Here is a 116,735-nt window from a genome sequence, read left to right as displayed (position 1 = left end):
TTCAAAAATGAAAAGATATCACATATTTACATGCATATACATATTCAAACATTTCAACAAAGAAGAAAATGGTAAACAAAAACAAACATATATACCAAATAAAGAATACAACATATACCAATTAAAAATACAATATTGATCCAATATTAATGACATACAGCAATTACAGTCCTCAGTATGAAAGGAACAGATAAGTTTTAAGTTTGGATTTGAATGACTCTGTAGATGACAGTTCCCTTAACTGAAGAGGTAACTGATTCCACAATTTTGGTCCCATAACGGAAAAAGCACGATCACCATACCCATGTTTTACTGTGGGTGTTTGGAGTAAGAATGCATCTGATGATGAACGTAGCCTTCGTGTCGGATTGTATTTTTGAACAGAATTACTAATGTATATTGGGGAAAAAGAATGAACTGAATGATGTACTAATTACAAAATCTTGAAAATAATCCATTTTTTCTACAGGCAACCAATGTAAGGAACGGAGAACTGGTGACATGGAATCAAACTTATTAGTAAAAGTTAACAATCGGGCAGCAGAATTTTGCAACCGTTGAAGTTTTGTGACATCTTTTTTTGAAAGATTACACAACAATGAATTCGAAAAATCCAACCGAGAAGAAATCAAAGCATGAATAAGTATCTCAGCTGCAGGTTTAGACAAATATCTCCTTATGAAACTTAAATTACGCAACTGATATCGAACATTCCACTGAATATGAGTTACATGACTTCGAAATGACATTTCCTGAACAAATATGACACTTAAATTATGTACGGGCTGTTTTCGACGGAATAACGCAAGTGCTACCGATGTTGACATGACATGATTGATAATCAACTTTGCTTAACATATTATGCTTTGATCCCAATAACAGAAACTCAGATTTATCATCATTTAGTTTAAGGCCATTGGACGTAAGCCAGATTTTCAGGTCTTGCAAACATGCTTCGAGTTTTGCAATGGCGGATGACAATGAAGACAAAGTGGGTTTAAAAGACAAATAAAGTTGTATACTGCTAGTATCATCCGCATAACAATGATAACCAATACAATGTTTGCGAAATAGTTCACTAATTGGTTGCATTACATACAGAGAAAAAAGCAGCGGACCTCCAACAGAAAATTGAGGTACACCAAACTTTGTCATAGTTTTACAAGAGGTAGAATCAGCAATTCTGACATAATGAGATCGACCACATAAGTAGGATATAAACCAATCAAGAACAGTTCCTTTGATGCCCAAATATCTCAATCGTTGAATCAGAATAGCATGATCGACTGTGTCAAAAGCTGAGCTCATATCAAGCATGATAAGAGCAGTGATGTTACCACTATCTGATTCTCTGAACACAATATCTGATAAGTTGACTAACAGTGTTTCTACACTATGACCAGGCTTGTATGCAGATTGAAATGAATCAAGCAATTCATTATCTTGCAGATACATTGTCAGTTGTGAGAAAACAACCTTTTCAATCAATTTACTTAAATAAGGTAAATTTGAAATTGGGCGGTAATTTTTTAGACACTCCTGATCTAAGCCTGCTTTTTTCAAAGTTGGATGAATAACTGCTTTTTTACACACCTGTGGAACTACACCTAATCTCTGGCTAGCATTTATGATTCTTGTGATAACGGGTGCTAAAACTCTGCCACACTTCTTAACCAAATCTGTTGGGATTGGATCAAGTTCACATGACTTGTTAGGTGAATTTTTAATAAGCTTTTCTATCTCATTAACAGTGACAGACTGAAACTCACTCAATTCTGACTTGACTTCACATACAATGTCATTTGGCTGTTCACAACGAGTTGGGAAACTCCGTTGGATTGCCACAATTTTATCAATAAAATATTGATTAAAACAATTGGCTAACTCAACTTGATCACCATGAGTGAGGTGTTCTGGTAAAGGAGATCGCTGTTTTCGGTAAAGTAAAGCATTAGCAACTACTACGTGCTGGGTTTTTATTCGACATCGCGGACTTCATTGAGACTAGTTTACCACGATGGAGGAGGCCGCGAGGCAAAGGATGAATGCGCAAAACCACTCAGTCTTTTCGGACTAGGATTTGCTTTCCCCTCGCTATTAAAAAGAATACATTCTATGAGGCATGCATATACATCATGAAATATAGCAAAGTAGTCTCTTGGCTGTGCGTCAATTGCGCAGTCCAAGTGAGAGATCAGAAGTCCGAATCAAGAGTTTGTCTCCGAATCTTCCATTGTTTTACTAGGAGACGAACAGGTATTTACATGTATCTAGTTTCATAGTTTTTTTTTAATGCAAACTTCGGTTGTGATAATTGATATGAATAAATTATCTGATGGTGTGATATATTACTTAATCTAAATAATTATGGCAACATCCTATAATATCGATGGTACCTGCCATGCTAGTATTTCTATATATAACACAGCAAGGCACAGGCCTCCGTTATCAAATCGCTCTCCTCCCGTACCCAGTGTGAAGACTCGTGTGTGTCGAGTCCGATGAAAACAGAATTGATCGTTGTCATTGTTTTTGCGTGTCTAGACCTGCACAGCGAACGTTGGCTTACGTTGTATGAACGCTAAGCTCGCTGATTGACAGTTGCCATTCTGACATTATTTAGAAAATTCGAGCAGAAAAAGAAAAAAATCATAACCAAGTCGTAAAGGCTAGAAACACTATTATATAGCTCCGCGATTCGAAATGTTTGTGTATCATTTGTATAGAAATCCTTAGACATTGTTAGAGGGAGCTCTACTTGTTTTCAATGGCTAGAGTCTACATCACAGAGAGAGAAAATAATGAAGAATTATGAATTGGTTTTTGCATCATCATCATCATATACACGAGGTCCTATGGCGAAGAAATTACGAAGTCATGGAAGTCTAATCATTGAGGAACACTATATGTGACAGTGCACCTCAAAACGAACATAAAGTCGCACACACTGATTTTGCGTGAGGACTGAAAATAAGTGAAATGGGTCAACCTAGCCGAATTTGACTTTTTCATATTTACTGAAAGAGCGGGTCATCTTTTACATCATGCTAAAATTTGGTATCATAAAACGGGCAGGAAAGTGTGTTTTTTTAGCAGTTTATCTCCAACATTTTTGGTAGAATGGTGTGATTAGGTGTGTCTTTAGAATCCCTTTTTTATTTCTGAAAAACCTTGTCCACACTCTTCACTTTCAGCTCTAATAACTTTTGAAAGGATAATGCTACTGCTTTGAAAGTTGGCATTAATTATGGACAGAGTGTGTTAATGAGGCATGCTTAATTTCAGTTTAATCTGATAATCCCTTCATTGTTGTTACTCTGGTGGTTTACTTCCTGTTTTTTGTCCCATTCATCGCACAGCCAGCACGGTTTTGTAAAGATTAAGCGCTTGAATAGACAATGTACTTCAATGCCTCTTTTCTCAGTTGACACTTTTCCTGAGTTTGTGCTTTCTTTCCAATATTTAGATAGGTTAGGAGAGTCCATTTGATTTGAGTTATACATCATTTTAAAGCTTAAAGTCTGCTCTTTCAGAATATGGTCTTAACTAAAAATTCATGTCTGGCGACTTTTTGTTTGTTTTGAGGTGCAGGGTCACATATTATGCCATGATTTGCCACATATTGTAACATAAAAAAATGTATATATCACAATCAGATTATCCTATACAGTTCTTTGATTTCTTTGTATTTTTGTTCTCTCGACGAAGGAGATCATTGTATATGAGGAGCTTCATTTTTATCGTGGCTTACAGCTTAACAAAAGTAAATGTACGTGTATACTTTTGCTCTCAAAAATACATGTATTTGTATTACTCTCAGGATACGTTGCATCTGAAAGTTTAAAGCATTTGTACCAAAGATACTCTTGCTGTGTTTCTTCATTATTATTATTTATGTGTATTTCAGAGAGTGCTCACAACGGTGTGTAGGTGCACTATGTTTTGTGTGTATTCATGTGTGTGTGTGCTGTTCAACAGTGTTAACAATGATAACTTTATAGCAATTGATTGACAAATTGCCCTACATCGACGGAAATTTATCAATCAGTTGCCATGAAAAACATTTCGACGGAAGAATTTCATGAATTTGGATAATTGCACATTCATGTCGTGTGTAAATACTATTCTGGTAAAAAAGCCAATAATAAACAAAGACGTCTCTGTTTCGTAAGAGCATTTTGTGAGATATTTGAATATTATATTTCATGTACAAACTTTGAAAAAAAAAAAACCCCACTAATATCTCTTAAAAGAGAAAAGAAAAGAAACCATGCCGAAACTTGTACTACCCACCAATACTACATTTGTATGCAGCTCAAGTGAGACATGATTTTTGCTACAAAGATTCACAAAAAAAGTATAAGTCAGGTGAAGGAATTTAATATTGCTCGTGTGAACTAAAATTACCATCTAAATTGATTGTAATCAGAATTCACTACAGACCGTAGTGAATGCCAATGCCTCCTTAGAGTAATCCACTTAATTTTGATTGTAGTCAAAATAATGTAAAGAAAATGCATGAGAATGTTATCATTCCATCTTACTTGTTAATTACATAATAATCAGCCTACTCCCTATAGGTATTTTTACGACTCACTTCAACATACTAGTAACCAACAAAAACGGACACACATGCCAACGACACACGATTTATGTTGTTTACTACATTAATAATGGTTAACGCTGAAACGCTAGAACTCAAATATGGCATTCTTCTTATTTCCAAATATTCACATTTATCTAGTACATGACCGGTTGATTCAAGGTTTGTGAAAGAGCTTGAAAAATTAGTGTTTTTCATATATATATATATATACATATATATATATACATATATATATATATATATATATATATATACATATATATAATTGTGTACATTTTGGGGGGGGGGGTGTATTGTATAGCAATGATGATAGTATCAAGTGCAGTAGACTATGAGACTTAGAAACCATTAGGCATTAAACTACTCTTAGAGAATGCAGTTTGATAGGTATAAAGATGAAGTTAGATTTCATTTCTTTGCCTTCCTATCAGATGAAGACGTTAACTTCTTCTACATTGATTCAATATATTGAAAAGAAAGGAAAATAAAGGTTGCACACTATTTACTTGACAAAATGAACTTATTAAAATCTTAGTAATTTATACATAATTGATAACATTGACAATCTATTCTCTCCCCCCCCCCCCCCAACCAGAACACTCAGATTTTAACCTTTAAGTATGGGTAGGCCTACGCCAAACAACAAGTCTCGGTTTAGAACCCCCATCCCTAACTCTCCCGGCCCTCTACGTTCGTTTGTTTCTTTCTCCCTGTTCTCTGTAAGGTAGGACTTCAGGTCACAGGTGACTTTGCAATTAATCTTCAAGTCGTCGATCTTCACGTTGAAATTTAAGTTCAGCTATCACAAGTTCTTTCAACCAGGGGCCAAATGTGAAAGAATAGAGATGTGTAGTCACATAGCAGTGTCCCAATTATAGGCCTACGCCGTGCACTGTGGCTGTAATGCTTTGCCACAGACTCCTTTACGACCGACAAGGGTTTGTGGCTGCAAACTAAGTTATGTGCTGGGCTGATAACCGCCAGAAGCAGAAAGGGCCCCGTAGTTCCAAGACCTCTGGACAAAATTCGATATCTGTGAAGCAAAATATATATTATGCACTTAAAATAAACATGAATTCCTACGATTTTGAGTATTTTTTTTTGTAAGGCAATTGACAGACAATGACAATATTCCATGCAATCACCACTCACGGTAGTATATTGTGATATACACAAATCCATTTTCACTGACTACATTATTTTCCTGGCTTTTAAAGAAATAGATTCATTATCTTTTTGTCTGTCTTTTTACCTCGAATTCTTTATCTTTCTGTATCAAAATTTTCATCAGAATCGCTATCAAAAATGAAATAATTACCATTCAGTCACCATGAAAACTAACAAGTAACCTCCTGGAAAAATTAAAAGAAAGTAAGGTGTCAGATTATTGTGATCATACATGCAATTTACGAACTCTGTAAGAAGATAACATTTAATTCCGAGGGCGTTTGATGATAACTAGAACAATGACATAAACATGGTACTAACCTAATAGGATGAATGGAGGAAAAGGGTTCCCATCGGATGCTGCATGGCTGAACTCACAACCCCCGTGTCATATGGCTCTTAGAGAACTGGCATATGGAGAACCTGCCCTCTATCGAGGATCGAGACCTACGAAGCTTGCCGTCGAGTGACTATATTATCAATGCTTTTTAAGATCTCTGCCATAGACGGCCTCCTCAAATGGCTCTCTCGGGTGCAAAGTTCTCCCAGCTTGTGAAGCTCTTGAAGGCAGGATACATCGCCAATTTTCTTCAAAAGCCTACCCAGCTGAAAAATATCACTCTGAATCGATGTCCCGTCATCAAGCACTGCGCACTCCGGGGCTATGTGAAGAAAACTATTACCCCTTCAGGTAGTCCTTGTTTTGGGTGTCCGTAAATTGGTAATAGATAGGTGATGACTGATGACGTAGGTATCCCAAGTCAATCAGTCTTCCTCGCCATTTATTATTCTGGTCTTGATGGAGGAGGACGTTATCAGATTTAAGGTCATTGTGTAAGAAAGATTGAATGTGAATGTATTCCAGCTAGGCCCTTGGAGATGTCTCCCACTATTTGCAGCCATTCAATAGGTGAAAGTGACGGCTGCCCACCGTGCAGAGCCTCGTATAGTTCAGTCGTTTTTCCGGTCAGGTGATTTCCGACGAACTCCATTGCTATTTCCCAATGCTCATTGTCGATCCTGAACGAACCGTAAAATCTTGGAAATGCCGGGTGTGAAGAAAAGGTTAGTAGCATGTTAGCCTCCTTAATCAGGGTATTAAAGTACCATTCAGTGACCGGTCGAAAACTGGTGTCGAAAAATCGAATATTGCGTGGAAATCCCGTCGCCCGTCGCCTATTCCAACGGAAAAAATGAATAAAATATCAATATCCTATTTTCAACTGAAAATGGAACACAGGATAATGGATTTGCTCTTAGATTCTGTTTTTCGCGTTTCATTATAATGAAATGTCAAAAAATGACTCAAAATCCTATTTTCTGAACATTTCAAAAAATAGGAAATGGAAAACAGGATATCGGTTCGATATTCGTTTTTCCATTTTCCATTTGCAACGAGCGACGGGATATTGAAGACCGCCCTCAACGGCCACTTTATTTCGACACATAAATCGGTGGTAGCTGTTCGGTATCATTCAGCGTCTAGAAGAAGAAGACTATACCTTGGCTAGGATATGCTACGCACCTCATCAAACTACTAGTATCCAGCAGGCACAATCATGGCGTGTAGCTCTTTGTAGCGACGTGCTCTGCTGCGAAACGACAAGTTTGTAGAGACTTCCGACCGTAATTATGCGATGTTTCCATATCTACTGAAAACCTTTTTCTTCTCCGACTGAAACTGAGATGAACTAAGAAAATAGTTTTAGATGAAATCCTCGAATTTCAACAACTTCACCAATCATAATGTCGGTGAAAACCGTGAGAAAGGAGTTGCGTTTCCGTTGTCACTGTACCCAGTGCCGTATGTGCCGTATATAAGGCACTGACTGTACCAGGACAACAGGGAGAATAGTACCAATCATAGCTTTTCTTGGGGGGGGGGGGGGGGGGGGTGGGATGGAACTGGTAAATCTTATTTCCAAACCTATTCAGCAATTCTATATAATTATAGAGACTCTGTTTTGAATTTGTTTATCATTTATGACCAGACCATTGCGCTACATACTTTGTTCTAAGTTTTTTTCTTATTATGCAAACATCTAGGATTAGTCTGACAAATTTATAATCATATTCTACACAATGGATACACCAAGTTAAATCCTCTGTTGGTTATGATTCACCTCTTTTCTCACCGCATGTTTTTTTAGCTGCCCCTACTTTTCATGCTTCTCTTTGAAAATTAGCCCTAAGTTTAGCTGAAAGGGCAAATTTCTTCCCATGAGTGGAAAACGAATAAATAAAATAAAAGATAATAAAGAGGAAAACTGTCTTTCTTTGATTATGTATGCGCGCTTGTGAGTTGTCTCGAATTCATTGTTGGACATGTATCTTTGATTGAATCAGTTAATATTGTTCTATAAAAGGTGCCTTTTAAACGATATATGTTACATTGAATTTTCTGTCATGACCAGTCAGGTGGACAGTCCATAAAACAAAATAGAGTGTAGTCTCATGGTCCACCTGGTGGTTACTTCTGGACATACACCATCACATGAAATTGAAATGAAATGATCACATAGAAAAGCAAGAAAAGAAGGGGCACCTAAAGAACTTAATGGTGAGAAAAATCATGAATCACAACCAACAGAGGGTTTCATTTGGTGTATGTTTTGTGTATAAATTTGTGAATCTAATCTTAGATGTTTGCAGATAATAAGAACTTAAATACAGGTGAACATAAAACGAAGTTATTATTGTTATCATTATTATCATTATTTATTCAACATTTGCAATACAATACAAGTGATAACAGATAAACAAACAAAGCAAACAAATTACTTTAAGGATACAAGATGTCGGGTTTTCCCTGATGGTCACGGAGCTTCCCTATGTTGCCGGGTTGGAAAAAAGCAATCAAACTCAACTGAAGGAAGCACGTCAGGAAGTATTTGAAGACACACACATAAAGAATAATAATAGTAGATAATAATACAAATAATTTCAAATTGAGCACGTACACCAGGTGAATTATTGTACATGAAAACTAGAAATATCATTGTGGGAAATGGTATTCGTCCCTCCCCCCCCCCCATAAAAAAGTCACTCCAGTATACCAAAAAAAAAAGTGTTATCAGAGTACATCTCTGAAAAAAAAACCCACAAAAACAAATATAACTGCACTGCTAATTAATAATATATTCTTAGCACCCAAATCCTATCCGATGACCCAAAACCTTTGCCCCCATCCCCCCCCCCCCCAAATAAAAAATCACCTTCAGACAACAAATTCACGATACCAGGTATCATCAACATACCCAAACCATTTTAGATACACAATAAAAATAAAAATAAAAAATGATTTCAAAACCTTAGCTTCGTGTATCGTTAACCTGAGGCTCCATGACCCGTTTTCTCTATGAAAATCCTTATGTGGTAATACATACACCACTGTGCAATTAACAATGTATATACGCACCGAAATTCATAAATACTATTGGGTTTTGTGAAGAATGACTAAAAAAAAAAACCCAACCAAAGACAAAAACAGTGAAATACTGGATCAATTATATGTATGTCCTACACATTAGTCTGAAACCCAGGGACAATAAGGTTGGATCGGAAGCAAAACTAAATATAAATCAGTCAATCATAAATCGAAATGTATAAAAAATAATCTTAAATTCAATTCAATTGTACCTTCGAACTGAAATCCCGTGGTGAATGGTGTTCGCCCCCCCCCCCCCTCCAAAAAAAAAATAAAATAGTCTGTGTGTCATAGCAACCAAGAGCAGTCACATAAAGAGTAACAGCAAAAACAAAATCACAATCCTGGTCCTAGCACATTGAAAAGGGAAACGCAACTCCTTTCTCCGTTTTCACCGACATTGTGATTGGTGAAGTTGTTGAAATTCGAGGATTTCATCTGAAATTATTTCCTTAGTTCATCTCAGTTTCAGTCGGCGAAGAGAAAGGTTTTCAGTAGATGGAATATCGCATAATTACGGTCGGAAGTCTCTACAAACTTGTCGTTTCGCAGCAGAGCACGTCGCTACAAAGAGCTACACGCCATGTGCCTGCTGGATAGTTTGATGAGGTGCGTAGCATATCGTAGCCAAGGTATAGTCTTCTTCTAGACGCTGAATAATACGGAACCGCTACCACTGATTTATGTGTCGAAATAAAGTGGCCGTTGGGGGCGGTCTTCAATATCCCGTCGCTCGTTGCAAATGGAAAATGGAAAAACGAATATCGAACCGATATCCTGTTTTTCATTTCCTATTTTTTGAAATGTTCAGAAAATAGGATTTTGAGTCATTTTTTGACATTTCATTATAATGAAACGCGAAAAACAGAATTCAAGAGCAAATCCATTATCCTGTGTTCCATTTTCAGTTGAAAATAGGATATTGATATTTTACTCATTTTTCCGTTGGAATAGGCGACGGGCGACGGGATTTCCACGCAATATTCGATTTTCCGTCACCAGTTGTCGACCGGTCACTGAATGGTACTTTAATACCCTGATTCTCCTTGTCGATGTCATCCTTCACTCTTTGAAGCTGATCAGGGTCAGAGGGGAGAGTGAAGAGCTTTAGGGCAACAGGTGTCTATATAGACTGCAAGTGCTTAACCAGATAAACTACTCCAAATGTACCTCGTCCAAGCTCTCGAAGATAACCTACGTTGTCCATAGGCATAAGGTCCTGAAATTGAAGACTTCCGCGAGGAATGCTTACTGCTACTTGTGCTAATGCTGATGGGGAACTTTGCTGAGGAGTAGCACCCCAAATGGTAGAAGGGGTGGCAGATGTTGCTTGTCCAGAAAGAGCTATACCCCAGATTGGTGACGGGGTGGCCAGTGCCACCGCAAGTCCTGGACATGAGGAATGACTCAGATGTTGAGGCAAAGGACTGGTGTGCCCTGCTGATGTCACCCTGCGAACCAATGAGCAGAAATGTAATGATGAAGCTGATGATGACACGGTCCCGGAGTCAGAAGACGATGGTGACGATGGGGTGGCGGACATAATAAAACTATAGAAAAACTTGAAATGCATTTTTGTTGGAGAGCCACATCCACAAAAATACACTACTTCCAGAAGAATAAACAACTTACAAGGCTATTCACAAGGCTATTAATATCATAATGAAACAGCAATTCAATAAGGAATGCACTCTGCTGTACTCAGAAAAATGACACATAAACACATGCACATTTTTGTTTTAAGCTTTATTGCACCAACGTTCATACATAGACAATAACCAAAATAACTGGAATGATTATACGTGTATGCTTTTTTTTTTTGTCGCAGATTGATTATAACTTATAACTTTATAACTTATTACAACTCAAATCTTAAGAATGAACATTTGAAAGTGTCAACAGTGATAAGGGCAGATTCTCAGTATCAAATGTATTGCCATACATAGGCCATACTCAGAATTCCTTAATTGAATCTCATTTCGCTCAGTTAACGCAACATCTTTATTTCGTATAATATGCCATATTACCAGCTCCTGCAGAATGATTAAGCAATTCTTCACCAACAAATTCACTTTTAGGGCCTATAGAGAGCATAAAGAAAGTGAATTTTCTTTTAACGATAATTGAAAAGAGATCTGGTGAATTATGTGCTTCATAAAGGCAAAGTGCATTTTACAGCTGAACGTGTGTCCACAGTATTAGAGTGAAAGGGTATATAATTGTCATGACTACATCGATGGCTATATAATTATACAGTATATCCCCCCCCCCAAAAAAAAAAAATGGCATTGATAACACCCGATATGATTAAACTGTCTTAACCCTAACCATGCAGGCCGGGCTTTTGCGTGTCCTGCATGTGGCCGGGGGATTCAGCCCCCCCCCCCCCCCCCCCCCCGATCTCGGCTTTCGATCGCGCAATCGCCACGAAAAGTGGCACATGCATACCTGGCGTAATCTACCAAACTATACAAAAAGAAATGGAAATTTTCGTCATGATAATTAGGTGATCCGAGTATCCTTCGGATCACCTTCTGTATCTGTACGGATTCTTTCTTCTTCTTTGTTTCTTTATTTCTCCGCAAAAGTTGTGCAGAGGTTAGCTCAGAAAGTCCGCTGCCTATCAATTTCAAAATTATACCATGTATGCATCATGTCCCAAAGACGACAAATCTAATGTATCATTGTGATCAGTGGACCGTGACGTCACTATGACGTCATTATATGAAAACACATTCTCAATCATATCTCATTAATGGAATGAAATTTTTCAATGAAATTTACGTCACATATATTTCAAATTATGCGCATTCTACTCATGTTCTCAAAATTCATATATTCTCTTAAAACGTGCGCGTACGCGCGCGTTGAAATATTTGTATGCTCCAATCGAGCTCAAAATTTTTTTGCACACGTTTCAGACCATTTGGAGCATTTTTTGAAAAATTGAAAAAATCGGACGGACGCGTACGCGCGCGCGCATATACGCACGCACAGCTCATGTGCAATTGAAATTTCCAGTTTTTTCACTTTGATCGGATGTCTGAAATGTTAAGGAATATTTATACCAAGTTTCAAATCAATCCGACTCAATATGACTTCATACGGGCCCGTCAAAGTTGAAATTCCGCGCGCGCGTCAATGGCGATATACAGTGCAACTATGCCAAAAAACTGCCAATTTTAAATCCGATTTTACTCGTCAGGATGGACGGTGACCCCCCATTTTCTGTACATATTTTGAAAGCTGATGAGTTGTACATGTCATTTCATGGGGTGGCAATGCTGACAAAATGATTAAAAGATATCAAATTTCTTAATAAAGTAAAAAAAGTAAATTTTCAAAATGACGTCATCAAATTTCAAGTTCATTCGAGCATATCTCACTAGTCCTTTGTCAATTTTCACCCAGATTTCAGTATGATGTAGCTTATTTAATGTTCTTTCAAACATAAAATTACAATATTTTGATTGGATAACGGTATCACCTCGTAAAAATGGATTAAAAGTAATCTTGTCAAATTTGACCAGTTTACGTGTTATCTCTATGGGAGTGCAGTTTTTCTGGAAATGAAAATTGACATGACTATCTTTATCGAGCACTAGCTCACTTAAGCTTCGGTAAATTTCTCCCAGATTTTAATATGTTGTAGCTGAGACTTTACGCTACCGTAAGTGTGCCCTTTGTTTTTTCATACGATGTCAGAATCACGTCAAAAAATTGGGTTGAAATTCAGGCTTATCTTCGATGTATTGAGATATTTCTTTCTTTCTGCAACTTTCTTTGCAATAACTCAAGAAAAACGGCCTCTATCACTTCTATATTTTGCACATGTTTAGTTCATGTCACGTGAATTATTTCATAAAATAACAACTACTTGATCGGACACCATCTTGGGTATGTAAATTAGGGTCAAAGGTCATAAGTGTTTCACCCTGTATCTTAGTGAATACATGTCCTATCTTTCCCATATTTTGCATACGCAAAGACCATGTTACAAGGATCATTTCACAAAATAACCACTTTTTACTCAGATGCCATCTTGTCTGTACAATTTGAGGTCAAAGGTCATATGTACTTCTTTTTGTATCTTCGTTATGACGTGTTATCTCTATGGGAGGGAATTTTCTTTAATGTGAAAATTGACATGATTGTCTTTATCGAGCACTAGCTCACTTACCCTTCGGTGAAATTCTCCCAGATTTTAATATGTTGTAGCTGAGACTTTGCGCTATCGTTTTATTTCCTTTGTTTTTTCATACGATGTCGGGATGACGATAAAAAATTGGTTGAAATTAAAGCTTATCTTCTATGTATTGAGATATTTCTTTCTTTCTGCAACTTTCTTTGCAATAACTCAAGAAAAACACGCCCTATCACCCCCATATTTTGCACATGTTTAGTTCATGTCTCGTACATTATTTCATAAAATAACAACTACTAGATCGGACAACATCTTGGGTATGTAAATTAGGGTCAAAGGTCATAAATGTTTCATCTTGTATCTTAGTGAATACCTGTCCTATCTTTCCCATATTTTTCACACGTATCGACGATGTCGCGAGAATCATTTCACAAAATAACCACTATTTCATCAGATGCAATCTTGGGAGTGCAAAGGTGGGTCAAAGGTCATATGTATTCATTGCTGTATCTTCGTTATTCAGTGTATACAGAATTTGGTACCAAAGATGGCAGATATGACTCCCTTTTCTAAATGAGAATGCAAACATCACACGGACAATGTCTCTAAACAGAGATGAAACTTGTATGGTCATGCCTATTGCGATCAGGACTCGAATCATTGATAAAAAAAATCGGATCACCTTAATTTGTCAGTGATGACAAATTACAATCTCTAGTTAATTATGCTGATATATGCATAAAATCATACATTTTGCTCTAAATCTGAAAGTAAAGCTCCTAGAATCCTAATTTTTGGTGATAACATTCTTTGTAGCATTCCTAATAATGTACTAAAAAATCATTTATCGAAATTAATTTGTTATGTATTTTATCGTGTTATGAATTTCTTATGTATTTCCTTGTTTTTCGACCTTTTGTTCTTCATTTTTCGCAAAATTTATGATCGACAGAACCTATTTCAAGCATAATTATGCTAAAATTAATTGAGTTCAGCATATGAAAGTGAAAATAATCATTTATGAATAAGAAGAGGAAACTCCATTTGCATAGACTTTATACACAAAGTCACGTTTTTGAGCCATTTTCGGTCTGACAGGCATGTATGAAAGGTCGTGCAGCGTAGTAACGGTTTATATGCGCGATTTTCGCGAAAATGGTGTCAAAACATGCGCCAGACTTGAAAGCAAAAAGTCAGCGAACAGCGCGGTCAAAAAATTAGTCGCGTAAAATGTCGAAGGGTGTGTGTGTGTGTGTGTGTGTGGGGGGGGGGGGGTGATTCAACCCTCCCCCCCCCCCCCCGGCTCTTTTAGGGTTAATGCTAGTTCAGGGTCTAATAAAATATCGCAGCTCTATTTTGCAGAAAACCCCATTCAATTTGGTTAAGTGGTCACAGAGAAATGTGGATTATTGTAAAGCATGTCATGACTGTATGATTCTTCCAAGTTTATTGTCCTGATAATAACGTGGGCTCGGAAAAAAAAAGTGATCTAAGAGTCATGAAGAGAGAGAGGGAAAGAGAGAGAGAGAGAGAGAGAGAGAGAGAGAGAGAGAGAGAGAGAGAGAGAGGGAGAGAGAGGGGGGGGGGGGGGGGGGGGGGGGAGAGGGAGAGAGGAAGAGAAGGGGGTGGAGGAATCTCACCATAATTGCACTTGGGAAGATGAAGATATGCAAGAATACGACGGGATGGTATAGTTCTGGTTGAGACCGTCAGGCTTCTTGTTCCTATTTTTTTTTTTTTTTTTGGGGGGGGGGGGTGTTTGGTGAGATAATGAAAAACCTCTTATGGAATATGAAAGAGCATGTTGGAGGGGAATTCACGGTTATCCGATTTTAAACTGGTTTTGAAATGGGAGATATCCAAAACAAAGCGTTCCTAATAAAAGGTAGGACCCACCTTCTAGCATTTGGATATCTTTGTTTTTATACTTTGTTTTTATGGACATCTCTATCAGTCATTTCAAAACTAATTTTCATATAGTACATTTTTAATTCCTCTTAGAATGGTATGCTCTGAAACATTTCATATGCAGTATCTCGTACAAAAATGTTAAAAACTCAATCCTCATCTCCTCTATATACACCACCCGTTCAATGAATTGAGATAGACCCCTTTACATATAATCATAGAGGTAAAGCTGAGTAGATCTGCATGCATATAAATATCCGACAGATGGACCATATTAAATTAAGAGTTTGGGAGAAAGGGAGATCGAGGAGGAAGATCGAGCGCGGATAAGATGACAAATAAAATGGTGTGCGTTATCCTTTCTCCCCTTTTCAAAGTAAGTTGAATAGAAAGAGAAATGATATATTATGCTCACAACACAGGGTGGATGTTATACTTATACAAGAAAAGAAAAACAAAAACAACAGAGAAGCCACACACACGTCGGACCCTCGACTAGGTCCTATCCTTTGTTCACTTCGCAGGGACAGTGCATGTATTTTTATCTGTCTGACAAGTGTGCCCATCCGTGCGATTGAAGAGAACCATAACTCATTAGCATAACAAACAGGCGAGTGACGTCGCACCGTAAATAAAGACAGTTTTGCCAGGCAACTGGTACACGCTGAACCAATATGGCCGTGTGCTTCCTGGTACGAGTGATTCCTTATCATGGGTTTTGAACTGTAGATCCGTGATACTGGGGGATGGTTTGCTAAGCATTTCTGCGATTACTTTGAGAAGGAGTTAACGGTGAGTACCTAGAACATTTTCCTCCAAAATACCAGTGAATAGTGAGATTGTGATGGAGATACCGTAGTGGCTGTGAGTGTAAAATTATTGGTTCTTACATCCTCCTGCCTACCGTGTAGTTCCATATAGGTTCTAGTCACCTTTGTACGGGCCCTTGTAAATAGCACATCATCATCAGGGCCCTGATCCTGTGACACACACTGAATTATATAAATCATCATCTACCCAGTTCTGTGAGAATTGTAAGTTCAAGTTTCAACGAAGCAGACTATTGTCTAATCTATGAACCGGCGGTACTGAAGAAGAAGAAGAAGAAGAAAGGGGGTTGCAAAATCATCTAGATCTACCCAAGTTCTCACTAGATTAGACACTGAGACAGCATGCAGTGTTAACCTTTGCTTTTGGCTAGTATATAGAGAATGGGGATACCGGTAACTGTACTTTGGAAGCAGTGGGGCAAGTTTTTTATATATATATATTTTTTTTAATTCAGCTGTAACTTACATGTCTTATCCTCATGGTTTAGAAATAATTTAAATGAAATAAAGAAGATTTTATTACATATTGAGAAGATTCAGTCTGTTTTGTATTCCATCTATTCTTGCGGTCGGCTACACGTCACTTCCGGTCGACTGGAGTGAAAACAAACAGCTTGCAAGCGCTAAGCCTGCATAATGCGCATACTGCATGCTGTGCATGTGCGACGCGTATAATTTATGTGCAACTCTACGCAGCTCAGACATGGGGACTGTTTTTCATTATTCATTTTGTCATTTGTGCCATCATTAATGAGATACATGCATCATGTCTTGCCAGCAATATTCTAAAAATCTGGATCCTGTCGATCGATCGGTCCCGGTATTTTGCCAAGTTTAAAGCGGCCGGACTGGACCTGTGCCCGTATGAAATCGCGGCAGGACTCTGGATCAACGACCCGACAAAATGGCCAGATGTGCAGTAGAACCTCTTTGAGTAGGCCCTACCCCGATATCTACGCTTACTTAGTACCTCATAGAAACTTCAGGTAGGTCTAACGTTAGTACTGTAGTACTTAGGGTAGGGCCTAATTTAGAGTAGGCCTAGGGCCTAATCCTGCCGCCCGCGCAGCTACAGTAGTACAGCTTGCGCTAGCGCTATGCTCGCGGGGCGCCCCGGCAGAAAACACGTACAGCGTTACCACTCCAGGCTCACGCGACTGTTTGTTTTCACTCCACCGCTATCCATGACCCCGTGACACGCAAAATACCCGGATGTCCGACCATGAGAATTCTGAATATAGGGACCTACTGTAGACAATAACATCATACTGTTTGATGTATTGAAACTTTTAATACTTTTATTCTTTATCTCTCTCTGCAGATTAACACTTGGCACTCTGCATACATGAACACTTTTGCTGGATAGCATTTTTTTTTTTTTTAAAACCATGGCGACGGTCCAGAGACCAGCGAAACCAAAGAAGAGAACAACCCCTAAAGTCACCCCATCAACAGAATTGGAGCGGCCGCCTTCAGCTGCTTCACACAACTGTAAGTGTTCAACTTTTCCACGATGGTTTGGTAATGTACCGTAACATTTGTCATACACCGAGAGAATTTAAGGCTAAAATTTTACCAGCATATTCAATTGAATATTTCACAAGATCTTACCGGTGAAATTTTCTGAATTTTGTCATTGCGCAAATCATACATGTAGACTAGCACAATTTATGACTTGATTACTCTGTGGGAATCAAGAAATCAGTGGAAACAAAATACATGTATGACAACCTCATGTCACCAATTCTCTGTGTGACTCATGCTTTTCAAAAGCAATTTATTTCATCAGACAGTATACATATGAGGATGGTAAATACATTCCAATTAAAAGCTTTATTTGTAGAGAGTACTCAGTTTCATTTTGCCACAGGTTTTTATTCCCGCAGTTCAATTTTGGACAGTGAACATGCGCATGGTTTTGATACAGAAAACTTTCATCAATTGGGAATAATCATGCAATAGGAAGTTAAGGGTTGGTAGAAACCTTAACTTCCTATTCCATGCATGGTTTTGTTGATTATGAACTTTATCACATCATTTTATCTGTCCTGCATCTTCACCCTTTTCACTTCAGCATGGGTAGGAGAAGACCTCAACGGGGAAAGGGAACTTGAGCGGGTTACAACTCCCATCCAACACCTCACGCCTGGAGCAGGCAGCGTGATATCTGTCAGGGAACTTGACAATGGAGCAGATACTCCGGTAAGTACATCACAATGTACTGTAAACCAGACATTTTTGTGTGCATGAAACTTGTGAATTTCATGAGGAACCAAGATTCATGACAGTTTTATGCTGCAAAAAGTGGCTGTCAGCTCCAATTTGTGAAAGTTTCTTGCCATAAATGTTTCTTGTTTTACAGTATAGCGTATATGTCTCACTAACTTTAATAAGGATAGGATTTTGAAGATTGGGGCTCTCACTGTAGAGATCTGCTGCTGGGGCTGAAACAATCCCTATGAGTTCTCCACCTAGATAACAAACAAAAATGCACTGAAAAAAAAAATTACATTTAAACCATGAGTGTAGTTTACAATAACAAACTTTAGCTCACTATTCTAAATCCAACATGTAAATTTATGACATACTATAGAAAGATATAAAATCAAACATCCTTATGCAGTGAAAGATTCATATTGTTTCTCATAAGCATATTTTGAGATGTTATTATTTATTTATGTATTTTTTTTTTTTTTTTTGAGTAGCTCATATGCATGTAGGTATGGCGTTGATGATGTTGATTTTCTAGCCAAAATCGAGATTTATGAATGCTAAGTTCATTTTGAAAATGCTGTTGCTGCAGAACTGCATGGAACATGTTTGAGATGACCTTTAGGTCTATCATCATAGCCACCAGTCAGAGAAGCCTGCACCTTGGCATGGGATCACACATACACACAAAGACATGTGCTAAGACACAGACAGATATACAAAAAAGACACATACTCATAACACACACATATATACTCTTGTTCATTTTAATTTGAAATTCCCTAGCATAATGCAGTGCTCTGTGTAATTGTATCTGTATGGCAGAGTGGTAGCTCATTCAAGTTTGTGGTGCTGCTGCTTCTTCTGACAGAGAAAAATGCTTTGACAATACGTACTTCATACATTGTGTAATTACTCAAATCAACATGCAGCTCCAAAGTTTCTTGTCCTGTGACAAATTATAGACAGGTCTTTCTCTGACCCTAACTCCTGCATCATGTTTAATGATCTCCTGTTTCCCTGCTGTATGCTCAGGATGATCGCCCTGTGTCACCGCGTGCCCCCAGTCCAGGCAACCTCCTGGAAAGACCTCTGACCCCTGGCAGCGGTCGACTGAGTCCGCTGGACGGCATCATGGGAAAGAAGAAGGCTAGAGTGATGCCCACAGATGAAGAGTTACCAAATGTTGATGTGAACGGTCCTGCTGTCCATTCACCGGTCGTAGAACCCGTTGAAGGTTAGTTTACTGTCCAAGGCTTACACAAGAAGTTCCATACAATACTTGAAGATCAGTGCTCTAGATAATTCTAACACAGATGTACTTCAAATTCAGAGTTGGCGATAAAGATTGTTCAGTTTGATTATACATCTTTGCTCAGTTTATCGGTGAATCATTTGTATGAAACAAACCCAACATAATATTGGACTGTTTACAAATGCACTGCATTGATTGCACTTGCCATGCAAATGTCTTGGCATTACAACTTGAGACTTAGACTCCAGCAAATAATTGATCAGGATTCCTTTTTTCCTCACTGGATCTCACTCAAGGAATTTTGCCATTTGGCAAAAAAAAAAAGAAAAAAAGAAAAAAAAAAAGAAATAAAGATAGAAAGGAAAGAGTGAATTATGAGCACATCATGGTCAGTTTGCAGTGTGTGCCAAACTTCTGTTTCATACTTGAAAGACTGATAATTTCTGAAATGATATGTGTTTATATTACTGAAACTGCTTAGTAACTGTTTGGAAATATGATTGGATCAGCAGTTATTATACAAGTACCTTAATGTTTTCTCAAATTATAACAAAATGAAATCATTGTGCTATTTTATTTCTTAAGATGAAACTACTTCAAAGGCATTGTTACTGTGTAGAGCAAATCAAGTCTCAGTATATCACCTTCCTGTTCATTCCTCTTTCAGCCTGGAGTGATACAAGTCAGGTTGATCTCCATGATGATGCTGAGGGTCGGCCAAAGACAGCGGGCAAGACCCGCAGTGCGTCACGGACACGCACCCCTGGGGAAGGGGGACACACGGGCAGTGTTCCCAGCATGCGGTCTGTTATCAGCGTGAAAGAGGCCTCAGAGGAACACAGGATTGATGGACTGGTATCGGGTCCATCCAGGACAATGGATGGGAGGAAATCCCCTGCCATCATGCCTGCCACCAGCCCTAGACTAGAGCCAGGTATTAATAGACACTTCTTGCTCTGTATTCTCATGATTTAGCCAGCAGAAATATTACCAGCCTCATTGGTACTGTGTGAAACTCAGTCTGGTATGCTTTATTTGTTTTTTTTTTTTTTTTTTTGAATTACTGGCACATCTTTTTTTCTTTCTTTAGTGTGCCAGTGTGCCAGTATGTGTACAGTGTATGTTTGTGTGTCTCTTCCTGGTGAAGGTCCAAAGCAAGGGTTGCAACTTAAATGTATTCTTGGAATATTTACATGTGGATGTTTATAAAGACCAATGATTATCAGAGCCTATTGTAACATAGTCAACATGTTGAGTAAGTTTGCTTGAATGATAACTCACTTATTTATTCACTGGTTTTGCTTTAAAACAAATACGTTTCTTGAATGTGCCAATTGTTGCAATGCTCCATGTGAAAATAATGAAACCTATGCATTTTATTACAAAAAAAAGAAGAATTGTCCACAAGAATGTTATCATAAGAAAGGATTTCATAATTTACATTCCAGATAACCGAAGCATTGCTTCCAGGGGTTCCCGTGCTCAGATCCAACCTCCTCAGATGGAGCATGAGCAGCAGGCCTACGTCCCATTTGTCTATGCCCGGGACTGCATCGCCAGGGTGATGGAGGACATGAAGAAGATGAAATCCAACCACATCCGCATCGTCCACGAGATCCAGGATAACTACCGGCAGATCGAGGACCAGACACAGGTATGTCAACAGGAGGAGCTCTTCACAGGGTGTGGTAGCATATTAAACCCTTACTGCTGTTTCCATTGCAACTGATAGACAAATTGCCCTACATCAACATAAATAAGCACTGAATTGATCAGTGTTTTAGTAGTAGCAATGAAAACAACTCGACAGAAGAATTTCATGAATTTGAATTACTGCTGTTTGTTCACTGGTTGGTACGCATGTTGTAATGCCGTCTTTGCTGACTGGCACAGCTGTCTGCAAAGTAACTGTCAATGAATAGAGATGAATCCCTACCATGTCAACATAAAGTTAATGTTAGATGACTGAGGCACATTACTTCGCCTGAGTGGGCTTGCTGATATATTCAAAGTAGGTCAAGTTTGGATGAATTACTGAATGCTGATCAATGAAAAAGCTTAGTGTGACTTATTAGCCAGTTGCCATAAATGTGCCCAACATCTTGCTTCCACTATTAAAGCTGGTGCTTCCACTTTGTTTCCTACTGCATCAAATATCTTTTTGGTTGCAAAGTTCATCTTTAATTTTATTGCTTCCTTGTTAACTCCAACTGAAAACTTGAGCAGGAACAGGAAAAGTAGTTAGTATTAGCAACTTAGAAACTTTTAGAAAAGACTTTGAGATTCTAATTTCTTTCTAACCTGAGAAAGGCTTTGAGATTTTAATGATTTACTAACAAAGGGTTACTGCCTTTTGAGAGGAAATTATTAGCAGCTCTGCTCAAGCATGTTGTCAGAATTGATAGTGATATGTCAGAAGAGATGGTGATATCCATTCTTTTTCTCGTGTATGTTAATTGCAGGACCAGTTCAATGTCTTTGTGTTGAGTCTGAGGCAGCAGTACAAGGAGAAGGTTGTGACCTTCAGGCAGGTCATTGAGGTGCACCGTAAGGAGCTGGATAGCCACAAGTCATACTGGGAGCAGACTTTACTGGTAAGGATGATGACCAACAGAGAGGACAGATAGAGCATAATGAACACTATATTTGTCATGTTAGAATTACCTCTTTCATGAACATAAATCCAACTATTTAATCCATGTCTTCAAAATGTATATTTCTTCCAGACATGGCAACAAGTTTGCACATTTAGTTCCTTATCTGCAGAGTCTTTTTTTTTAATAGATATATATTTTGCGATATAGGTTTATTTTACAGAATAACTGAAGGTTCAAAAGTTATATTGCATTTGTACTGATTACTTTAATAATCTTTGCATCCTCTCCAGAAGAAGTGTGATTTGAGTGTATGTTCTGTTCTTGTGTGCTGGTACAACTTGTTAATTATGCCTATATTATGGTAATATGTAAAAGGGCTTTTCTTTTTCCACAGAACCTCTGAGCTTCCCTCGTGTTCTCAGTTCATTTCACTTACACAGAAGCTTACATGTAACTTCAGATTGTTAGAAAATGATGAAATATTGCGTCAGTGTTCTCATTGAAATATTCATAACCTGGATTTACAATGATTTTCTTCTATTTTTTTCCTTTCATCAATGTATAGAGTTTGAGCCAGCGTAACAAGGAGTTGATGAAGGAGAAGAAGAGACTTTTAATCATCAATAAAGTTGAAATTGAGAGACTGGAGAAAGAAAAGGTGAGAAAAATGAGAAGCAATCATCACTGTTCACCTGAGAACTTGTCAGCTGAGTATATGAGAATATGCAGTATGTGTTTTTCACTTTTGTGGACAGTTTGAACTCTGCAAGTAAAAAATACAGTGGTGAAAAGGGTTTATAGAGTTCCATCTCACATGTCAATTTGATGCACTAACAAACATAAGTGACAAAATACTTTCATGAAGAAGATAATGTAACAGAGTAACATGTATTATATCAGGTCAGATGTATAGATACATACATGTACATTTATTTGTGACTTTTGTTAAGGATTGTTACATGCAAACATATCCACTTACCACAAGCCAACTTTATGTCGGTTGTTTGTTCTCTATCCTTTCACACACACACACTTGGTACAGAAATACAGTTGTATAATGTATCCCTGCATATATCAGATTGGCGCCCAAACCCCACCTTAGGAGAAAGAACTATCCTTGTGCTGTGCGTAGGCTTTGGTACTGTTTAATTAATATGCAGCCTTAGTCTACTACATTGATGCACTGGGCAAACCCATGACTGGTGCAACCTCAAACTTTCAGTTGCTACATGTGTAGCCTTCTCTTTAATCAGAGCTTGCTGCACCTATCAATTCTTTTTCTTAGAAGGGTAGTCATTAGAACATGCACCATGAAGCACTACCCATGTAATCCTGATGGGTAGTATTATTTACATCTCATCACCGAAGTGTGTAAATCCTGTTCAGTGCAAGAGGGAGAAGAATAAGGGAACAAGTATCAGTGAAATTTAATGTTGACCTGTTTATCAATCTTTCCAGGAGGAGCTGACGAGCACACTCACTCAGAAGATTGACCGGGAACACCAGCAGGTCACCAGCACCAAGAAAGAGCTGGAGGAACAATTAACTGCATCGAATGAGGAGAAAAAGGTCAGTTTATGAATAGATTTGGGCAAAAATGCTAGAATACATGGCTGCTTTGCTATCAGTCTACTTGGTTTGAGCCTGATTTAGAAACTGTGTGCCTTCCATGGTTAGTTGGACAAAATCGTGAGATGATGAAAAATTCTGCCTGGCAGCCATGATACCCCACAAGATGATTATATGCACATTGGAAAAGGAAGTATCGTATCTGAGCTAAAGAGCTGCTGTGGTGTCAAATGCCTGGAGGTACAAGTAATAATAATAATAATAATTAGACAAATTTGTATAGCGCAGCTACTATGTAAATATACTCTACTGCGCTGTGATGTAACAGAGCTCCTGTCACTGATAAGACACACAAAAAATAAATAACAAATTAATCAAAGTGCATATTATGTACATCAAGTTGGAGATCAAAACAATAGTTTAAGTATTAAGTACATGGTGACTATGTGGACCTATCATTTTCACAGATAGCACATGGTGTTGCCTATACGTACATTGTATTTTGGCCGAAAAGAAATCACATAGATATGATAAAGAAATTCAAAGGAATGCCTATAAGCCCATTGAAGACGGGCTGATTTTGCTGTAATACGTATTTCCTATGGACGCCTGCCCGAGTATACTCATGACTTGTCCTCAATGGGTTAAAGATAATATAAAGTTTTGGTACCTCAAAAGTTTCCCTGAGTTTCCTTGTCTTAGTTTGTGTTTCAGGTTAAAGTACCTTTCATATAACTAACACTGAGACTTACTCGCCCCATAGTGCTCTCATGTCTTAGTAAGCATGCAATAATGGTTTCGTACCAGAGCAGAGCGGGCTCTGAAAAATTCGAACGAGCCGTTAGTTTGACTCGACGCCGTACCGCGACAATCAATATACATGTATTGTACGAAACCATAACTAAAAATTCATGTCTGGCGACTTTTTGTTTGTTTTGAGGTGCAGGGTCACATATCATCTTTAATATGGCATGTATGTCTGAATTGTAATCAACTGATACAGGTAATATTACTTACAAGATTCAGAAATCTCTGTAGGCTTATACAGGACTCACTAGGTACCTGTAGGCAGTGGGCTGATATCCCCCAGCAGTAGAAGATTACACACCTCTCAGAACACTCTTGTAATGGTGGTATGCAGGGACATACAGATGTAATCATGTTCATCCAGAAGTTTTTCTCCATACTCTGGGGTGCAGAGAAAACTTTGTCAGAATTTATTTTCCAGCGAAAAGGCATAAATACCAAGCATTGACTGGGATTTGAACCCGCAGCCATCTGATTGTGAATCAAGCATCAAAAACTTCTTGGCACATTCATGTCTGTCTTACGTATATGACTGATTACTGCATCAGATCCTTGAAGACCAACTCCAGTCAGAGAAGGATGAGGTGAACAAACTGAAGGAAGAGATAGCTGCCCTCAGGTCAATCCCGCGTGCTCCAGCGGACTCCGGCGACGTAGTGGTACCGGTCGTGGCTTCTGTGGAGTCGTCAGCACCAGGGATGGGTGACGAGGAGAGAATACGCCTACAGGAAGAGAGAGATCGGATGCAGGACAAGTACATCAACTCAGAAAAGGTGAGGAAAAAGTCATTTTATCGTACAACATCAAGTATAGTCACACATATATGGCTATAGAATACAGATTGGCACTTGAGGTATACTGATTTTATGATTGAAATATGTACTGAATAAAGGTTATTATTTAAGGGGAGATGACTGAGACACATCGCTCATTATCAGATTTGATCTCAGTGTGCAGTCATATAATTCCTTTACCTAAAGTCTATTCCAATGAATGAACTCTTACGTCTTGTTGTTTTTATTGTAACTAATTGTCACATTTCCCTTAAACAATGTACAATTGTAAATAAGGTCTAAATACTAATTATTTTAGAAGTAGCCATGATTAAAAAAAATAAAAAAATAATTGGCATACAGACCTTACATTTTCAACGTTTTTTTAACTGAATTTCATTGGTTATGCATCTATATTTATTTAGGAGCTTGCAACTTGGCAGGCCAAGTATGCAGCCCTAGAGGCCCAGTTTCAGTTGGTTGCCGTGGCAGCAGCAGCAGGAGATGGGGAGAAGATGGAGGAGCAGATAGAGACCCTTAAGAAGGACCAAGACACCATGAAGGAGGAGGAGACAGAGTTGACGGAGGAGATTAATAAGTGGGAGGAAGATTTCAAGGAGAAGAATGGGAGGGAGCCTGAGGAGGAAGACAGGTGAGTTTTACTTCCAGCTTCATCATCTTACAGTATGTCCTTCTATAGCCTTTTTAAAATTTGTTTTGTTGGATATGGATATTATCTGGTTCTGTTATGTGAAGTACAGTACTGTACATTTGTAAGTGGCTTGATAACTATTGAAGTGCTCATCCCTGCTGGGCTCTTTTGCACAGGAGACCTTGAGCAAATGTCTTCAAAGTATCAAACTCTGTAGCAAGAGCTTTTCAGCTTTTACAATGTTATTTAATAGTAATCTATGTTGCCATGGTAACTACAATATAGAAACACACATGAATGTGAAGTGAACGATTTTTATCAGGGAAGTTTATTTTACATGTCAGGAATAGTGTTATCCTATAAACAGTTGGATCTTATTGACCATTTGCAAATAAGTTTTGATATTAGGAGAATATCCATTTTAAGTGTGTGGTGTGTTTGTTTTTTTTCCTGAACCTGTTATATAATATTCAATATTTTTTTTTCTTTTAAGGTCAGCAGTAGTTACTTGTAACTTGTCATGTCTCTTTCAGGCCAATGAGCGTCAGAGAGCTACAGACCCAGCTTGACGAGGTGCAGACGATGCAGTCTGACCTAGACACAAAGGTCACGACCCTAACAGCGATCAAAGAGGGCAACGTCCCTGAGCCGGAACCTGTCAAAGGGCCAGAGCCCATCATCAAGACAGTGGAGGTGAGTCAAATCACTACAGAGGGACACTTCCTCGTGTTGATTAAAGTCCAGCCAAGGACCAAAACTGAATTCATGTACATACCATGGCAGGCGGAACCGTAGGGGCCGAGGGGGCTCGGGCCCCAACACTTTTTGTGCACCATACAAAGGAATACATACGGTGTCATTACTTTAGGCCCCCACTCATTTTTTAACCCGAAAGTACATAAGTGGCAATAAATAACCAAATAGAAAATAGATAGAGATCTTGAAGTGTGAGTGCGGTAAGGTTATGTTTTTCAACTGAAGACCTTTTTTTTATGCCTCCGCCACGAAGTGGTGCCGGAGGCATTATGTTTTCGGGGTGTCCGTCCGTCCATCCGTACGTACGTCCGTCCGCTTTCGTTTACGCGATAACTTGAGTAATATTTACTGAAATTTTACCAAACTTGGTCCAAGTATGAAGTGTGATGGGGCAATGATTTGATTAGATTTTGGGTGAAATCGGCTAAAGGTCAAAGGTCAAAGGTCAAGGTTAAATCATGAAATTGTATCCGTTTACGCGATAACTCAAGACTGTATGGAGCAAATTTCACCAAACTTTGTTGGAGGATGATGTGTGATGGGGCAATTACTTGATTAGTTTTTCAGTGAAATCGGACAGAGGTCAAAGGTCAAAGATCAAGGTCAAATCCTAAAATTTATCTGTTTACGTGATAACTCAAAACTGGATGAAGCAGCTTTCACCAAACTTGGTCCAAGGATGATGTATGATGGGAAAATTAGTTGAGTAGATTCTAGTGACATTGACAAGAGGTCAAAGGTCAAAAGGTCAAGGTCAAATGCTAAAAATGTTGCTATTTCCCCCATATCTATGCAATGCCGCAGTTATTTTCTTGAAACTTAGTGTAGACATGTACTACTGCGTAAAGATTCTCCAGAGAGAGTTTCATGTCATAAGGTCAAAGGTCAAAAGGTCAAAGGTTAGGTGAAAATGTTGCAATATCACTTTTCTCGCAAATGGTTCAATGTATCTTCATGGAACTTGGTACATATGCATGTACTGACTGGCAGGGATTATCTAGGGAATTTAGGGGTCACGGGTCAATAGTCAGAGGGTAAAAGGTCAAGGTCAACTCCTCAAAATGTTACTATTTCCCTCATATACTAGTATATGCAATGATTGCATTATTAGTTTTGAAATTTAATATATGTACATGTATTACTTAATGGAGATTCTCTTGGAAATTTCCAGCCAGAAGGTCAAAGGTCAAAGGTTAAGGGTCAAAGGTCAGGTTTAACTGAAAAAAAAAAGAAGATATAATTTGTGACTGTGCACCTCAAAACAAACATAAAGTCGCACACTCTGATGTTGCGTGAGGACTGAAAATAAGTGAAATGGGTCAACCTGGCCGAACTTGACTTTTTCATATTTTCTGAAAGAGCGGGTCTTCCTTTACATTATGCTAAGATTTGGTATCTTAAAACGGCCAGGAAAGTGTGTTTTTTTTAGCAGTTTATCTTGAACATTTTTGGTAGAATAGTGTGATTAGGTGTGTCTTTAGAATCCCTTTTTCATTTCTGAAAAACCTTGTCCACACTCTTCACTTTCAACTCTAATAACTTTTGAAAGGATAATGCTACTGCTTTGAAAGTTGGCATTAATTATGGACAGAATGTGTTAATGAGGCACGCTTAATTTCAATTTAATTTGATAATCCCTTCATTGTTGTTACTCTGGTGGTTTACTTCCTGTTTTTTGTCCCATTCATCGCACAGCCAGCACGGTTTGGTAAAAATTAAGCGCTTGAATAGACACTGTACTTCAGAGCCTCTTTTCTCAGTTCACACTTTTCCTGAGTTTGTGCTTTCTTTCCAATATTTAGATAGGTTAGGAGAGTCCATTTGATTTGAGTTATACATCATTTTAAAGCTTAAAGTCTGCTCTTTCAAAATATGGTCTTAACTAAAAATTCATGTCTGGCGACTTTTTGTTTGTTTTGAGGTGCAGGGTCACATTTGTACTGTAATTACACTCTTTCTTCATACCTTGAAAATTATACTCAATGCATAAACTTATAGTAAGGTCGGTCAGAAGTCAAGTAAAAATTTTCAATTCCCCAAATATGTGTACCTGCACTCTTTAATAGACAATTATAGCAAACCCAGTTCGTGGAAAGTGAACATTCAAGATATTTCTGACAAACCTGTTATTTCGATATTTTGCCAGTTATGTGAAACTGTCATCACACATTGTGAAGACATTGTACTATACACCTATTGGGAGAATCATGCATTATGGCGGAGGCATCAGTCGCCGTAGCGACATTTCTAGTTTTTGTATAAAATGAGCTGAGGACTTTTGAAACGCTCCGCCCGCCTTGCATACGCCCTTTTTGCTATGATCCCTACTATGGATGATTGTGACCATGTTATCATGTGAAATAGTGGAGAACACCATCAACTGACTAAAGAAAGCAAGAATACCTTGGTGCCATTACCAGTCTGCCAGCAATGTGACAATATTACAAATAATTTCATTTCATCACAGTTGGTTGTTTTATGAGGAGATTTGAACAAAAATCTTGACAAATGTAGCATGAAAGGCTTTTAAAATCATATGGTTGTGTGAACATTTTAATCAGTTTAAACTGTTGTACTGGTCTCACAGAAACTAAGTTTCAGATCCTATACTGAAATGAGAGAAAGAAGCAATACGCTTTTTTTTTCTTTTTTCTTTTGTGCTGCGCTTATTGATAAGTGTGACTTGAAATATAAAATCAGCACTAAGAAGGCATTACATGTATTTGATTGTGATAGTTCATGCATTCATTAGTGTTGCAAGTGATAAAGGTAACCAGAGATTCAAAATTGTAACCTGTAGAAAGAATGATCCTACTACTTTTCACTGTGATGATTCACTTAGGAGATACTGTGCTACAATCCATGGAAGCCATGTGTTTGTATGGCTCTAGAATTACCAGTCACTAGATAGAAATAGACTTAATGTATGCATTACTTTCATATTGGACAGGGAATTACATTGTAGAGCTCTAATGGATATCATGAGAAGTAATTGTCCCCGCCGAACGAGTTCGAGCAGGGGACTATGAAACGGGCTCCGTACGTGTGTGTGTCCGTGTGTCCGTCCGTCCGTCCGTCCGTCCGTCCGTCCGTGTGTCCGTGTGTCCGTGTGTGCGTCCGTGTGTGATCAAAATCTTCAATTTGCTACTTCTCTGTCATTTATGAGCCAATTTTGATTCTGTTCGCTTTATATGATAGCACTACATGGGAGCTTTGAAACTTCTACACAGAATTTCAGTCGTGACCTTTGACCTTGACCTTTGACCTATATTGTACATTTTGCTACAAAATGCTACTCCTTCGCCATTTCTAACCCGATTTCGATTCTGTTTGCTTTATGTGATGGCACTAGATGAGGGCTTCAAAACTTCTACACAGAATTTTGACCTTTGACTTCTTTGACCTTTGACCTTGATTTTTTGACCTATATTGTACATTTTGCTACAAAATGCTACTCCTTCGCCATTTCTAACCCGATTTCGATTCTGTTTGCTTTATATGATGGCACTAGGTGAGGGCTTCAAAACTTCTACACAGAATTTTGACCTTTGACTTCTTTGACCTTTGACCTTGATTTTTTTACCTATATTGTACATTTTGCTACAAAATGCTACTCCTTCGCCATTTCTAACCCGATTTCGATTCCGTTTGCTTTATGTGATTGCACTAGGTGAGGGCTTCAAAACTTCTACACAGAATTGTGACCTTTGACTTCTTTGACCTTTGACCTTGATTTTTGACCTGTATTGTTCATTTTGCTACAAAATGCTACTCCTTCGCCATTTCTAACCCGATTTCACTTCCGTTTGCTTTATGTGATGGCACTAGGTGAGGGCTTCAAAACTTCTACACAGAATTTTGACCTTTGACTTCTTTGACCTCTGACCTTGATTTTTAACCTATATTGTACATTGGCTACAAAATGCTACTCCTTCGCCATTTCTAACCCGATTTCGATTCTGTTTCCTTTATGTGATGGCACTAGGTGAGAGCTTCAAAACTTCTACACAGAATTTTGACCTTTGACTTCTTTGACCTTTGACCTTGATTTTTTACCTATATTGTACATTTTGCTACTAAATGCTACTTCCGGCGGGGACATATATTACGCACCGCGTAATTTCTACTTTTCCTTGTTTGAAGTACAGATGAAAGCACTGTTTACTGCTACAATACTATGTTTGTGTACAATCAGGTATGAACCCTATTTGAACCCTATTGTGGTCTTGTTTACAGCATTTTTGTGCTTTCAAGCTTCAGTGAAAGAAAAATGAGATTTATTGATTTGCTCATTCTCAAAAGAGAGAGTCAAATAAAAACCCTACTCTAGTGAATGCAGACAATAGCTGGCATAACAAATAGCTCAAGGGAAATAAAGGTCACACTGTGAAGTCAAGCCTGATTAGTCTGCCATGGGCAGCAGTGAAAGATTTTTGAGATATGATACAGAAGAGCTTGGGTACAATAAATGATCTTCTTTACAATAGTGATATAAGGTGAACTCTGCAAGCTTGTTTATTTTGTAGTTATGAGTGAAGATATAGTGTAATATAATTGTAGGCATGCTCAGTGGGTCTTTAACTGTGCAGCAACAGCCCTTTGATTCTTCCCCTGCACAGTCTCAACACTCTATCCCAACTCATTATATAAAAAAACAACAACGATAACTACTTAACAAAAAAGAGTGAAGTCAGATCGATGACTAAAGTGACAGAGTACTGAATACACTGGAGACCAGTCGCTGACTCTTGTCATTAACTTGTAAAATATGTAGTGTTGATGCTGTGATATATTGTAGTCACACAAAAAAAGTAAAAGAAAATTGAGATTGTCAATGGCGTGAGACTATGTTTACATCTTGAACTGTGATATACAATGTACATGTGTGAATAGTGAGATTCTGGACATGAAGGCCCAGTATAGCTCTCACAATGTGTGTCTGGACAAAAACTTCACACAGAGTGGTTTGAAGGATTGATTGTACAATGTCCCGCTTACCTTAACATGAATAACAGAATCTCAAGTAAAATCTATGAAAATCTTTGCTGAAATGAATATGCATATGGTACACTAAAATGCCAATTACATCTGAAAAGTAGCTGTTCACCGCACTTTCCCCGTATGAAATCATGGTAGACGTAGTCTCTTTAATCATATAAACCGATTCATATCAGGTACAATTATATCTCTGTTCTTATTGTTGACCAACCTAGGTTACAGTTCCAGACCCTGCTATGGTGGCAGCCCTCGCTGCAGCCCAGAAGCGGATATCGGAGCTGGAAGAGCAGCTCCGGGGTCTGGAAAAGGAGAATAAGAAGCTGATGAGCAGCAAGAAGAAAGAGAAGGAGAAAGTGACAGTGACAAGGACCAAGAAGGATGACAAGGAGGAGAGGAATCTTAGAATATTACTACAGGCTGTTCTCAAACAGGTAAACTTCTACTTCACATGAATGGAAATGAGTACCCATTATTATGAGCCCTCCAGTAGCTCCTCAAAATTAGTGTACTGTGGCAGTGTGTTATAAGCTGTCTTTGAGTTTGACTGCATTGCTTGTAGTGGGAAAGTTGTAATTCATCCATTTGAGAGCAGCAGTAAAGTTGTAGTTCAAACAGAATTTATCTGTTGTGCAATGTCTACAGTTAGTACACAATATTACATGAGTGCCCAGTTTATATCAAATTGCTGCCCCAAAGTTTTGGTATGTAGGAATTAGATGTCTACAGAATAGATATAAGAATAATAGGGATATCAACTTGAGTATATCAATGTAGATTTTGTTAGTAGTTATTGAAACCTTTCCAAAAAAAAAGAAAATCTAGTGACCCTGAAATGAAACTTAGGGCATTTAGCGATTAAAACAAACATTTTGTAGGATGCTGTGGTCATACAATGGGGTTTGTATGAAGAGACATTTATTTGTGGTCTCTTATAAGAGACCACAAATAAATGTGTGATGATTGAAAGCTGTGTATTTACCAAATAAACCCATTACCTACACAAGGCTGTTGGATAGTTACAAATCATGCAGGGAATGGCTTAATGGACATTAACCTCATCAAACTATGGGCTTTAGTAGATCATGTACTTATTCTTTGTCATGTGTATAAAAGTACTACAAAAGTATGTTACATACTTTCATAAATTTCACAAATCACTGTTGGGCCATGTATTTAATATCACACAAAAATATCGCCACCTGATCATGATTGAATCAAATTTGTGGCATGAAAATATCAATATGCTCATTTTGTGGCACTAAGTTGCATACTAACTATATGTTCAGTAAATTGGCAGAGTGAACGGACAGGCATTGATGCACTTATGATGGCCTCGGTGTGAAATTGCAAAAGCATCTCATGAAAACGTCCGTGACCTCATATGCAAAAAAAAAAAAAAAAGTATCTGTGCGTGAAAATAACAACTTTTGCAGTAGTTACCAAACATGCTGGAATTGGCTTGATAGACATTTTAAACCTCATCACACTTTGGTGTTCTGTTTTTCTTTCCTGCCATCTTCCTCCTCCCAGGTCCATGAAATCAATGAGGAGGAGATCACACCCAAGGAGCGAGTGGCCACCAGACTGGAGGAGGCTGAGCTGGAGAAAGCCGGCCTGGGGAAGACCCAAGACCAGGCCCGGCAGGAGGTGGAGAAATGGGAGGAGAAGTACCGGGAGGAGAACAGTGGGGAGGCACCGTCACAGGATGAGAGGTAAGATCTGCTGGCTCCGTCCAGTGATGAGGGGTAAACTGTATGATGTATTGCACTTGTTTGTTTGATTTTCTTTGCACTCAGCTTAGGAAGGTTCAGTGTTCGTCGTTTGTAATGACAATGTATTTTTGTTTTGTTTTTGTTTTTGTTTTTGCTTGGTTGATGCTTTTATTCTCCAGACTAATGATTCTTGCATTGAGTTGTTTTTGTTTGCAACTTATTGACAAATTGCCCTTTATTGAAGTAAATAAACATATTACCAGTGGTTTTTGAGTAATGACCGTAATGAAAATCACGGGCATTCAAACTTGGATAGAATACGATGCCTGTCTGGCAATCAGGGGCTCATTGGTGGGTTTCCCACCTGAGTACACGTATGTGTGTCCATGTTTTTCTATTATGGCTATCACTCAGAATCACTGAATAGTTGGTGTTTATTTATACTTTATACAGATATAGGGAATTTGTCAATCAAGTGCTTTCTTTTTTTATGCCTCCGCAACGAAGTGGCCGGAGGCATTATGTTTTCGGGTCGTCCGTCCGTCCGTCCGTCCGTCCGTCCGTACGTCCGTCCGTACGTCCGTACGTCTGTACGTCCGTACGTCCGTACGTCCGTACGTCCGTCCGTCCCGTTTTGTTTTTGTCGATATCTCAAGAACCGTGTGGTGGTTTTACATCAAACTTGGTATGAGGGTATATCCTTGGGGGATAATACTTTGTGTGGATTTTAGGGTCACAGGGTCAAAGGTCAAAGGTCACAGGTTTATTTTGTGGAAAAAAAATTGAAATTTCATGTTTTTCTCCATATCTCGCAAATGGTTCAAGGTATCTTCATGGAACTTAGTATATATGCTTGTACCGATGGGCAGTGATTATCTAGGGAAGTTGGGGTCATGGGTCAAAGGTCAGGGGGTCAAAGGTCAAGGTCAACTCCTCAAAATATCACTACTTTCCTTAAAATGCAATAGGCTGAAGGGTTTTTTTTTTTTTTAACTTGATGTATGGCATGTATTACCCAATATATATTTTTGGGGAAGTTTCTTGCCAAAAGGTCAAAGGTCAAAAGGTAAAAGGTCAAGTGAAAGTGCTAAATTGCACTTTTTCCTCCATATCTCGAAAGTAACTCAAGGTATCATCATGAAACTTACATATTTATGCATGTTCAACCTAACAGTGATTCTCTTTGGAACTGTGAGGTCAAAGGTCAAAGGCCAGGTTTAGATAATGCTATTTTCCCATTTGATACTGAAATTATACTTTTTCTCAATACCTTGAAAATTACTCAATGCATAAACTTATAAAAGGGTCAAAAGTCAAGTAAAAATCATCAGTTCCCCAAATACCTGCACTCTGACATTTCAATCATTCATCCAATTGAACCTAGTTCTAGGAAAGTGAACATTCAGCACATTTGTGTCAAACCTGTCATTTTAATATTTTGCCAATTGTGTGAAACTGTCATCACACATTGTCAAGACATTGTACTATAGACCTATTAGGAGAACCATGCATTATGGCGGAGGCATATCAGTAGCCGTAGCGATATATCTAGTTTTGTCTAGTCATTCAAATTCATGAAGAAATTGAAATTACATCAAATGCATAGAATAAGAGGAGAATGCATTGAGAAGTTGGAGACAGTTCCCTATGTTGTGAATGGATACATTTTATATCTGCAGCATGTGGTTGTGTAGAAATCACTTTTTCTATAGAACTGGGTAACGTTGAACTATTCAGAGGAAGATGGAAAAAAAAATATGCTGCAAGTTTTTACCTCGAAATTTAACAGACTTTTAAATACTGCAGTGTATCTTCATTGCTCAGCACATAGCGGCAAAGCATGTACAGTTGTATTTGTAACAAAGAAGGGCTACATGTATGCCATTATGATGATATTTGTTTTGTTTCTTAAAGGGGTTGCATTATATAGAGTGTAAGAAAAAAAATCTTAGATTTTTGAGATGCTTATCACATTACACTCCACGTTGTTTCTTTCCAGGGATGAACAAGCTGGACAGATGTATGCTGCCCTCAGTGAGGCCAACCAGAAAGCTGTATCCTTGGAAACAGACATCCTGGCACTAACCATGATACAGACGGGGGTGATCCCTGAGGAACTTGGAGGGATGATCGCAGCATCAGTAATTGTGACAGGTAAGACTCAAGTAAAAGTCTCTTGCTGTTAGTATCACATCATTACAAATCAACTCCTTTCTTCGTAGTGACAACCGAAACCCAATAACAAGTGCTACTACTACTACTACTACTACTACTACTACTACTACTACTACTACTACTACTACTACTACTACTACTACTACTACTGCTACTACTTCTACTACTACTACTCTTCCTATTCCTCTTCTTCCTCTCCATCCTCCCTTCCTCTTCTTCCTCCTCCAACACCACCTCCATAAGTCAAAGAGAAGGTAGGATTTTTTTTGTGTGTGTGTATGTGTGTGTATTCTTATTATTGCTGGGATGACAAGACCCCATATTTACAAAATGTCAAATGTTCAGGAGAGCCAAAAAAAACTATGGCGGCCAAGCGCTGTAGCAAATGGGATAGCCTTTCCTTTGACATGCCGTGGTGGCTTTGTTTTTGGGGTAAGGCAATTAGGATTTGATCAGGACGTCACTTAACCAATTATTTGACCATTAATCCGAACGAGTCATTTTCACCAAAATTTCAGATACAAGGTCTTGTCACCCCAGGGACATTATGTGAATCATGTAATACTGCTCTATACAGTATCTCAGAGGCAATGTAGATTGGAGAATGGCATTTAAGTTTCTCCTTATGACATCTGCCATTTTCATGTGTGGTGTAAATACTGGAAAGGCATACAGGTAATGCACATACATATGGGCAAGCCTGTCAAAACACATGATGCCTTGACAATTAAACTTGCTGCCATTGACCTGATGGACATTAACCTCTCTCATCCTTGAAATCAAACTCCAGGTGGGAGTGGCAGTGCTGCAGGTGGAGCCTCGGATGAGGAACTGGATGAGCTGAGGGCCCGCATTGAGGAGCTCGAGGAGAGGAACTCAGAGCTTGAGGACAGCAACAAGGAGTTGGAGGAGTCCAAGGAGGACCTTGAGGAGAAGATTGAGGAACTGGAAGCAAGGATCAAGGAACTTGAGGCAGAAGGTGGTGGGACAAGCATCGGAGGCTCTGCAGCAGCAGCTGTGGCCCTGGCTAGTCTGGATGTCGATGATGATGACATGGAGGTTAGTGACTGTGGTTTCCTAAAATGGCCTGCAATATCAAGTCCTTTTCTCATATGCAGTGTATTCACACATCCTATGCTCATTTGCAAAGAAGGCTCCGAGAGCCCAATTTTCCCTTTGCAGAAATGGTCTTGTGACTGCTGTAAGATATTCCTATAAAAGTAGTTATGGTATGAAGTGTGATTCAAGGGGCTTTTTCTGATTTTGTACTGGGATTCAATGTTGGTGAAAAAGAAGTGACAAAAGTGTGTTCCTTTTTGTCTAAAGAGTTTATCCTTCTTTTATATACAAGTAGAATGTCTTTTAGCTGTTTCACAATATCGCATCAATTCATAGTTGGTCATAGGGTTGTAAATTTAAGCTCCTGCTAATATTGCTGTTATGACATGTCTCCCAAAGTGTCACTTTTCATCCTAGAATGTATGGATTCACAGTTGTATTGAGCTTTGTCCAGCGAAACATTGAAGTAAGAAAAAAAAAAGAAACAACAAAAAGCATCTAGCAGGGAATGTTGTCTAGCATCAATGCCATTCTGTACAGCTGATAGGTTGTATCCTACCTCATTCATTAGTGACTATAAATGCATTTAATTGTAATATTGGTTGCAAATGCTGCAATTTGTTCTTTAACCAAGGGACCAGTTTCAAGACTTCTAGAATTCTATCAGCATTTTTATCGAAGATATTCTTTGCACATCACAAGATTCTGTAATGATGCTCAGTTGCCAAGAATATTGTTACCTGACTTTTGTGAAAGTGACAATTTAAAGTATATTTCCACTGACCCATATTGATCTCACAGGGTATGAGCAGCCAGCTGACAGCACTGCAGCTGAAGCTGGATGCCCTGGAGAAGGAGCTGAGGGAGGAGAAGGAGGCCCATGAGAAGACCAAGGAAGAGGTGGAGACTCTGGAGGAGGAGATTGAGAGGCTCCGCATGGAGAAAGCAGACAGCTCAGCTGGCAGCGATGCCAAGGTGGAGGCAGCTAATGCTGCCCTCACTGCCGAAATTGCCCTCCAGGCTAAGGTAAGAATTTGAGTTATCACCACCACCAACAACAACAACAGCAGCACACAACACCCAACACAAACACAAAGACAAACACCAATACCAACACTGACACCAACAAAATCACCAACACAATACCAATACCAATACCAATACCAATACCAATACCAATACCAATACCAATACCAATACCAATACCAATACCAATACCAATACCAATACCAATACCAATACCAATACCAATACCAATACCAATACCAATACCAATAGCAACACTGACACCAACACTAGCACAGACACCAACACCAACAATGCCACCACCAACAAGAACAGCAACAGCAACAACAACAAAGGAGATGTTGCACTAGCTGTCTTTCTATTGTCACACAAATAGGTCTCACCATTTGTGATACTGATGTATACTTATTACCTTCATATCTATTTTACTGCTGCTACATACATTGTACCCACAGGTGTCTGTTTTCTTTGTTTTGTGGTAAACAATGTGAAAGACTCCTTTGGAGTAATAGCTGTCTTAGCTTTGGCATCAACACAACACAGTAGGGTTTTGAATTTACTGCCCATACAAATTTTAAATCCATGAGCCAGCTCAGACTAGATTTACACTATGTAATTGTATTTCTTTGAAGGTGTTTGTATCCATTAATATTTCTAGATTTACTGATGTTTTGTACTACGTAAAGAAACCCAGTGTACAAATTCACCTTATGGAAATAACATATAGCTGCCCAGTATTGACCATTATGCTAAACATGTTGTCAGAGTAGACTGATGCTATGTGATTTTGTTTTTACTTATTACATTTAATCTTTGCAGAAACTGAAAGAAAATGAGGCGAAGATTGCCCAGATGGAGCAAGAGCGACTGAAGAATGTCCCTCCTGAAGCTGCCAAGGAAATCAACAGTCTCTACGACAGAGTGGTAAGCAAAAACTCTTGAATTTCTCTCGAATATTTCTACAGAGACCGTGACAGTCTTAAATTGCATCAAAGAGATTGTTGGTGAAGCTGAATATTTCAGCTTTTAAGTTAGTGCTACTCATATGTTTCAATCCTTCAGTGATGAGGATGGTGTCTTCAAACAGTCTTGTGAGCTGACTAATGTTTCTGAATTCCTGACTGTACTAATATAGGCTAATGTTGGACTTGCAACATAGCCTACATATGATACAAATCTAGATGTCTCCAAGAGACATCTATCCCTGATGCCTTTTTTTTTTCTTTACAGAGTAATCACCCCTCTTTTATGAAGCAGTTATTGATACTGTATATGAAGAGTTTGATTGCAAAATGGGCTAAGTGCAGTTTTTAAACATTTTCCAGTAAGTCCATCATTTGATAAACCAAAATAAAACCTTTGCGGTGATACATGTACCTCACTTGTGACATTACAAAGAATATTCTTATACTTAAAGTTGTGATAAGAAATATTGCGTTTTTTTTTTTTAACAGCTTTAATAAAATATGTCTCAGGTTAAAAGAAATGGAGTTAAGTTGTCTTGCTATCGAACTCTTCATATCACTTTGATGCACTCTTTTGGAGATTGGACATTTCTTGAACAAGAAGGCCCTAGGTGTATGGAAAGAGTCACCAACCAATCTAAGTTGCTGTCACTTTGCCCTCTCTTTCTCTTTTTGAACAACAGAGGGAGCTAGAGAGGGAGCGTGATGCAGCCCAAAAAGAGGCAATTGCCAAAGCGGCTGAGGCCAACAAGATCAGTGTGGATTTTGCAAGCACACAGAAGTTTCTTGAGAAAGAGCGTGAAATGAACAAGAACAATCAGGTAAGAATTTACACCCCCTGTCCATTTCTCTTGAAATACTATTCTTAATTATATTAAAGGGACTGTACAGTAGTGGTTGAGGTGGGGATTCATGTTTTGAACATTCTTAACCCTTTGAACCCGAAAGGCCGGAAAACCGGCCGCGCGCAGAACGTGCAAATACCCTAAAGGCCGGTATACCGGCCAGAAATCATGTGACTTTGATAACTTGAGTTTTAACTGTCAGGTGACCCCCTAAATATGACGCCATCTCACGACAACGATGTGGAGAGGTTCTTCGGTCTATACTTTCGTTGATTACGGTTTGGATTTGCAAGTTTTGAGCTATAAAAATGGCAAAAAGATGCTATTCTGCAGAGGAGGCTCGTGCGATAATGTTAGGTGAATCATCTGGTGATTATGAGGAAGCTATTGACAAGTCATATTATAGTCAAAATCAGTGATTTTGAAGATGAAACGGACACAGATGATGAGCTAGATGCTGCACAAGGTGATGTACAATCTTAGCCGGGTACCAGCGGGGGAAATAGCAGCTGGGATGCTGTTAGAGCTGGAGCTGGAGGTGATAATGTTGGTGATCGTCGAAGTCAAGGGGGCGTGGCACAGTCAGGGAGTGAGGTTATTGTTTTTATAGCTAATATTACTATTGTTGATTATCATTATGATTATAATCATAATATTGTCATGCTGAGCTATTATTGCAGCTCAAATAAAATTGGAGTAATCATAACCACACTTCACAGACCTGTGGTTATTTGTTTTTGTTGTATTTTTGTATGTATTACCAATGTATTCAGTCATTTAGCAAAAGATGCTCAATATGTGCAAATAATGCAGGGTGAGGGTCACGACCATCTCAAATAATGCAGGGTTCAAAGGGTTAAGTGAGATAATGAGAAACATCTTATGAAATATGAAAGAGCATGTAATTTTAAGAAGGATTCAACGTTTATTTGATGAAAATTGGTTTTCAAATGGCTGAGATATCCAAAAAAGTGATAATAATAAAAGGCGACATGCCACAACTTTATTAGGATCTCTTTGTTTCACCTTGTTTTCGGATATCTCAGCCATTTCAAAACCGATTTTCATCAAATAAACTTTTGATACCCCTTAGAATTGCATGCTCTTTGACAGCTCATAGAGTGGTTTCTGAATATCTCGCAAAACGTTAAAAGCTAAATCCTCACCTCGACCAGAACTGTACACACCCTTTAAAGGGCATTGAGATATTCTTTGTGTTTATATAGTGTCATAAACACAACACAGCTTACTGGGTTTTTCAGTAAAAAAAGAAGAAAAAAAAAAGAAAAATGATTCATTGGATAATCCTTTGTGTTCTAAGTTTGTAAGTATTGTTTGAAATCATAAATCTTACTAACTGCTCAGTCATTTGAATTGTGATTAAAGCATTATTCATTGCCCTATATGCTTACCTATGAACGTGTTACAATGAATCTGAAACAACGAAAATATAGGAGTGCAATGTTTAATCGAAAACATTTGATTCTATTTGTGATTATCTGTGTGTGTTTGAATTTTTTTTTATTCTGTATAGCCGTTTGAAGCTGGATATATATCTAACAGGTGGTATTGTATGATTTGTCAGTCCTGCATTGTAGGTGATTTTGTCAGAAGTTTAACATCTTTGCCTCTTTTTGTGAAATACATATGAACAAAAATCAAAACAAATGTGCACCGACAATAATGGGGTAACAAGGCAGCATTGCTGACGCTACTCATCAGCTTTTAGCATTTCATTTGTAATAGCTGCAATGATGGAAAGAGACCAAGATGACAACTGATTTATGTGTGTAAGAGGGCATAGAGTTTACATGGTTCTGCTCATTTTTGGGATGGTCCTGAGGCATTCACTTCACTTTCTCTCTTTCAGGCAACACTGAAGAAGAAAATGGCGGAGAAAGACAAGCATGAGAAAGACATGATAGCCGCCACGGAGAAGAAATACAATGATCGACTGAACGAGAACAAGCAGCGGATAACAACACTGGAAAAGAAGCTGAAAGAAATGGCAGCTGCCGGGGCAGTTGGTGCAAAAGCTGGCGGAGGAGCAAAGGTAAATCAATTTGATTTGGTGTAGAATGCAGGGATCATAAATTGTCATGATTTTGGATGAAGGAAATAGATGAATTCAAAAGTGGATAACTACAGGTTCACACAGCATCATATTTTGTGATAGAATATGCCAACACATGCAGATAAAACATGGTGTACTAAACTACAATATATGTACAGGTGTAAACATACAATATAGAATGAGTCAAACAAGTGCTTTGTTGAATGGACCTCTCTGTATGATCAATGGGCTGCATTGATACACCTCATGAGTGGAAAGTATCAGCATTTTCCAATGTCATCAGAGTGTGTAATAGGTGTATTGTAAAGATGACTTTTACCTGTATGCAGTATCTTTAATCTACCATAGCTTGTGTGTGCAGAAAACATGTCAAGCATACTTCTGTCTTCAAAGTGTGCTAAAGGACATTTGATCGACAAACTTTATTTTTTGTTTTTATATTTTTTTTTTTCATTCTGCTTATCATACCATATTTTTTTTAAATATGTATGGATCAATAGACTTTCACTCAGTAAACAATTAAGCAATATGCAATCCAAAAGCATTTTTCAAAGGAAATCTGTAGCCTCCACTGCCAACATGTTCATACACTTTGGGGGGTTACCATGTACTGTATACGCTATAATTTTGCCGCTGATTGCCGCGAATTGCCGCTGTCACACATTTTCGCGAGTGGTTAAATTCGCGATTGGGGGACCAGAGAAAATATGAAGTGGCAAAGAAAGTGTGAATTTTCAACTTACTAGCAAATAAGAATGATACTAGTTATACACTGCATGAAAAAAAACTTACCAAACTCTGTGAACTATAAGTTAGAATTCAACATTTTTGAAGTGGTTAAGTCCATCGCGCTAGATTTCTGACGAGTGGTCCCCTTGCGATAATGGATTGGCTCTCTACAGTATTCGTAAGTAGACGTGGACGTGTTATATGTACGTAAACAAGCTTAGCCAGTATATGTTGGTCTGTTCGGTAAGCCATGACATGGTATACTAGTACTGAAATGTTCGTATCATCAAGGCAAGGGATTCATTTTGGAAGGTAATATTTTCGCGTGTTGTTAATTTCGCGAATAGCTCCCGACTTGCGAAATTCGTGAAAATAAAACCCCCGCGAAATATATAGCGTATACAGTAAGTTCCATGTTTCTGCTTGTGGTATCCCACCAGACGGACGCCAAGACGGAGAAGAAGCTTCAGCTGCTGCAGGAACAGAACACAAACCTCAAGAAGCAGCTACAGGAAGAGGTGGCCAAGTACAAACAGCTTGAGAAAGACATGAAGGAGGCCAAGGCAGCGGGAGCTGGAGATGTGAGTTTGCTCCCAAAACTTTCAGTCTGAGAATGAAAACAGAATAACATATCGGAATAGCCCTAAAAGTATTCCCCACCCAGTGTGATCATTGATATGTACAAATGTGTTATGTGCATGTGTATGTATTTTATTGATTCATTTATTTTAGACCATCTTCTATTTTGCCAGCTCTTTGATACAAACCCTGTAACATCATAACTAAATTATATCCAATCAGTAATTACGGACAGAGGTTAATCAGCCATTTTCATAATTAGTTGCCCCTGCTGACTTTGCTCACACTTTTAGTAAAAATTGGCCCTTGCCACTAAATCTTTGCAGTATTAAAGAACTGTGTTTCCATGTTAATTGTGAGGTAATTTGCATGCTCACTGAAATTGTGCTGTCCCATTTGATTATTTCTGCAAGCTCATGTACTGTTAGATTTACTTGAATATTCTTTACTACAAATGTACATCTCACTCTGTTGTTTCCAGGTGCACGTGGAAATACCCTGTTATATCTGGACATTATGCTCAGTTATAGTTGGAAATACTCAATTATTGTTGGATTTAATCAGTAAGACTTGAATGTACATCATTCTAATTGTGGGAAATAACATAATGATAAGCATCAAAGGATGATTGATAACAGGTTTAGGAACTTTATGAGACATTGGAGATGTAACTAAAGAAAGGAAAGTGAAATTAAAAATGCAGATTCTCTAAAAATATTTGCGGAATCTGAGTGCAATTATTCTTGATTTTACTCAAGTGTGTAAACAATCTCTCAACGTGTGGATCAACTTGAATATGCAATGTCTTGGTTCCCATAGAAACAAGCTTCTAAAAAGATTGAGAAGCAGATCAAGGACCTAGAGAAGAAACTGGAGATGGAGACGAAGAAACACGAGAGGGAGGCGAAGAAAGCCACGGAGCTGGAAGCACAACTCAAAACCACCACAAAGGTACGTTGATCATTGCAGAGTCATTTCTATATACCATGGAAAAGATAACAGACATAGATGGAAACGCATGGCTCCTAAGTTAACACCCCTGTGCTTGCATTCATTCCATTGCATAGATATAGAATACTTAACATATGACAGTCTGGCATTCTTAGAGGAGTATATCCTGCTGATTGATTATGCTCTATACTTTGATGCAAAATTTGTCCTTTTGGTATAAAAACATCACCTCGATAGAACTGTATGCTATGTACCTGTGTTGAAAATTTAGATTTGAATTGATGTTATGTGTGTCAGGAGTCTGCCTGCATATGACAAAATATGTCCCTGCTGGCAAGAAAACTACACTGAAATTTAATAGAGTGACAATGATATATGAGACTTCAACATAAATATGTATTTCAAGCTCATGACACTACAGTATGTACATGTATGCAGCAACTTTGCTGTGAATGGCTTTATTCCTTTTATATTTGGGGCAATGACATGGCCATTCAATCTTAATCCAGTGCAATGTGGAATTATTTCAAGAGTTTGATTGCAAAACAAGTTAAACTCCATGCTGGTTAAGATTACAATTAAAGCTGCCTAAAAACAAAGAAACTAACCAGAAAATATGGTATGTTTTTAATCATCACTTCAAGAATATTCCTTGTTATGTTACAATTGAGGTATCGCTGGAAAGATTTTATATTGCCCTACATGTATCTAATGATGGACTTCTTTAACTTGCTGAAGATTAGTCTCGGGTATACTCGGGCAGGTGTCTATAGTGCGTGTTGTAGCAAAATCAGCCCATCCTCAACAGGTTAATATGTCTGAAAGTGGCACTTAGCCCATATTGCGATCAAACTCTTCATTTACTGTAAAAGTGGATATTTTCGCGCGACTAATTTTTCGCTCTTGGCCGGGTAAGAAGAGTTTCGCGTGTTTTTAATTCCGCGGAATCAAGACATTACGCACAGGAACATGTGGCAAGCAAAAATATTCGCGTGCTTTTATTTTCGCGCTAGTTTCTGATTGCACAAAATGCGCGAAAATTTCAACACCGCGAAAATTTCCACTTTTACAGTATTGCTGTTATTTTGTAGTCATACTTAACTCTTTACCAAACAAAAGACAGAGAATCCTGATTTTCAAAAGACTTGCATCCTGGCCTTTCATTTTCTCTCATCTTATCTATTTTTCCCCTCTTTACCCCCAAGGATCGAGATGCTCAGAAGGAGGAGGTTGCCAAGCTGACGGCCCAGATCGCATCACTGGGCGTGGCTGCCCAGGAGGCTCTGGAGCTGAAGGAGAAGGTGACCACCCTGGAGAAGGAGCACAAGGAGCTACAGAAGGAGCTGAAGTCAGCTGTGGAGAACTACAACAGTGAGAGGGTGGGTGACTGAAGGGGTTGCTATGGGAATGGTTGCCTAGGTGATGGAGGCTGCATGATATTTCTGCAGATCAAGCCCACCTGTCAGCCAATCAAAATTAGTATAAAAAAAATTAAAAAAATAAATCTTTGTTATCAACATGCCTAGAACCTTATATGAGTTTGTAAATACCAGTCAGCGTAGTGCAGGTATGACAATGTGATGATGGACCATGTGTAATGTTTTCCTATGGGGAGAACATTTGTGACCCGCTACAACAAAAGGGTCCTAAAGTCGCGCACGGTCGAAGCCGTGAAAATCGAGTTTGAAGTCAGAGCATCAAAATTGGTCAAAACTTACGATTTTCTGATTTTGAAATATTATTGTAGTCTGACATATCTTCTATCATCTGTCGAAATTTTGAAGCAAAATGGTGAAAGGAAAGACCAAAATATAGCGTTTATTTGGGCCATGTTTTTTGGCGTTTCAACAAAGCAGAAACTGGTTCCAAAATTTGGATTGAGCACCACAGATAGGCTCTGCCCCTAACAACGACCAGAGTGATCTCATTGGTCAGTTTGCTGCTTGCCGCTATCCGAAGCGTGAAGCTCACACACTGCCCAGTCGACTGGTGCGTGCAGGCGGGGTGCGCTATGCCCAGCCGCTTCTCCTGGCATCCTGGTCACTGATTGGTCGGTGAGGAGACCGCCGACGCTGTGCTTGAATGAGCATTTCGGGAGTTGCTAGGGTTTGCCTTCTATTGTCCGGAGGTGAAAACAGACTTGCGTGTCCCTTGATCACGATTGCTTCGAAAGGAAGACTTTTAGTGTGCTTTTCTCGAAACAGTTATTTCCCAGACGGCTCGACATGCTCTCTTTTAAACATCGATATTTCCGCAGCCGATTATTTTTATAAGATGTGTTATATATCAATTGAAAGCAGAAAGATTAGGAAATTATGCCATGCAATTTTCAAGTAATTGACCTCGCCCGACTTTAGGATCATTTTGTTGTAGCGGGTCACATTTTTGTTTAAACGCATGACAAATGATCCCACATCATAGCAGAGGGATTTTGTTTGGAATATGCTGCACAATAGCTGCCAGTGAAAATCCAAGCAGAATTGTTCTCAAATTACTTTGGCATACCGTGCAAGACCTTTAGGATGAATCATTCTGTGAGATTCCCAATACATGCCCTGACTGTCTAGACCCCATTGAAGACTATTATCTTTGGTTTTGTATCAGTTTGCAATTATGCTGTGAGGCATTCTCATTATTTTGTTGAAATAATCTGCTCTTCTTGAAAAATGCATGTCAACCCCTTATCAAAAATGGGGAATGAGCATTTTTATTTTTCCTTCAAAGTTGAATATTTTCTTATTTTCATACATAAATTTATCTGCTTGTCTTTATTTCTGTGTCCCTGAAACCATTAGAATTTGTTTTGAAGCTTTGAGTGAAAGTATATGAGATGAATGGACATTTAGAGATGGTCATGCTATTTAGAGAGGGCATAGCTGCTGAGTGTATTTCTGCATGATGCATTATTGCAATGTCATGTCAATATAATTTGGTGTATGTACTTGTTTGCAGGTTTTGAGGAAGAAATACTACAACATGGTGGAGGACATGAAAGGAAAGATCCGTGTGTATTGCAGAGCCAGGCCTCTCAGTGGATCAGAGAAGGAGAGGGTGAGTTCAGTGCATACATCTTTGTGGGAATTCTTTAAGCTTGGAAAATATAGAGCTAAGAAATGGCTTGAGGAAACAATCTGATGAAAGAAAGACAACATCTTTCAATTTCAAGCTTCATTCTTTTCATGCAAATATGCTGGAAAACACCCCACAAGGGAAACAATTGTGTAAATAAATTTATGTTTTGATAATAACGTCTATCATTAGTGAATGAAAAAAAAAGTAATCATTTTAGTCCCACACACCCACATTTGTGTTGGATGCTGCAGGACATGTGTTAATGCTACCTACATAATCAAATAATATTCGTAATCATGATAGGCAAATGTAAAGTCAGTTATTACCTGATAGTCTGCACATGGGATGTTATGATTTTTTAATTCATTTATTTTTTTTTTTTTGATACATGTATCATCTTTTGCTTTTATTCATCTAGGGCAATTACTCAATCCTCAAAGCACCGGATGAATACAGTATTGAGGTTGCAGGTGGGCGTGGCACCAAAGAGTTCCAGTTTGATCACATCTTCATGCCAGAGAGTTCACAGGAAGATGTCTTTGAGGATACAGATGTGAGTTTTTGAGCCACTTTCCTTTGACTTGCATCCATTGCCGATAGTCGACATCAGAGACTGTATGTTGACTAACAGGCCTACTATCTGTTTGTGTCCTTTAAATTGTAAAGGCAACAACAATTGTTTTTTTCTTCATCATTGCTCAATTTGTTCTTTTAAGTTCTTGACGTGTCTTTAGGAGAAAATCTAAAGTATATTTTTGCAAATTTGGACTAGCTATGTGAGACAATAACATAAACGGTTAAAGTCACAATTGAGAACCAGTGATAGAATGAGGAATATCTGTTTTCCGTTTTTTTAGGAGAAAAGTTCATTATTTCTAACTTGTTGATTATACATAACATTTTTATGCCTCCGCCAAAGAAGTGGCCGGAGGCATTATGTTTTCGGGTCGTTCGTCCGTCCGTCCGTACGTACGTCCGTCCCGTTTTGTTTTTGTCGATATCTCAAGAACCGTGTGGTGGTTTTACATCAAACTTGGTATGAGGGTATATCCTGGGGGGATAACACTTTGTATGGATTTTAGGGTCACGGGGTCAAAGGTCGAAGGTCACAGGTTATTTTGTGAAAAAAAAAGGTTGAAAATTCATGTTTTTCTCCATATCTCGCAAATGGTTCAAGGTATCTTCATGGAACTTAGTATATATGCTTGTTCCAGTGGGCAGTGATTATCTAGGGAAGTTGGGGGTCATGGTTCAAAGGTCAGGGGGTCAAAGGTCAAGGTCAACTCCTCAAAAAAACTTTCCTTATATTTATGCAATGCCTGAAGGTGTTTTTTTTTTTAACTTGATGTATACATGTATTACCCAATATATATTCTGTGGAAGTTTCTTGCCAAAAGGTCAAAGGTCACAAGGTCAAAGGTCAAGTGAAAGTGCTGAATTGCACTTTTTCCTCCATATCTCAAAAGTAACTCAAGGTATCATCATGAAACTTACATATTTATACATGTTCAACCTAACAGTGATTCTCTTTGGAACTGTGAGGTCAAAGGTCAAAGGCCAGGTTTAGATAATGCTATTTTCACATTTGATACTACAATTATACTTTTTCTCAATACCTTGAAAATTACTCAATGCATTAAACTTATAAAAGAGTCAAAAGTCAAGTAAAAATCATCAGTTCCCCAAATACCTGCACTCTGACATTCTAATCATTCATCCAGTTGAACCTAGTTCTAGGAAAGTGAACATTCAGCACATTTGTGTCAAACCTGTCATTTTAATATTTTGCCAATTGTGTGAAACTGTCATCACACATTGTCCAGACATTGTACTATAGACCTATTAGGAGAACCATGCATTATGGCGGAGGCATATCAGTCGCCGTAGCAATATATCTAGTTAATAATGAGATGCAATATTGCACGTTTGGAGGTGGGTCCTTTGTGAATAGTTTCAAATCCAGAGAAAAAGGGAGAAGGCTCTTATGTTTGCCCAATTATGTATTGCAGTAGCGCGAAAGAGAACAATAGGTATCAGAATAAAACTTTGCGTAAAATAACTTGTCAACAAAGTGATTTTTTGAAAGCTGACAAAATAACACATACTCAAGACAAGTTCACTACCACACCTGTATTTTGGTATTCTATGAAAATACTCTTCATCAATTCAAAATAATTTCAGATGTTATTATTTTGTCTTCGTTTGCTTCCTACCACAAAAGATATGCAAAATATTTACATCAATCATGTAATGAAATCTTGAATCAAATTTCGAGAATATATTTCAAATTCAGTCACACTGAAACACATGTCAATGTGGACTGTGTTTGCATCAGTTATTGGTACTTTTTTGTTTGTTTCTCACAGCGATTGATCCAGTCAGCTGTGGATGGCTACAACGTCTGCATCTTTGCCTATGGTCAGACTGGGTCTGGGAAGACCTTCACCATGATTGGTGACAAAGAACAGAGATTCCCTGGTATCGCTCCAAGAGCCTTCCAGAGGATCTTTGAAGTGACGGAGGAGAACAAGTAAGAACAAAATCAGTCACTTTTTTTTTTAAAATTTTCAATTATATATATCCACTACCAACAAGTCATTGGCGTTGATACACAGTAATGAGCCAAACTACAAAATTAGTAGAATTAATAGAATTGTAGAAATACTTATGTAAGTCATTTCTGCAATTTACGTGTACATTACTTCTTCAGTTACCCAATATTTTGAGATCAATTTCACTTTCAATTACTGTATACACCGAATATTTCGCAAGGTTTTTATTTTTGCAAATTTCGCGAGTCAGTTGCTATTCATGAAATTAAAGACACGCGAAAATATTGACTCTGATCCCGATGTGGATGTGACGTACGTGTGTACATTTCTCCATTCAGTACGTGACTCCATGATTGCGAATTTAACCACTCGCGAAATCGTCGGGGATTCCCAATTCGCGAAAATTTAGACTCACGAAATATATGGCGCATACAGTATTCCTTTAATTTTTTTTTATGTTGCAAAAATACAATGTTCAAATGAAAATACAGCAATAATTCAGACATTTTAGTAAGATGTGTTTTACAAGATTAAAGTTTTGATGTGAATGAGCAAATACTGACATTTTTTGCCCCCATCGAATTCCTTTCTGCCAGGTCCAAATTCTCTTTCCGGGTCTACTCCTACATGCTGGAATTGTACAATGACAAACTCATTGACCTCTTCAACAAGAGCAAGGGAGAGGTGAGAACTATTGCTTTTGCAAAGTTTTGCTGGTGTACTCTTTTGAGATATATATACGTGCGTGTGCCATTGTGTGACTATCTCTTTCAAATTGTGCAAGATCATATTACATACAGTGCACTCCCATTATCATGAACACGGTTGCAGCTAAACTTTGTTACAACAAAGTAAACATTCAGGTCCCAAAATTGTTACAAATATATCTTTATAATTATACTCTGTTTGTTTAGCTGTAAGGAAATTTTTATATAAGGTAAGTAAACTGCTGGTCCCAAGGACTTTGGTTTTTACGGGAGTTGCCTGTAGATCATTGTCAAAATATGTATGCACAAGTGTTACAAAGTGTGTAATACCTGTGTAAGCCCCTTGATGTCCCTGTGTAGTTTTTGTTGTGTGAAGATGGCTGTATGTGTTCCCAGCATTTGATTTTGTTTGCCTATTCACTCATCCTCAATCCTGACTATGGTTGCCCAAACTACGATGTGAAAGGCAGTTTTAGATAAAGTGAATTGGCAGAGAAAATCGAACAATTGTAAATTGCATTCCATGAGGCACAAATTCTGCAATGGTCCTGGCAAAATTTTGGATGGAAATGTAATTGCAGTGAATGTCTGTAAACGTGTAAGTATGCAACTTCAGAGTCTGTTCATCTAATATCATGTCCTTTATTTTGACCACAGCCACCCAGACTGGACATTAAGAAAGACAACAAGGGACTGGTGTTTATCAATGGGTCAGTTGTCCAGCAAGCAGGCAATGCCAAAGAACTCATGGGTCTCTTTGAGCAGGGCTCGGCCAGCCGGCATGTGGCATCAACCAGTAAGTAATTAAGTATCAATATTTCATTCATGATTAAATGAATTTTAATAACCAGTGCACATTATTGAAATCATGTACATACAATTTCACTTCCATCAGGCTTGGCTGAAAAGGTGCTTTTGTACCCACGTTTTGTTCCCCAAAGAAGAATAGAAGAAGGCAGATACTGTAAAACCAGAAACATTCAAGGCATTAAACTTCAGTGAATTGGAGGCAACAGCTCTTTTCGCAGCATGAAACTTACGCCAATTGGTAACTGGCATTCAATGCATTGTGTAGTCAAAGGCTTTCACGTGTATGCATTTTGCTTTCACGTATCTTTGCTCCTCACAAAATTCGCAAAAGTTTCATGCACATGGAAATTTCAGTTTTTTTATAGTATCATGGTACTACAGCAATGAAAAGGCAATTAAATGATGTCTCCCGTACCTTTTCCCATCACCCAGAAATGAATTCTGAGAGCTCACGTTCCCATCTCATCATTGGAATCATCATCGAGAGCACCAACCTGGGCACTGGGACCGTCACCAAGGGCAAACTCAGCCTGGTGGATCTTGCGGGCAGCGAGCGTGCCGCCAAGACTGGCGCCACGGCTGAGCAGCTCAAGGTATAGCATTCCTAGGGTCTTTTGAACAAGCAAACAATAAACAAATAAATAAACAAGCACGAAAACAGATGAAAGAGAAACATAGCCTTGCTTAGAAATAATAAAGAAAAAGGCCATAAACTCTGATATGTGAAACGTTGGAAAGAATGTCACTTTATATTCCACTTTACGAGTCCTGTAAATAGTGAAGATATTCTATATCTTCATGTGTGACACTCAATGCTTTGTAGTGATCGAGTTTCACTGCCTTTGATATGGACATTGAATACCAGGTACTACTCAACGTATTGCGGTTGGTAACATTGGTTGGTATAATTCATGTTTGTGCAAGTATGTGTTTGGGAAAGTTATTGTATTCCCATTGTAACTTGTTATTCATGTCTAGGTGGAAAAGCAGTACGCTCAAATGGAAAACCCAGTTGGAAAGCTTGTTAATATGTATTAAATGTCAATCCATCTTCTAACCCTACATGTTTCCTCCCTTCCCCCTTGCATTGGACCAATAGGAAGCCAACTCCATCAACAAGTCACTGAGCGCCCTGGGCGACGTGATCTCCGCCCTGTCCAGCGAGCAGTCCTTCATCCCCTACAGGAACAACAAACTGACTATGCTGATGCAGGACTCGCTGGGTGGCAATGCCAAGACCCTCATGTTTGTCAACATCTCACCAGCGGACTACAATGCAGAAGAAACGGTCATCTCGCTGACGTAAGTCTACTGGTTGCATGGTGTTTAAACTCTTATCAATACAGCGTAGGTTTATTGAACTTGGTGCACAGTGCTTCATATGTCAGCCGAATTTATAAATTGCCAGCACATGACTTTCGACTCTTTCAATAGGAGAGCGTGGACTGGATTGACTTACAATATTTTGCTTGATCCATTTGTGTTGTTCTTATTAATATTTTATGTCCAGTGCACAAGACTTGGCGAGTAACAAAAGTGTTGATATACGAGGCCAAAAGGGCTATCATAATCAAGACTTTGCAACAAAAAAATATGAATGGAGAGCTTTCACATTCTCTCAATCTCAAATGTTTCAAGTTTCAAGTTTATTCAAAGTTTCCACAATACAAAAATTTCATAAGAACAATAATATGTAACAAGGAATACATTGTTGAATATATGCGATTATTAAAACAATTTGCAGAATATTTGAATATAAACTGACAATGCATGTAGATGCATTATAGATGTAAAAATAAGAATTGTACACCATTACTTTTCACAAAGAAGTCTCCCAGAGTAAAATTTGAAATGACAGTTTGAAGCACTAAGAATTTACTGCCATACAATGTATTTCTTTGTTTGACAGGTTCGAGTCCCACTGGTTCCTTTTTTTTGCCCAGACATATTTGTTAATTTACATATCAACAGTTGCGATCTTAACATTTTTAACAAATTTAATTTGTAGAGGGAGACAAACTGAAGAAACTCACACCTGAACCTTCACCCCTCTGAATAATATCTTTCTTTCATTTATTTCTTTTTTCGTGTATTGTTGCTCTGTTGCTTAGAATCTAATGCCATTTGTCATTATCTGTTGCTTTCATGTCCACAGATATGCATCTCGTGTGAAACTCATCACAAATGATGCCTCCAAGAATGCAGACAACAAAGAAATTGCACGACTCAAGGAGGTAATAATACATCTGTATTACATCCATGTACTTACCAGTATATCTAGTAAGAAGGGCATGCCTATTACTTTCAACAGAGAGGAGTATAAAGTAGAAGAGGATGAAGAGAAGGAAAAGAAGAAGAAGCAAGTGAAAAATAAACATTATGTCCTGTATCAAGAAAAAGAAGTACAAGATAATGATGTCTGAATTAATTATTTCCCTGCGGAAGTTTTGGGTTTTTTCTTTGTGAAACAATAGTAGAAGTAGTCTGATTTGTAGTCTGATAAATTAAAAGGCATCTCCGCTCTGAATGCAAACAATTCTGCTTTTAGACATTTAGGGGTATCTGCAACGAATGTACTGTGTGTCTTCAACAAAACGCAAATTTAGGGACATTTCATCGCTTGCACGGCAGAAGGGCACTAGCATCAAATGTCCACCCCAAAATCAAATTTCGCTTGTTAACATAACTCAAGTTTTGAAAGCTCTTTCATTATGATGTACGGGTGAGCAAACCTTAGGCCCTTCTACCCAGCAGGCGATGATTTGCAGACTTGGTTTAGACTAATCAGTTTAAAGGGGATGGCTAGTAACTGATCAGTGGGAATCAGTAGGAATGCTGGGGGATGATTGTTTCAATCCTTGTGGGATTCATTTAAGAGTACAAGTTTGTACGTTATATATCTATTGTTGTGTGAAAATTATTTGCTTCAGAATGGGCTCATATTCAAGTAATGTGCAGTTTAAGGCCCCGTCACTGTACAGGCATGCTAACCTGGAAACATTAAAGTGAACTGCACATTACTGGAATATGAGACCAACTTCCGAAGCAAATAATTTTCACACAATAATAGATATATAATGTACTCTCAAATGAATCCCACAAGGCAAGGACTGGAACAATCATTCGCACTGATTCCCACTGATCAGTTACTAGCCATCCCCTTTAAGACATGCATTGCTTTTGCCCAACACACATTGTATTTAAAAGCTTTTGTGTAATTCTGTCTCTGTCATCCATGTAGAAGGAAAGATATAACGTGGGGGAAAGGAGACAATTTCCCAGTTTATCATTGTTTTGCTGATTTGACTGCGATAGTCAATGTTGCCAATTTGATAGCCATATTTCAATCCGAGCCTACACCACTACAATAGCAACTAGAACGTACCACTATTTCATGGTATCAAGTTAATGGGGTTGGGAAATCGAGTTGCTTTTTTCAAAAGATCTTGAAGCTTTGCCATTAGTGAGCAGTGCAGTTATCAAGTTTGTTAGATTTAGATGCAAATTCTCTCTCTGAGGAAGATGTAGTAAGCTTGTTGGGATTTTCTTGTTTGGCAAAATTAATTGATCTTTTGTTGTATTTGTTTTTTCTTTGTCTCAGATCATTGCCAAGCTCAAGCAAGGAGAGACAGTGGAAGAGGAAGAGGCATAGAAGAAATTCTGTGAATTGAAAAAAACAGAAAGAAATGGTAGACAATCATATTGTTTTCATTGTTTGAAGAGCAGGGATGTATCCATGAGGAGCATGAAAGTTTTACTTTCATTTTGGATTAAACAGCTTGTGGCCGGCAGCATTACAGAGGGGAATCATCGCCCTGCAGTGACTGCCACCTAAATTAGTGGTAGTCAACACACCTGTTTGCTATCCTGGTAGATGCTCTTCTTGTAATGCTCTATCATGAAGAGGTTTTAATGCGACATGTCGCTGGAGAATCGGGGGTAAATGTCTGCCTAGTATGTCTTTTCCCTTTCATGGCATGTAAATTGATTATTGCTCTCAGTGCGATGTGAGATAGATGGCTTTATTTAGAAATATTTCATGTCATTTTTTTTGTGTGTGTGCTTATCTGCAGATTGTTTAAAATAAATGAAGAAGGAATTAATGTGTGTGTTGTATCTCATGTAATCTTGGACGTAATATTGTAGTTTGCAAGTGGCTATGACCATTCCCAGTATGACTCCAGGATAAATAAATGGGGAGGTGGTTACTGGTAATAGAATCAAGAATGGATGGAGTTTACCTTTAGGTTATAGACCTAAGAACTCCTCATCCAGGAGCAGTGTCCATCTTTCTCTCTGATGATATGAAGGTCTCTTCGTGGAAGAAATGAACGGTAGGCTGTGGAAGGAACCACTCCAGCGAGTCTCTGGTTCTATGGTTGTGATAATTTGGGAGGGCGGGCATTATTTACAAATTCTTCTTGTGTTTGTTTACATGTCCATGCTTTTTACCATTATAGATTAACTTTAACCCAGAACTGATCATTGGAATACGCAATATGATGTACAGGTGTATATAATGCTTCCAGCTAGGAACACAGGTCATTAAGGAGAGCAGATGTTTTGTTGCAAGCCTTTTTCCAAGTGAGATAATGCATGTGCCAAATTTGTTCTTTTAGAAACTGATGTCATGTTTAGAGTTTGTGTGATTGATGACAACACACACGCACACACACACGCATATATTTGTACAGGGATCAACACTACCTTTTTTTCAAGGTGGCCTGTTCTGGCCGCTAATTTCTTTAAATTTCCAATTTTGGTGGCCTCAAATACAAATGTACATGTATGTAAAGTAATGATAATGATAATGATAATGAATAACATTTATATAGCGCTTAATACTGATGTTTCTAAGCGCATCAAAAAATATATATAACGTAAAAACAAAATACAGCATTATGTACATATTATGATAACGACAGCAACAACAACAACAGCAAAATTAAGGTTGTGTAAACAGATGAGTTTTCAACAATGACTTAAACCTATCAACATTTTCAGCGTTACGAATATAAAAAGGGAGTTCATTCCAAAGAAGTGGGGAAATAACTGAAAAGGCCCTATCACCATAACGTGTACAGGTGCGGGGACCACGTGATAATTGGAGAGCGGAGGAAGAACGAAGAGAACGGGTTGAAGTGGAGGAGCGGAAGGAAATTAAATCTTTAAGATAAGATGGGGCAAGATTATTACATATCTTGTAAACAATAAGGAGGATTTTAAAAGTGATACGTTGATGGATGGGGAGCCAGTGGAGGGATTGGAAAACTGGAGTAATGTGGTCAGATCTTTTTGTAAGGGTCACAAGCCTAGCAGCTGTATTTTGAATTCTTTGAAGTGGTGCAGTACTTGAAGCAGGGAGACCAATAAGAAGGGAATTGCAGTAGTCAAGATGAGAGGAAACAAATGCGTGAATGAGACGTTCCGTGGAAGACTGATCCAATAATTTACGTATTTTACCAATTTTACAAATACCCCAAGCAGCAGAACGACATGAATTCTTAATATGTTGTTGAAAGTTCAGATGCTTATCTACAATAACTCCGAGATCTCTGACGGACTGAGAGATGGGGATAGTACTATCTTCAAAGGAAAATTCTGTTAGAGAGCTACCCCGCCTGAACTGAGAATGAACATATAAAAATTCCGATTTAACACAATTCAATTTCAAATAATTATCGTGAGACCATTGCTTGATATCATCAACGCATCTACTAAGCTTGCAGAGTGCTTCGACTTGGGTATTTGGTTGTATGATTATGTAGATTTGAGTATCGTCGGCATACATAACATGTAAAATATCGTTATGAGAGTTGATTACTGAAGACAGAGGGGCTGTGTATAGAAGAAATAGTAAAGGACCAACCACAGACCCCTGGGGGACACCATGTCTAAGAGGGAACGACTGAGAAAATGCACCGTTCACAGTAACCATCTGGTGGCGGTCGTGTAAGTAAGATGCAATCCATCTCAAGACTGTTCCCGTTAGACCAAAATTAGTCTCCAATCTGTTAAGGAGAATTTCATGATTGATAGTATCAAACGCAGCAGAATAATCTAAAAGCAGAAGAGCAACTTCATGGCCTTTGTCTACTGCTAAGAGGAGGTCATTGAGTACCTTCAATAAGGCGGTTTCGGTGGAGTGGAAGTGCCTGTAGGCAGACTGATTACTAGGAAACAACTGGTGTTCATCAAGATGATCTCTGAGTTGGCGAGCAACCACTTTCTCAAGAACTTTACCAAGAAAAGACAGATTAGCAATGGGGCGAAAATTATTCAAATCATTGCGGTCTAAGCTGGGTTTCTTTAGAAAGGGCAATATGAGCGACCTTTTGAAGTGCTTAGGAACTACGCCTGATGACAACGAGAGATTCAGAATGTGAGTTATTGCAGGAAGAAATTCATCCAGACACTCTTTTAGTAGCCATGTGGGGAGAGGATCAAGAGAACAAGACTTGGACGGAAGAGAATTGATGAGACGTTTCATTTGTGACTCAGTGATTAAACCAAACTCAGAAAATACACACTCAGTGTTTATATTTATGCGAGAGGAATTAGAGAGAGAGATTTCAGGAGACACCGGGAATGAAGATGCAATGGTACTAATCTTGTTGTCGAAAAACTCAGCAAACTGATTGGCAAGTGCAGGATTTGAAGTATGGTCAGGAAGAGAAGAATCTGGATGTGCAATTGTGAGTCTTTTGATGATGTTGAAAAGTTGTTTGGTGTCTGCAGCAGCAATCTCCTCTCTTAGGTGCCTTGACTTGGCGTCGGCAAGGTGGCTGTAGTAGGACTCACACTCTTGCCGATACAGCTCTCTGTCAATGCAAAGACCAGACTTGATCATGCGGCGCTCTGCACGGCGTCTACGCTTCTTAGCCTCCTTCACTTCTGTCGTGTACCAGGGATTATTTGGCCGCACTGTTACAGATCTAGTCTTGAGCGGAGCGTACTTATCAAGAAGTCTTGTTACATGAGAGTTGAGCAGCAGGACAGCCTCGGAGGGACACGCTGACTCTCTGATCTGGAAAAGTGATGCAGCAATGTCATTTTTAAAGGAGCAGAGGTCCATAGACCGTAGATTTCTGGAGGTAGTCTGCTTCTTGGGGTTCACTGGGCCTTTGAGGTTGAGAGTGGTGATGATGGCGGAGTGGTCAGAGGGCAGAAATGTGACAAGATTAACATTCGATACAATGTTGTCAACTTTTCTGCTTAGAACTAGGTCTAATGTGTGTCCAGCTTTATGAGTTGCCTCTTTAACATGCTGTTGAAATCCTAGAGAGTTAATGGTGCTTAGAAAAGATACAGCCAAATTATCCGAGCAATCGTCAACATGTATGTTGTAATCCCCAAGCAGAATGGAACGATAGTCATCGATTGCCACTGATTCCAGAAGTGTAGGGAATTCTGACAGAAATAAGTTATTGGTTAAATTGTTCTTAGCAGAAGGAGGTGGTCTGTAGATGCCATATACTCTCAGAGCAGATGAGTGAGAAAGGTTGATTGTGACATCAAGGAGTTCAAATGATGAGAACGTGAAAGTGTCATTTATGGAAATACGTGCAGATGAACGGACAAGCAAGCAGATGCCGCCACCTCTGGAATTCGTTCGAGGGCAGTGTACAAAATCAAAGTTTGGAAGAGAGACCTTCAGATCCGCTATTATCAGATTGTCTCTTTGTGTACCAGTTAACCAAGTCTCAGTTATAACGAGAATATCGAGCTTGGCATCAACTACTAAATCACATATGTACGCAGACTTGTTGCTCAGGGAGCGAGCATTCCATACACCAATACGAGTTACAGAGGATTTGTCACTTACTGTAGTTCTTGTCGGACGATCTGTTGAAACACGAGATGAAATATGTGGTTTGTGAGCTCTGCGACCACGATGTGTACGACGACGTCGTCTGATGCCAAGCTCACAGACCCTTTGCCAGACATCTTGGTGAAGAAATTGGTCGGTACCTATGTTAAAATCGTTTAGTGCGCGAACATCATATCTTACACGATGGGGTGGATCAGAGTCATGATGCACACGTAGGCTTACATTGTCACGTTGGTGTTGGTCTAGCTGAGTCGGGCCAGGATTCAGCTGTATGTCCCCACACAACAAGATAGAAAGCTGGAAACATGCATGGTGGTTACTGTAGTATGCAATTGGATGACCATGGTACTTCCACGAGTCATGTTTGGTGGTATTCACGCACTTGAAGAGGTCCAGAGGCTGAATGAACTGATCCTCTGCGGATGAATTGAATGGTGACAGAACTGCACAAAAGATGAAAAGCCACCTGCAAAACCCCTCCATTGATGATAGCTCAAGTACAAGAGTCAGTACACACTGAATACAAGAGTCTGTCTACACAGGAATTTGTGTCAGCTCACAAGAATGGATGAAAAGCTGCTTGGTGATCACCTCCATTGATGGTTGCTCGATCAAGTACAAGAGTCAGTACACACTGAATACAAGTAAAAGGAAACGACAATATCATTTTGAATCTTAGTTGCCTAATCGAGCCACCAAAAGATATGCTTTTTGAAAGTTTGGTGGCGTGACATCATTTCTTAGTGGCCTCGAACCTCCAGGCCACTACTAATGTTGAGCCCTGCATATATGTATATATGTATATAATAGAGACATATGATGTGAATGAATTACACTGAAAAGAGACAATGTCAAATAGTAGTTTCAAAAGTTTTATATACACAATCATTAGATTCGAGATTTGATGACATCAAATGAATTGACCAATGCATATAAATATGAGCTGTACAAAATAGGAACTAAGTAGGGCTTGGAACCATGGCGCTGCATGTAGAAAGATATTCTTCAAATCACGCAAGTTTAAATCCGACATTTTGGAAGATTTATTCTGCAAAGTAGATGCATGTGCCTCTCGGTTCTTAAGGATTCAACACGACAAATCATGTGTGCTGTAACTCAGTTTGTTTATTTGTTTTGTTTCTCTAGATGATGACAAGTGTTTAGCATTGCTGAAACTGTTCATGCATAGTACTGGTATAATGTGATTGGTCTTGTGCATTGTACACAATACACATACCTTGTAGAAATGAAATCCAAGTGTAATTAAGATTATGTAATTACATCATCTTTTATACAAAGTATTTTCCGCAAAATTGTTTGGATTATACGCATACATACCTTATACACCACAAACATTTGTACAAAAATCTGTTGAATTATGTACATGAAAAACAAAATTATTTTTTTTATACTCATTTAATCATTTTTTATTTGATGAAGAATCACACACTCTGTACATTTGATCTTATTAACAAAATGTATTTACATAAATACATCTTCTAAGTGATATACAGTTTTACTTATATTTATACCATCATAAAGGCTATCGGAATGTAAATATTCAATCTTATTATTGCGTAAATTATTGAACAAATGTATTCTTGTCTTTCCGTCCATTCCATTCAAACCTTGATTTGTCACCATTTGCTAATATGCTAGAGCAGTGATGAATACGCTTGCATACTGTGCACTATTTCTTATTTCAATTGATTACTCTCATGCTGCTTCTAGAGAATTAATGTGCCTCGATTTGCACAAGACTTTTAGGTAACAATCATTCAGCAGGCTGTATTCACGTTGATCTGCATTTGACAATGCGCTTGTTTTTACGTTGGTCAGTGTGACGTAGAAAAAAAAAGAAAACTCCAATGAAAAATATGTATTTCTGTATTCACCGTCACTTTTTCACTTTGCAAAATAATTAGTCGATTAATCTCTACCTCTTAAGATAAAACAGTGTAAGAAGAATCAATTCTGCGAGCTTTGACTTTCCATTAACTTTCAAAAGGTATCGCTGCAGGTTCTGAAGCGTTAACTGGTATACACAGTATATAGAATCTATCCTTTGTGACTATGTGTGTGAACATAATCGTTATAGAGCCTGTGAATAAAGGCAAGTTACGAATCATGATATTCAAAGTCCTTGTGTTCTTTTTTACACCTGTATGTTGTAGCGGAGATCATCCCTGATTAGAAAAGTTGTTTCAACAAACTTCTACAGGGGAAGGAAGAGATGTGTGGCAGAGAGAGAACATGTTCGATTTCTTGGCCAAAAGGGTCAACTTTCTGTTGAATTTGTGTAGTAATGTTCTTCACCCGCATGTAGGAACATAGGAATATGAAAGAAAATTTACAAAAGCTGGAAACTACCAAGGAAATCTAATTACCAAGTGTATGTACATGTATTACAGTACGGAATGAGCCTATAAACAGACGATAGTTACATAAACACGGCACGCACACAGAAGCACATACAAAGTAATAAGATAAAACACACCGGCTACACGTTTACACAGTCACCGTGCTTTTGATATGTACGTTTAGCTAATGCAATAATACGTGTGCTCTTCTGTACTGTAGGTCTTATAATCGAAGTACTCGAATTCCACCTGCAACTGTGCGTTTATTATGTACGTATGGCTATTTACAATATTACGCCATGAAAGACTGAAAAGAAAGGGCCAAATATTGAACCCCTCCCCTCTATTGAATATCTTAAACTCGAGGGCATCAAATGTGAAAGCCTAATAAGAAAAAGAGGGGGGGGGGGGGGGCAAATATCGGACCCCTCCCCTCTACCATCTAAAAATCAAAGTATCTCTGGGCAACTGTGCATTTGGTATCATGTACATATGGATATATGCAATATCACCCCGTGAAAGATCGAAAAGAAAGGGCCAAACTATCCTGTCGATCTACTGTAGATCTTAAAATCGAGGTATTCGAATTCTATGTGCAACTGTACGTTTTATGTGTAATTATGGCTGTATACATGTGTATTTCGCCATGAAAGACCGAAAAGAAAGAGCCAAATATAGGACCCCTCTCCTCTACTGTAGATCTTAAAATCGAAGCACAGTATTCAAATTTTAGGAGCAGCATGTATGTCGCTTGCCAGTGGTGTAGACTTGTTTGTCGCCTTCCTGATGAAAGCTTTCGTCTCCATCGCGAGATCGCTTTCTCCGAAGTCTTCGACTTCGTCGTGGCTTCTTCGCTTTTCGCTCTTTCTTTGGTTGGCGATGTCGTCGCTTCTCGCTCTTTTTCTTCTCGGCGGCGACAGTCTTCGCCAGTGGACGCGGCGATCTGAGGAGGCGAGATAGGAAAGAGCTTTCCTCGACCTGTGAAGGGCATTTCACCGTGTTGCATTCCGTACCTACGTGGACGCTGCGCTGACGAGAAGCCGTCTCCTGATTCGGAAAGCGGGTTGGGTTATCACAGTTAGCAACAGTTCCGTCTTCAAGGAAAGCACAAACGTCCATTTTTGAAGACATGGCTGCAACGGTTGCTGCAGTGGTGAAGGGAAAGTTTGGGTCGTATTTGCTCGGGGTGGTACCTGAGGAGCTGGATGAAAAATGTCCTAACGATCCTAACCTTGGTTCTGCTGTCGGCGTCAAGGATGATCCAGAATTTTCCTGCTGTGTATCATTATCTTCAGAAGAGACTGCGCAATGTGAACGCTGGTACACAGACAAATGAAGCGCCGGTGGGCGGGTCAATACGCGTACCTCTTTTTGCCCCTGGCTGTCAAAACGCATATTTTCACTAGTAGAGTCGCTGGCGTGGATTTCAACGGTATCGGAAGTCGTTCCGCTGCAATCATCAGTGAGAGGATCTTGAGAGTTTATCAGGCTGCAGACATCTACCGTGCTGCTCTCATCGCCTGAGACCGAGTCACTGACTGCAGTCAAATACTCAGAGGTCATCGGAGAGACGGCCTCGAAATCATCGACGGTGCCACCTTGCGACTTCCTCTTTAAATCCTGCGTCCCTTCATCCCCGCATGTGTCAGGATCAGTTGTCTTGCCTTTCTTGGTCTTGCCCTGTTTCCGTTTTTCTTGCTTGTCAAGCCACGCAGCCGCCCGGCAGAGCGCGGTCACTTTCACCATATTTGCGCGCCTTTTCCCAGCGGCATTCTTCTTCCGCTTCTTATGTCTCTCTTTGGATCGTTCATCATCGATGACCAGCACCATTTCATCTTCATCTCCATCTCGACTCGTGCTTGGATTTCCATCCGATGTTTCATCTCCACTTTGTGTCTTATCGGTATTCTGTGTGGCGCCATTTCGTTCCTTTACACCAATCATTATGCAGTGACTCCCTACTTTTCGTAACAGCATGTCTTCTTCCCGCGCTCCGAGACGACGCACGCGTTTCCGTGTGCTTACTCCCTCTCTGTTCTCGGCGTGGAGGTCGCTGTTCACGTCAGAATCTTTCGCGCAATGTTTTGTCTCCTCGTTGTCATTCAGACGGGAGGTGATTAGGTCATCAGCGCTGTCGCTCTTGTTCGCCTGATCGAGCTTCCTTTCGCCGCCATCCGTCAGAGTCGAATGAGCTGGGCTAGTGCCGCCGCTGTTCTTCTCTTCTTCAACAGGCATCATCGCCACTTCTGAAGGATCTTCGATTTCGGGTGTCTTATCAGAAGTACCATAGGAATGAACTGTCTTCCGTGTGTCTGCCTCCTCTTGGTTCGTTGCATGGAGCGAAGAGCGCAGTGATGCTGGAACCTGCAAAGGTAAATTAAACTTTCTCCTTTTAACTATTTAATGTAAGATGATGTGTATACGTTGACATGAATTGTTTTCACTTCAATCACACAGAATTGTTATATGTAATAGGCCCCAAATCGAATACACAAACTGACTTATATACATTGAACACAAGTCAAGAGTCAGCAAATTTCAACTTGCTGTCCTGTCCTACATAATTATAACTTTTTGCGTGCGTCACTTCAAACTGGAGATTCATTACTTCGGCTAGTTCATTATTTCGTCAAGATCATGATAATCAACCCCCTTGAGTCATGAGCTTCGTGAAAATACATGAGAAATTATTTTTTGCAGTGCTTTTTTTTTTCTTATTTGATGTACATTTGTGATTTTGCACACGCGGAAAAACTGTAAGGGAAGTGGTGTCTTTGATGATACTTTGCAGAGCAACTCATCTCAATAACTTCTCTTACCGCAGGGTATAATTGTCTGCTCATCTCAAACTCCATTGACGTACTTCGACTGTCTTTGTATCTTGACCTTTCAGCTGACTCCTTCCCTTTCGTTTGGTTGGACGTTGGTCCGTGCTCAACGTCGAGTTCGCGAGCATCCACATTGTTGTTAGTACCGCTATCATGCTGATCTGGGCAGAGATCTGTTGGTTTCCTGTTGAGATAACCAATGAAGAGGGCAATGACTTGGATGTGTGGTTGAGTGATATGTATGTACGTATTATGAACCAGGTGTCGACACTAACTTTTCTCTCTGGTTGCCTCTTTGGGTCACTGAAGTCTTTAAATCTGAAATTTTGGTGGCCTGAAAAAGAAATCTGGTGACCCGAAAGAAGAGCAAACGTAAAATCAATTTGAATCTTATTTGCCCGATAGGGACACCAAAAGATCCGTTTTCGAAAAGTGGTGGTCCGACATCACTGTTTAGTGGCCCCAGGCCACCGGTAATGTCGAGCCCTGCATAAAGACACACATATCCAATGATATCTGTACACACACTTTCTCTCTCTCTCTAACGCACACGCACACACATACATACACAAACACATAAAATATTTTACACAAAGCAATTTCAGGGCGTCAATGACATCACTGCCGATGGCATTCGGTGACGCCAATGAAGATACAACGGAGAAGAAAAGGTTTGCAATTTCAACAGAAATCTTAACCTTTGTTGCTCATTGGGCAGAAGCCTTTTTTGAAGATTTTTTTTTCTCTGATCCGCAGAAATAAAAGGGGATTTGAAATATGCTATATCATACGACTGGATTAAACGTAAAGCAGCGTATTGGGAGGGGATGGGGGAACTGACGTGACTTTGTTTGATAAATTGTTTTGTAAAATTGTTTTGGAGTGAAAAATTGGCAATAATGTCCATGATAAATGGAATGGTGTTCTGAATAAATAAAAATAAAAGAGCAAAAAGACTCTACATTTGATACCACACCAACTCTACAAGCAAAAGAAAAAACAACAAGTATTGATGGACGGAAATGTTTATTATTCATGATGAGGCGGGGAGTGGGATAAGAGCATCGTTGGTACTATTGCTCTTCATTCCCGCCATCAGGTAGGGGATGTTCAAATATCTTTTGTATCATGTTCAGGATCATGTATTACATTGTCATCTAGCTGCTTTTCCAATCAGAACGGGATGTGTCATTTTCTTGCAGCATTACGATTTTCTTTCTTTCCTCCTCCCTGGAAAAATAGTCGCCTCTGATCAATCATTAATATGCCAAGAATGCCACTTTAAGATATATCATCCGAAACACGAAATCTCGGTTGAATATGGCACACAAATATTTTATGAAGGATCGTTCCCCTCCCCTCCCCTCCCCCTTCCCCCTCCTCCCTCCCAGACAGAAGGTTTCCAGCTGTCCTAAGTCATTCTTCACGCAGACTTCGGGAGCTGGAGGCGAGATTCGCTGCCTTGAGCTCAGCAAGCTTCGCGCGAAGATGCTCACTTACGGGTGTTGGTCATATCGGATACGAAATGACCACTTAACGACTCTAACTCCAGCACCAGCGGGCATCACCCCCGTGGGTGTGCCGTCGCCATGGCATCACATCAGGGAAGGCAACGGCATTCTCGCCCAACCGCCCTCAACGAAGAATTGCACACTTCAATGAAAGCTGGTCACGCTACCTTATGGGTAATTGGAAAAAGTCCCCCCCCCCCCATCCCCTCCTTCTTTTCTCTGTGCGCCACTGGTCTAGTCTGCGGAAAGAACTATGATAGCAAATCAGAGCAGTCAAGTCGAACGAGGGGAGCACAAACAATTACGGAAATTCACTTCTGTAGGAATGACGCTGATAACGCCTGCTGCCGACTTCTCCTGGTATCGACACGTATCTACGATTCCCGAAATCGGCTTTCACTTCTAACGTAAGTAAGGCCCAAAGAAATGCAAATGACGCAAATGCTGTTTAGACTGAGCTTAACAAATGGAACTTGCCAGCGTGCCAGCGATGCGTATCTAATTAGTATTCGGTGTCGAAGACGGGAAATTCTGAGGCCGGAGAGTAAGCATTTTGTGTTTACAGTCGATACAGCATTGTTTCTGCTGAAAATACCATTTGGTTCGTTCCAACACGTGACGTGCAATTTAGCCGTAATTGGAATTAAACAAAACAAGGTAAAAAGGTATAGGAAATTAGTAATGGATTAATGATTCATGCATTATAGAGAGAGAGAGGTATGTATTATAATTATTGTATGCGTCATGTTTTATTTCTTCATTTCGCAGATCACTGATCAGTTTAGGTGTCCCTCCGCCCCCCCCCCCAAAAAAAAACTTTACAATACTCATATCTTGCACATGCATTCGACGCATATAGGTAAACAATTCTTCTGCTGCTCGCTTGATGAAATGTTCCGATAGAAAAATTGATTATTCTGTTGTTACACTCAGTCTTAAAGTGACATATCCAATGCTTTAGTATGCGAGCACAAGGCCATGTTGTTCTAAATTCCACCGCGTATGTAGCTTCCTACACTGCTCTATGGACATTTGAGCCAAACGACATTTAAGTTAATTGCCTCTGCTATTATTAATAAACTCTTCTAAAATCTAAAACGAACATGAGGCCAGAGGCCATATGGCAGATTACTCGAGAAAGGGGCGCTGGAATGTAATGAGGAATCCAGTCCGTATCTCATTTTCTTTTCCTCTCTCTTTCTCTTACACTTTCCGACACGTATTCAGACAACCTTTGAATTTAAGATTCAAGTGATTGATATAGGATCAAGCATGTACAACATTCGTTCACCTTTCCAAATCTGCGGTAAAAGTACGAGATCTTTGTTCGTCTTTCAAATTCACGATAAATATTTTGTATAAACTTTGTAATTCTGCTTTTTCAGTTCACATGCTATCACGAGTTCAGTATAGACCCTCTGATGTTCCATTCAAAACCAATACTAAAACATGCAAAACAAAATTGAAAGTAATTTACGTTTGCGAAAAGAAAACATCAACAGCTTAGTTCAATTCCCTTTACTTACCGCAATCGTGAGCGATTGCATACAAAATAATGTGTTTAACTGTGCATAAGCGTTTAAAGTGAAGTTGTGGATTTGAGAGGTAAAATACAGAGTAGATTTTCAATTTAATTTTGATTCTGCGATTTAGATGTTGTGTTTCTGTTGTATTCTAGCACTGGTTTTCATATCTGTATATACGCATCCAGAACACTGCAGATGATGTCTGTCTTCAAACACGACGCGCAGACGCAAGCAGCGTGTAGCTGTGAAGGCCTGTTTATCATTTCTTTCTTGCATGCATACAAACACAATAACAGACGCGATCACGCAAGCACATACAATTACAAATTCTCTTTCTTGAGAGCAAAACCATGCCTATTTACATTTCCTATCCATTTCATTTCCAAACAGTTGTTCATCATTTTGTTCCTTTATTAACCATGTCCATTACTGATTAGTTTATGATCTATCTATCGATCCACAAATTGATTAATCCATTCAGTTATTCATTCTTGTAAGAAACCTTGTGTGTTCCAGCCAGTTGAGGTAGTGGTCCCTCTGGCGGGATGCATCATGTAAGAGTGATGTCAGCTCCAAGGCCAGATCAGGATAGTCTTGGAGCAAGTGGACAATCCTTGTCTCTATCAGCAACTTGGCGTTGGCATGGCAACAAAGAAAAAAAAAAGCACTACATTAATTCTTTAACATGAAGAGACAATTACTTCGATCTAAATGATTAAGAGTAAACTCACACAAACAGAACGCTAGAACGTTCGTTAAATCGGACAAAAATGTAAGGAAAGTAGAGGAGTTTGGCAGTGTCACTCACACATGTATATGTTGGTTCCGACCACTATATGAAATAATTGACACGTATCATTCGCATTAAAACAAGGAACCATAACTTGGAATAGTAGCTTCCAGGATTGAAGGATGAAGCCTTTAGATTGTTCCACTTTGTCTTTTTTGTACAAGCCGATGGGAGAATATTATGGTGAGACGATGACATCATCCTCCTATCTGATTGGCATACATTGTTGAAAGAGCTATTGTGATGTCAGAGCATGTGAATGTTTTCCTTTCTCACGTATCACACGTGTACGACCTTCCTAAAGCTTTGACTGTAATTCATGTCTTTGAAATCTTTCCAAATGTAAGGAAACCTATAATGACGGCAATGTTTATTTATACCAATGTATATAGGCCAATCATCTTTGAGTTAGCATCATAACTGTATTTCAAAGCGTGCGTATTTTTTTTAATCATTATATCAAACCTCGTTGATACAAACTACTCAAAAATTATTGACAAGACAAAACGATTATACAAGGCGATTTTAAGACCCTCTAGCATCGATAAAAATCGTCCCCTGTATAAAAAGGGGGTAAAATCAGACGCAATCATTAAAACAGGATTACACTAATTGTTTATCTCACATGACACCAGTCCGTTTGAACACACCATTCTAACTGCAAACTAAAAGAATTTGCCTTAATGGCGTATAGACTCGTTTAAACATTACTCTAAGATCTAACTGCACATGTAAACTCTTGAAGTATTCAACACACGACACGAGCCCAAATGAACATGATTGTGGTTTTTGTTTGCTGCTGTACTTACGATGTCATATTTGTTCTCGAGTGGCACAGGGTCAAAGTCGATTTGTAGTAGCAAACTGACCAGGAGCCGAAATTTGTCGACTGGAAGCTCCTTCTATATGAATACACCAGGAAAATTCTGACACCGTGTGAGTGATGAATAATAATTTGTGGAAAATCACATGAAATAGAATAATGGCGTAATTCTCGCAAAGCTCAGTAACAAGGCATTCCTGCCGTTGTTTTTGTTTTCTCTGCAGTCTGAAAATTAAAGAATTGCACAGTACCCCGAGGGCACAAAGAAAATTGCGAAAGTATTAGTGTTATTCTGGATACCAGTTACTCATAATGTCATGAGTTAAATAAAAATATGTGACACCTTTCACTAGTACATGTATAAGTATTATTGTCAATTCTGTCCTTGACACTGAGGAGTATTTGAAGTGGTCTTAAATTAGATTAGCAAAAACATCTAGCAGATACTTCAGCGTGTTCTTATCTACAACCTCCAAAATTTAAGTTTATGAAAATGATCGGTCGTGTCAGCACAAAGGAAATAAAGATATAGATATAATCTGAAGGAAATTGATTAAACAATCAATTACATACCTTTATTACATTTTGGAAATGAAATATTCAACTCTTTGGTGAGTTTACTTATAGAACTATTGACTTCACTGCCAAAAAGTTGTCGAATTACAATGTAATGGAAACAGAAACAATTAAGTTACCAAGTTACGCTGTACCTTGATTTTATTGAAGAGATCCACCACAGGTCGTATACTCTGCTCTGAAATGTTAAAGGCTGGGGAAAATAAAAAGGAGTGATCAGGGTCATTTAGTGTTTGGCATTTCATTCGCATCTTAATTTGCTGCTCGGAAGATTATCTGACCGGCCAAAATTTGGACGAAGAAATTTACGTAGGATGTGTAAAGAAATTCTTCAAAGACAAAGATTGACGTCATTCATATTGCTTTTCTCTTTTCCAGTCGTGAAGTGTTTTGATTTCATCAACGCAAAAAAAAAGAAAAAAAAAAAGAAGTATACACTACACCAACAAAAGGGTCATAAGAAATAGTTATAAAATACAAACAAATTGAGAAAGAGGCAAACGAATTCAAGGATGAAAATCGTTATCGTAACTTTGATTATTTCATGCCCTAGTACCTGGCTATTGAATATCAAAAAATGGGAAGAAAACAATACAGGTGATCGAAATGGAGAAAAAAAAAAATCTCGTCTTGTTATATGCAGTCACGCGTGACAGCGAGTTGCCTATGTTGGAGTATTGAATTGTCAAAGTGACATGGATACAAATAATGTGTATGCTATGATAATTGTTACAACAGCATACATGTACATCATTCTGGCAGCTGTACTGGTACCTGTGCATGAAACGACATGTTTTATATACCACTTCGTACCTGGAGAGAAGACGGCACGTAGCACCGTCTGTGTGTCTTCGCTGAGGTACTGTGTGGCGAGCATTGTTCGCTCTAGAAGTGGCGTAACATTTGCCCAGTACTTCAATGGATGGGAAAACACCGCCCTTCAAGCTGTCGCCTGTTGGTACATGCACAGATGGAGAGGTCAATTTTTAGATAAACACAAGAGTGACGGAAGTTATTGGGGAACAGATATAGAGAGAAGAGAGAAGAAATATGGAGAATGGACGAGAAAGAGAGAGAGAGAGGAGGGGAGAGGACAGATAAAGAGACACGGAGAGAAGTAGAAAAATAGAGATAAGAGATAGGGAGAGAGAGAGACGGAAAGGGGTAAAGTGGGACTTTCACTTCTATACCGCTGCAATATACACATCACTGGAAACTATGATCAGGTACTTTCTGCTCAACTTGTGTTTTCTTGCTTTATTTAATTTTGCAGGGTTTGGCAATCAGTCTGAATAGGCCTAATCTTTAGTTCGTTTTGCTTCCGATTTTCAAATAATCATGACATCTGCATGATCTGAATTCAACTTTCACTGATATCGTATGATTATAAAGCAGAGCATGTTGAAAGCAATACACAGAGGATGACAGCAACGATAAACTTGCATAATATGCGAGGCTCTGTATGAATGATGGTTGGTGTTTATTTTGTGTGTCTGTGTGTGTGGGTGGGTGTCTGTGTCTGTGAATGTGCTGTACATCAAATATTTCGTTATACATACACTTCCTCCTTGTTTCAAAGCGTGATCTATAGTATTGCGTTGTGTGATGATCACTCCACCTTGACTGAATGCCATCATTCCATTTGAAGATAAATTATTCCTGCATTATGGAAGAACACATGGTCATTTCAGTCTTATTACCAGTCAATATATCATGTCTTTACGGGTCGTCAAGTGATAACAATCAAAATAAAAATGGATAGAACTCTACAACGTATATTGCACCCTCCTAACAGGACAACCTCTTTCAAAAAATAGGACTGTGAAAGAACAGGACAAATAGTGTGTGTGTGTGTGTGTGTGTGTGTGTGTGTGTGTTTCCAAGAAGAAGAATGGACAAAAATGGACAGATGTTAGGCCTACACTGCAAGTTTTTTTTTTTTTTTTTACTTTATTTTTCTCCCTTAAAGTGTCAGAACAATATTCAAAACACTTTAGTCTTCTGAAGCTTGACCGATGGAATGCCCTGACTGGAGCAGAAAGTGTAACTTCATCTTTGTAAAAGAAAAAAAAAAGAGAGAAGACACCAGGAGATTTAGCTACGGAATATTTCCTTTACCTTGCCTGTTCTTTTCATTTTTTTTTTTTTTTTTTACTTTTAATCATACAGGTGTATATTTCGTTTTATAGAAACAGGTCAGTTTCGGGGTTTCTTCAAATGTGAAATGCTAAACTTGCAATGATTGAAAAGCTTTTGCGAGATGATGATCACGACCTGTCAGTCGTTTTCAGTCGTCATCAATTGTAAACCAAACCACAGCTTGATTGGAGATGGATCGGAAGCGTGTTGTTTTACGTTTTTAAAGCTAGACCTCTAATTCGTTTCTGTCCCTTTTCACGTGATAAACATAGCTAGACAAACACACACGCTAGTACACAGTACATGTAGGTCCTACTGGTAAATGAAGTTGACATAGAATCTAGTTCTATAGCGTTAGTTCTAAAATATTGATTTTGCATGAAAATACTCAGAGTCAGAGTCAGAGTACTCTACTCTCTAATAGTACAGTAGTACCTAGTAGGTACCTAGTAGGCCCTAGTACCGGGTAATTATTAAAAATACTTTTTACTTTTCTCTGGGAGATCTAATAGTTACCAGAGGATTTAACATAACCTGTATAAGGCTGTAAAGTTTTGAACATTGCTATTTTTCTCAAATAAACATGAATTTTCATTTATTTAAATTGTCTGTCAATTGTGCATGGTAATCATAATGAATAACAACCGGAAACCATGAGTAAAGTTGAGAGATCTGCTTGAATTTGAAGCCCAAAATATTTTTTTTTCTTTTCAAATGTTGGAGACATTTATTTTTAATGCTCTATAGTCTTATAGAATCTAAAGTTAATCATTTTCTTTCTAAAAATGTTAGCTTTACTTTTGAGGATAATCTTTATGTGTGCCATATCGATGTCTGATTACTGAGGCCAAGGGGGTTGGACACCTCACGTGCAAAACACTAACGTTCTAAAAGAACTTCTAATTTAAGTGAAAGTTCAGTCAGTACACACACCACGGTCTATCTCCAGATTTGCAAATTTGATGTTTTAGTTTGCATGTTTTGCCACTTTTGGATACATGTAGAAGGTCCTAGATCTAGGTATTTTACTCTTATCACTCTTAAATCTTAGCACAGTTACATCTAACGGTTAACATTAAGATTGGCCACTTCTAACTTTTAGATCTATCGTTAGTAACATTAGAATTTACCAGTATGAAACGTTTCTAGAGGTCTTTTCTGTTAGTAGTAAACGCTATCTTACGAGTACGACCTTTACGTTAGAACTAACAATGGTAACATTAACGTTAAATCTAACGTTAACGTTAGGCCTAACTTAGGAAAATGTTCCATTCAAATTCTAAGATATGAGGTAGATTCTACTTTATCAAAACGTGGTCGATATGATGAGCAGACCCTGTTAGTGCCATAATAATCAACCTATTGATTGTGGGCATCTTCGGCAAGACAAGACAAAGCCTAGCTGCAGAGACTCCAACCCAAAGCACCTTCTGATCTCTCCTGCCCGAAACCCCTAGCAAACGGGAGACTCCAGCTTGATGTGTGCGAAGCGCAAAGTTCCTATGGTTCTAGATGTTCTCTGGTGCTATCTAAGGCTTATTTCTTTAACATACGATGGCAATAAGTAAGAAATCCTTTCCACCGGGAGACACAGAGCCAGGGCGGGAGAAATCGACTCTCAAGCGGGAGAACGGGAGATTTGCAAAAAATGGGCTTTCGGCGGGAGATCTCCCGTCGAAAACGGGAGAGTTGAAGTCTCTGTAGGGCCTAGCTGTAATTTTTCTAATCTACTCAACAGTTAGCAGGTAGGCCTACCACAGTGTAGGCGTAAAAAGCCCTATGTCAACTATGACAAACTCAAACGAATTTACCTTGTCAATCTAACGTTTAGACTGCATGCTCTTCATTACCGTAGTGCGTGCTGTGATGATCTTCTATAGACTATAGTAGCCTACCTCCGCTCCGGACCTCCGGCTAGCGCTAGCGTTAACGGTTCGTGAAATCATTAGGATATTAACAAAAAATCCTGCTTTGACATGACGGCTTGACGCACAATAAAATCACGGCTTGTTAGATTTCAACAAGCCAGTAGTTAGACGTAAGACACCATGGTTAGGCCAATCGCGTATCATCCATGATATGATACCATGTATATGTACGTACCAAAGAGATTATACCTATAGAGTAAGTAGTCGCCATACGCGTGCGTACAAATAGTGCGTCCAAAATTGAAGAGGGAGCGCACACTCAGCTCCTGGCACTGGATCTAAGTCTACGTTCAAGTCATATCTTCTCATATCATACCTGGAATGATCTGTTATTCTTCATTACACATTTTCATTTTCAGAATCACAATGTGGTTAATTGTTTAAATATTAGTTTCTACGATGATATCATATCATTTGAACCATTTGGTAGAGTCCAGACCTTTTTGTTGTTCGCAAAATAAACAGTGGGAACTTGGATGTAGACTAGACAGTACTTGAGCATTATGACGTTTTTTTCGCGTAAATTCCCACTCACGCCATAAAATCAAACAACATCAGCACCATTATGACGCTTAAACATGACCATTGTGACGTCACAATAAAACAACGCAAGGTCACTGCGCCGAATATTCAAGTCGAGCGCAATAAACAGTGCGCTGCCATCTACTGTACAGGAGCCGTGCAATGGCGGCTCCCACAACGCGAAATGGCAGCTCCCTTGCGCGCGCGGCTGCCTCCCCACTGGACTACGCCCTCTTGTGGTATAATCTCTTTGTACGTACCCTGTAGGCGCGGCGAGTCTGTCGTGTATCGAGGAATGTAAACTGCGCGTGTATGAAGTGTGTGAGCGTGTTGAGGCCATAGAGATATATACTAAGAACACTAGAGGGTGGACTCCGTAAAATCCCAATAAAAGGAGGCGTTCGCCATTTTGGTGCGGGCAAATTTCGACTAGCGACCGTAGCGGAGGAGCATGTAGGGAGATCGACGACGGGATGCAACGGCAGTAGGCTAGCATCCTATGCCAAGGTCTCCATCGAAGTATGGAAATTGAAAGTGTTCTTAAATTCGTAAATTCTACTTAAAGTACCATAGATCTATGTTGCAAAATGCCTGAATCATGTGCTGCTTTTGGATGTAGAAACAGGAGAAAAGAAGGGGAGCGGAGTTTCCTTTCACAAGTAACTAAAATGACATTTATAGTGTGTGTTAAACAGATCGATTGAGATTCAAGACAAAAAAAAAAAGAAAAAGAAAAGAAAAGGTCTTGCAAAATTCGTCAGGGGGCACTCCGCCCTCCCTCAGCCATTCTCGATCTAGTGCTACTAGATAGCTAATACAGTGCATAACTATATGCAAGGTCGGCGGAACGGGGGGGGGGGGGCATTTGCCCCCTTTCCACAATGAAAAAAACCTCCCCCTTTTAAGTTTAAAAAGTGCTCTTTTCTAAGTGCCCTATTTGGCCCTTGAGCCCCCCCCCCCAAAAAAAAAAAAAATGATAATAATAAAAATGAAATAAAATAAAATAAAAATCGTTCCTCACCCTTTGCTATACCAGCAGTTAATTTTACTATGGTGATAGTGTGAGAAAAGCTAGAATACGTAATATATGCCTGGTGACAGGACATGTATGCTCCGGCAGTGATATCTTTCTGAAAATAGAGTAAGCATCATGGGTACGTCTGACTGGGCTTTTGGTTCAAGGCAGGGTGAGGATTAGGATTAGGGTTAGGTGTTATGATTTGGGTGAGGGTTTATGTAGGCTTCAACATTAGCATTTCGAGCTTGAACATAATGTCATGGCAACCAATATGCCTACACGTACTTATAAAAATGATTTATTTCATTTCCAAAAAAAAAAGAGAAATACAATGAAACACTCGTATACACAGATGTCAGGACTATAGAATGCAGTCCCCTCATACAGAAAACATAATTGCCCCCCCCCCCCAAAAAAAAAAAAAAAAAAAAAGTTTAATGTAACATCACAAGGGGCACCCGGCTGTCTGGAGACCAAGAGAACCCTTTGTATTGCATGGACCATGGTCGTGTTGGTCGGCTTGAAAGTATTACCTCGTGGAGAATAAGGTAAAATTTTGTTTCATTTTCATTTTTTTTTACCACTCATAATAAGAGAATGCTAGCAGCTTAAATTTTTCAGTTGTTTCCTTCTCTCATCTCCGACCCCCTCATCTTCTTGCTCAAAAACAAGTAGGGCCTATATATGCATACAAAATGTACTATAATTATGCTAATTCGCGTGTTTGAGCGCTTTACGTGTCCACCACTACTGCGCTGCCCGGACGCGATTCTACTGTATTTGTTTTTGCCCGGACGCGTTTTTTTTTTTTTTTAAGATGGCGCACGGCCTCTTCAACTCGGCACACGAGCACTGCGTACGCGCCACACGCAGTCCGCGCTCTAGTATATTATTAGTATGCATCTCTATGGTTGAGGCCAATGCACTACTGATTGATGCTGTTCGATGCGCGTATTGTATAGTGATGCGCTGTCCATCCCCTGGGGCCCGTTGCATAAAACTCCAACCGGATTTTTTTTTTCCGGTTGGAATCACAAAATTCCGGTTGGAAACTCCCAACCGGAATTTTACGATTGCATATAAGTCCAACCAGAGTTTTCTACGGTTAGCCGGACAAAACTCCGGTTGAGAATGAAATATGAAAGATTCCGGTTGGTGTAACCCTTGCCCTCACACTAGCGGTTGCTACGCTAACAACTCCGGTTGGACTTCTTTGTTCCAAAATGGCTGCAATTCTACAGGCAATTCAGGCTGGGGCAGCTCTTAGAAGAGAAAGAATATTCCGAGATCGCCTGCATCCCTTAGATGCATACGACGACCAACAATTAAGAAAATTATACCGATTCTCTAGAGCTGGGTGCATTGCCATCATTAACAGGCTTGCCCCGAGGATTGAGCATCCAACTCACAGAAATATGGCTCTTCCATCCAGCCTACAAGTGTTTGTGTCACTTCGATATTTTGCCAGTGGAAGTCTTCTTGACGACACCAGTTTCGTTCATGGGATACACACATCGACTGCATGCAGAACCATTCAGAGAGTTGCGCACGCACTCTTTGATATGAAGGATGAGGTAATTATTGATTTCATTTTGGTTCCCTTGATGAGAAATGATTGCAAAGCTAAAGCTGAACCAGTATAGAATTCTAAACCTTGTATGGCCTTGCCCTTGGATTTGATTGCTCAGCCTGATTAGAGGCTGAGCTGAGGGGTAGACTAACAATTAGACTATAAACACTGTTATTCTGCCAGGATTCTTCAACTCCCTAAACTAAAGCCTAAAGGCTACAGTTAGGCCTAGCAGAGTCTAGAGCAGCTTTCCAAGATGTGCTGTGATGTAGCAGACTATATGCTTTGTATCAAGTAAAATCATACTGTCGCAGTCAGCTGGGAGTAGCTCGCGCTCGCTACAGCTACCCTGCCCAAGGCTGAGCTAGCCTGAGCCCGAAGGCCGAAGGCCAAGGAGCTAGCTACACTGCCTGCTATAACCATTATTTTTTGTTACTTTGAATCAATTAAAAAAAAAAATCCTTTCACTAAAAAAAAATGTCACTCAGAATGACAGGACACTTTTCAGACGTAATAGAATCATTATTCATTCCGAATAATAGCCTAAATAATCTTTAACAAGTTACCGTAAAACAATTCGACCACCACCAACGGAAGTCACCAGTCAGTCCCACACACACTAAATAATGTAGTGTACAAAGTAACCCCAAGCCAGCTAACGCCGCTGCCTATAAACGTTAGAAAGCTGCATCGTAATAAATTTTAGGTTAGCACTGCAACTTTTTGCAGTCGTGGTGTATTCTGCAACTGTTCCAAACCTAAACCATAAACGAGTATAAACAGGCGAGCCGCCGTAGTATAGTACGGACACGCAGTGGTGGTTTGGCCTATTTCATGAGTATGCCCATTATATCTTTAATTTCGGTAAGTTATTAAATAAATTATCTTATGAACGGAAATTAACAAAAATTACCTCATTTGCCATCTCGGACTCGACGTGGATGTGCGTGTAAGCAGGGAGATGAGAGGAAGTACGATCGCTAACGTTAGTTTGTAGTGCACACCGTGCGCAAATTGCTTAGTGCATATCGCATGCAGACGACAGCGGTAAAAGTGAAACTTCCCTTTTTTTCAGTGCGCATCCTCATACAAGTGTACACTTTGTATTTACAAATAAAAATAACTAATGATTTACGCTTACAACCATAGAAAATTAAGGTTGGGATTTTGGCAACCCAATTTTTTTTTAGGGTTACCAACCAGAGTTTTTATGCAACGGATTTTACGTTTTTAGGTTAGCAACCTTAAAAAACTTAGGTTGGGCAAATCCCAACCTAAGTTTTTTTAAGGTTGCTAAAAAAGTTTTATGCAACGGGCCCCAGGGCCCCGTCTTATAAAGACTTGTGATTGATTCAAATCAATCACAACTTTACGATTGAATGCAAATCCATCTTATTACCTCCGCCAAGGGAGGAGGTTATGTTTTCGTTACCGTTGGTTTGTTAGTTTGTCTGTGCGCAAAATAACTCAATAAGTAGTGGACGGATTGGGATGAAACTTGCAGGAAAGGTTAAGAGTGACACAAGTACCAAACAATTAACTTTTGGTAGTGATCTGAGAATTTTGGGGGAATTTATGAAGGATTTTTGATATTTTAGCAGGTAGGGTCAATGAACTTGGAGTTCAGGCTGCGCGTTTGAGGTTTGCCTGCGCGCACTAAAGTGCGTGCTCTAGTTTATGCTGGGGTGAGGCGCGCCGTGCAGATGAGGGTTTATGACGTAACAAAGGCTTCTATATTGGGAAATCTGGCAACTTTCAGCACACAATGCTATAAGTACGTATGGGTGGAAACAAGATCAGTGGTGAAAATGATTTGCATGATTGGCGGAGGTCTGCGCTCTCAGAGTGCTTTTCTACTAATCTAGTTAAAAAAGTTATGATTGAAATTAAGATGGAGAACTGAAATCAATCAATCAGAGGTTGCGATTGATTGCAGCTTTCAAGAGATTTGTGATTGATTGATTTCTATCACAAGTTTTATAAGACAGGGCCTAAGACAGGTAGAGGGGTATTTGAATCCAGTCAGCGTGTGGTCGGGCAGTAACAGAATATCCTGGGGTGGTATTGTGACTGAATGAATGGGTGGACTTTTTATTAACAAATGAATAAATTTTATTACCAAATTTCAATGATACATACTTTGATTAGAAATCACAATGATACATATTAGGCCTATATACATCTTGGTAAAGGGTGCTAACAATTAGCGTAGGTCCTATGCAAATCGAGGTTAGCCCCATAAGGTTGATTACCAGAAGCAATATCAGCAAATTGACTGAAAGTATACATCTCTCATGACAACACTTACAATATTTACAATAAGAATAACAGTAATTCTGAGGTCGTAATTAAGTGTGTAATTAACTGTTTTCAAGCGATTCAATCGAAATTTGGCAGTCATGTTGATGTGAAGTTTAGTGTAAAGTTGTGCAAGACACACGTTTGTTTGTTTTTTTCAACAGTAGGCTTATATAACAGAAAGGGTGTTGTCATGGTAATGCGGCACTGGTATACACAGACGGCCTCAAATTAAGCAATGTTAAGGTAAAAGGCCTGCGTATCGAACTACTCCAGTTCATCAATGTTTCACAATATTATAGATACATTTTATAATGAGAAACGCGCGTCGATGTACTAAAACTTGTGCAACACTGGAAAGTGCGTTGTCATGGTAACAGCTAATTATGACTCCCAAATCAAGAAAAGGGAGTTGCAAATTGAAATTCTTCTCCCAAGTAAATAGTTGAAGTGCATTGAGATAGTCGCAGTGCATTATGACCACAAATTGGGAAAAAGCCTTTCAGAGGAATTTTCCCTCCACTTTTTGAGCCGTTCAAATCAAATTTGGCACACTCTATAGTTGATGAACTTTAATGAAAAGTTGTGCAGCACATATTTATGAAAGTAGAGGAAAGTGCGTTGCCATGGTAACACTGAATTATTGGCCCCCAAATTAGGAATAAAATCTGACGGAATGAAATTCTTTTCCACTTTGTGAACGAACCAGAAGAATTTTACACTCAGCCCGCATAACATGCTCTGTTTGACTGTGATTTCTATTCTGCAAGATAAGCCTATATATTATTTTTCAAGACTATAGTAAATGATGTTGCCATAGTAGCAATAGCACGTACAAGGTTACTTTGCACTTCACAGTGTTCTCGTCAGTGTACCACTTAATACCATAAGTGTTAGACGGGGGTAGACCGTATATTATACAGTAAATTATATACCTGTACCTGGTATTTCTACAGTTGAATTAATTGTGCAAAAAAAAAAAACCCACACGAAATAATAGCAACTCGTATCCGATCCATACTATACTGCATCTAATAAATGGATCATTATAAATAGTCTTGTACTCCTATTGAATATACACATATGTCCAAAAAGGTCGCAAAGTTATTGCTACCATTTTCACGTTACTCTAGATTGGATCATCCTTATCATCATGTTCCATCGAAATGATGAAATGATCCCCTTCTGTAGACTTTGAGAGTTCTAAACTGCCCTCCTCTGTAATATGAGGTATATAAGGGTGACTGTTATGGAGATGAAATTTTACTTTTCTCTCTCTTTTTTTTAAAAACTTGGAACAGATTATCACTCGTGAATCATGTACAGTGCTAGATATCTTGTGTACTATTCATGTAACTTCTGGGAAAGTATTTTCTTTATTTTCAGTTTTTTATTTTTTTTTTCAAAACGGTACGTGAGCATGAAATTGCATAGGGAAACTTATATCGATATATATATGGACAATATAGCTATTTTCCTTATTATGACATTTTCTCTTTATGTTTCTTATCGTTGTTATGGACAGTGAATGGCCGTTTGTTTTTGCGACAATCTTTCCTCAATGATTCTTAGTGAATGGCACTGTCGTTGTTTGATGTTCATAATAAGTATCATTTTTTCCAGTTACGACGAACTGAATGGATGTAAATTAAGATTTCCTTCTTATTTTCCATATTTAAAATAATACAAAATCATTACATGGTGACAATAATCGTTTTTCAAGCAGGGGAAGAGCCACATCGGGTACAAAGTTAAACAAAATACGTACGGAATATAAATAATAATGAATAGGGCCTTAATGCGCGCATATACACGTGCACCTGAACAAACATGCTATACATACGCATAATTACGCAAATATTGTTTTGACTTTCATGAAACCAATGCGGATTAAAACATTATGTCAATTAAAGTGTATAAGGAATATAAATGGAAGTTGCGAAAAAAGCAAACTCAAAATAAAGATTGCATAATTAAATATAAGTAGCAAGTTCCCTTATACGAGCAAGGAGGGGTGGACTTAAGTACTCTTTTTTTTCTTGTATGGAGAAAGTTATGAAGTAAAAAGTATGCTTAAATAAATAAAGAATTGAACACTCTAATTCAGAAGCAGTGAAAGCAAGAGGACGAAATGACAAACACAATAAATATACAAGCACAAATACAGGATCATCCACACAAACCTGAGGAAATAAAGCCAACAACGAAGGACAAATGGGCCATGTGAATCGACAACCGACGTGGAATTCAACATGTCAGTACGGTACACAGATTATCTATTAAGATTAAAGATGCAAAAGAAGAATAAAGGTAATCACTGAACTTGAAAGCAAAGTGCTCTGTTTTATAATCGATGTTTCAATATCGACCGAGTAAAAACTCTTTCAAACTGAATTCATGTGCCAAAAGTACTGAATGATTCATTTCAGCCGGAAGGGAGTTCCACAGGTTTGGTTCACGGTTTATACTGCCAAAAAGTTTAGTTTTTTTTTCAAAAATAAATACATAAATACACAAACCCCAAAAAAAAAAACATAAGATTGTAATAATAATAATGTCCGCTGTAAAGGTATAGATGGGTTCAACTAGACTGTCTAGTGGGGTATCTTTGTAGGCTTATTGCATTGTTTAAAACAAGCATTGAGTTAGAACTGATGATGGAAGATTATTGTTATGAAAGTTGTACATGGATTGACCAATTTACATCTGGTATCTTTCATTAATCTCGAGGTTTTTGTTCTGAATTTAACAAAATCATTACTGTGTGCATAAGTGATAGTAATGGTTTACCATCCTAAGAACTTTTTAAAAGTAAAAAATGATTAATAATGATTATAATTGTAATAACAATCCACATTAAGTACAGGACATAATGATCTAGAAGATTCTCTATGCAGCGTGATGCACATAACTTTTGTATTATACATCAGAAAAAAAAAGCTAATTCTTTAATGTTTCAAATTTTACACAATTCTTTTTGCTGCAGGTATAAGCAATGCGATTCAACATGGGCACAAGTTATTGGATCCCATACCCGCGTTGCACGTTCTACCGGTTGAGCGGCACTGTTTTGGACTATCTGCAATATTTTCCCATTTCTCTTTTAAGGGAGGCCATACAGAAGAACATTACATGAATCAAATCTAGATGAAACATATATGTATGAATCAATTTCTTATATTCTTTTTACCCAAGAAACTGCGAAATTGTGCCATTTTGTAAGAGCAGACATAACAGACATTTTCACCTGATCTTGAACATGTTGAAGTTGCAGGTGCTGTTCCATGTGAATGTTTCCTGTTTCATTTACCGTGAAACCAACAACAACTACAACGTCTGGCGAAGTGGATGGATTGAGCCTCGGTGAGAAATGCTATATTAAATCTCATTGGTCTTTAAGGCATTGACTTCAAGCATGTTTTTCTTAGCCCATGCAACAACGTCAGCAAGACATCTATTTATCGAACCATGGACCTACCACACATGTGTACATCGCTTGTTTATTAATTCAAACACCTGTTTCTGTGAAAAGCGTCACAATAACATTTTAAAGATGTTTTCCTGCTGTGATCTAATCGTGCATTTACCGACAGGCAGTCTAGAGTAAAAACAAGACGGCGCTTCGAGATATCTAAAGCTTACATGCGCAGAAGATAACAACTCTCTTAAATCAAGAAAAAAAAAATGTATGTGCAGTTGTAGTGTACATTGGGAAATCATCGCTCAGTTAATTTCCTTTGCAAATCGCACGTACTTTACGAGAGAAAGCAAGTATTTCGGCTGGTTGGTTGTAATTTGTAATCTAATTTTCCCCATTTTTCGCACATTGTTTCAAAGTAAACATGGACAGTAATGTTAGACGACTTGTTTGTCTCATTTATTTGAAAGGAACAAGGTTATGTGAGACGAAGTCACCACCTTTGCCGAAGGCACAGACCTTCGCAGGACAAAACCACCTTAAACTATACTAGTTTTCGACGTTGAGGACGTTAATATCCTAAATAGCGAAATGGTACGGGCAGAGGGTCTGGAAGCCAGACTAAACTTGGTACCGCATTTGGCCCAGTTTGCGTTTACAGTGAGGAAAGGCCGCGGCTCGAGACTACCTCCAGAGCTTGGCCAAATGCGCGGCCGATTTTGTACCGCATTTGGCTTTTTGCGCGTTTACAGTGAAGTGAAGGCCGGGCTCGGCCTCAGCCGAGCCCGGCCTTTTCACTCACTGTGAACGGGATCCATGTGTAATAAGTACATTGTTTCATTGCCATCTGAGAAGATAGTTGGATAGCCCGTATTCAGGTGCAATAGCTGGTCTTCCATGGGGTCCAGTTGGATGTAAGGCGGGACCACTTCACCGGGCTAAACACCCTGCTCTATATGCGATGAAATGAAGTAGGATCTTTTTACGTGCGTGAGTTGTGACTCTCTCACACACGGGACCTTCATTTATGTTCTATCCGAGGGACAGTGTTTTGCCTTTTTACTGTAGGGGACGGTATGATTACACACAACATTGCTCAATGGGACCCGGTAATCGAACCAAGGTCCTTTTGATCGTGAGGCAGAATGAGCTAACTCACCGTCCATCCAGTGCATGCGAAAGTCTATCCCTCTTCCTGATGTAACGCTGTGTCGAATGAGCCCACCCCCTGTTTTGAGCTCTTTGAACCGTTTGCAATAAAAGTCGCTTAAGACATTTCCTAGGCCATTACAAGCCTACGCTGGTCTGACGGAACGGTGGCACTGCGGCAAGACGGCTACACACAGAGTGATATCGAGGATGTCCTCGCGGCATCCTAGAATACAGACTGTAAGACTGTTAATTTCTGTAGGAGAAACGGGAAAATGTATCTTCGAATCATCTTCGTCGCTCGTGGATCATGGGATCGACGTTTCTTGGTCAGCCGGTAGGAGCCCGCCTAACCGGAGATTGCTCGGATGCTACATGGTTACCAAGCACAACGGTTGACGGTTCAGATGTCCACGCCTGGTTTTTCGCCAGGAGAACAGCCTCGCCACCGCTGGTCTAAGGAGCACAGAATACTTCAATTTGGACACTGGCGACATGTTTTCTTCGAGGACAAGAACCACCACTTGACCGAACCGATGGGAGACAAGGAGTTCATCGATTAGCCTGGGAGAACCTTCTTGCTGACTGCATCGAAATAGAGACGACTCGTGGCAGCTCAGTGATGACATGGACCGGCATCATTTACGGTGGAAAAACGCCACCGGTAGGAAATGTCAACACCGTTGTGTACAGCCCTGCATCTCAACTGGTGGGCAGTGATGTCAGCCAAAAAGAAAAGAAACTAATAAAGAATGGGCGGGGTTGTTTTGCTTCTTGGAAATTACCATGGGTCTTCGATTGGAGAATGGCAATGCCTTTTCTTGATTTGTACTTGAATATCAAGAACATGACGTACAGCTTAGTCATGTAATGATGATAGACACTCTATTTCATCAGGAGAATTAGTGTTGACAGCAGATGAGAAATCTTGCACACACACACATACACACACAAAAAAAAAACCAACTTCATTCATCTGCATTGAAGAATTTGGTACAAAAGAGCTTTCTTGACGACTGTCGGTGGACCAATTTTAATGGCGACGGCGAAGCTAACTACTACATGATCAGGGGTATGGTGATATTTAACATTAGATGCAATTGTATTTTATCTCATCAAAATTAACATGGTGAAAATCAAAACGTGAGTCAGGTGGAGTATTTGTCAACTATACGTTTCAGTGATAGCAAAGAGATCAATATTCTCCTCTTTCACAAAATCACCTAGTACGAACGCTTTCCCTTGTTTTAAGAGATCTGGGCCCCATTTCACAAAAAGTTGATATGATAGCAACTCTTGCTGAAATGGCAGTTGTCATGGTAACGACAAGTATCCAGATTCCTGATTGGCTGTTGCTTTTGAAAGTTTGAAAGAAAACTAACATCATAAGACAGCCGATTCAAGGTTGTAGAAAAATGGTGACGCGAAGGAGAGGGTCGAAACTAGGCCCTGGACTATACAAGGAGTAGGCACAAAGTTGGACAAATACATTAACGCTGTGCACACGAGGCCTAGCCTCGTCTGCATATAGTGTATATAGGCCTACCCTGGTTATGTAGCAGAGCAGGAACAAAGAAACAGAATAAGGATTATGCTGCTTAAACTTCCACATTGTGAAGACTTCTCAAAACAGATTCCCAAAAACAATTAGTGTCGGCCATTCACCCATCCAAGGTTCCTATCACTTGTTGTTCAGGTAGAAAAGTGGTGAAGTGTGGAAGTCACGTAAAACATGGCTTGGACTCCATGTATTAGCAAATAGACCATGGTAGAAATGAAAAGAAGAAGAAAAAGAAGAAGAAGAAGAAGAAGAAGAAGAAGAAGAAGAAAGAAAAAACTTCCCATAGTAATTCCAGGATGGCGTTGAAGTTTTTGTGTAAACTGAAATCCTAGCTCCACGATAGACAACAGAAATAGACCTACGTCTTAGTAGGAAGTAAGAGCAAAGTGAGGGGACACCTGTCAAGCACACACTCAGGAAAGATTTGTTCTACAAATTCCACAAATTCTATCAATATGAACATTCCAAGAAAGTTTTTTGTCTAAAAAGACAACGTGAAATTTAGTGGCAGTAATTATAGTTATAAGAATATCATCTAATGATATTGAATTTGGAAGATATATATAAGTATAGACCAAGAAACATATAGTTAGTGTTTTCCAAATTAAGGGAAAAAAACTTGTTAGCTCTCATCCAGTCAACTTCATGAAAAGCTTAATTGTTTAAGTTGGAAACAAGTTCAGAAGGGCTGGAATGAGAGTAACCTATGTTGAAATCATCTGCGAAATAGTGTAAATTGCAATATTTTAGAATTTTTGAAAGTCATGCATATAGACGAGGGATAGTAGTGGCCTAAGATATCTTGTTGGACACCGCAAGAGATCAACCGCCATGAAAGAAGAGGAACCATTCACGTTCACATTTTGCCTTTGGTTTGATAAGTAACTTCCGAATTACTCCAGACCTTTACTGGAATTCCGGAAAGATTTTAATAGTATGATGAAGAGACAATGGATTTAGAATTAAAAATTTTGGTTCATGACTGTCAGAAGGGCGTGCGATATGAAGGTGTTTCAAATGAAAGCCAAACTGTTTGTGGGTTAAAATGCTGTGTTTGCTTAAGAATGATTGTTTAGAACAGTAGAAAAACAAATTATGTTAATTGAAGTGATGAATAAAGGCATTTTTGTAATCTGCTTTTCTTCTTTCCAGGTCGGAATGACAACTCCGAAATGGGTCGATATCGTCAAAAGATCGCTCTTCTCTTCTCGATCGCCTGCTTCGTCATGCTCTGCCAAATATTCCTCGCTCTCTTCCACTCGGATAAGATTGAGCGAAGTTTGCTGGACGTCGCTGACAGTCAATCAGGCAACCGAGGTGGTGACGAGGTCCGCGAGAATTTTCACGGGAACAGTTCCAACACCGCTCACCGCTACCGCTATCGCACCGACAGTGGTCTCTCTCACAACAGGAAAAACATGGCAGACGATCATGGTTCCCATCAGGCTGCCGATAGTGGCAAGGATAATGATGACGCCAAAACCAAAGACAGAATACCAAGAGAGGAACAAGATGTTGTTCAAAACATCAGTAAGAAAGAACACAAGGACATACAAGACCATCACATGAGACAGCCGAGTCAACACACTCAAGATAGACCACAAAATTCGAAACCAGACCCCGCGGTAAAGTATGTCTTACCATTATTACTAGGTAATCAGGGGATGAATAATCAGATGCAGGCTTTTAAGTTGATCTGTATCATCGCCTTGAAGAGGAATTTAACGGTTGTTCTGCCCCCGTTCTTCGACCACTCTCCGTCACCGGAAACCCAAATGCTGCGGACGTTTGACGAAAGCTATGACGCCAAAAGCTTGTCAGAAATGGTTCCGGTCGTTTCTTTGCAGGAGTTTAAGCGCAAGTGCAATAACAAAGTTGACGCCAGTTTTCTAGGCACCAACATGGTGGAAAATCAGACTGAAGCCGATAGTCAGCGCATCAACGAATTCGTCGAACGAACTCTAAAAGTCTTCACCAACCACACAGGAGTCCATGTACCTAGCGTGCTGGACAACTTGAATAACTCGGACGTAATTATTCAAATAGCTGATGACCTCCCATATTTGGTAGCGGTTGATGACTTTCTTGACATGTATCCACACTCCCTGGTAACGAAGAAGCAATGCAACGCATTCCTCTATGGCTACGGTTACTTGGGTAGATTGCGGTACATGGATCACATCATGCGCTACGCACAGTATTTCGTGAAATCTCGGAATGTCCAGACGATGACCTACACAATCGTCCAGCAGGGTATGATGGCCAACCAGCCATATCTGTGTATTCACTGGAGATACAACGATGAATGGTCAAAATCCTGGTAGGTAGGCCTACTATACACCTAAACAGCACCGGCAGGGCACCTGATAGCATGCGGGCTTAGTTTTGATGTAAAACTTCAAATGAAAACAAAAGGGAGAGGATGGATATGGATTGAAAGATTAAAAGGAACATTCGTTGTGACATTTTATCTTAGTCATAAGGAGCAGAGTATAGTAATAGCAGAAAGGTGTAAAAGTCTCCGAGTTTCAAACACTTTTTGGTACAAGTCCTAGGCAATCTACTCTCTAAAAAAAAAAATCGAGTGAAAATATTCACTCTTAAAGGAGTGAATACAAAAAAAGAGTGAATTTAGAGTGAAATTGGAGTGAATTTTGAGTGTTAATGTTCATTTTCACTCATTTTGGAGTAACCTCAGGGATCACTCGAAGATTTTGGAGTGATCCCTGAGGTCACTCCAAAACGAGTGAAAATGAACAATTTCACTCAAAATTCACTCTAAATTCGCTCTTTTTTGTATTCACTCCTTTAAGAGTGAATATTTTCACTCGATTTTTTTTTAGAGAGTAGGGACTTTTTGTTGTTGCAATTATTACCAATATCTTCTGCTTATACATTGAATATAATTTCTTTGTTTACTGTATTTGATAGAAATGAAAATAAATTCGAATCTTGAATCTTGACGTTCAATGAACTCTTAGCCCCCAAATGCATATCACAGAACTATCAGGCATTTATAAAAAGACGCACTGGCGTTGTCACGGTGTACTAGGAATGCGAAAATGAGCAAAAAATGAAGAAACATTATTCCCGATGATGTGACCAATAATAAACACATCGTGACTGGGCAACTTGATGAGAAGGAAATTAACACACAGCTTGATGCATAACCGCAGAAGAAAATAATTAAAGGATGACATAAATGGAAGAGAGCGAGGGACACACACACACTGTACAAGGGAAAGAGAAAAGATATTCAACCAGGATATATGACACATTGGCAATATTGAATTTAAGCATTGTTCTATTTTCGGCAAGAACTTGACGAAACAAGGGAAGAGGGGCTTCATAATGTATCGGATACATACATACATGCATGCATACATACACTGTACATACATACATATTAGTTGACATACAGACGTCCCTTCAGATAGGGAATTAAAAGGATAATCAATTTAGTTTAGTAAATTCCCATAACAGATCTAATTCCACCGTCAATAGATCAATATTAGGTAACACTGATTAATCATGTTGTTACAACCGAAATCAAGGCCTATTATTTTCTAATGCCTATAGGTGCGTTGAATGCTATGGGTTGGGGTATTTCAGTTACTGTGAATCGCTCCATTGCATCCACACGCACATACGTACACCCACACAGACACGTATACACAGAAACAAAGGCTTAAAAAAATCATGGGATGTATTATTATTAACAATGTGGGGTTTGTTCTTCTGAGAATAGTATATCATTTAGTCTTATTTTCGAAACAACATCAACTAGATACTGAAGCATTGTCGTAATCCTATATACAGAAATACTTGCTCCAACCTCGTCCTGTGAGTGTCGTAATCAAAGATAGGTCACGCATATATGATTTGCATCTCCATCAACATCCAGAACAATTTAGGACCGTCATTACCCTGAAGTAAACACCATCTCCTGCATAATATTGAACAGCGCAGAAAAAAAGAGTGTATATACTATGCCTCTTGCAACGGCATTACACGGAGCTTGCGTGGTCGAGTCATAAGTCATGGGCACATGGGCAATTAAGTCCGTGCATTAGTTCTTCATAATGCCTACAGTCATATCACAGTGTTGTAGAAAAATCGCGGAAAAAGGTCTGATAACCATGAAATGATGTCATTACGTCATTTGACAATTGTCCCTGAACCAAACCTGTTAACATTACCTTTTTTGTTGTTTTTGTTCGTTATGTGGTTTTAACGAAGCGCTTTCCCCAGAAGTAATGAGAAAACATAATTTTGAACGACAGGGACAGAGAGGGAGAGAGAGAGAGAGGGGGGGGGGGGGGGCATCGACCTGCATGGAAGAACTAATAACTAATGCACGCACAACGTACAGAAGATTTGTGAGAATCTACAATGGGATTATTTCCAGCCCTAATTTTCATGACGTGACATCTGGATGGGAAACAGCCTATGCTTAGTCGAGGAAATACGTATATGGTAGACACTTAGCACATAAACACCATAAATGCAGCCATGCAAAGAAAATAATTGTGTCGCTGAACATCGATTATTTAATAATTGGCATGTTTACATTTTCCAGAGACTAAGCGTCCAAACAAACATTATTTTTCAGAATTAATTCTGCCCAGCCAAAATAAATGACTTTATGTTTAGAAGGCGGTCAAGCAGAGCAGGAGATCAGATATTATAATATGATATCTGATAGCGTACTAATTAATATTAATATTTGATAGCTTCCTGGGAATAGGAAGAAGCGATACCAACATTTCACTGTACCACCGACAGTTTTGTAATTAAAAGCATTCTCAAAAGTCTTTTGAAAGTCTCGAAATTAAACTAAAACGTTGCTAAGTTATCAAACTTTGATTTTTCATCAAAATCATCCTGTTTTGCATTTCTTGGCATCAATAATAATTCATGTAAAATCCACGATGCGTCCATATCTTTGTAATCATGTTTATAAAGACGTAATTACTTAATGTATCTAATAAAACATATATGTTATTGATATCTATCTATCTATATATATATATATATATATATATATATATATGTATACATATACACATGATTTATTTTTTGCATGCGTGTGATATTATAAAAAGATCCGAACTAGCTATAATTAATGGTAATCTACATCTAGATTCCTGTTCATTCTCTTTTCGCCCTGCCAGGTCATGTTCTCTCATCTTGTGGCATTTAAGAAAGACGATTAGTGATTATTAAAAGATACCTAAACTTCTGTATGTCAACGTGTATAAATTTTGTTCATGTTAGTACAAAGAGGTTCATATTTTTCTTTTCCTTTGTAATTTGCATTTACAGGTGTAAGCATGATTACGTACAATATATTTGTAAAGTGCTTGCTCAGATTTCTCCTACTGCCCTGGCGAAAAACATCACAAACTTCGCAACGCAGAGACATTTGGAAGCCGTTTACTTCGCCTCCGAGTTGTATGAAAATGTAAGTTATCAGCTATCTAACCACCACATTCTGTTGCCCGAAACAGTTTCACCATTTTAATGCGCCATTGAAATGATGAGTCTGTGTTTTTCTTTGCATTTCATTTATATGATTGGGGGGGGGGGGGGCACTGTCAAAAGTCATATGCATTCTTGTTTGTTTTGTCGGAAAAAACAAAAACAAAACTGACGACCCGGGGAGCGAACGTTTATATTGGCCTAAAACCTGAATAAAACTGTCGAGTTTCAATAATCTTTACCCCTTAGGAGGGTTTTCCGAATTCGGCTTTTCGCCCAAATATCGGTTTGTTGAGCAACTTCCGACGAAAAAAATGGGGAAAAAATACGGCCTTTCTTTGTGGCAGTGCAGTTGACCCTTATGACATTCCAGCTCAGTTTAAAGGAACTTTCAGTGGTTTTCCTGGCTCTGTCATTTTCAAGAGGGAGAAATAGAATCCTTGAAATTAGATAAGCCTTTCCGTCATTTTCTTATCACCTAGAAAGAGCAAAAACTTAAAGCTCCGATCGCCTTTTAAACATAGTTGTTTTGAAAATAGAACTAACGATTCTTCGTTGAAAGAAGAACAAATTTGATTTCACTCACTGTTGAGTGACGCAGTAAAATGCCACAAAATTCTTAATGCAATACGGATGATTATATTTACATTGTAAAACAAAGATAAATGATAAATGCCAGGTATAATTCTTTGACTGTTTGAAATTCGATTTCACTTTGTGAGTTTTGCGTCTTAGCAAACCAATCGTCTTGAATAAAAGATTTGTCGATAACATATTCTTGTTTTGTTTCTGAATTTTGAAAATTCTCGAATTTGCGCAATTCCTTTGTCTTTTTCATGCATATCTTAAAAGGAGTTTAAAGGTTCAAAAACAAGTTTTTGGCTTTTTACTTATTCATTTTACATAAAAAACATTTGAGAAAATCTAACTTAAAATCAAACAAAAGTTCTGCGATCTTACGAGAAGCTGTTGTATGCAGCCATTTTGTTTTGGGGTTTCCAGGAAAATGTGACGTTTTTGCGTTGAGCGTGTGATTGGCTACTGGGGCCTGCACTCAATACTAAAAGCCACGATAAATATTAACACTTAAGAATGGTCTGTTGTAATTCAAACTTTACAAAAAAAAATCGTACTAAATATTTGTATTACCTTTAAACTCTGTAAATTCTACCGTTTTTTTTCTTGTTTAATAGTATAAATTACATCAAAAATTTTACATCATCAACATTGATTGATCATCGAGCTCCAACGTAAATTATCCACAGCAGAAGAGGATCATGTGTTTTTGATACTGTTTACTGCAGCAAATGCTATTTCTGTCACTTCATTCGTCGATCGTGCTATTTTTTGTTTTGGTAAAAAGTTTCAGTGTTTCTCGTCATAATTTACGATCTGTAATCTCCCGATTTGTTACCTTTGTGTATATTATAATGGCTGGCCCAGGGGCTTACGCGTCTGAAGAACGAATGTTGAATTTCTAAAGCGTTAATTGGAGCGCGGCAGCGACGGTTTGATGTAGTTGCAGTATAATAGGAGCAGCCGGGAGCAGCACAAACAGCGATGATGATCGCCCAGCTTTCCTTATCCCTCCGGACCGGTTGGCGAACAATCAGTGGTGCTCCTATAGCAACTGAGAGCCACTAGACTCGGCTTTGCATCGCCGATGTTTCCATAAAGTGACGAACTGTAAGAGATTTGTTTTTCTCTGGGTTTGGGAGGGGATGAAACGGTTTCCCACTCGACCGTCTTTCCACTTTTGTTTGTACATCGATCCGAAGGCCTGACAGCACGGTTGCGGTGAAGAACTAGCGCACTCATTCTTCTTCGCTGTACAGCAGCGGCGTCGACAGGTCTTCAGACCGGGGGTATGATTTACAACCAAAAGAAGCAATCACAATATTTGTTCAAATAACCAACACGCGCAAAAATAAGCAAAATTAATATTCCAGGAGTGTGAATGGCTAAATTGTGGTATGTTTAACCTCTTTTTCCGCCTGTGCGTCTTTTACTGTGTACTATGTATTTTGAGACGGACAGGGAGGGTGTGGTTATGACACTTCCCGCGCGGCATAGAAGAAAATTGCCAGGGAGCAGAGATAAGGAAATAAAGACAACGTAACGATACCGAGGATGGCGATAAGGATCATAAGGATAAAAACTTATCACAATGATAATGTCAATGGTAACAACAAAAACAAGAACAACAACAACATAAACAACAGCGACAACAATATCAATAATAATAATAATAATAATAATAATAATAATAATAATAATAATAATGAAATAGTGAATGGATGACTATAATGAAAAGAAGAAGAAGAGTGATAAGCATAACACACAATAAAAAGAATGCCACTAATAATAATATCTTTCCCTTGTGAGCTGGGGGGGGGGGATGCATACCCCCCCCCCCTCCTGTAATATACGCCCCTTTGCAGCCTTTCACAGTACAGCGCAAGGGTACGGAATTCCTGGGTCCGCCCCTGTGACGCGTTATGACATTTGCAGTAGATTTGGAAATTTTGACATTTGTGGTCGACGTGTTGTGACATTTGTGGTTAATCCGATTTAGACATTTGTCGTCGACGTGTTATGACATTAGTGGTCATTATGACATTTGTCGTCGACGTGTTATGACATTAGTAGTTGTTATGACATTTGTCGTCGACGTGTTATGACATTAGTGGCTGTTATGACATTAGTGGTCGATTTTGACATTAGTGGGCTCTACAGGGGCCTCTGCATTCCAATAGACGAAATGGCGCTCCGCTAAAGACCGAATACAGGTCTCGTAGCAGACGATGATTGCATTATAAAAGTGTACCTGGTAATAACTTTGTTATTTGGGGGCCTACAGACTTGCCATAGCAGATGTATCAGACTGGGGGCGCTGTGGCATCGTGGATAAGACTCCCGACTCCCGCTCGGAGGACCCGAGTTCGAATCCCGGCCAGTGCTTACGTCCTCGGACAAGATGTTTTTACCCATTGTGTCCCTTTCGACCCAGGTGTATAAATGGGTACCTGGCAACGCTAGGGTAATAATGATAACAGGGCCCTCTGGTAGAGCAGTGGCAACACTGAAGAGGCTGCCCTGGGTAAACAAGACCTTATTATTATTATTATAGGTTTTCCCGCCCCATTTCATCAGATTTGCATTCGATTTAACGATGCGGTCATTCAAGTTCGGGTGAATTTGAATGATCACCGAGATCGACATTCAAAAAGGTAACTACAGTGTGTTCCTAAAAAAAGGTAACACAAGTTCAAAGGTCAGGCACTTGAAAAATGAAAAGTTTGAAATCATTATGGTTACTTGGGATAAGAGAGCAACTCTCTGGCTTTCATTTGACACCAAGCGTGTAAAAGTACTACCATCGGTCACTGAATTAGATGCTTCTGAAGGTAATACACTGCAAAAAGTCCGGTGTTAAATAGTGAACACCGAGCTGGTGTTAAATTTTCGGTGCTCATTTATGGTGTTAAATCAACACCTCCGGGTGTCATTTCCAAATTTTAAACTGTTTTTTGAAGAGTTTCTTAGTAACTGCACTTCTTATTGATTTTTAATTTAAACAAGACGATCATGAATTTTACACTAAAATACTAGATTTTTGAAAAAATGTGAAAATAAATTTACACCAAAGTAACACCAGCTGGTGTGGTCTCTTATTGAAGCTGGACGGGTGTTAAACCATTGATATTGACACCAACACATATCGAATCAACACCATGTGGTGTCATTTTTGAATTAACACCAGTACAGTGTCAAAATAACACCAGGTACAGTGTCAAGTGAACACTTTTCAAAACCATTACAGTGCATTTTTAACACATGTGGGTGTGGTCCTTTATTGAAGTTTGATCGGTGTTAGATTTAACACCCGTGGTGTTAAATCTAACACTGATGTTTTTACAGTGTAGGTATACAATATCCATTTTTTCCAAGTTTTTAAAAATCAGAACCCGGAATAACGTTTTAAGAAATAATCAAATCGTAGTTTCTTTTCTATTTGAAATCTTAAAAATGTGTGATATCAGGGCATTCCCCCCGTTTCTTGACAATCAAGCAGTGTCAGTCATTCCGAAGAATACGGGGTTATGCATACCTGACATTGCAACAGGGCAATTTCCCCGATACATGACAATAAAGCAAGTTTAATCATTCAGAAGAGTGGAAGATTATCCATGTAAATGAACATTGAAGCAGGGCAATTACCCTGAAAATGTAGCAATTAATTTCAGTCATCTCTTATTTCGTTCATTGAGAAGAATGGATGGAAGGATGCGGTTACTGGAGATAGCAGTTAGACACTGGTTATGTCACATTACATTCACTCACTAAAAGCTAGCAGAGGGGAAAGCAGAAGGAGAACATTTCATTGAAACTTGCTATGAAAAAATAATGCAAAAAAAAAAGAAGATAGGTTTTGTATCCGACAAACCAAAAACTTGGAAAAAGTAGGTTTTGTACCCTTCTCCTTCGATGGACCCTACCTCAGTGACCCGTGACAATGTTGACGCAAATAAGGTGTCAAATGAAAGCTGATTAGTTACTTTATACTTTAATAAACAAATCACAAGAATAAAACAAATATTCTTTATATGGCTGACCTTTGAACTCGTGTTACCTTTTTTAGGAACACACTGTAGTTCATTCAATTTAATTTCATCAGCATGCCATTTCATGAGTTTCTCACACAAGGGTGTAAAAAGGGCATTCAAATTAAAAGTGCAAGTTTTAATGTGGAGAGCGTTAAGGAATTCAAATTCACGATAACACAAACAATTACAAAGTATGGGCAGTCTTTTTCTTTGCTGCTTTTATTCTTTGTAGTTACTCAGCTGTTTGAATATGGAGACTTAATATACATTGAAATGTGATTTTTCACTCATACTATATATAGCTAATAACTGTATATAACCCCATATTCAATCACATACATTTACACTTTAATCATGCACCATTTTAGCCGCTGCTACATTACAGAGTATGCGTGAACATCCCGAATACGGACAGAATTAGTGGATGCATGAAGCATGATCATGAATTCTATCTAAATTGAATGAAATAAAATCTAAAAGGAATGACATGAAATGAAATTGAATACTCAAAGAATCAAAATGAACCCTGAGAGGAGAGCAGTGGACAAAATCGCTTGAATTTGAACGCCTTTTCATGAATTCGAATGCAAATCTGATGAAATTTGGCCCTAGTACTGTTCTCTTTATAGAATAGGTGTTACGCAATACCTTTATTCTCCTTTAATCTGGTGTCCAGCAATAATAGTGTGAAGGGAAATCCATTACAAGCTTCCTCTTGAAAGGTAAACTCGTCACAATTACTTTCTCGTAACTAAAATGATAATTGTAAATGTCCACAATTAGTAGACTTCTACCAAGTGAATGGATAATGAATAAGTCGACTGCATTAATTGGAACACTTGTTGAAAAAGACGCTAGATATAAGGCTTTAAATGTCAGATTTGCAATGACTTCTCTCTTCAGACAACACTCATCAGTGGTCTACGCCGGAACCTCGGCCTGACGAAATTCTTTACTTCAGCCGACCTCTTCCATGCGGGCGCCCGATTCCTGAAAGACGACAACTTCTTGACGTCCCTGGTCGAACAGGAGATCTGCAAAAGTGAGTACATCAATCCATGATATGCCTTATTCATACAGGGACAATATCAAGACCCATCAAATAACCCTCCCTGTCCTTGAATTTACATCTCAGTAGGCCTATAAATTATGTTTAGACCGGTTACAGTAACTATTTCGAATGTTCGTTAATGGCGTATTCTGAAGTTTCATTATTCCGAAAGTTTGTTATTCCGAATGTTTTCCTTATCCCGAGGGTTCGTTGATACAAAAAAAAAAAAAGATGTTCGTAGTTCTGAAGGTTCGCTAAAGTGTTAACCTTTCTTTTCATCTTTGGAATAACGAACCTTTCAGAATAACGGACATCACCGTCAGCCAATAAGAACGTTGTGTAATTTCTTTTTACAACGAATTAGACAATAGCTAAATTATGCACTTAAGTGCTGGCAATCACTGTCAAAGAGCTGTGTATACTTGACGACCGATACACAAACAAAAGCTTGACACAGATAAGATGCTCTAGGTAAACAGTGTTTACAACCCTCTATAAACATGTCCACTAATCGAGACCTTAACGAATAAATAGCACGAAAATATGAGGGATAATTTCCTTAAAGGGAACGCAAACACAAAGAGCAATGTGGATTGAGTGGAAGCAGCAACATTTGTAGAACACATCAGTAGTGAAAGTTTGAGAATAATCGGACAATCGATGCAAAAGTTATGAATCGCAAAGTTTTGGTGTTGGAACCGCTGGATGAGGAGACTACTAGAGGTTATGACGTATGAGTGGACAACAATACAAAGAAAATATAAAGGAAATTCAACAAAAACTCACTTTTCTAGCATTATGAAAGACCACTTGACAAACCGATTTCAGAAAGCATGGGGGATAATTCCTACCCTTAACATATGTCAGTATCAAGTTATGGAATTTGTAATTTTGTAAAGAAAGCACTGTGGACCCTTGGTTGCCATTGCTTGATGGTTTATTTCTGCCCGCAGGCAATGCTTGAATGTGTCTCACATAGTATACACAAATTGTCATGTTTGACAATAAACGCTCATAGGTAGAGCTTAAACCAGTTGGAGCATTTGAATAAATGAATAATTGTTGACACCATAGTAAAACGTATTTGTCTCGGTTTTGGGTTGTGTAGTCACTTGCTGGGCGATCGTACCTCGTCCCAGCACGCAATTACGCCAACGGGATGGTGCTAGCTTTTATTCTTTACAAGTATAGGGGCCCAGAGAAGTTTAATGCCACCTTCCACCCAATTTTTTTTTTTTTTTTGCCTTCCTTAATGGGGCAGTTTTCCTTTATATTTAAATACCTTAACATCTTGAAAACCAACCATTGATTCCTAAACAAATAAGTTGAGGAGCACCAGTCTCTCTCTGGGCCACCATGCATTGAGTTTGTCCATTATTAAAGCCAAAATATAGTTTTCTCCACCTTTTTAAACTGAAAGATCCACATTCCAAATAAGTTTCCAGAACCGGAAAATAAAATTAAACACCTATAGTGACTTTAAATAACAGAGTTTGAATAATCCCTAAATGGCCACTAAAGGGAGCTCTATATATAATCCTTTAGGAAGAGTCTCGAGGTCCCCCCCCCCCCCGAGATATTACATTTTATGAACCTTAAATAATCACGTATTCACCGGACTATTAGAACTCATACAGCTCTATACACTAGAACCAATTAGGGATTTTGTTTTTAAAAAGTCCCAAAACTATGCTTTGGCTTTAAGTTATTCTACGAATAAAGTTGGGCTGAAAATTGCCATCGGTGGAACAGCGGTGATAGGGGCGAAAAACCAGCAAGTTGCAATGGCGTTTATAGCTAATTATTGTGTGTGTATACTACGCTGGGAAAAAAATTCTCCTATGGCCCACTATAATGCGCTTGTGCGACCGAGTTTCCTCTCCACCACTATGCCCCCAGTGGCAATGTCCCCAGGAAGGTTATCCTTTATCGGGTGTTTGATGTTCATGTGACAACGCCTTAAATATACACACAGTGTATATAAAATTACGATATAATATGATGTAAATATATCATGCATGCTTCAAGGCTGTATTGCCACGTATTGTGGCATGACCGAATGTCCAGGCGGCCCTGGCCCCTCTATTTGTGTATCATTCTCATAAGCAACTGCGTACTGAACGAGGGGGGGGGGGGGGGGGGGGGGGGGGGCAGCGGTGTACCTTTGGTCTATCCCAGTCTGGCTTATTATTGGAATAGTTCTTTCTTTCAGCGTCCACATAATGATACTTAATGATAACGATAATTAGTAACACTTATATGGCGCTTAATACTGATGTTTCTAAGCGCATTAATCCGAAAAAAAAAAATTGAGGTAAGATACAGCATTATGTACATATGATATAACAACAGCAACAACGACAGCAAGATTAGGATTGAGTAAACAGATAAGTTTTTCAACAATGATTTGAACTTATCAACACTTTCAGCATAACGAAAGTCAGATAATCAGTGTAATGTAATTAGTTGATGCCAACTCGAGATCTCTTGCTTGTCTCTCATCCTTTGCATCAGGTAAATATAAAGAGTTCCTTTCCAAGAGGTGCTAAATCAATTTTTCATCACATTTGACTTTCTTAACGGAAATAAATTTATTTTTTAGTAAAGTTTGATAGAGGAAACTCTTCAAAGTCTTTTAAAATCGGGAGATGAAAATGTGTTTTATTCCGAAAGCTGCTAAATCCAGAGGGATCAAGGTCAGAAACCCGTATGCATGCCTGACTGCACTTTGACCCCTGAGTAATACCAGGCTGGCTAGCTGTCCTTACAGTGTAGCTTCCCAGATTGCCCACATTATTGCGTGATTATCAACAGTGAAACAGTTTTTCATCTTCTATTCATACAAACTCATTGGAGAGAACAGAAAGAGATAATGTATAGATAACAAATCATTCTAGAAAATTCACAATGTCACACAAACTACTCGCTAAAACAACGTTTTCAATGCTGTACATCGCCGTATGATCACCGTACTGAAAGTTTTGTTCCAAAAGGTGCCAGGCAAAAGAATGCTATCACAAATCCCCCCCCCCCAATATTAATTCTTTAAAGATCAGTTAAGATTTTTTTCCTAGGCACATTTTCTTTAACTCATTATTAGGACTATGATGCAACGTATAGTCATTGCATGAAAACGTTTAGACGCTTGTGAAATAAAACTCCAGTTTTTCTCCTTATCATCTCCTTAGCATGGATTAAGTATACCTTTAGGAAAGGAACTCTTCACTATATAAACATTTGAGAATCACTAATAAACATTGTCTTCACTTCGTCTTTGTTATGCATGAGAATTGATGGTGTTTTACCTTTTTCCAAAACACGACTAGGGTCTGCATTCTTCCTCGCTAGTTCTTTCTCCTCCTGGTCGGATATGGTAATCGAAGATCGACTGGGTAGGGACTACGACATGATTGCTGGCGCCCTCTTCGGCGTGGAAGCTATTGGATAGAGACGGCAGCCCGCTTGTGGTCCCATAGGTTTCATAACGGCTAGTGAAAAATTGAAGTATAGGTCTGTATGCCAGTTGTATACGAAGTCCGAACTGCTGATTAATATCACTTGACTTTCAGAAGTTTAAAGGATTAAAAAAAAAAAGCAAACACCTTTTTTTAAGATTATATTTCTCATAGAATATTTGGCTGAAAACCAATGTATTATAAAAAAAAAGAATATAGGTTTTCCCGGCCAATTTCGCACTTTTGTCAGTCCATTTGATAAAAGGTTCATTCAATTGAGCAAAAATCCTCGTCACTGCACATTCTGACATTCAAAATTGCAACTTGTTCGTTCAATTTAGCTTTTCAATCAATGAAAGTCGCACATGTGCCTTTCGAATTCGTAAAACGGGCATTCAAATTGGCACGTGGTCTTCAGTCATTCAAACTCGCCAGCACTGGCGGAAAATGGTATTTCAGTCATTCAATTTCGCGTATGGGCCGTCAAATTCCAAACATGTTCATGCAAATTGGCGTAATGTTATTTCTATTTTGAAAAGGTGAGAACCGTGATTAATACGTATTTAAATGTTAATTTTTGTTTCATCCACACACTGCTAAGTATTATGGTAAAGGTATCTTTGACCCCAAATAACTCAAGTCTGTTGTTCTGCAACGCCCCTCTTCTTTCATACATGTTATCAGAACTATACATGCACCATTACCGATTACCTTACCGATTACCATATATTCACTTCATTTTCTTATGTCCATTTATGGCAGCACGAGTTAGATACAGGCTTATCTCTCAAGAAGACAGGGAAAGAATCATATAAGCATTTGAGGGTAATAACCTTGACAAATTGATGGCTAGAGCTGATCCAAGAACTTTATTCCTAATGATTAACGCAATATAGCACCCACCAAATGAAAATAATGAAACATGCAGATGAAAGAAATAATCACGATGTAAATTGAAACCTCCTTCTCCCAATTAATGTCAAAACAAACTTAAGATTAATGTATCTGTGAATGAAATAATGCTATCGAACATTATAAACACATACACATATTTTGAATGTACTCTTGCAAAGATGATATCAGAGTAAAGAATGAATACGAAAATATGAAATGTTATGATGCTTGGAAGCAATAACTATGATGAATGAAAATGAAAAAAAAAGGAATAAAAGCATAAACGTGTCTGCTAAATTGACTGCAGTAAATGCGAAATTGGATGACCAAGAATGAATTCGAATGAACGAGCGCAGCGTATACGTGATCACGTGACTATATCATGCTAAATTGAATGAACGATTTGCATGGTATATTCGAATGATGTTAAAGGTAATTTGAATGCTCCAAAATGAATTTGAATGAAAAGATTATAAAATTGAAATACCGTCCATGCCATTTGGGGTAAATTGTGCTAAATTCAATAAAGCAATTAGGAATTGGACTGAAAAAAGTGCGAAATTGGCCGGGAAAACCTATATCAAAGGTAATTAAATTGGCTATCAACCTGGTAGGTCAATAGATATTAGGGGAACTTTACGTATTAGTGAAGATAGTTTTTCTCTTCCAAGACACAAAAATAAAAATTGAAAGTAGTTTTCATTTATGCGTAAGTGCTCGTCCATAAACAATGAGAACAAAAGACAAAGGCACTCGTAATAAGAAACGTGGATCAATTTGCACAAATCTAACGTGTGATATAATATGTCTTTGTAGACCGAAAGATAAAGAAAAGAAGAAAATAATAGACGAAAATGAAGAATCTTCCGTCAAATCCAAATTCAAATGACATTATAGCAAAACCATTATTAACAAAATATGGAGAAATTCGGATTGTTATTTCTAAATAGAAAAAGTTGAAAGTTATATTTAGTTTTTAACTTTGTCTCATGAATGTTAAATTCTTAAAGTAAAATAAATTCTCTCCATTTCATCATCTTTGTGGCTTTACTCCCTATGTATTGTGAAGTTTAACTGACAGCAATTTTTTCCCATTTAGTTTCCCTCTTTGTTTATGTTTGAGGCTATAAAGAAAAACAAGAGAACAAAACTTGTTTGTGCTTCTTCATTCGTACCTCTTATTGTGTTAAATAACATGGGTCTTTTGGCGTCATTTGAAGGGCGTTTGCAAATGGATGACAACACGTCAATAATTTGCCATTTTCACTTTGCCTTCAAGGATACACACGAATGTGTTCACTCATGGATAAAGTTTTCCTTTGTATTGACCTACCAGATTGATAGCCATTAAATCACCTTTAATATAGTACATAATGCATTTATCTTATAACAATCTTCTATGACAAATATGAACTGGAAAAAGTGTTCACTTTCTTTCTTTCTTTCTTTTTTTTTTTTTTTTTGCTGAATGTATAGCATAATATATGCTAAATGCTAAATACAAACTGTAAGGACCCAAATCTTATGAATGGTCTCATTAAAAGGATATTTATGTATCATGTATGTGATATATTATTCTATTCATATAATGTCTGGATCCAGCTTTACGAAGACATTGTATAGATATTAGATGAGCAATGTTAGTAGTAAAGCAAGCGATTTGATAGAACGTAATATACTTAAAATGATAAGGAGACACAATCTCCCAAAGACCATGTATCATGAGCATAATAAAGTATCCCTTTAAGTTAGATAGACAGATTTATATGTACAAACATCTTTTCACGGGACCATGAAAAAGAATGTGTTCTTAAAGTTTGTATCAGCGAGCAGGTGGTCACAATGAAAAGCAATGTTTTAAACATTAAAACGGCACAACTGCAGATAGTGAGGATAATGATGATGATTCCAATTCACTTCTATTACTAGTATTTGACGTCATTGCATCATCTATGAGAAAATCATTGCCAGGATCAGATGTATAGTGTTTGGTCATTTGCCTTGACAATCAAAAGATGAATTTAAAAATTCTGTTGATATGTGTATTGTTATTATTTAAGGACTGAAGAGATGCTGTAAATTGTGCCAGAGTTATTTCCCTGTGTTTGTTAATTTTAATTAGGCAATTTGATCCGATTGCAGTGTAATATAGCAGTATAATAGAATGAAAACATGTGTTGAAATTAATGGATTCTTGTGTCGAATTTTTATATTTACTTGCAATCGAATGCCCAATTGCTCTTCGTCGAGGTTAATAAACGCGGGTTGGTCACTGTCTTTACATAGTACTTGCCATTATATAAAGCATGGACAATCATACTCGGGTTGGACTCGATAGTATAATCATCCACTATAAGATTAGACCCAACACGAGCTGTCGAGGCGAAGCTCGGTACTCTATAGTGGATACGACGGCTGTCTAGTAATCAGGAGATCGTTGGTTCATCCCGATGTTTTTGTTTGTTTGTTTCATTTTCTATCTTGGGAAGATGTCTGGATAGCTAATATTAAACTGTCTTCCATGGGGTCCAGTTGAATGTAAGGGTGGGACGACTTCACCGGTTTATGCGCCCTGCTCTTCGCGATAAATGAATGAAGCGTGAGGGATCTTTCACGTGCATGAGTTATGAATCTCTGACATCACGGGACCTCCATTTAAATATGTCCTATCAGCGGGACAGAGTGTTTTGCCTGTTATACTACGAAAGAGGAGGGGATGATAGCACACGTCATTGCTCAGTTAGACTCGGGAATCGAACCCGGGTCCTTTGGATCTGGTGGCAGACGCGCTTCCGACTGATCCAAATCATCGCCCATTATTATATATATATATCTAAATCATGATTACTACTAAAACACTTGATAAGCAGTGCTTATTCACGTCGACGAAGGGCAATTTGTCAATCATTTGCAACGAAGAGAAGCGTGTTTCTAAAACATTCACTTCGTTGTAAAAGTGTGTATGATGAATCAAAGCACCCAACAACAACAACAAAATAGGTAAATCTTCCCCGTGATTGTATTAACGTGAGTCTTTATTTATTTATTTATTTATTTACTTTTTAACGATACAGACGATGGCTTATACAAACTGTGCAATAAAATAACACATTAAGTGTTACTGAACAGAGGCCTTTATAAGGAAAATGTTGGTTACCATTTCAGTGGACGTATGTGCATTTTAGAATCTATACATGAGGTCTTTTCATCGTTGTTACAAATATGTGTTATACACGATTATATATATATATATATATATATATAGAGAGAGAGAGAGAGAGAGAGAGAGAGAGATATATATATATATATATATATATATATATATATATATTATATCCTCCAGACATGTGTAAATATATTATATAGGTTTTTGCAGTCATTTTAGTATTCAATTCAATTCAATTCAATTCAATTCAATTCATTTATTTTCATTCTTCTTCTTTTTTCTTTTTCAACAAAAACATAACACAAGATAAATCAGGTTTTACATCATAAACAAAGAACGTTTGTTATTCAGTTAGATCATCGAGTTATTCAAAATTGCGCAAAAAAAAAGTTGGGAAGACGAAGCTTCATGAAGATTCATGAAGGTTCATTCAACTTCCTTTTTAGATCATTCAACTTCACACTTCTGTCAAACAATATTAGCATTTACACCATTAAAACAGGGAAGTATAAGAGAAGGAAAAAAACAAACAACCCAACAATCTCTCCCTTCTATCCGTGCCCCGTAGAAGTTATCAATGCACTCTTTTCCCTCGACTTTTGCCTTGACAATCGACAGCATGGACAGCATCTCTGCTTAAGTGTCCATCATTCCCCAATCACAACGAACCAAGCAGGAAGCACCTCGCTGTCCATTTCAATATTTTATATTTCAGCACCAATTATTTAGAGTATAGAGAACAGGATATACGCGAAAAGAATCTGTAAAAAACAAACAATCGTGTTTCTTTAAAGGACAAGTTCACCTTCATATATATGTGAATTAAGAGAATGCAGCAATATTGATGGAACACATCAGTGAAAGTTTGAGGAAAATTGGACAATCCATTCAAAAGTTATGAATTTTTAAAGTTTCAGTGCAGGATGCGAAGACTACTACAGCTTGTGATGTCACATGGGTAGAACGATATAAAGAAAGTATAAAGAATCTTCTTTTTTTTTTTACTATTCTCGCGTATTATAAAAAAGCACTTGACTTGCCTCTAACAGAAGGCAGGGGCAGTGATATTGCCCTTACCATACGTCAGTGACAAGTCGAGGAAAAAAAAAATGAAATTTTGTGAAATCTTCTTCTCTTTTCCCTATATCATTCTACGCATGTGACATCATAAGCTATGATAGTCTTCTTATCCAGAAGTGGCTACGCAGAAACTGTAAAAATTCATAACTTTTCAACGGATTATCTGATTTATCTCAAACTCTACTAATATAGCTGCATTCACTCATTCAACATGTACCTGAAGGTGAACATTTCCCATAACTGCAAGTGCTTTTAAACAAGCAGAAACACGCATTAGCCAAATAATCAATCCAAAAGATTTCATACTCAGGTACTGAAGCTGGTGAACAAAATATGCACAAATGTGGGCAAGATGGTTAAATATTCACTTTTTATGCGCTACTAGTATTCTTGTTTTTCAGTCCTGGGGGTATTGATAACAAGATTTGAAGAAAAAAATGAAAGGATTGTTCCCTAAAATATTACCAAAAAGTTCCATGGTAGGATTTCAACGTTTCCTCTGAAATCAAGCTTAAGTTAAAAGAAAAAAATCAAATCACGAACCTATTCTTTGGTCTCCATGTCAAAACTAGTAGGCCCCCTACGGGAGAGCGGCTTGGAGCATGGGACATCAAAGGCATTGAAACACTAAGCATCCAATTGTCATGCTATAGAACCTACGCATAAATTTGCACAAATTGGAAAGAGATTCCACTCCTTCTCTTACATCTTTCTGATTAAAATTAGAATGCCCATCGAGAGCATTCGAATTTATCGGAATGGGAGGGAGCGTCTTTTCGAGCATTCAAGATTCGCACGTTCCTTCAATTTGGCAGCGAAAGGGTTGGCAACCGGGCAGAAGAGGCCGACCTGACCAATAAGTTACATATGCAATCACATGTCATAAAACAGGTCAAAACATATTTTTTACTCCAGTAAAAATATGTATATTCGTTTGCATATCTCTAAGAGAATCTCCCGGACCGACCTTCCGAGATACCTCGACAGCCGGGAAATAAACAGAAAAATAGTTCCATCTAAATTAAATCTCATTATATCAAGATAATCATGAATCAATTATTATGTAAGTGTGCATAGAACCAGTTCCCCGATGAAAAAAAAAAGAGAAATATGAGAAATATGAGAAATTTATGTACTTTCCCCATCAAGATATAATGCATGGGAAGAACACCTATCACAACATAAATAAACTGGTATTCAAATGTTTCAAATCAAAGGAAATGAGCATTATTTTGTTCAAATTGTGAGAGAAAATGAAAATGATGGAATACGACTGCATGAAGTCTGTAACAATAAACGCATGTACCTATGCAGATATTTATTAAAAAACATAGACAAGAGATGGACACGACAAGTACTCAAAGCTTAAACAATAAATGAAAACACCAACGATTATGTTAATGATAATAAGATAACGCCGGAACACTCTCAGGCTAATATGATTGCTCGAAGTGTTACATAGATTGCTCCTATAAACGAATTTAAATGCTTGAATAACGGCATTAATTGCGCAATCACATTCCTGTATCTTGCTAAATTGAATGACCGCTTTGCAAAATTGAATACTGTCAACGAATTTGAATGACAACATTTTAGATTTGATTGACATTAATGAAGATTCGCCTGAACCAAAAATAATTTGAACGACGAAACGGCCGCGTATGACTGAAACCCTAGAAATTGAATCATCTCAATATGAATATTCACTGACGAACTTACAAAATAGACCGCGAAAAACCTATTCTTATATGTATGGTTGTGTATCAATTCATTTTGACACATTTAATTTGTCAAATTAAGTATATGTGTATCTATGCGTGTGTGTCACTTTTCGTTTCAGTCTTTAACATTTTAAGTTATAGATAGGTAAGAATTTGCTTTTTCTTTTATGCCTTACAACTTTTTCACCTTAAAGACAACAGCAAGTCAAGTGGACTTTAAGATCCAATTTCTGAGATAAGGAGGAATTGTTTGATTGCAGCATAAGAAAGAGAGAAAGAGAGATAGAAATTAATCCATCATTTGAGTGTGCACGAAAATAGATTTTTAAGAATTGATGTGTTCAGGAGAAAATCTCACAGAACATTGTAGGAACAGTTCAGATGATATTTTTTCCAGGAAACCATATGGCATGATCTCACTCAAATGACTTGAATATTCCAAGAAGGTCTAAGAGTTGGAGTTCCAACGGGCTGTAATTATTTAAACAGTTGTCAGTTTTCTATAGATATACAAAAGAATTATTGCACAGGTGCATTTGTGCCTTTGATGATTCATGTTCAATGCCGCCGTCTTGCTGAGTAATCTGAAAATTCATTTCGAATGTCTTTATAATGCTGGCTATATTTTGCTTATTTATTTCATCAATTGAAAGGAAATGTCACTTCATGATAAAGCATATAAAACAAAACTCAGTCCCGTCCAGCAATTTATTCAAAAGTGTAATCGAAGCTGTATCATATGAAAGTGTTTAAAACTGTACTATCCTTAAAAGCCGGTTTTATCATTTTCCACTAATTCTCACAAATAAAACTGATATGGAATAATCTTCAGGTACATGTATATATATCGGGCATGCGCAGTCGAGTAATTATTAATTTCTATTTCATCATATTTTTAGCGCAATTTCTATTCGCGCATCCCAGTGTCTCTACCATTTTATCATCTATCTTTTACAAGTAGGGATGGCGAAAAGTAATTACCATCACAATATAGACATTTTGTTCCCTGGAAAATGGCTGGTGATTATGCAATGAGACACGAGTCAATTGTCTTCTTATCTGCAAGGAAGATCCATTTTGGCAAATGCTTCAAATGTTTTCGATTGGCGGCATCGATCATCTAGCGTTGTCTAGCAAAGAAAATAAAATGGTTGTGACTCCATTCTATATTGAACCTCCTTGGATATACTAAGGTAGGCATTTGAAGATAGCCCTCCTTGCATTTTCTATTCGTCTTTAACAATGGTATCATAAAGAGATTCGACACAGTAGGCCTAATTTTGGACTCTGCGAATGTGAAGCAAATTTAAGACGGTTATCTTACCTGATGAGACGGGATGGAAGTTAGTTCCAGTTCGAACATCAATAACGTTTTGTGTTTGCTAAAGCCGACATATACACCAATGGTGTGCGAGATATACGGTAAATGTGATAACATCTTGTAGATTATCCCACCTGGAAAACTTGTTTAGATCAGAATAATCATGAGCATCACGACCGCAGTAAGTTTTGGTGTTACGCTCCTACAGCCGTAAAAGAAAGTGGAAGAGCATTCTTTTGGCACGACATTAACACAAGTGGAGAAACATTCTGCAAATACTTGCCCGTCTGATATTTGCTAAATGTGTGTGTCAGCAGGTTGAACGTGTCAAAAGTGACAAGTGAGCATCGTTTGATCTAGCAACATGTGTACACAGCTGCCGTAAAGTGTATTACATCAGGGAGGTGTTGGAGAAGGAGAAGAAACAATGAAGAGCCTCTCCTTTGTATACGAATGCTCCGCTATTATCACAGGTGTTGATGAATTGCCAACATTTCTGTTTAAGTATTCATCAATCACAACGAATTGAGCGAGCGGCAGTCCCTCTCAATATTTTTTGGCAGCAATTGTTTAGTGTGTGGAGAACTGGATAGAGGGACGAATATAATTACATAAAAATTTTCCATTTTGAACTGTAGAATGTTATTAAACGAGCAGAAACAGGCGTAAGCCAATTACTTAATCCAGAAGATTTCGCATTCAAGTACTAAACCTGGCGAACAAAATTAAGCGCAAAGTGTACGCAAGATCTGTTGGTTAAATGTTAAATTTTTAAGCAATACTATGATTATAATATTCTTTTTCTCAGTCCTGGGGTATTGATAAAAATTTAGATTTGAAGAAAAAGTGCACATTAACCGTAAATTGCCAGAATGTTATGTGGTAGACCCAGGATTTCAATGTTCCCTCTGAAATGCAGCTTCATTATTGTTTCCAAAAAAAAAAAAAAAAAAACCCTCTTCTTTGGTCTCCGTATCAAAACTCTTTGAGAGAGCGGCTTGCAGTATGGACATGATGGAACATCGCAACCGGTGGGACTTAAACCTAAACGCATAAATTTGCACGAATTGGAAAGAGAATTCCTCTCCCACCCTCTGTAACACCTCCCTGATTACATAGAGTTTGTCTTTCGTTGACAGTTGCAAAATCTTTAATAAAATTTCCTCCATTATGAATACTGCAACAGAGTAAAAAAATCGTTGATTTTACCAAATGTTCGATCATCAAAATAATCTAATCACGTTCACACATACAAATGAGCTTGGCATATCTCTCTCCATAATCTCTCCCTCCTCCCCTTCCCTCTCCCTCTCTCTCTCTAATGTATCCGCTCTCTGAAACTCCTTTTTAGATTGTTTGATTGTGGAAAAAAAGGATAATGATAAGAATTATGGTCTAATTTCATCAATGCAGGGTGTTCATCGGTACCACGCCACAGCTTTCCTATACAGGGCCCTGTCGTTCTTTCATTAAAGCAGTACACGCACCGATACAACTAAAATGGAAAATAGGAACGTCGTTTCATAGCATTCTAGTTGTACACTACGTCTATACCATCACACACATTGGATTCGAACTTGGGAAGTCCGTTTGAAAGTCAGGAGTTATATCCGCTTTATTGTCCTCTCCATCGATTCATGTTCATTTTCATTATTCAGAATGATGATTTCATCTGTTTTTTTATTGCTTTTATTGTTTTAATCAACATTTGCGAAGAGGACTTATTTTGATCAAAGACCAGACACAGCACACGCCGCAAGCACTCAAACAAACACTCTACCACGTCGCACAAATGTGTTATAGTAATTGATTGCATCGTACACACGACATCACGTCTACGTCGTTCCTCCCAGCACCATTCTTGTGTAGCTCTTCCGAAGCGGAGCTAGTAAGCTTTATTCTGCTATGAACAAAAACAAAATGGGAAAACGAATAAAACCAGACAAGTTCGTTGCATCGAATGGACGCTAATGACAGTATCCAACAACTCATACCTATAACAGTAAATACTCGTTACTAACTATTTTCTCTGCTGGGTCCGGGCCACTAACATCTTTTAATATGAAATTCTGGTGACTCGAAATAAAACGGAACATAAAAATCTATTTAAAATCTTATGTGCCCAAATCGAGCCTCCTAAAGATAACTTTTGTGAAAATTGGGTGATCCGACATCAATTTTCAGTGGCCTCGGGCCACCGTTAATGCCAAGCCCTGCCCATAGAGTCTGATATACTCAGCAAAAAAAAAAAAGAAGAAAAGAAGAAGAAAGTAAAACACTTTTTCCAGTGCATATTTCTCACAAAAAGATTTTGATAAAAAACTTTGTGTCATATACAATAGATTAGAGGTTATTCCAAGGCACAAAAAGTCAAATTTGCCAGAATTTGACATTTATCATTCGTTTGCAAATGCCCCTTCAAGGTAGCAATGATAACAAAAAACAAAATTTAACCACATTGAGAGACATGAATGGATTGCATAAAAATAATTTTTTGTTCCCTTGTAATGCTTTTAAATCTTCAAACAAGAGCAAAGTGGGGAAAACTTAAGGGGGAAAGTAAAAATTTTCTGTCCACTCAAATTCAAATAACATAGGAGGAGTAGGCCGCAAAGGTGGTAAAATGGACTTATTTTCTTTTTATTTCATTCCTAATTTAATTTAGGAAATCGAGAATTCATGAGACAAATTCAAGAAACAGCTATAATTCTCATTGTGCTTAATTCGAAATAACATTTCAAATTTCTACCATCTTTGTTGATATTGCCTCTTCTCTGATGTCATTTGAATTAGGATTTGACAGAAGATTCTTCATTTTTCTCCATTATTTTTTGTCTTTCTTTATCTTTACGGGCTACACAGACATTATAGAGATTGATGGGTAATTTTTTCCTGATTATTTGTTGTTTCCTATTGTGTTGGATTTGTCTTTTGTTCTCATTGTTATGTGGAAGAGCACACACACTCCCCATGAATGAGAACTTGTCCATTTTTGCAATTTTTTACTTCTGTGCCTTGGAAGAGAAAAACGAACGAGTTCCCTCATGCGTAAAGTTTCTCTTTTTGATTTGTTGACTTACCAGGGTGATAGCCAATTAAATTGCCTTTATCCATGATATATAAACCATCAATATTTATCTTAATATTCAATGAGAAATATGAGATTGAAAAAGTGTTTACTTTCTTTCTTTCTTTTTTGCTGAGTGTATATTCATACGTGATGCATTGTAATAATACTTCACACCTCGGTACGGGATACATGCCTGAGAATTGGATCGCATCTATATAGAGTTACATAAACTACGGAACGTGGACTACATCCAATAGTGAATATGCCATCATGGAACATACGAGACAATTAAGGAGCATTTCAGATGATTTATATAATTTTCCATTAGGTGGCACATAAACTGATAGTGCCGATCTATAGATTTGAATAGAATAGGATGATGACATATATGAGGCTTCCTATTCCAGTAATGTGGCAATGTATAATCCCATTACAATACAATTTTGTTTAAACAAGTTCACCTGTGTAGAATTTATGCCTACTTTCTTCTTTTGTTCTGCTTCCCGTGAGCATCCAATCATACATTCTAATGTCCAGCTGCTACGTTACCATCAATGTTCACTGTAATTCTTGTGAATTTGATCCCAATCACTACAAATTCTGTAACTCTGCACATACCCAGTATAACCTATATATAGATGTTGAAATGCAAAAGTAAGTGTGAAATCATCCGACAAGTGGACTACCTCATCAAATTGCACACACAACAATGTAAAATGAATGATCTTTGATAAGTCAAAGAAATGAATTAAACAAAATCGTTAAATTTCTTCTGTACCTACGTGTGTAAAATCGAGTAATATTACCCCACACATATAGAGAAAATGACGAATCAGAAGGTAAAAAAAAAAAACTTCACAATTGTCATGTCAGTACAAGCAGAAAATATCGCACTGGACATCCGGGTATTTCATGGCGTTTTGCCTATCTCAGTATTAAATGGCGGACCTTGTTCTTTTTGCATCCCATCTAACATACAATCCGTTTGGATCGAAGGGTTGTATTGCGAGTTGCCGCTCTTGTTCTTGTGTATACGTCTTTAAAAGAAACCAAAGTCCAAATATAAATCCCTGAAAAGAAGACTACACTTCATGACGTCATTACGGACAACAATGTAGCGATAATATACAAATGGAGAATTTCACAATTGTTTTTTCACGAAAAGTACACATTCCGTCGACCTGTTACAGGCATAAAATGTTAAGGGTACATCACCCAACCTGCTATCCTGAAAGAGGTAAGTCATGTGCTCTTTCATTGTTTTAATTTTGTTTTCTTTAAGACACGCATGTCAAGTTTTGTGATCTCTTTTAACGGAAAGGGGGAATTCTACCCCGTTTCCTACGTGTCATCGTCGGGTAAAAAGTAAGTCCGCAGAGCAGGAGTGAATGGAAGATAGTTACCTGTCGTCTGTTGTGAGGGACCGATCCGTTACCCGCTGTACATTGATATTTGTAATAAAATTATCAAGAGGCCACCGAACAAGAGGCAGATTAATCGGTCTACTGATATTGCCGCTGTAACTCAATCCATATTTACATTTGGACTTTGGTTTCCTTTAAGATCGGTTCACCTGGCTTTACATTACGAGTTTGTGAGAATGATGGACCTCTGCAACCACAGACCTACATTCAGTACGTTCGTGTGCATTTCTTTTACTTTGCAATATCCGCGACGACATTATGGGCTTCTATAGGCAACTACTAGTCACACATTATACGTCACATTAATTTTGGCTATAGTCCAGCCGCTTGTGTGTGGAAAGCTGTATAATCATATTACATAAGACTGTTTCCCCCCCCCCCCATCTATAGGATCTCACGCTATATACAAATATAAACAGACTGCAAGCTCTCTTTGACATGGTTCCTCATGACTTCCAAATTCATATTTTTGCACTCAATGCATTCATCCTGACAACAGCAACGACAAGTGATTTACTTTGAAAAAGAAAAAGAAAACAATTGATGTCAGAACTGTGCATTATAAAAATATGTTGGTACACTTTGTGGCTCTGAAATGACAAATCAACGCAAATTATCAAGACTACAACTATAACACAGCAATGACTATACAAGAGAGTCATTACTGCTTGAAGTAACGGATAAGTATAGCCCTATTAACAAAGAATGAGATCGAGATTTATTGTTATAGTTTTGAATGACATTTGAAGAGTCTGGTCACAGACGAGTTCACTCTATTCTTGTCAATTTGAAATATTTGCGATTAAACCCATTGAAAAAAAGGGAATTACTAAGAAAATATTGAATACTTGTCATGACTTCGAGAATATTTGTTATGCAACAAGTGAAGTATCAATAGAAGTGCTTTATATTGCTCTTTCTGATGATAGTCTTAATTTAGACCATCTTACATTCAAACTTTTCATAGTAAATTATGTCTTCATTGCGTCTATGAACGCAGACTAATCTGTGTAGTCTGCGTATCTCGGGAGGTGTATAATGTGAAAATGTACAAGAAAGAAAACAGCGTGCTCAATATGCATAATACAAACTTAGGAGGTAGCTGGGTGATACAGTGTTAGATGTACTGATAAACATTACGACTCTACTTTTAATACAAGGGAAACATGCAGAACTATTGATAGATACAGCTTGATGTTATTTACATTGTGGTGAATATTGATATAAGAGGTCTATTATAACTATGCTTCGTCAAAATTTTCATCGCGTATCCGTATGATAAAGGTAACGATAATGATCATTTTATTTCAGCGTGGCTTACGATGCAACGCAACTGCACTATCACATCGCTGTGATATTGCAACTCCGATCAATATGGGCAGCTGTGGGAAAAATCTTACTCCATATTAGATTCATAATACTAGACCCCAAGATTCCAGATAAAACAACACAGAAGGCGTAATGAGTTACACGTTGTGGCGGGGAATATTGATGTCTCTGCTGTATCAATCAATAGGGGCTATACTCTATACTGTTTAAAGTCATTCCATTGATACACAACGCATTAATAACGCATTTAATTAATCACGTCAATGCCGCGAAACAATATCCGAAGTCTTCACACAATTTGAACCCTGCAAATACATATGACCGGATATTTCACGTCTATACTGATCCAGCTAAAAGTTTGTTGAAATGACAAAGCAACAAAACAACTTCAGATCATTTTTTTGCTACAAGTGTGATATATAGCGGCGCTGATATAAATGCGTTTAGCACCGAAATGGTTATATTGTTGCACCTCCAATGCGTTCAGTAAATAAGAATTCATTAAAGGTTTGATAACTCAACATTTTGGCGCCTTTTTATCGTCTTGTAACAAGATGATCTGCGTAAACTGACTCACTGACTCCAGCAAATATACATACACTTTTAAATTAACTAACACCTATCTCGTATAAGTGCAGGTCTTGGTCCCTTTTAGCACAATAGCACCCTTTCATCTGTTTTATTTTTCGGTTGTTGTTTTTTAAGATCTTATATTAGTTTGATCCTGGTTTCCGTATCTTCACCGGGGTAATCATTTATAACAGAACTCAAGAGATTTGTAATGCAATATCAATATCCAACAATCATTTTCCTACGCCTCTCTGCATTCCTCCTATACAAGGTGAAGAATTAGAGAAACGCATACAGTTTAAGTCTTAATTCATTAAGTTCGAAGTCTTCATGCAAAAATCTGAAAAGAAACCAACAAAATTTATAACAAAATTTAAAATATATAACATGTAACACCTTATATAGTTATCTATTTCTCTACGACTACGCTAAGCAAAAAATAAAGCTGACACATATTTCAATACAATCTTTATATCATGACTTATAATTGATTTTGACTTTTTTTTTTCTATTTCGCTGATTTTATCAGCATTACTCGTAGCTTGTATCCGGCGATATCAAGTGTCAACAAAAATGGTATAGACTGTACATATTGTAAAGTTAGATTAACTTTTTGACAAATTTTGGTTAACGAAATAATACTACTGTTCTGCTGAGGAGCAGCATATCTAGCAATCACTGGATGCAAAAAAAAAAAAAAAAAAAAAAATGTCAAACTCACCTAATGACCTGCTCTTACAAATACAATGTCATCTTCACTTCAGTTTTATCAATTTTATATGACTCTTTCCAAATGTAATTATTGTACTTTAATGCTTTAGAATATCATGGCCACCACCACGTTAGCTTTATAGGCCTTTGCCTCAATTGCTCAAACGTTGTCAACTTCTTTTGTTGTTGTTGTCCGACAACGGTGCAAGTGCTTGATAAACGTTGAGGGCGCCATAAACAATATTCTTCTGGCAACATTGATTTGCCCATAGCAGATGTTGCATCTTCAATGCTTTTTTGTTATGGATTAAATCAACTGAGAGACAGGCAATATTTTCCAATGTGACCTCAGAAACTGACGACCACAAAGGTTTGCAGAAGTTACGCCCAAATTACAAAGTGTAGCAAAAAAAGAAAGAAAAAGAAACACTTCGTTCCAGGTTTAGTGTGCATAACGCCATGGATGAAAAACAACCTGTCTGAATGCCTCGGAGAATGGATCATCACCTTCAGAATCAAGTTCTTCAAATTATGGCGTTACCATATTATGGTCTTCATTAAAATGCGAAGTATCATCTTATAGTCGTGAGATCGTTTGGTCAAGGGAAGATAAAGAGCTAAAGTTTCGGCAAGTTCGTGTTATATGTCAATTGATACTCGATGAAAACCATGAGCCAATAGCCTCGTCATGCAACTGCAGCAAAGTTCGTGATTGAGGCTAGAAGCGTAGTCTCTTCTCAGGGCTCGCCGTGATTCTGTATCTTTGGACTGTCCTCTTCCTTATTGGACAGCTCAGCCATTCCTGATCATGGGAAAAAATAAAACAAAACAAGACGGTTTGACTTGGAAAGATGTTTAAAGTAACCGTAATGAAATACGCTAAAGGATTCATCATCACCTATAGTGTATGTTTTGTATTACGTCATGACGGTATAGAGGAGACATGTATGCTATTGTTGCAATATGCTATGAACAAAATGAAACAGAACCCTTTAAAGAGACTGATTAGAAGGTCACGTGATAACAAACACTTCGTGTTTAGACTTTTGCACTTGGTCAAAGCAAACAAACATTCCTATTCACGACTACTGTACTACGATAGCACTGGAGAAATAAACGTGTATATTACTGGAATAAAGCGTACAACGTGAAAAGTTCATGTGCCCCCCCTTTTTTTTTCAACCCTGAAACGAAACATGTTTAAAGTTCTTTCAATAGCTGGTATATTGCAGAGGAAGGTAATTCAGACCTTTCCTCAGTATAATAAAACTGGAAACTTCTTTATGATGGAGGGAAAAACAACACTACATATTTCCAGTGAATTTATTCAGACCCTGAAAATTCATTCCAAACCGTTATTTTCTGTCCAAAAGGGGAGCGTATTCTCGAGTGAGACGAGGTTAATTTTTTTCATTTCTTTTTTTTTTTCAATCTTTGAGGTGTATAACCGTACGATTTTATACACGATGTTGGGAGACATTATTCTTCAAAATCTGTTTAAGCAAATCACCCTCTATGACAGGCTGCTTTTATTCATTACGGTGGATTGTCTTACTGTATTGTCCACCACCGTCCTCTAATCTGGCCGAGGTTGGGTCGGGGTCGTGATGGAGCTCGATCACGAAAACGTACATGTAGCCTCCCAAGATCGCCCCGAGGATGGGACCGATGATGGGCACCCACCACCAGTGCATGCCGTTGGGACTGGAGATCGATGACATCGGAGTGACGTAAGAAACGTGAGGATAAAAATGAATTAACATAATCATTATACCGTAGTAATTATTGCATGTGTATTGTGCTGCTATGATCCCTTACTGTTTAACCAAAGATAACCATCAGTCATATGGGTATTTTTGCGATGGTGTTTCATAAAACGACTCGCTGAAATTTTGCACTCGCGGACACGTTATACAATAATAAAGCTACTAGTGTACTGACTTTGTAAAAGGTATGGGTATAAACAGAAACACAGACCTTTTCAGTATTCTTTGTGTAGTGGATCCACGCAATCAAATTGCTAGGACATTTTCCTTTTGGGATTAGTCAAC

General features: G+C 38.4%; 4 protein-coding genes across 7 annotated transcripts in view; 2 read left to right on the top strand and 2 right to left on the bottom strand.

Annotated features, from left to right (window-relative positions):
* Positions 1-15,904: 15,904 nt before the first annotated feature.
* Positions 15,905-54,971, top strand: LOC139729591 (uncharacterized). The gene is made up of 32 exons (XM_071640518.1): positions 15,905-16,044; positions 17,404-17,573; positions 18,157-18,284; positions 19,329-19,530; positions 20,216-20,482; positions 20,997-21,202; positions 22,011-22,142; positions 22,711-22,803; positions 23,604-23,714; positions 25,070-25,294; positions 25,720-25,946; positions 26,480-26,639; positions 31,916-32,131; positions 33,231-33,412; positions 35,412-35,566; positions 36,399-36,646; positions 37,448-37,672; positions 38,492-38,596; positions 39,321-39,458; positions 41,353-41,529; positions 42,726-42,866; positions 43,684-43,815; positions 45,021-45,194; positions 46,768-46,866; positions 47,306-47,440; positions 49,254-49,417; positions 50,036-50,123; positions 50,804-50,942; positions 51,389-51,549; positions 52,056-52,258; positions 53,112-53,190; positions 54,558-54,971. Exons 2-32 carry the CDS (start codon positions 17,471-17,473, stop codon positions 54,606-54,608), a joined length of 4,866 nt encoding a protein of 1,621 aa, XP_071496619.1. The 5' UTR covers positions 15,905-16,044; positions 17,404-17,470; the 3' UTR covers positions 54,609-54,971.
* A 6,194-nt stretch (positions 54,972-61,165) lies between these two features.
* LOC139729580 (uncharacterized) lies at positions 61,166-73,432 on the bottom strand. Its single transcript, XM_071640504.1, has 7 exons — positions 70,761-73,432; positions 70,015-70,153; positions 69,336-69,394; positions 68,612-68,704; positions 67,515-67,642; positions 63,967-64,159; positions 61,166-63,511 (listed from the first exon to the last, which is right to left on the bottom strand). The coding sequence occupies exons 2-7, from the start codon at positions 70,076-70,078 to the stop codon at positions 61,877-61,879; spliced, it is 2,172 nt and encodes a 723-aa protein (XP_071496605.1). The 5' UTR covers positions 70,079-70,153; positions 70,761-73,432; the 3' UTR covers positions 61,166-61,876.
* Positions 65,721-100,192, top strand: LOC139729590 (uncharacterized). Of its 4 annotated transcripts, none has more exons than XM_071640515.1 (6): positions 65,721-65,893; positions 81,951-82,039; positions 85,957-87,124; positions 90,130-90,268; positions 95,796-95,934; positions 99,270-100,192. In XM_071640515.1, exons 2-6 carry the CDS (start codon positions 81,967-81,969, stop codon positions 99,389-99,391), a joined length of 1,641 nt encoding a protein of 546 aa, XP_071496616.1. In that variant the 5' UTR covers positions 65,721-65,893; positions 81,951-81,966; the 3' UTR covers positions 99,392-100,192. The 4 variants fall into 4 exon arrangements, with proteins under 4 accessions (XP_071496616.1, XP_071496615.1, XP_071496617.1 ...); XM_071640514.1 differs by having other exon boundaries at positions 81,945-82,039; XM_071640516.1 differs by lacking the exon at positions 81,951-82,039.
* Positions 100,193-114,571: 14,379 nt separating this feature from the next.
* Positions 114,572-116,735, bottom strand: part of LOC139729572 (aquaporin-3-like) — a 41,306-nt gene continuing 39,142 nt past the window's right edge. Inside the window, exons 6-7 of the mRNA XM_071640497.1 lie at positions 116,240-116,388; positions 114,572-115,486 (exon numbers count right to left, since the gene is read on the bottom strand). Of these exons, the coding sequence (XP_071496598.1) occupies positions 115,422-115,486; positions 116,240-116,388 (214 nt within the window). The 3' untranslated portion in view covers positions 114,572-115,421. The remainder of the gene's footprint in view (positions 115,487-116,239; positions 116,389-116,735) is intronic.

The sequence above is a fragment of the Diadema antillarum genome, unplaced genomic scaffold (genome assembly GCF_040938485.1).
Source record: "Diadema antillarum isolate AM-2024a unplaced genomic scaffold, OU_Dant_1.0 seq00000247_RagTag, whole genome shotgun sequence".
In the NCBI taxonomy this organism is placed as follows: domain Eukaryota; kingdom Metazoa; phylum Echinodermata; class Echinoidea; order Diadematoida; family Diadematidae; genus Diadema; species Diadema antillarum.
This window is presented reverse-complemented; position numbering and strand designations above follow the sequence as displayed.

Bases quoted from the DNA above. Each gene is read 5' to 3' on its own strand.
- LOC139729580 (XM_071640504.1), bottom strand. From the start codon at position 70,078: ATGCTCGCCACACAGTACCTCAGCGAAGACACACAGACGGTGCTACGT. The intron at 69,395-70,014 runs GTACGAAGTGGT...TATTTTCCCCAG, and splicing joins ACGTGCCGTCTTCTCTCCAG to CCTTTAACATTTCAGAGCAG. The intron at 63,512-63,966 runs GTAAGAGAAGTT...TTACCTTTGCAG, and splicing joins GCAGACAATTATACCCTGCG to GTTCCAGCATCACTGCGCTC.
- LOC139729591 (XM_071640518.1), top strand. From the start codon at position 17,471: ATGGCGACGGTCCAGAGACCAGCGAAACCAAAGAAGAGAACAACCCCT. The intron at 22,143-22,710 runs GTAAGGATGATG...ATCAATGTATAG, and splicing joins ACTGGGAGCAGACTTTACTG to AGTTTGAGCCAGCGTAACAA. The intron at 47,441-49,253 runs GTGAGTTTTTGA...TGTTTCTCACAG, and splicing joins ATGTCTTTGAGGATACAGAT to CGATTGATCCAGTCAGCTGT.
- LOC139729590 (XM_071640515.1), top strand. From the start codon at position 81,967: ATGTTTCCTGTTTCATTTACCGTGAAACCAACAACAACTACAACGTCT. The intron at 87,125-90,129 runs GTAGGTAGGCCT...TTGCATTTACAG, and splicing joins GATGAATGGTCAAAATCCTG to GTGTAAGCATGATTACGTAC. The intron at 90,269-95,795 runs GTAAGTTATCAG...TTCTCTCTTCAG, and splicing joins CCTCCGAGTTGTATGAAAAT to ACAACACTCATCAGTGGTCT.